The sequence below is a fragment of the Melozone crissalis genome, unplaced genomic scaffold (genome assembly GCF_028551555.1).
Source record: "Melozone crissalis strain CALT ecotype California unplaced genomic scaffold, PUWL_Pcris_2 ptg000042l_1, whole genome shotgun sequence".
In the NCBI taxonomy this organism is placed as follows: domain Eukaryota; kingdom Metazoa; phylum Chordata; class Aves; order Passeriformes; family Passerellidae; genus Melozone; species Melozone crissalis.
The window spans coordinates 64,370,829-64,492,724 of NW_026535820.1; the positions used below are offsets into that span (position 1 = coordinate 64,370,829).

The 121,896-nt window shown below is 39.0% G+C and overlaps 1 protein-coding gene across 1 annotated transcript; it reads left to right on the forward strand.

Moving 5' to 3' along the window:
• Positions 1-20,993: 20,993 nt before the first annotated feature.
• CTDP1 (CTD phosphatase subunit 1) lies at positions 20,994-117,349 on the forward strand. Its single transcript, XM_054284824.1, has 13 exons — positions 20,994-21,044; positions 34,752-34,835; positions 37,275-37,368; positions 39,238-39,366; positions 40,700-40,850; positions 45,995-46,085; positions 47,221-47,387; positions 48,929-50,014; positions 57,157-57,298; positions 59,559-59,789; positions 65,584-65,749; positions 87,827-88,005; positions 116,843-117,349. The coding sequence occupies exons 2-13, from the start codon at positions 34,795-34,797 to the stop codon at positions 116,982-116,984; spliced, it is 2,619 nt and encodes an 872-aa protein (XP_054140799.1). The 5' UTR covers positions 20,994-21,044; positions 34,752-34,794; the 3' UTR covers positions 116,985-117,349.
• Positions 117,350-121,896: the final 4,547 nt, after the last annotated feature.

Here is a 121,896-nt window from a genome sequence, read left to right on the forward strand (position 1 = left end):
AGCACAAGAGCCATGCTTAACTTGCACAACGAAGGAGGCCACTGAGAATGGACTGGGGAAACCTGGAAAAACCAAAACACTATGATTTTATTTCACAGCTTCATTGTAAAAGAAGCCAAAAAAGTCACTGCTGAAAGTCAACTTTGCCTGGTGATTTTTTCTCTTGTTGAACTGAGGGTGATGTAGCACAGAGCCTAAGTGAGAGGAAGAGGAAGGTTTGGAAGGTGACTCACTACCTTTTTCACAAGCAGAGGCGAACACTTGGTAATTATGGGGAATATTAAATTAATACCTAGACAGACTCATAGCTGCCTTTTAATAATAAGTAAGACTACTTCCTCTGGTGGCATAACATTGTACATTTGAAAGAGCTGTCCTATGAGGAGACTGCGTTTTCCCCAGCACTGGAAAGATGCTGAATAGTCATCACATAGCAATACATGTTCTGAGTTTCTGTTCTTCCTTCTCGTAACAGACATGAAAAGGAACAATCAAGGCTAATAACAAGTTAGTAAAGAAGAGATTCCTGTCTTTAAGCCTCTGAGTGCTTTGCTCAAATATAATTAAAAACAAGAGTTTAAAGGAAAAAAAATCCTTGTCCAGTAAGCAGAACAATCATAAATTTATCCTGTCTGGGAAGATAGAACCTTTCCAGAGTATCTGAATGTACTTAAAGTAAGCACCTAGCAACACCGCACACTCTTAAATATGCCTGGCCACTAGCTCCAAGCAGTTCATATATCAGGAGAAAGAAGTCTGGGCTGTTTGCACATGTATGTGGAAAATTTTTGCATGTATGTGGAAACAGTTAAAAATCACTGGAAGTTAACACACATCTTCTCAGGGTGATGCCATGCCAGTGTTGCCTCTTCTTTCAACTCATCTGATCTTAGTCACCACAGTAACTGGTAGGTCAACAGGCAACACCACAGATTTGCCAGATATTTTTCAGTTTTGCACGCTACAATGGTTTGCTGTCAGCCCTATCAGAGGCAAGTAGTGAGCCCAGCTTTCCCAGCTGTGTGGCACTGCTGATTGCCAGGCAGAGGGCTGCACGCTGTCCTCTTGCCATGCTAGGCACAGCCTGCACTCTGCATGGCAGCCCCACAGGCAGGGCACTACAGCAGTCTGCTGGCTGCCTGGAGAAGTTGTGGATGCCCCATCCTTGAAAGTGTTCAAGCAGGTTGGATGGAGCCCTGAGCAACCTGATCTAGTGGGTGGCACCCCTGATTATGGCCAGGGGTTGGAACTAAATGATGTTTAAGGACCCTTCCAACCCAAAGCATTCTATGATTCCATGATTCTATGATTTACATTAATGCAAGATGTGAAACCCTGAAATGAGATGTGAAGGCCATATCTTCCAACAATCTCAAGATGAAAGAAGTTGTTTCTGACCATACATTAAATTTGCTCCTATATTCAATTGATTGATAGAGGAAGGAAGACAAAGACAACTTTTTGAAACCCTGGAAACCCCCTTGCCTCAAACCAGTTGCAACAGGATGGATGCCATCATACAGGTGACAGCCTTTAGAAAAGTTTTAGCTGTTCCTCAGATTCTTCTGATTGACTTCAACTGTTTGATTCCCACTGCTGGGTGCCAAGCAAGTGGCAGAACACTATAGAGAGGAACTGATCCTGCACAGCCTGGCTAATTGATGCAGTCAGATCATCAGTATCTCATAGTCATCAAAAGCTATGTAACACATATTGGGTCTCAAAGTTATTCCAGTCATTAGTTTTTCTCCTCCAGACTCTGATCTGGTAACAAAGAAGCACATGCTCTCTTTTGTTCACACACCTATGGGATTCATTGAATCATGGGATGGTTTAGGCTTGAAAAGACCTTTAAGACCCCTGAGACCCCCCCCAAGTCAGCAACTCACCCCCCACTAAACCATGTCCCTGAGCATCACACCTGCACATTTCTTGAACAGTTCCAGGGACATTGATTCCACCACTTGCCTGGGAAGCTTGTTCCAATGCTTGAAAACATCTTCTGTGAAGAAATTTTTCCTCATATCCAGTGTAAACCTCTACTGGCACAATTTGAGGTTATTTCCTTTTGTCCTATTACTTGTTAACTGGAGAAGAGACCAATCCCCACCTGGATACAGCCTCCTTTCAGGTAATTGTAGAGAGCAATAAGGTCCCTCCTGAGCCTCCTTTTGTCCAGACTAAATAATCCCAGCTCTCTCCACCACTCCTTATCAGACTTGTGCTCCATGCCCTTCCCTATCTCCATTCTTCTTCCCTGGACTTGCTCCAACACCATATATGCCTTTTGCTTCCTGATTGAAAAACAATCCAGAGTTACCACCTGTGAACCTGGTCCTGATTTGTGCAGTAAAACGTGTAATAGTTTAGATAATCTGACCTCCGTCTTATCTGGAGGAAACATGGCTTGACGGAATTCATCCACCCACAGGAAGATGCATTTAAATTTACAAAATTAACACTAGAGATTTTGTAAAGATGGGTAAAGTGATCTTTGATGAGTGTGTCTGCTTTGTCAGAGCCTTTGTCTACTATCATCAACATCTCGAGGTCCTTCCCAATATTATGGAGAGTTTGGTACAGTACTGTGAATGCATTTGGTAGGAAAGAATAGTTTTTCTGGTTCTTCCAAAGTTCTTTTCAAGGGTCTGCCAAAAATTCTTGAGAATAATACATGGTGATATAGAAAAATCATCAAATATTTTCATCTATGTTGTACCTACCTATACTGGTCATGGACTAAATCTAAGTCTTCAGAGCTGTCAACTTTAATCATTAGAAGATTATTTATAGAAAACTGATGTAGAAGGAGAAAACATTTGGAAGAAAGGCCTATGTTTCTTGCAGCTAATCAATTAATTTGCTGGTGTTGTTGTATGTGTGTATCTTCATTTCCTGTGATAACAGTGCACATTAAACAATTCAAACACCTAAATGTTCATCTGCATGGCTGATCTCCTTGCTTAATCAATACACTTTCAGACCTAATTTTTCTGCACATAAAAATGTTTCCTTCAGAATATTCCTTCCCAAACCACTTTAGATATCTTCATAGACAACCCATGGCATAGATGTCATTTTTTACTCTTCATAAAACTTTAACAGTAGCCATGATGATAAGGGGTTTCTATGGCTGATATGCTTATTATATCTTCCCTTTTAATATTAAAAAAAACTTAATAAAAATGGTGTTGAAAAACCACCAGGGACTTTCCTTGTATGAGTATTGTAGCTTTTCTCACAAAGATGTTTCAGCAACCACATAAAAAACTATTTCTGGAAAAAAAGGAAACAGCATGTTTAAAGCAAGATTAAAATAAGAGTGTGATTGATCTGAACTTCTCTTTTTTTTTTTTTTTTTTTAATTCAAAGTTTGTTCTTCCCATATTGTTCAGGAAAATGTACCCATGTGCAAAAGTATATGATGCCTAATTGGTTCTGAAAGTAGAGTTCATATGTAAATATGTGGTGTGAGAAGACAATGACAAATCTCCCCCATTACTCATCAGGATAGAGCTCTTGCTGATTGTCAGGGCAGTTTCCTGAGCTATCACAATTATGTTGCTCGAAGCCATATTTCCAGAGTACCATGTATCTGTATCTGTACCATGTTTCTGTACTTAATTTAGTACAGAATATTTAGAGCTAGCAGCTGAGTTAAGTCTGAGAATGCATTTTCTCCTCCTGGCATTTAGGCTAGACCAGAAGAGGTGGGGGGAGGAAAGCATAAAAAAGAAATCTTAACCTTTTAATATTTAATTCTGTATTTTAAAAGCAAAACTAGGGAAACACAGCTAACAGAAATAACCAGGGCAATATAACATTTAAAACTAACTAAAGAAAGTGGATTTAGTAATATCTTTCAAAGACACTGTAAAGTCAATGGAGTTGCAGTATGTATCTCAGTATTGCATTTTTTAAAAATATTTTTAATAGGTTTTCTTATGGCTTGGTCTCTCTCATTTTCCCCCAAATTCAGCATATGGGGAAGAGTCAGGGCAGTATAAAGGTGCTGACAAATAAAGATTAAACCCAAAATGTATAAGTTCAACTCAATCAAAATATTGTTTTTGATCCAAACTCTTGTCTGTCTACAGATAGTTCTTGCATCCAAACACTTTCTCCCAAATCTCTCCGTAGTGGCATAACTTGGGAATGATATAGCTACCAAGGGGTTGGTTTCTTTCTATCTTTACTTTTGGAAATGTTCTGTTTCATATAAATTATTAGCTACCACCGTTCTAGAAATCAAAGTAGAGGGAAGATAGCAGGGAGAGAAAAGACACCTTGACTCTCTAGCCCACCAGTCAGGAGACACAGCAAAGTTCAGAGTCCAAAGACCCTCTCAAATAAGTATTTAATTACTAATATTAAGTGGAGCCCTCAGAAGAGAAGATGAGAGATTCTTCCCATATTCACCAGCAGACTGGTCACTCAGGCAGTCACCTAGAATACGAGAGACTAAGTGTAAGTCCTAAGTTAGGGCTAAATTAGAAAAACCGAGGTTAGAAGGTACCCTTAATAAGTTCATCTGTTGGCTTATATTATGATGGATCTTGGTGTTTTCCTAAACACTTGTTAACTAGGAAAATGTTACTTAGACAAATTGTGCAGTTCTAGAAATCCACTTTTTAAAACACATATTTCATTAAATACATGCAACATTAAAAATGTTTATATAAATAGAAATTCTCTACTCTGAAAAAAATAAAGATTCAATGGGTCAGACAATTTTCCTGCAACTGACACCTATTAATGCTGTTCTGGGTATTCCCCTGGCATGAGGAAGTAACTGTCATCTTGCCACTAAGGATGTACCCATCATATTCACTGACCACAAGGAATGCATGCAAGATACTGCTTGGGTACCCACATGAGGAATCTTTATCTGGAACTACAGCTCGAGATAGATATATGCATCTATATAGATATATATATCTATATAGATATATACATCCACTAAGAATTAGCAACTCACTGAAGTACTTCCATGACATTATACTTACCATATGCAGTAGGTGTAGATATTAATTCAGCCTACAACATGCAGATTTGAACCTGTGAATATTTATCAGGAAGGTCTGCTCACTGGTTAATTGTGTCCTGCCAAATGCTGTTAAAACATTTTCTATAATGTATGTAAAGCTCAAAAGTGGGTGATGTAATGAAGTTAAGTTTAGATCCCAATACCTAAACAAATGACAGGTACAGAAACCTCCTACCTTTCTCTTCAATGTGTTTGAAATTTAAGGTTAATGTAAAGAATCAAACTGCTATTGGAAGGAGACAAGAAATATACATGTTTCAGCTGATCTACACTTCCACATAAGAAGAAAGATGGGGCAATGATAGGGAAGGGAATGAAGCTGTTAGTGGATTGTCAAAGAAAAGGAAGTGCTGGAGAAGAGGTTTTGGAATTAGGAGACTGATAAACATAAGTTCTGGCCAGAAAATCTGGAGGATAGATTTCGTGCTGGAAAACTGACATCTTTCAACAGACGAGCAATAGCTTCAAAACTGTGATCTATAAACGTGACTGCAGCATCTCATTTTGGGCCAGAAGTCCCATCTGCCTGAGGAAGTCTCCCCATCAGTCCCCATCTCCTACGGCCCAGTACAGCTGTGCCCAGCATGAACACGGCTCCTCCAGCACTGTGGGAGCTGAAGCCAGGATGAGAAACTTGCTCATAGAACAGGACACCAAGTCACTGCATTACATTTTCTATGAGGTAACACTGTGCCACATTCAAATGATTTTATCTGGAATATACTGACTGAAATATTGCTTTCCTTTTGTTGTCAGGTATATTTCCTTATTTTTTCCTGCATTCATTACAATCAGCATTTTCCATAGTAATAAACAGATATTCTTCTCGGGTCTACACTGCACATGCACAAAGCAAAAAAAAAAAAAAAAAAAAACAAACAAACAAAAAAAAAAAAAACAAACCTCTGTCAACAAAAATCTGTCTGCAAACAGATTTTTTAAAAGAATCAAGCAACAACCATATTTTAAAACTGTACTCACTAGTAAATAATTAAGGGCATCAATTTTTGAAATAATTTCTAAAGTTTTGTTTAAGGAGGTAGTAGGCTTCCTGGGCAGTTCAATCAATAATATTTCTTGACTTTGTAAAAAGCTGCAATCTTCACAATGGATCCTTAAGGTTAATCAGTGAAACCAACTTGCTCCTTGATTATCTGTCTACCTGCCTGGCACTGACAGAGGGAAGACAAGCCAGAATGTGGCCTCTGAATGTCTTCAGTAAATCATGTGCTTAACCCTTAGGCATCACTCCAGCCACTTTGGAACTATCTTGAAAAAACAGTACGGAAAAGGCAAACCTACTTGTTCCATTGACTCAAGCATTTGCCACATATGCTTCCTCAGCACTGAATATTGTGAATTTGTCATTAGATCACTTCATCTGAAACTTGTTTTTCATTAGTTGGAGCCGAAAGTCTCAGTTAGAAAAAGCTTCCTCGCAGAAGTGAGCCTTGCCATTGGATCAGCACATGCTGCATGGTGTGTTTTGCAAACGTGTGGCTAATGTGCAGGCGACAGGAAGGGGAAGCAAAGCTGATATTTGTTTCTGTCATTTCTTACCCAGTTCCATCACAGCAGCCATCTTGCTCAAAGGTTTCCCCTGGTGTTAATCTCCTAATAGCTTGGTTTTCCTCCACCCCATTGATTCATTGGTCCAATCTTCTTCAAATTTCAACAAAGAGAAAAAAAGGGGAAAAAAGTGTTTTCCCATTTCCAATAGAAATCCCTGTGCTAATTCTCTGCCTTTTCCTGTCAGAGGCCTATGGGTTAATACTTGATAAAAGGAAAGAGGTAGGTATTTTTCTCCTGCCTGGAAAAAAATTCTTTGCCTCTTTGCCAGGGAAAACATCTGATCCTGTTGCAATGATTTTTCTTTTAATTGGAATGCAAAGATCTTATCTTTTTATTGCTCTTTTATTGTTGATAACCACTCCACTTGCTCACTCCCCACAAATGTCCAGCTTATATATACAACCAGGGAAGCAGTTCATTTTTCCTCCATTTTAGCTTTAATCATTTGCCTAACAACTGAATTGTGCCAGAGTGGTTCATACATCCCTTCCCACACCAGCATCTCTTTCTCAGATGCCTGGTCTGTGTCTCTCTAATTTTCAGGCACAGATTGGCCCAGTGACTGCCTCCTGCTCTATCAACTGCCTGAGGTGTGGGAGACCACTTTATGGGAATTCAGTCACACGGGCCGATGCAAAAATAACAGTAAACGAGAAATTTGCAGTGAAAGGGAAACATTGCATGCAAGTCATACGCCTACTGCTCTCCTAATTTAGTTTCTTTGTGGCTTTGCATCGCCATACGTTCTGTAATGTCAGATTAGTGCGTGGGGAAGCGGCGGCCGCATGGATGGAGCCGAGGCGCAGGAAATCTGGCGTTTATTCTCAGCTCTGCCCGGCTCCCTCAGAAGCACGGCTTGACCCGTCTGCTTGGCAGCACACAGGCAGGGCCCTGCTGCCGCTGCACGCCTGCCCTGCTGCTGGGCTGAAGGCTGCCCTCAGAGACACGTCCTGGGAGAGCAGCTGTGGGCACCTCCACAGCCTCAGGGCTTCCACAGCAGCTCCACTGCATGCAGAGCAGCAGGCGTTTGGGGACTTCTTGTAACCAGGACAGCCACAGATGTCTAAACTCTGCCTTTTTCTGTGTGAGGCAGTCCCCCTCCTCCTAACACCAATTTTCTGTCAATTCTGACATATGTGTGAGTGTGTGTTTGTGTACAAACAATACCACTTCGTCTGTTGCTCTCTTATTACTGTTGTTCTTAAGAACCTCTCGCACCATTGTAAGTTCTCAGCTGCTACCTTAAGTCCCTTAATGCCCTCTTAATGCCCTCCTCCCTTTTTCTTCCTCCTTCCCATATTCCTCTTCCCTTAGCACATTTTTAGCTCTGGTTTTGACTGTCTCTTTCCCTCCCCTCTCCAGCCCCAAAAATGCCCCTGCCACAGGAATTGTGTTCAGAGTGTGGCACCGTGAAGTGCCTAAAATGGATGAACACACCAGTACAGGATCTGTGCTCCTGATAACTGTGCTGCAGCTGTCAGACCTCATCATATTGCAAACCCTCTTAAAGAAAAAATGACTGCTCTTACATGGTCTTGTAGGACAACAAGCCTACTGGGACTCCATCCTAGCAGCAATTACAGGGATACTGTCCCTTTCCCCTTCTGCCCCTAATTCCCCTGCCACACAGCATGTCACACCAGCCCACAGCTCATACCAAGGCTGCAGGTGTGCCAACCACTGCCTGCCATGGAAACAGACATCATCACCATCTCTGTGCCACAGCGGTGTGGTAAAGTTTCAGTCCTTAACTAAGGAATGTGTGTGTATGACAGGCTCAGGGTCTGTGCAGTTGTGAACTTGTGGTATCTCTGGTTTGGGATACTACATCTGGAAACATATGAGAATATTAACTGAGTATTAGCTGCAAGGTTTGTTCTTGAAGGTGTTTGTTCTTGTTCTGCAGTTTGTTGCTGCAGTTGGCCAGACATACTTAATATGTATTTCTGCTTCTATCTGTGCAAGAAGAAAACCCAGATTATACGCCTGGAAAAGATGAAAGAACTTTTGTATAGTTCTGAGTGAAGAGGTAGATGTTTTTTCTCACTTCAATTTAGACAATGTAGCTACATCTCATACTAAATAGGTATTTCTGTCCACTTTTCAGTTATCATTATATCACTAGAACTGACAGAGAGATATGTTCTGTAAGAATTAAAAAAGAAAAATAATCTTCTCTTCAGATCAAATGGTATTTTTCTGAAGTTACACTGCAAAGAAAAACACAGGTTTTAGAAATGTTACAGATATAGGCTGAAGTCTAGCACTCAGTGTAAGAGTAGCACTTCTCTCAGATATGGTTAAGAGTGCTGGGTGCTAACTATAGAAAATGCATTTCTCCTCCATTAAGTCTTCTAGTGCAGGCTGGTTCTGTATCAGATCACAGTAGTCATCACAGAAACTTTCTGAAACATAAAACTGCCCTTTATTGGGAAGGGGACAAAACAGAACTGCAGCTCTGGAACCTTTATCACGCCTCCAGCAGCACTGCTGAACTCTACTTTTATTTATCTGTCAGTGGACTACTGGGACTACTAAAGACATGTACATAAGCTTTAAAAAAGTGGCATCACTGATAGATACTACTTGAAGAACCCTTTAGCTTTTGTTTATCAAACTGTCTCCAGCAAGAGCTACACTCTTTGTACAGATTTAGCCATGCAGCCAGTGCAATGCTCTAGCTTGGAAATTATAAGTATCAGTGAGATGTTGAGTGTGTGAGAGTGTGTGTATGTGTGCGTGTGTCAGCAGTTCAAAGCAGGATGTAATGTTGAAAACTTGAATTGCATGCAGCAATGATATAGACCTGATAAGACTTTACTGTATTGCATCCTGATAAATGTCACAGAGCAAGAAACACCATCAGCTTCTCACTGTGAAGACCAGACCAGAAAATAGCACCAGTGGTGGCAAGTCAGTTGAATCAACAACCAGCAGAGCCCAGGCCTGAGAGCTTTCTTCAACTCTGCCATCACCTAAAACATCTTGAGCATGAGGTCCAGGCAGAATGATGATCCCAGGCTCCCTGCTGCCTCCTCTTGCCCGTGCTGGCACCCAAAGCTGCAAGCCAGATAGGGGACCTAATCAACAACTCTTTGGTTTTGTCAGGTATATTTTCAGATTAAACTAATTTCCTGATTCGACATGCAAAAAGAAAATGGGAAGGTGAAACTGGAGAGAGAGAAGGAAGGCTGAGCTGACCTGAACATCATTTGCAGCTCTGTAGGCAGGACGTGCTCTGAGACCACACTGGCAGGGAGTATGCCTGCACACAGGCCAAAGATGCAATGTCAGGACTAAAGCTCTGTAAATTCAAAAGCCACTTAGAGTACATCATGTAAACAACCTTTACAATACAGGTTTTGCACTGTGGGAGGAGGTGTGAATTAATTAAATGCAGAGTCAGCATACAAAGAAAGCTGAAGTACATTCTGAAATATGGCAGCACCTCACGTGCAGCAGCAGCATTGTTTTCTTACTGGTTCTGTGTTTTCACAATCCACTCTATTTCAAAGGAAACCAGTATATCTTTGTTTTCAAAATGGAAAAAAACAGTACTGGTTTTAATTTTCTGTCTAACTATGCTGTCACACGCACAAGGCACATACGCAGACAATTGAAACAGACTGACAATTAAAATCTTGCACTGCCATCCTGTGGTGAATGCCAGTAAAACATGAGGTTGTTCTGCTCACAGACGCGCGGGTGATCCTCTCAGAAACGCGGAGGCTACATAGAGAGCCAGCAACAGCTCAAGCACCAAGAGCTAGATCCGTGTTATCCCGGAGAGCAGAGTAGAATCTCCAATGACATTATTTCTCATTATTCCTCCAGGTCTTCTAGAGACCTTTCAGAAGACACATGGCCCATCCCCAAGAATACAGATTCTTTTATAGGAAAGTATTCTGGATTAGCAGTGAATAGCACCTAGGACACAGCAGGCCAGGTAAGCACAGATGGACTGGAGGGGAAACATCAGAAGTCACTGAGAACTTGACAGGGCTTTAACTGGCAGTCTGGGGAGTACTTTGGGCTTGACTTTGACCTATGAAAAGTATAGCGAAGTTCACTTGTAAATAGGTCAGAAATTCCTGCTCACTGGCTAAATGAATTTTTTTCCAGTGAATCACTACTAGGCTTAAGAAGAAAAAAAAAGGGGGGGGACCAGCCAAAAGGGCACAAAGTCAGCCAACAAGGGAAAGAGAGAAAAGGAGATGTCATACAAATAGCGTGCAAAGTATGCAGTTGAAAAGTAAAATGTTTACCAGATCTTGACCACAATTGAATTCTATGTGAGGATAGTTCTGACTTGTGCTATCACATCTGATGCTAGCTTTTCTACTATGATTTTGCTCCTACAGAAATGTGCATTTAGTATACTGAATGTTGCCTCAGATGCATACACTGTTCACTTACTTTTCTAAGACGGCAGCATTTTTGTCAAACCAAGAAGAATAGAATAGATAAATTTCTCCAAGAACCAGTGGTGGAGTGGTTCATCAGTACAGTGTGGCTTCATAGCTTAGTATATCTCCATCAGGGGACTAACCTCATAACCATTGCCATAGTCTAGGACTGCACAACAAGAGCTGGCCTCTCCACCTGTGCGATCCATCAAAAGCTATAAAAAGCTGGCACCTGGAGCAGAGAAGATCCTGACTGAGGATCATTTCTCCCCTCTGTTTTAAAAGTGCCCATCAGAAAGATCAGGGGGAGTCCAAACTTTGCCATCCTGAGAACAGATTATAAAAATGTCTCCTGCAAAATATCCCTAAAGAAAAAAAACCCTCAGAACCATCCATACAGCAAGTTTTCAGATGAAGGGAGAAGAAGATTTACCTCTCAGCTTGTGCAGACACCCACATGGCTTCTACATGTTTCAATATATGATTATGGGTTTATTAGTAATGTGTATGGAACCCCACTTTCCCCAGTTCAGAGGCTCGCAACTAGCGCTACTGCCATAACTTATGGTTTTTTAAGATCAGCTTATGAAGCTTCCATGCTTGTCTTTTACATAGTATATGCTATGTCTTCTTTGATCATTTATTGTCCTGTATTCTCCCTTCTTCTTCAGATGTTCTTCTTTTCATCCCTGCTTTGAATAAAATAAAATTATGCTTACCTCACTCTCCTCATCTGGTAATGACTTCTGTCTTCAGCATGTCCTTCCTCAGCAAGACATCAGACCAAATAACTTTTTTGTTGTCCCTTCAATCAGCAGCTCCCTGATTGATCTGATTTTTGATTCTGTTTCTTTTGATTCTTTGCAGTGCTATGACTTTTCTTTCCTTAAAAATCACAATTGACAGCTTCTTTCTTCCCCCTCTACATAACTGCTTGGTTTTCTGAACTTTTCCTGATACACAATAAGTGGGGAAATACTACCTGCAATCCTGTTCTGAACTTTGAATTTATCTGTCCCATTTTACCTATACAGAAGAAACAGTATGATTTTTTTTCCCCAGTTTAGTAGATCTTTTTTCTCCATCGCTCTAAATAAACATTTTTTTCTTGTTTAAGTAAGAGTTATCCTACTCAGTATTTCCAATATTTGTTTTTTCTTAAGAACCACCCTATGGCACTCTGCTAGAAAAAGACAGTGGAGAAAGGCAAGCCCTTCAACGTGGGGGGAGCACTTCAGCCCCGCCACCTGCCAGGGACAGTGCAAAAATTAAGATCTGATAAAAACTTAACTCCTTTTTTTTCCCCTCTTTTTTCTTTTTCTTTTTCTTTTTCTTTTTTTTTTTTTTTTTCTTTTTCTTTTTCTTTTTCTTTTTTTTTTTTCCTTCTCTTTTTTCTTCCCCATTCTCTTCCCCTTTACCTTCCCCCCCACTTTTCTTTCTCTTTTTCTTTCCCTTTTTTTTCTTTCTCTTTTTTTTTTTTTTTTGCCTACCATAAAGGGAGGGTCAGGGTGAAAGTTGAAAAATTTGGACTCAATAAACCTTTCACATAAGTCTGATAAGAAGAGCAGATGTTTCATTATGGCAGGGGTTTTTGGCTGGTTTTCATCTCTATACATTTTCCAGTGGACGTGAGAGGAAAAGAAATTTTCCCAGCTGTAGACTACTAGACAGCAAAGTGTCTTTCTTAATCACCATCCATGGACTCAGCAGTCCCAAAAGCCTGCACAGGACAGGCTGAAAATCACTGCTCTAACATTTTGCAGTCACAAACAGCCTAGGTTATAAAAATTCCCCATCCTGGCTGATCGATGGCCCAGTCTAGCGCTTGAATGAACTTCTGCTGTGATGGCACAGGAAACTGTCATCAGCTTCTCTTCTGAAATGAAAATGTTTAGACATGTCTCACTTCTGCAGAGGAGGAAGGGATTTAAGTTGTATGCATCCCTGCTAAGGAAAGGGAGAAGTGTTCATTCACGCTTCCAAGTCATGCACTTCAAAATTACGTGGGCTTCAAGATGTGAAGCATGACTGTGAAGGCATCGTGGGAGTAGCCCTAACCTAAGTAAATAATGGTTTACTTTATGACTAAAGACAGCAACCTGTAGGGTTTTCAAGGGCAGGACCAAAAGGATGTGTCTGTGCTGGTGTGTGTATGGGTAGACAGCCACATACCTGACGATGTGCATGCAGTGATCTCCTGTGCAGCTGATCTGGCATGAGCCTGTCTTGATGCTGCTATACAGAAAAAACTTCCATGTACAGGTATTTGCACTGCTGAACATACACCTGTGCAATACTAACCCCACTCACAGAAAAGGAACTGTGGGGAAAATGTAACACTAACATTCACAAACTGTTCATTTTTTATATCTTTTACTTTCAGGTTGCCCAAGAAAACCAAAAATTGAAAAGCTAAATTAGTCTCTGCTATATTTCCACTGAGGAGCACAGAGCTTTCCCAAAGATATTTTCTGGGGAAAAAAAAAAAAGATCCTCAGTTAACACAGTATGAAGATCACATTTTCAGACACTAAGAGACAGCTGATGGAAAAGCTGCTGACAGTGCAATTTAAACTGCCTGCTAATTGACTGTTGCAATGCTAAGAATTTGCATTATCTCCTTTTGAAGGCAATTGACAACATTTCTGATAGTTCAGTGGGAGTGGGATCAAGCTGCAGATATGCATTTTATTGTATTCTGTGTGTTAAAGTAATTCCCTGGGTTGCTTCTGTAAAAGCCAGGGGAAACATTGGCAGAAGGTCCTTGGCTAAGAATTCAAGAATCTAGAGTCAGGAAAGGATTGCCACAATGGAAACTACCCAAACCTCTTTCACACAGGGTGCTCAAATCCAGCACAAGCTGCCTTAGTGTCTGATAGTAAGCTCTGCCAGCTTTTGAGGAGGGTAAAGCTTCCCTTCCCATTGGAATTGCTCAAAACACAGGATGAGGTTATTTAGCTTCCCCAGCTGGAATCTGTCACTGGTTATCACAGTGGATACAATAAGGTGTCAGGGCACAGAAGAGCTGTGAGACCTTTTAAATGCCTCCATATTTTTTCATACTATTTAAAAGTCATACCACCCTGCAGACTTCTTATACTGAGGAATTATATATAAACAGCTACAAACTCCCTGCCATAGGGAATGGCCTATCTGTGGCTCCTGAACAACTTCTACATCACTTCTGAGTAGTTCAGCAACAGCTCCCATAATAACATTACATCATGTAATTGGCAAAGGGGCTGTCTAGCACCAGGGCAGCTGGTCCATTCAAATCCCCAGCCACAGGGGAAGCTGAGAGTGACTTTGCCCAGACACCCTGAGCCCCAGCTGCATGCCTGGGCTCCAGGCTGGAGCAGGGTCCCTGGGCTGCTGGTGAGCTGCTGTCACAGCCTGTCTGCAAACCATCCCACAGCTCTCCTGAGAGCACTGAGAGATGGAGCGACAGCCTCGTGGCTCTCCCCCACTTGCAGATCTCTCTAAACCACTTGGAGATTTTGGGAGGTTGATCACCTTGTACTCTACACACTCCCAAGAATTACTATGGAACAGGTATTATTGAGGATTAAGTATGCTGTGACAGGCTTACAGCATCAGTCATCAGTCTGAATAGGAAAACACTCAGCCAAGTCATCTTTAAGAAGCATTATATAATACATTTTGAATTTGCACTAAAGCTAAAACACATAAAGCAGGGTAACGTGTCTTTTATTTTAAATGAAGTCTTAGCTAAGCATGTTTCAACTTAAGTAACTACACTGCAGATTATCTTGTTTATCCTCTTAGAAGTTGTCGCAGTCGAGGCGATCACGACATTAAAGCAGAGACCACAAGCACACTCAGTCTCAGTCTCAGTTGTCAACCGTTAGCACCGTTTGCAACCGTTAGCAACCGTTGGCAACAGTTGGCAACACTTTATTAATGAAAAGGGCTGATACACTTTCCAGTTGTTTCCCCTCCAGTCGCAGAAGGCTCCCATCTTTCCTCTCTCGATCTCCTTGGTTCAGCTTCTTCTTCTTACTTCTCGCTCCTTTAGCCAACAGGCCCGCTGCTAGCCCCTTCCACAAGAAGTCAGCTGTATTTTTACAATGTATGTATTTTTAAAAGTCAATCGTTTTCAAGGAGTGCTTTGCCACAGGGCTGTATCTACCACTGCACTGCTTCCACCCAACAGTTCTGTGAAACTGATGTCTACACCATGTGCTTTTGTTCATGGTAGGTATTCAAATACAAAGGCGTGGTTAAATTCTGATGTCCTTTTTGAGGGGAAGAGTGGGAAAAACATCTGCCTCTTGATGAAAGCCATCTGGTATAACCAGACATGAAGTCAAGCATCCTAACATGGTGTGCTCCTTAGGATTCTACTAGCTTCATAGAATTACAGATTCTTCCCCTAATGCTCTCATCACACACCATCTCAGGGATTTTCCCTTGCACCTACCTAGGATTGATTGGTGCAAATATTTTGTAAACTTTTGTCTCAGGGCAATCAATATAACAAAAAACAATAATAATTATTAAGTAGATTTCTGTTGTTATTCTCTCATGTGAGCTGTTCATCTGCACAACTACAGGTGCAGAGAAAATCCCAAAATAGTTACTGTGGAAGGAGGGGCTGCAGAGGCTTCCTGAGGTCAGCAGTACTGCAGAAGCTGCAGCACACCTTTAGTTTGTTCCAGAGATAAGAGTTAATGTATCAGAATTGCTAGGGGGAAGTGAGCTCTTCTCACTTCATCTCTGACTGGAAGTGTCAGAATTCAGTCACTCCATCAAACCCACCAGTGAGGGATCAAATATTGTGTACCCTTACCCCTCCAAGGAGGCCTGGTAAGATAGATATGACATTGGAACATATAAAAGCTGTGTGGTAGGCCAGCTTTCAAGAAAACGACAGGTGTTAAAGCTGCATGACCTTAAATGTGTGTCTTTGAGTAAGGGGGATTAGCAGGCAAAAGGAAAACAGAGCAACCATCAGTTTGAGATACCTGCAGGGCAAACAAAGCCAGACCATTTTTGTGCCATGGTTCTGCTCTGCTGCCAAGACTATCTTCTCCACATACAATAATGGAAGTAATAATTCAGTACCAACAAAGTTTGTTTACCTGACCTAACCTTCAAATACCAGACAAGATTACACTTAGGGAATCTGGACAAAATTGATAGTCTTTCCTGGTTTTCTTTAAGAGGTTATTCTCTAGGGCAGAAATGAAAAAAAAAAAAAAAAAAAACCAAACAAAAAAACAAAGATGCCTATGAATATGAATATGAATCTTGTCCCTGGTGCTTCATGCTGTGCTAGGAGTGTCCTGTCACTAGTTTCCCACTCACAGATGCTTTGCCCAGGGGACAATACCAGGAACAATACTGTTTAACATCATCATTAATGACCTTGACCATGGTGCAGAGTGCACATTCAGCAAGTCTGCAGGTCATAGCAAGCTGGGAGGAGTGGGTGACAGGCCAAATGGCTCTGCTGCCATCCAGAGGGACTTTGACACCCTGGAGAAATGGGCAGAGAGGAACCTCATGAAATTCAAGAAAAGGAAATCCCATGTCCTGCCTGTGGGGAAGAACAACTCCAGGCACCTGGACAGGCTGGAGGCCAAGTGTCTGGGAAGCAGCTCTGCAGTGAAGGCCCTGAGGACCCTGATGGGCACCGAGCTCCCCATGAACAAGCAAAGGTAAACTTTGCAGCAAAGAAGACAACAGCATTCCACGCTGCACTAGGAAGAGCACTACCAATTGGTTTAAGGGAGGTGATCCTTCCCCTACATCAGCACTGGTGACCCCACATTGGGTGTGCTGGGCCCAGTGCAAGAGACTGGAATAACAGGAGCAAAAGGGCACAAGGCTATTAAAATGCTTGCAGCATCTGTCATGTGAGAAGAGGCTGAGAGAGCTGGGATGGTTCAGCCTGGAGAACAGAAGGCTCCAGAGGGATCTTACCAATGTGTATAAACATTTGATAGAGATGGGGGAGGGTTGATAAAGAAGACAGACTTTTGTCAGTGGTGCCCCTGTAAAAGGACAAGAGGCAATTGGCATGAACTGAAGCATACAAAATTCCACTTAAACACAAGAAAATGCTTTTTTCACTGTAAGGTTGGTCGTACACTGGCACAGGTTGCTCAGAGAAGCTCTAGAGTCTCCATCTTTGGAGACAGTCAAAACCGAATTGGACGTGACCCAGAGAAACCTGCTAGTTGCCTCTGCTTTGGGATGGGGAGCTAGGACTAGATGATTGCCAAAGGTCCCTTCCCACCTCAGCTATTATTTCATCCTTTCCTTGACTATTATGACAACCAGTCTTGATGGAACCAGATTTTGCTAGATTTGGAAGTCTAAAAAGTTTTAATAGTGGAATTCCTGATGAATTCTCCTGATCCTTGAAGCTATCTTTTTTTCTTCTGCACTCTCGAGGCAGTCATCAGCCTGCTGTCCCTGAGCAAAACAGTATCAATCCACTCTACATAAGAAAGAAGGCTGGGTGTGAGATAAAAACACTGAGGTGAGAGTTGAGGAGAAATCCTGCAAGTCCACACTTCCTGGTAGAGTTTGAAGGTGGCCTCATCAGAGCTCACTGGGGGTTCAAAGTTCAGTTTTCATGTGCAAGAGGACAAGGGCATATTGCTTCAGTGCTGATTATTTTCATTTCAGATTTTCAGATTTTATTTATTTCAGATTATGAAAGAGCAAATAAAGCAACACAAGTAGTAGAGAGATGGAATACTATGCAAAAAGTACTCACCTTTTATAAAGTAGCTTTACCACATGTGCAGGACAGCATGAAAAGAACATTAAGAATAATACACAATACAATATGCCATTGTATCTGTGTACAAGGAGCTGACAATAGAGGCACAGCAACTTTCACTCCAAAATTTCCCAGTTTCTGGTTGTTGGTGATGGTGGCTGTCTCACAACCGAAGCTCATAATGATGTTCATAGCAATGTCTTGCAGGTCTAGTTCCCAACTAGTCCACACTGGTTTTAAGGTCTCTCTTAACTAATGTTAAAAGGGAAAAACTCAGGAGTACCTACTGTTTGGAGACTGCCTGTAGACTGTATGCTGACAGTCTTCTCCCAGGTAAGGAAACTTCCCTGTCTGACCATCCAGGAGCCACTCTAACATCACCTAATCTGGGACCAAGGCCCCTTTGGCAGCTGCATCCTCCATACTCCCAGTCAGACCAGGCTTCCTCATGTGCTCAACCCCAGGTTTCCTTTAGCAGAATCTCAGACATCCCGATCCTTAAAATAATTTAATCATGGTGCAATATCAAAAATAACAGCTTGAGATGGGCGCCTCTAAGGAGTGACAAAGGAAACCCTGGGGTTTTATACCCTCTAAGTTAAAGTATGGGAAAGTCTGGAGTCACCAGCTCCTCCTGTGTCTCTGGGTTGCCCAGGTCCCCTGGGTGCACCACAGGTCCCCAGGCCCTTTGTTATGCAAAGGGTTGGCAGGTCATGGCCTCTCACCTGGGGCTCAGGTTCAGGTTCCTCCCCCTCCGGTTCTCCACCTGCAGCTCACACTGCACCTGCATACTGAGCTATGGGCACTACATATATTCCTCAACATCCCTACCAAAATCCTGTACACTAGCAAGCCAGTCACTCTCTGGAAAAGACTCCTTGTGGAAGACCCTGGCATCTGCTGCTCTGAGCTCTTAGGTCAAGACGTTAATTCAGGAAACACTAATGAGGTAAAAAGATTTGGTGCACTTGCTACATAAGCACTAGAGATGTTGAGGTAGTTGAGCATTCCCATGGAATTCCCATGGAATGCTCAACTGGAGCATGGAGCTATGGAGTATCTCATTGCTCCATAGCAGGCTGCACTAGATTTGGCACATGGCACAAGGCCTCCATCCTTGGCATGTGGCTGAAGAGATAAAAGTACCCTGCCATGGGTGGGAAGCATGTCCATGGCACCTTTTGGTGGAGAACACATGCCCTTAGGGATGTCAGCTCCAGTCAGCCCTGCTGGCCTTGTTTGGCTGTGCCTCTGCTGGGCCATGTCCACATCCAAGATCCTCCGTGGATACACCCGCATCCAAGCTCCTCTCTACCAGACATCCCTATTCCTCCTCCCTGCCCTGCCAGTGTACTGCAGTGTGGGGCCAGTACCACGGGGAGCTGGCTGCTCTGCCAGGCAAGGGCGCCCTCCTCTTCCACCTGCCCTTCCACCCAGGGGAGAGCTGGAGAGTGCTGCAGAGCTTGCAGAGGCTCCTCAGGGTCCAGGCATCGGGCAGCAGCAGCACAGAGTGGTATGACTGTCCAAATGTGTTCTGCAAAGGTGCAGCCTCACCTCGGGTGCTGTGTGCAGTTTTGGGCACCACAATATAAAAAATATATAAACCTCTTATAGAGTGTCCAAAGGAGGTCCACAAGGATAGTGAAGGGTCTTGAAGGGAAGCTGTATGAGGAGCAGCTGAGGTCACTTGGTCTGTTCAGCCTAGAGGAGATTGAGGGGGGACTCAGTCCATAGCTTCCTCACAACACAAAAAGGAGGGGCAGGCATTGATCTCCTCTCTGTGGTGACCAGTGACACGACCCAAGGGAATGGCCTGAAGCTGTGTCAGGGGAGGTTTAGATTGGTGCTCTGGATTTTGCTAGGGTAGAGTTAACTTCATTCACAGTGGCTGGAATGCAACTGTGTTTTAGATTTGTGCTGAGCACAGGGTTGATAATTTAGAAATGTTTTTGTTATTGCTGAGCAGGACTTGCACAGAGCCAAGGCCTTTTCTGCTTTCCATACTGCCATGCTGGCAATGAATGTGGGGGTGCTTGGGAGGAGACACAGCCAGGAAAGGTGAAGCGACCCCAGCTGACCAGAGGGATATTCCAGACCACAGGACATCATGGTCAGTAAACATACTGGAGGGAGTAATGAGGAAGGGGGCACATTTGGAGTGATGGTGTTTGCATTCCCAATTTGTGACATGTGATGGGGTCCTGGTCTCCTGGGGATGGCTGAACACCTGCCTGCCCATGGGAAGCACTGAATCAATTCCTTGTTTTGCTTTTAGCACATGGCTTTTGGTTTTCCTATTAAACTGTGATCCTTTCAACCACGAGTTTTCCAGCTTTTACCCTTCCAGGTCTCTCCCCAGTTCTGCTGGTAGGGCAGTGAGAAAGTTGTTGCGTAGGGCGTGGCTGCTGGCTGGGGCCAAACCAAAACAGTCGGATAATAGGAAAATAAAAGGCTCTTCGCCCAAAGGATGGCTGAGCACTGGAACAGGCTCCCCAGGAAAGTGGTCACAGCACCAAGCCCCACAGAATTCAAGAAGGGCTCGGACAACGCTCTCAGGCACATGATGTGATTCTGGGGGTGTTCCGTGCGCGGCCATGAGTCGGACCCCAAGACGCCCGCGGATCCGAACTCGGGATATTCCCAATTCCGGTTCTGTGACGCCGCTCGGGGCCGGTGGGCGGGGCGCGGGGGCTGCCGGGAGCCGTAGTTCCTCCCCGCGCCGCCCCGCGGGCCGGGCCGCCTGTGCCTGTGCCTTTAAGCGCGGCCGGACGCACGGCGCGGCGCCTGCGCGGAGCCGCCGTGACCCCGCCGCCGTCGGCGCCACCGGTGGCTGTCGGGGCGTCCCGACCCCCACCCGGTGGCGGTAGCGCCAGGTCCAGCTCCACTGCCGGGCACCCCCGACTCACCCTCCGCCGCCGGCCGGGGCGATGGAGGAGCGGCCGGAACGGGGCGGCGGGCCCGGCGCGGACGGCCCGGCGTCGGTGGCGGAGATCCGCGCTCCCGGCCCCCGGCCGCTGCGTCTGCTGGAGTGGAAGGTGTCGGTGGGGGCGGCGGTGCAGATCGGGTCGGTGCTGGCGCTCTGCGCCCCGCTGCCGCCGCCGCCCGCCCCGCGCCCCGCCGGCCCCGCCGCCGCCCCGCTGCCGCCCGCCGCCAGCGGCGCCTCCGCCCGCCCGCAGCGCGGCGGCCCCGAGCGCAGGCTGCGCGCGGAGCGGCCCGGCGTGGTGCGCGAGCTGTGCGCGCGGCCCGGCCAGGTGATCGCGCCCGGGTGAGTGCGGGCCGGGGGGGGCGGCCTTGGCGGGACGCGGCGTTCGCGCTCGTTGCGAGGGGCCGGGCCGGGCCCCGCTCACAAAGGCCCTTCCTCCGGCGCTGTGCGCAGGGAAGCTGCCGTGCGAGGAGGACGAGGAAGCGGCCGGGGAGGTGCTGAGGGATCGTGCTCCACTCCCGTGTTTCAGAGCTGAGCCCTTTGCCGTGAGCTCTGTCTCAGAGAGCGGTGCGTCCCTCCTGCTGTGTTGGGGCTCTCTAGACGCTGCGTTTATTGGAAGCGCTACTTGGAAATCACAAAATCGCAGAATGAGTTAGGTTGAAAGGGACCATAGTGCGTCATCTGATCCAGCCTCGCTGCTCATGCAGGGTCGGCCTACGGCATGTTGAACGGGATTGCCTCCAGATGGTTCTGGGGTATCTGCGGTGAGGGAGGCTCCGCAGTCTGGGGCGCCTCTTCTAGTGTACAGCCACTAGCACAATAAAGAAGTTGTTCCCCGTGTTCAGGCGGAACTGCCTGAGCATCAGTTTCTGCCTACTGCCTCTTCTCCTAATAGACTCTTTGTTGTTTGGCTGTTAGGTTGGTGCAAAACTTGGGGAGCAGACAGATCATTATGTGCTCCATAGAAGGAGTATTAATGGGAAACAACAGTGCGGCAAAGCATTTTAAAATTAAGTACCTTACACGTAACATTGGCCGTCTAAATGTTTTTAATGCTGTGAATGTTTTAATGTACGAGACTTCACAAATACAACCAAAATTTTATCTTTCATGAGAGCGAGGGACTAAAAAATACTTTTTTTTCCTATAGTTTAGCAATGGGTCTGTCTAATAAGGCTGAATGTTCGTTGACTTTTAAATTCTTAAATGCCTGATAGTGGGGTGCCCAGATTTCTACATTGAATTGGACAAATAGCCTGCCACCCTGTACTTTAAGCAGATTTATTCTTTTTCAGCAGGAAACTAGTTAAACAATCTACTTCTTCTGGTTTATTACAGCAAGCTATTTACTTTGATTGCAGTTCTCTTGATTTTTAGGTGGGAGCAGCCAGGCCTAAACTTTCTTGATTGAAGTTCACTAGTATATGCAAAACGTCTGTGTATGGGAGTGCTCTGGAAGGTTCAAGAAAAACTAGTCTGATGCATTTTTATATCAGTCATATAATGTGCTACTGAGGAGGTGCAAGCTATGTGTTTCTTGCTATAGAGATATCTCTTTCTGAGATAAGACAGTGGCTTTCCTTTTGTGCTGTATCAGCATTCTGCTTTTGCATCTGGTGCAGTATGGGCAATCTTTAATACCTGATGTAGAACAAAGGTACTGTAAATGCTAGGTCGGACTAAAAAATATCTTAAAAGTACAGACTGAGATTTTAAAATGCCATATGCAAGATGAAATTCATGTTGTTAGCACTGAATAAAAGGGGAGATAACTTTATCAGTTTTTTCGATTAGCTAAGCACTTGGAAGGAAAACCAAACTAAAGATATTGTAAATGAAAAGTATAATCGATTTAAAGTAGTCTGGGTCTGCTGCTGATTTAGCAGCATTTTAGTTTTAGCTTTGCTCAATGTTAACTTCATGGACTGGAATGCACCAATTTTTATATATTGTGCTTACTGGATTTGTCCAGTCAAATGTCACTTGATTATAATTAGCAATTCCTTGCTTTGAGACAATTAGAAAATAAACGGTGTTCTTTATTACCATTGTTCTTGGCTTCTGGAATATTTGTATCTTAAACAACTAAAAGATTGTGGTTGATATTGATCATTGCTTGGTGTTATGCTTCTGGAATTCTGACTTTTCAGTCAGGTTTCTCTGTTGCTTGTTGCTGTGGTATGTACTGGGTGAGTGCAAGGGAAAAGTTCAAGTGAAGAGGTAGAATAAGCATGACCTAAGGGTAATAGAACTGTTCAGCTATTGAAGACATAAATGCATTTTTTTTGGTCACTTAAAAGTTTTTTTAGCAAACATTCAATCTCTTGCCTGTGGCTTCTCATTTTGTGGCATTGAAATAATATTTCACTAACAATATTTCAATATGTGTTAAGATGTTGCATTATTAAAACACAGGTGTCATTAAAGTAAATAGCAGCTGAAATTTATTCATCATCTGATGAAGATGCCCTTTTGGTAATCCAAACTGTCCAGAATGGTAGGTGCCATGCTGCCTTTAGAAAAATGAACTTGGCTGATTTAGCACTGAATTCTCTTTGAACCAAAGATACTTGCAAGTATTTGTCAGACTCTAAAACACTGTAGAAGTACTGTTTCTATTCAAAATATTTTTCCTTTTCATTAGAAGATGAGAACATAAGTTGATCAAATCTTTTTATTGGAGGACAAGCAATGAGTGGCTGAATTTTCTTCTTTGTCAGATCATATTTCTGGAAATAAAGACATCATTTAGCAGAAGTCTCTCCCAATTAAGAAGACACACTTCTAACTTTTGATTATTTTTCTTTCATATCAAGCATGAGATGGAATCTTTTGCTGCATTAAAGTAATTTTGCACATTTACAGCACTTAATTTTTTATAGGGTTATTACCCACTTTTTAGCATTGACAGGGTTGCAAACTTTTCCCAGAGAAGAGCCCAAGGCTTGCAGGCAGTAGGTAACTTCTGCTTGTTCTTGCAGAGGTAGGCTTGCAGCACAAGTCAGACTGGAACTTGAGAGAGAAAGGTGTCTAACCTTTTAGGACTGTAAATAACAGGGAGTGCAGGAAGCAGTTAATGAAAGGCCTTTGGTGTTTAAGAAGCATAATTTTGATGGGTAGCAGGAGCAGCAAATAAAGTGCCAAAAATCCTGCATTGCTCTGTGTGTTATTAGTGCCAGTTAGCCATCTGGGTTAATCATTCTGAAGGTGCTACAGGTATGGCAGGATTCTGGGTTGGGTCAGTATTAATGCTTTATGCAAATATTTACATAAGTGTTTCTAATATAAAATGATTGCCCTGCTGATGGGACAGAGTATTACAAGTGTCTTGTTTGGTTCACATTAGAAGAGTCTCCTGAAATATGTATTACCTGTATATTTAATCTGGGTATCTTTGTGTCTTCCCACATACCTTTAATAGCAAAAATTCACATTCTTCTACTGAGTATATTTGTGTTGTAATAAACATTATGTTTAAACTATCTGAATCCTAGTGAAGCAAAGCTTGTTTTGGTTTTGGAGAAGATAGCAGTAAAGAGGTGGGGATTTGTTCTCTAAAATTCTAGATTTTTGTGTCATTGCTTGTTTTGGTTTGTATTTTGGGGTTTTTTTGTGCCAGAAACTTGATTATATTTTTTTAAAATAATATATTTTGGTTATCTAATGTCACATAGGCTCAGGGCCTGGTTTACTGTCCACTTAAGGCCAGACCCCAGTACCATGTATCTGACAGTCTTCTAAGGGGGAAAAAATGCTAATGAATTGCAGCTTATTTTAAAGTGGTGACACTTTTAACAAACTACAGGAAAAAGTACCTTGCGGTTTGTTAGACACAAATGTTTTCATAATATCCTGGCAAATATTTAATGAAGGTATGAGTCTAAAAAACCCCTCAGTGCCAAACACTGAGGATTATTGAATAATACTTAACAATCCTAACTTAGTGTATCTCTTGTCTAATTCCTTTTTATGCCTGAATTCATCCCATTATTTTTATAGTAAGTTTCAGTATGCATCTTTCTGACTTCTGTCTCTGTCTCTTTTTTTTTCATTTTCCCCTTCTCCTTTCTGCTGTGTACTGTGATACCAAGAAACATTAAAAGAAGGGTATCTCTCTGGTATTTGGTTGAACTGGATAGTGAAAAAGATGCAAGTTCTAAATGAGGGCTTTTGTCTTTCATTGCCTTCTCTTTTGCCTGTTCCTAGACACCTAACAAGTTGGAACCTCACAGGATTGTTCATTGGACTGAATGGTAGAGGACAAAGTTCCTTTTCTTTACATGGCCTTGTTTCACAAAACTTGTAGGAGCTTCTTTATCTAAGAGGATCAAGCTGTTCATTCAGGTTTGGTTGGAAACAGGCATCAGGCTTGGAATTTACCAGTAGTGTGGTTGTAGCAGCCTTATGTATGCAGTTTTTCTCATGTGGCTTTCTTAGACCTTGATTTCCTGCTTGCTTCATGCTAATATGAGAGTTGGCTGGAAGGGATACTCAGACTTGAGTGCCTTCAGCTTGCATTGAGTAGGGTGTTGGAAAACATGTAAAGATGGCTTGGATTCTCATCCCTCCCACCCAATCTCCTGTAAAATGGTCCATAGTAATCAATTCACTTGTTTTATTGACAGGAGTGTGGTACAGGGAAAGGGGGAGTAATTTATCCTTTCAGCAGTAGCCCATAGATGGGTCAGATCAAAGTGATTGTGTAAATGCCAGAAGAGTCATCAAGGGAATAAATGGCACGTCAACACTGGGGAATAACATTTTTAAAGTTGTGTATGTTCCATTCAGCATTTTGTATGATAGTCTTTAGTAACGTTCTTATCTTTAAAAGGTTTCTCCCAAATGAGGGAATTTTCTGCTGTCTTAGTTTGTACTGTGAGTTGCACATCTTACTTGAGCTCAAGGACTTTTTGCTGTGTGTGAGTCTATGGGCCAGCAGACAGAATGAGATAGCTCATGGTAGTATTTTATGCATCCGATTGGAGCACTGCAAGCACGTTGTAGCAGTTTTTCAAAAATGTTGGTTTGCAAATGTCTGTGCTGGAAATAGATTGTATTTTTACCCAAATGGTCATGGATTTTCTTTCTTAGTTATTGCTGTCTAGTTTCTTTAGGGTACTTTTGAGCTTTAATACTAGAGTTGTTTAGAAAACCAGTCTTTTTCAAAGGCAAGTGCACGTGTTGTTTCTTGTCTGCAACTGCGACCTGGTTTTCTCTAGTTTTTCTCTTCTGAAGAGAAAATGTATGGATAAAAATTCTCACAGGGGGACTGCAATGAGACTTTTAATTTTTATGTTGCACAATACATAGATGTTTTTCCTGGGAAGGACTGGAAAAGTTTGAGGGGAGGGAGTGATAAGACTTTAGCTTTGAATTGTTCTGAAAGTTTGTCTTGACGTACTAGCCTCAAGGTTCAGTAAAGAGCTGCCAGCCTTTAATTTTTGGGACCTCTTTTGGAAAATTATAATAGACAATTCATTGTAAGTTGTCACTTATAAAGTATTCTTGTGGTTATCTATTTTGTGTAGCTTAAAAATCAAAGGTTAACTTAAGGTCTTCTGCTATATATGGATAGCTGAATCGGCAGTAGTTGTCTTTTAAAGCAAATAGGGGAGCATGAAATGACTTTCTGGAGAGCAGGTAATGCGTTACAGGTTGCATTTTAAGGATCTTGATTGTGCATTTTGTCAAAGTTTGGTTATGTTGAAGTTAGACCTATGGAATTGGAAGTGTGGGAAGGATAGAACTGTCACCAGCAGGAGAGACTGCTGGTCTTAAAAAGGCTTTGGAAGATGGAAAGGCTCCCCTCGTTTTCTTTAACACAGTGTTGCTGTGTTAAAGGAAATGCTTTCTTTTTTAAGATAACAGTTGGGATATTGCCAGGTCACTATTGCACTAATATCTTAAAAAAAAAAAACCAAAAAAAAACCAAATTACTTTTCTACAACTGTTCTAAGAAACAGTGTAGCATAAGGCAGAGATATTGATGCAGTAGAATTTAATAATGTCTGTTTGTTTGCTTTCTAGTGTTTTCTAGTTTGAAGATGGCATCTAAGACTTTGCAGCATTTGAAAAGGTGTGAAAGGCAAATGGTCTTGGTCCAAGCTTAGTGGAGTGAATGCTGTGGATTCCCATTCACAGAAAGGCCGAGCGGAGGCAAGTGGCCCTCACCAAAGAAAGCATTGCTCAAGAAGAGAACTTGATCAACTTTACAGCTGTTTATCACACTTACCTTTTATAAGCTGAGCAACTTTCTAAGCTGTTGTCCTCTGCTTTTAGAGTGTGTTGGGTTTCTGGGCGCACACGATGCTGTTGTCATATGGTTGTTGTCAAATGTGGAGCTGCTGCTCCTCGTTTGAACACTGTGGTGTAACTTAGGACAGTTTGGTTCATAATTGCTCTTCAGGGTGTTAAAAGTTGTTAATTTTTCCTATGTAACTGTGTTCATCTGGTTTAACAGCAAGTCCCAGAGGAGAGTATGCAGGATGTAGCATCCAACTCAGTTTGCCACAGTATCTCTTAAAGGAAAGAATGGGAGGAAGCTGTTAGACTGGAGGATTGTACATCCTGCAGTAAGCCTCTTCCCATTTTATTTGCTGTTTGGAAGTAACAGGCAAAAGGACTGTGATTGCCTAAGTGTGTGGTTTTAGTGGGAAAAGTGATAAAATGTTTGAAGAAGATGTAATATTCTGTTAATAGATGCAGCTTTCCAAGGCAGAGAGGGAGAGATCACAGGATCCTCACAGAGTTCTTTGCACAGGAAGAGGTAAAGCCCATGTTTATAGCTTTGATGTCAGCTGCTCTCTGTGTGTTTGTATTTGAAACTCTCTTTCTCTGCTTTGATGTCCAGGCTGTGTTGGTGTTCATCTGTTGCTGTTTGTCTAGATGTGAACCTACAGGTGCAGGAGGCAAACCAGATTTGTTCTGGTAATTACAGGTGATCTTGACTGGGTGTAGGAGGAATGCAGTGGTAAGTTGTTCTGAGATAAGGGGAAATTGTGCCTTTATCTGAGGGAGAGTTGTATGCCTGAAAAAAACCCCAAAAAATAGCCAGCAGTGGAATTAGTCTGAGACTGTTGTCTGGATTTGCAGCAGTTCATCTGCAAGTACCATTCTTTAGTAACTGATGTGAAAGTTCAAGTGTGGTTTGAGAAAACTGCAGGTTTAGGTTAATTGTTGTTCTGCTGATTAGAAGGCTATACGGTCACTACTCAGTCAGTTCACATTTTTGAGTAAGTGCCACTTAGATTGCCAGGGTTCATCGCATAGATTTGGATTGATCCTGCTGTCAGATGGATGTTCCTCAACTCCCAGGTGGAGTTTTGCAGCAGGTATTTGAGAACTGCTGCGTGACTAATACTGCAGTCAGAAAGAAGTAGCAATAGAAAAGCAAATTCATAAAGGTAATGTCAGCCTTTGACAACAGTAACGGGGGGAGTGGGCTGCAGAACTGTTTATTGCTTAAATGAATTACTGAGATATGACAGCCTGTTTTCTTCTGTGATTATTCAAAGTACTTATTGCTAGAGATACAAGTTACAGAGTTACAGGCTTGCATCTTTCTACTTCTGAATTAATTCTGTGTGACCTTCCTTATTTTGAAGGGGTTCTATGTAAAAGCATTGAGAACTGTATTTTTACCTTCTCCCTTTAAAAAAAATAGTCTTGAATTCTCATAAGTAATAATACTTCTGGTTTAAAATGTTTTAAATAAAAACACATCATAAATAATATTTGAAAGATTTACTGGATCTTATATAATGATTATACATTGTTAACTCTTAGAAGTGGCTTTTAGAAACATGCAAGAAGCTGTTCACAGATGTCTGCATAGAAGGTGGAAGAGGGTTACCTCCTTGCTTGTAATGCAAACTCTTCTCCAGAAGTAAATAGAAGTACTTAAAGCCTTGCAAATGATAGAAGTAGATTTACTTCAAGCTTAAGATATTTTTTGGATTATAAATAAAACCCAGAAACTCCAGGCCCATGTTTCTCTTGGCATTTATGACCTTAGTCTCAACCTGTATAGGTATTTTGCCTGAAAAGTAGAAGAAAAAATTCACCAACATGTTAACTCCTAGTTGTGAATAGACTGTATTTAACAGAGGAAAAATCATCTCAAGACCATTAATTTCCCTACTAGCTTTGAAAAACTGAGATGATACCTTGAAGTGTGAACTGTGCTTTCTGTGAGCTACTGCTCACAGCAGTTCTTACCAAGTAATCTAGGCTAGGGTACAGAGGTTTTGTTTAGGTTTTGGGGGATTTAATCAAAAGGCCTGACTTGCGTGGGTGAGGCATTTGGGGTTCATGCATATTTGAAAAGCTGCTCTGTGTGTTTGCTATCCTTGAGTGTAAGTCAAGTGGCTGCTGTAGGGGACATTTCCTCCAATGTCTTGAAGAGGCTGTCGGCCATGTGTTGCCTGGAACAACAAGGGCCATGTGTTTTGTGAGTCCTTGGTATTTTTAATCAATTATTCAAGGACCCTCTCTGCTTCCTCACAGCTGTTAATGAGAGTTAAATATATAAATCCAGTTGTTAAATACTCTTATGTGGTGAGACTAAGGTGACTCAGGCTTTGGAAATACCCTTGCTACAAAACTGGAGTCCTATGTAACAAAGGCTGTAGTTTGATGAAAATTGGTTGTAAGGGCCCTTAGTAAGGATTCTAAATGCTGCAGACGCACATACTTGCTTATACCTGAACAAAATATTGTTCCGATATAAGCAAACAAAAATGTCAGTGTTTCAGAAATCTGATGAATGAAACTGTAGAAGCAGGCTTTAGGTTGATGCTAACTTCATCTGACAACTAAAGGATTTTATGCTCATATTTGTTGTAGATCAGTTGGTTGATTCAGTAATGGTTGGTATTAATAATCATTGATCTGGAGATGTGTTCATTTGGTATTTTTACCCCTTGACAGTTTGCCAGTAAAATCCCCTTGGGCATTCTGCCAAACCAAGGCAGTGATTATTCTGTTTGCTTGCACACCAGCATCTCCTTTTGCTGCACTTCTACTCTTGGACATCTTCTAATGCAAATTGGAAGGGCATATGGCATCAGATTGAAGGCAGCAGCTTTATGGGATCACAGTCACAACTTGGTCTGTGTGTTTCTTGTGGTATTTGAGGTCTCTCTTTATACCAAACAGAGCTGAGGAAACCCAGCAATTACTTGGCTGCCATATCTTGCATGAGATATGAATCAGTGCAGGGCAGTACCTTAATCTTGGAAATTTGCACTGTATTTTCAATGTCAGTGCATGATACCTTGAAGCAGACTTTAAGATAATAAATAAAACTTATGTTTCCATGACTTGGAGTTGTCCAAGCTAGTCTTTACAGATAGGCAAGATAAATGCTAACAAAGTGGCCTGTTTACTGTGGAGAGAAAATGTGAGTTGTTCAAACTGTGTCTTGTCTTTCCCCAGTCTTAGCCTTGTTTGTGGAACATTTGCAGCTTAGATCGGTCACCGTTGCTGGACTGGTTTTACCAGCTGCTTGACTCTAAAACCAGCAGAAAACTTGGTTAGGGCTAGGGAGTTCTACCTTGCAGGGCACTGAAATCGTCTTTTCTGGTAGTGCCAGAGGAAGGGGTGGGCTTTCAGGGGAAACACGAGGGTGGAGAGTAAGGAAAGTAGGCCATTGCCTTTCTCAGGCAGCGTGACATTGGAGCTGTTGCCTCTGGAAATGAAGCCAAGCTGTAATAGAAAGCCATGGTTAATGTACAGTCAAGTTTGACTTGTTCTGAGTAACAGAGGAAACCTCTCTATTCCTGTGTTATGCTGAGTATCCTTATGATACAGGGCTTTACTGAAGACAGCTGTGAAGATATCTTGTGGCCATTGTACTCATGTGCTGCAGCTGGCCAGCCCCTCCTGATGTAAATAGTAAACTTATTATGAAAAAAAAAATCTCAGGGAGTTCTTGTTTTTGTTGTTCTCTAACTCTTGTACTTGCTGTTGGAAGTGTTAGACATGCTGAAAAAAAAATGACCAACCACAAAAGAAAATTTAAGCAATAATAAAACGTTTTGGGGAATGCTTTTTGTTTGCAGTGGGTTCCCTTGATCCAGTAAACTGGTTGCTACAACTGAGGTGTAGCACAAATAGAGGAACTCTATTTTGGCTTTCTAATGTAAATCAGTTACCAGGAACCAGGTTATGCTTGATACAAAGTTCTTCCATTTGGAGTCAACAGTAATGACCAGGCCTTAGAATTAGCACAAGCATTAACTTCCATTGTTAATAAAAGCAAAACTTCATGTTGGATTTCATAAAAACTTTCCCCCTTGAGTTTTTTCTTTACCATGCTGCTTCCTTAAAGCAGATATATTATTAAAAGACTTGGTTTAAAAATAGAGTGTGTGTAGGTACTGGAAGAACAGTGATGAGCTTATGATCAGTTGCATCCTGAGGCTTTTGGTAAATATCTGTTCCTATTCATGTTTGTGGCCACAAAAAGTAAAATTTTACCTTAACGGCTTGCCTAATTTCTGTGTTGTTTACATGTTCATCTGGAAAAAATGTGATTAAGGGCCCAGAGTAGGTTTCCTTATTTACTAGTTCGAGTTTCATTGTACTAAAGACACCACGTGGGTGGTTCGTGGTTCTGTTGCAGTCATTCAGCTATCAGACTGGGTATTGGAATGATCTACCACCTCCATGGTTGCTCAGAAAAAAGAGTTTGCTTGTCACGGTGCAGTGATTCTTACCCAGTTGCTTTACCCAGCTCATCAACACAGTTGGGACAGTTTGTAAAACTAGAAAAAGATTTTGCATCTTTTGTGGTGGTTTGCTTGGAATGCTGTTGTTGAAGTAGCCAGTTAGCTCTGCTTATCACCGTTTGGATCCTGAAGAAGATAAGGATGCTGTTAATGTTGCCAGCAGTAAAGTGTGCCCTAGTTCCTCTTATTTGGAGAGGGTGGAAGGAGAAATCTGTTTTATCTTTGCAGAAATGGAATAGGGAAAGGCTCTGTTCTTCTAAGTGGGTTTCACTTACAACCCGGAGAAGAGAACAGGAAGAAACCTGAACCTTTGTTTGGTGTATGCAGCCATTTAAAACCAGTCATGCACACTTTGATTCAGCTCACTTTTGTCCGATAATTGGCTTTGATCTTGGCCATTACATTTTGAAAATCCCTCACTTCGACAGTAAAGGAGAGCTTCCAGGCATGAAATTTAAAAAAGTCATTCTACTCAAGGTCTGTGTGTGTTCCTCTTTAATAATTAAAACATGTGTGCTAAAATTTAGGTATGCCTAGCCCTAGTAGAGTTCAGGCTTTCCTTCTTCAGCACTAAGTAGTGTTGGACTTTTTCCCTCAGAGAGGTCTGCCTAAGATCCTGACAGTTGTAATTGAAACTTGACCCTTTGGTTGTATGTTGCTCAGAGCTTTATCACAGCTCTGGAGTTCTTCCTGTGTCCTTTGGTTTAAGCATCACAGAGAACAATTTGACAGAGGACTTTGTATCATGTGCTTTTTGTTTTATCTCCAGTACATGTAAGTGTGGCCAGGAGTTCTGGTTGTGTTTAGATTTTGCAGGAGAGGAAAATGCTATTTAGTGGTCATGCTTGGTACGAGATAAGGTACAGAGGTGCTGTTTAGGAACAGTATCAACGAGTAACTTAAAACTCTAATTTTCTTAAAAGACTCATTGCTCTTGCATGTCCAGTTTTCAATCACATCTTGACCCAAGTGTATGCCAGCTTCTCCTGTTGCATACCTGGAGTGTGAGGTTACCTTCACTGAGAAGTACAGAATGTCTAGAGATATTGTGACTTCCAAGCTGGTGTTAAAAGGCTTTTTTCTTCTGAGCTATTGAATACCAATTCATTTGGGGTATAAACTCAGGCACTGTAATCTCTTAAGCATGTTTCTGTACCCTGTACTGTAGGGCATGTTTTTTGGCCTTTTAGGTGTGTCTGTAATTTCTGATTCGTACACTGAGCACAGGGTGAGAATGAAAATGGCGTGGTCATTAGTATGCATTGGTAGCCTTAAAAGGAGCTTTGCAGTGAATCAAGGTGAAAGACAGAAAGATAGAGATATTGTCAAAGGGAGTGGGGAGAAGAGTCAGATGAAATAATGCAAACATAGGGGGATGAGAGGAGACCAAAATTCTGTGAAGTCTGTGAAATGATCACGCAGTGAAGGGCCACTAGTGAAGGGCCGCTTTATCTTGTGCAGCTCTTTTAAAGAGCCAAGAGTCTTGGCTTTGTTTTCTGTGAAATACATACCAGGTTTAAAAAAAAAAGGTGAGCTGAGATGCTTACACAGGAAGAGGAGATGTAATTTCCAAGCAGAAAATTCTTCTTCTGTTCATCATTCTCTACTGCAGTAGAGTCATCATTCTTCTGGTTGTTGAAGAACAAGGGACACATTGCAAGTAGGCAGCTGCAGGTATTATTTAGAAACTGAATTTCTGCTTAGAATTCCCAAATGCTTAGTAGTCAGATATATGAATGAGAGATTTGGGCATGCAAAACGGTTTTCTTCATGTTGCAGTCTGCTTATTGCATACAGGTTTGAAGCCATACTTCAGACACTACAGTCAGTATATGAAAGAGCTCAGATTTTGTTGGTTTTTTGTGCTTTTTGGTTGGTTTCTTTTTTTTAGCTGCTTGACCTTTAATTTTTTTTTTTTAGTATTAGAGAGATGCTATGGCTCATTATCATAGAGTTGGTGAAATTTTGTAGTAGCTGAAGTACTGATATCTACTACTTAAATTTTTTTAAAAATAGGAAGTCTGAAAGATCAGTTTTTCCATCTATAATGACAGAAACAAGTCTCTTACAATGACTGTTAAGTGTTTGAGAGAAAATAATGATATTTTCAAGACCAGGAATTTTGATAACTGGATCAGGAATACTTTAGTTGGACTATTCAACTGAAAAGTAGAGTTTGTCTTCTAAAGAGTTTGGAATAGTGAATGTCACACTTCTCTGTTTCCGGCTTCAATTTCTGGTTTGGTTTTAGACATTGTTTAAAAGAAAGAATAAAATACCAGTTCCTATGTCTTTATTTCAACATGTGGTGAGTCAAGGCTTATGGATCAGAAATTAAAATATTTTTATGAGAAGATTGAAGCAATATATGTCTGCCATGAAAATAATAAACTTAAGATTAAGTTGATATGGAATTTGTCTGCCCCTATGTTCGGTATTGGTGAGGCTGCACCTCAAATCCTGGGTTAAAGTTTGGACTTCTCAGTATAAAAAGGACATTGAAGTCCTGGAGCATATCCAGAGAAGGGCAGTGAAGCTGGTAAAGAATCTAGAGCACATGTCTGATGAGGAACAGCTGAGGGAGCTGGGAGTGTTTAGTCTGGAGCAAAGTAGGTTCAAGGGAGGACTTTATCACTGTCTGCAACTGCCTGAAAGGAGGCTGTAGCCAGATGGGAGTTGCTTCTTCCAAGTATCAGGCAGTAGGAGGAGAGGAAATTACCTCAGGTGGTGCTAGGGGTGGTTTATACTGGATATGAGGAGAAATTTCTTCACAGGAAGGGTAGTCAAGCATTGGAATGGGCTGTCCAGGGAAGGGGTCAAGACACCATCCCTGGATGAATTTAAGACATGCAGATGTGGTGCTTAGGGACATGGTTTAGTGGTGGGCTTGGCAGTGTTAGGTTAATGGCTAGACTCTGATTTTAAAAGAGAACCTGAGCTGTTCTCTGATATTAAGGTTTCTGCATTTGGTTTTCATTACTGTGTAGCTCAGTAGGGTATTAATGAGGAGTTGTATGTCAATAAATGTAAACTGTTTCTGGACAAACAATACTTGTTCTCATTGAACTTCCTTGCTAAACTGTGCTTTGAAACCAACCCTAGTATATGATTCAGTTGGCTTCTAAAGTTGTGAAAATTAATAATTTGAAAATATAGATGATTGTCTTTTTTGCCATGTTGTGGCAAAAGCATATATCTTAAGGTTATGACACTCAAGTCGTAACCAGAGTTTATTCCTTGAATTAATTCAGTCTATGGCTTACTTATCTACATGTTTGTAATCTGCGTTCTGTAAATGGAATGCCTATGTCTTTTTCAGGGCTGTCTTGGTGAGACTGGAAGGTTGCAGCCATCCCGTTGTTATGAAAGGCATGTGTGCAGAATGTGGCCAGGATTTAACTCAGTAAGTATTGTCAGCTTTTTTTTCCAACTTCTCCTTGCTTCTGATTAGGAATTCAAGCACTTCCTTCTCTCATCTAATACAATCATAAAATATTCTGGGCTGGAAGGGACTTGGAGGTAATCTAATTCCAGCCCCCTTGCTGTGAGGAGGGTTCCACTCAACAAAGTTGCTCAGGGTCCCCTCCAGTCTGGCCTTAAACAGGGATGAGACATCCACAGCTCCTCTGGACAAGCTGTTCCTGTGCCTTATCACCCTCACAGAGAACAATTTCATTCTTACAGCTAATGAAACGTACTCTTTTTTTGTTTAAAGCCATTCCCCCTTGTCCTGTCTCTACACATCCTTGTGAATAGTTCCTCTCCAGGAACCTTCAGGTTGCTAAAGGTTGTAAAGGGAAGGCTGCTCTGAGGTCTCCACTCATTTAGGATTTAAGAACTGTGCATGCTCTTTCTTCATTGAGGTAATGCAGGGTAACTTAGGTAGAAAATATAAGGAGCATGTGTAGAGAGGTAAATTCTCAGCACACTGATTTTCCATGTGCTCAGCGGAGACTGGGAGTTGTATGGTGTGTCAAGAGTGGCTTGCTTAATAAACTTGAGAGCTTTATCTGTGCAGGTGCAAATAGCTTAGAGGTAATAGCAGTCTCATTCATATGCCCTTGCTTCATTTGTACTGTGTCTGAATGGGAGCTAGCTTGTCTCCAGTGCGTTCAATTTAAGGCTTTTAACTGTTTTCAATTTTTTGTGAAATATTATGCCATGGAACTAAAAGAATTTAAGCCTTAGGCAAAAAAAAAGAAAGCAAATTCAAAAGATGATTGTATTTCTCCTTTGCTGTGTCTCATTGCTTGGTAAAGAGTATGTTTCTTATGCATAGCAAATTACTAATTCAGCAGCTGTTCCAAAACGAGCTGTATAGTTGCTTGGATTTTATAAATTAATGTTGCATACTCACTTCATTTGGCTGGAAATGCTTATGTTTCGTTTTAATTCATGCTCATTGTTAAGAATTATTTTGTGAACATTGTCCCACAAACCAGTGCAAGTGAACTGAATATTGAGAGTGGAAGAAGTGGCTTGGTTAATGTTTGGATATAACTTTTTATTTAGAGTTAAATATTAATATTTTGTAAACAAGTATTATTTGGCAAACCTAGCAAAGTCAGGATAATCATGAATAGGGCTTTGTCTGTCCTGAATGAACACTTGATTTGAGGTTTGAATACAGTCACATCTAAATATTGCTCTACTGTTATCGTTTCATATAATAAATCCAGACAAATTCAAGGTATCCAGCAAATTAAGTTTTATTCACTTAATACTTCTTACTGTGTCTTATGTCTAATTTTTAAAGGCTCATTTAAAATGCCATTTAGGGTTAAAGATTAATTTTTCTGAAATCTGAAGCAAAGGATGTAAGATACTAAAATGTATAGACTTCAGACCAAATAAATACTTTTGTATTTTTTTGTACTGGACATCAGTGCTGCCATACACTATGGTACAGGGAAAGATGCCTCTCTGTGGTTGTGTCTGCCTCAACTCAGTTCAGTACAGTTGATCCTGAGCAGTTTGCTTATCACAAAGTGAAATCTGGTTCAACTCTTGTTGTAGATCTGATACCAAATCTTGTCCTTGATGGGACTGGTACATGGGAGAATTAAAAGATGTGCGTGTGTCACCTAGGTCAAAATTTGTATGGCAGGTTTTTTGAATATTGTTGAGCAATTAGATGTCAGAATTCACAATAAGTTGGTTGATGTAAGCTAGTGAAAGTGATCCTATAGAGGGTTATTTTCTGAGTTTTCAAGCAATTTTGTACTTGTGTGTGCAGTCACACACCCGGTCTCACTTATATGTATATGCACACAAGGGTGACACCTATTCTGTGTTGATATCTGTATATGCACACATCATTTTTTTCCAATGGTATTTTTAAAGCAGCAGTCACCCATAAGTCACTCTGTGTGCAGAGAGTAACTTTGTGTCTATCCTTTGCTCATATTTCTCATATTCTGGCTTGGAAAACAAGTAGATAATTGCATGCTGAGTGATTGCAAAAAAAAAAAAAGAAACTGAGTAGTTTCAAATTTGAGTGGTTTGGTAGTTTTCACTAGTTTATAGCTTGTTTTTTGATGCAAATCAATCCATAAATGTGTTTCATCTTAGTGAAAGCATGTGTTACAAAACAATTGTATGGAAGTATAACTTAGTACGGTGACTTTTTGCACAGTTTTTTTTCTGGTGAGCTTGTTTGATCTCAATCCATTTTGTCTAGTAACTTGCATTAGCAAGAATTTGAAAAAGTGTGTTAGTTAAAATAGCTCTTCTTAATAATTTTTTTGTTGGTGAATAGTTTGGGGCTACAGATTTTAGTCTGTTTAACATTTTGCTAAACTATTATTCTCTCATGTGATGTTTCTTTTCCCTATGTGATTAGGATACGAAGCAAGAATGGAAAGCAGAGCGTACCGTTATCCACAGCAACTGTATCAATGGTTCACAGTGTCCCAGAACTGAAGGTTAGCTCTGAGGTAGGTACCATCATGCTTTCTTTGTTCATACCTTTCACAGTAGCTCCACAGTTGAGAAACTTAATTGCAGGAGGTGTGTACTTGATACAGGAAATTTGGTGTCCCTTTGAAGAAGAATTTGGGGTTGAACATTAGTGGCCCCAGGGTTTTGTGAGTTTATCTTATTGTAGATTGATTTTTCTCATGGTTCATACTGGTGTTTCTTGGAGCTATATACTGCAAAGATGTCAGTTTGACAGCAGCCTGTAAACTTAGCCTGTAAACTTAGCAGACAAACATTTTTGTCACCAAGAGTGAACAGTTAGTGAGAAGTTCCATTAGCTGACATCTGTTCAAAGCTTGCAATGTCTCTGAAACCTAGCTTTAACCTTCACCTTGAAATTGACCCACTAGATATAGTGAAGCTAGTTCTCTGCAACTTACCTGGATGGTAAAATTATTTCATTAGTTTTCAAATACTATAAGCATTCTGAATCCGTTAATAGTTAAAACATTCATCTGAGTTATCAAAATATGCTTGTTTATTCCTCAGTTTGTGATGGGGGAAGGAGCATGTTTATTTTGAAGATGAACATTCTGTTTATCTTCTTTACTTTATCAACCTGGCCTCTTTTTTATGTTACTACTTGATTTTTTTTTTTCTGGTAATTCATCAAAGAACTCCAGTGAGGGAAACTGAAGATGTAAGCAGCTAGAGGTGTCCCCATGATAGAGGAGTGTTTCAAAGGGCAGTTTGCCCTTGATCCTTGCTGCTTTGTAGTGCTCTAACTTTACTTTTAAGTTCAGCTGTCTTGAGGGTAACACTGCAACTTGCTATCAGAAGTCTATCAGGTGAACACAGAGCTTCATGTGGTACTTGGAAAGTTTGTAAATATATGCAGGAGGAGTAAATATTGACTGGATTATGAGTTGTATGAGGACTATGGATCATATGGATTATGAGGTCTTAATGCTAGTGCCTGTGTGACACTGCATAACCTTAGCTTTTTATGTCTGAAGGCATACATTCTGTAATTTGAAGTTCACAGGTATCATTTTGGTTACCAGGAATGTCAGCTTTATACTTAGTGTGGGGTTTTCAGACATATTGTACTTAATTGTGCAAAATTGCTGGACATAGCAGTGAAAAGTTCTCACACCTACTGATGAGTTTTGTTTTGTGTTCAAAGTGACTGCTATTTCATATCAGGACTGTGGGCCTTAAATCAATGGTTACTTATTTATTGTCGCAGACATCTTTTTGTGAAAATCTTTTCTTAGGGTTTTTTCCCTTCTGAGGAGCTGAGGCCTCAGAAACAAGATGTAAACAATGGTTATCTGCTGCTGTAGAATGCATCAGGTGTGTCTGTGATTGGGCCATCTTGAATGTTTGCAATTAATGGCCAACCACAGACCAGATAACTTAGACTCTCTGTCCAAGCCACAAACCTTTGTTATTCATTCCATTCTATTCTTAGCTAGCCTTCTGAGGAAACCTTTCCTTCTGTTCTTTTTAGTTAGTTATAATCTAATATATATATATATCTCATAAAATAATAAATCAAGCCTTCTGAATATGGAGTCAACATTCTCATCTCTCCCCTCATCCAAGAACCTCTGTGAACGCTGTCACAATTTGTTACATTTGAATGTTTTGAGTTTTTGAATTTTAGGAGGTAATAGTGTCACAAAGATCTGAGAGTAGACTTTGAGAGCATTTTTTTTCTATTAAAAAAATTGTTCCCCAGCTGCCATTCCTACAGTTATGTTGAGGCATCATTTCTTGTGCAGTTAGTTTGTAGCAGAAGGGCTTTTCAGGTGTGCACAAAAGGTGATAAACCCAATGTATTTCTATGAACCTAAGCTTAGCAGTAAATATTTCTGTTACAGCAAGCTGAGCAGCTGGGAAGAGAAGATCAACAGCGACTACATCGAAATAGAAAACTGGTGCTCATGGTAGATTTGGACCAGACATTGATCCACACTACAGAACAGCACTGCCAGCAAATGTCCAATAAGGTAGCTGGGGTTACCTTTCAATCCAATATGACAACAGAAGTGTTTCTAACAATGTTTAAATGATGGTTCTTTAACAGAACATTCTGTGGTTAGGTAAAATTGTAGTTGAAGAATAAAAGAAAATGAGAAGCAAGTCTTCTGTAATATGTTCCTTTTTCTCTACATTTAAATGGACATTTTTCTTTCTTCCATTCATGCTTTCCTGCACTTTTCCTTTATAATAATTTTGAGAGATGTTTCAGGTAGCTAATTTTAATCTCTGCTTTCCTTCCTCTGCAATTCACAAGCTGAGTACTCAGTAATGTGGCTACCAAGTCTGAGGCAGATACAGTGAATTACTGTTCAAAGTCCCTTTTTGAGCAATCCTGTGTGTTCCTTTGTCTGTCATTCCATGCGTATGTGTGGGGATTTTTTTTAAATCTTTTTTGGGGGAGTAAGGAGGAGGGGAGAGGTTGTGTTTAATTTCTTCACGAAACACTTGTTATTGAACTGACAAGGGATATTGGCTTGTAACATTTCTAATTTGGAAGCTCTAAAACAAGAAACACGTTGAAATGTGTACAGTGTCTGGAAAAAGAGGATACAAATTCAAATATCAATAGCATAAAGAACTGTGATTGCTTAGTTCTTTTCTTTCCTCTTGCCATTCTTGCATGTAGCCATTCTGTCCAGTAGGCTAAGCATATGTTCACAATTGCTAGGAAAAAGCAAGCTAGAAATGTGCATTGCAATTAAGAGGAAAGGAAACCATGAGTATTCAACTTAAGGATTAAAAAATCTTGTGTGTCTGAAAGGCTACGCCTCTATCAGTATAAATTCATGGTTTGGAGAAAAATTTTTTTTTAATATTGTGAGGTTTTTAACTGGCATCAATCTGTAAACTTCCTTCCTGGTTTGCTCTCTGTTGCTATGTTTCCATAGGCAGACTTTGCTGGATGAAGAAAATACTTTCTCTGAGCTCAATGCAGATTGAAATGAGTCTGTCAGAAGTTCACTGTGAGGTATTGATTGTAGTGAGATCCTGAACTTCTGTGAAATGAGCACATTGAGAAGTTTCTCAGATTGGTTTGCCATAAGTGAAGATTTGAATGAAAGACCTGCATCATAAATTTTTCAACAATACAGTTTCTTGCATTTGAAAGCATTATTGTTGGACTGCCTTGCACAGAGCAAAAACATGCTTTGGGTTTTATTTATCTACATAATCTTCTGACCAAAACCCCCTTTGATCTAGTAAGACCAAATAAAGTTGAAGTGAGGGAAGAGGGTAGCTCTGGAATGCTGACATTTTTGTTTGCTATTTTGATAATATTCAACATGGTTTTTCTTCTAGGGAATATTTCATTTCCAGTTAGGGCGAGGTGAGCCTATGTTGCACACACGTTTGCGTCCTCATTGTAAGGAATTCCTGGAAAAAATTGCCAAGCTCTATGAATTACATGTTTTTACTTTTGGCAGCAGACTGTATGCACATACAATTGCTGGTGAGTAGTATATTTCATTTCATAATATTTACCTACCCTGACTTCATACTCATATAACTACTTTTCTTTATGCAGTTGTTTTCAAGTATTTGTTCTTCGTTTTGTGCAAAGCCACCTCCTAAATAGTCCTGTGGCTAGAATTCTTAGCTACTTTGCAAGGCAGTGCCTGTATGGCCTGTAATTTTAGAAAGAATCCTTTTTTTTCCCCCATCAGATCTGCTTTGTTTCACTGATGGTTAGAGAATCAGATTGTTAACTAGTGCCTTCTTATTAAGTAAGAAATTATGTTGATGGACCCTAACAATGATCTGCAACTTCACTTGTCTTACAAATCTAATATAACTGTTCTGTAAAAATCAGCATTGTGACATCATCTCATCCTGTGAGGAATGCCACCCCTGTATGGTTTCCTTTCACCAAAGGAAGTTCTGCTGCTATAAATCTGTTTACAGCAGTTCTCTTTATGTCCTGGAGCTGAGATACACTTAATGAAAAACAGAAATCTAGCAATATTTTCGCATCTTTTTCTCAAGAACTTAAAATCTCCAAGTGAAAACTTATATTTGAAGTATAACAGTGGTACTCTATTGTGTGGGTCACTGGTTCTGGCTGAAATTTTTTCTTGTTTCTGAGAAGCATAAAAGAAACTTGCCCTAGTTATGCAAGTGTGTGGGTCTCAATCATGTTTAGAGGGACACCATGAGTTTAAACTATCAAGATGGGGTAAAAGCCACTTTTAGTCTTCTCTGTCAGCATTTTCTCCTCAAACTTCCCTTTATCAAGTCTGCTGGTCTAAGATAATATAATTAACAATATTTTAGGTTATAACTGTGTCAAACTATCCATACTGCTGTTCCATGTCTCCTAGCTTTTTTTTAAGTTGTCTTTCACATTTGCTTTTTTTTTGTGTCATATTGCCAGGAGTGTTTTGAGCAACAATGTCTCAGTAATCTCACTTCTTGGCAAGAAAGGATGATTCCAAAATAGAGAGCTAGTTAGCTCTAAAACACTTCAGAAAAAAAATACATAATCAGACAATTCTTTATGCATGTTAAATGCCATAGAAGAGGCTTTTAATGACAATTATAAGAGACTTCTGAATGGCAACATACAATATTTCTGTGGTCAAAATGTGTTCTTTATTTGTGGTCACCAGCTAATACTCATTGAAAGGTTTGAGGTATGTCCTGTCTTGCCAATACAAGTGAATGTTTCTATGTTGCTCAGTCTTTGACCATAGTTTGAAAAATCTTCCTAAAGCTTTGTCAGTCTTGCTGTTGGATTAAGTGTTGATGCATGAACAATTCTGTGCCTTTCTGTCCTTAGAATGCATTTTTATTTTCTGTGGCAAAAGAGAATAGTTTTCTTCTCACTAAGTTTAAATACAAGTGAAGGGACAGTCTTCCTCACTTGGATCTGTGTGCCACGATCTAGCCTAAGGTCAGAAGCTGTATAGCAAGTGGCCTGCAGAGTCAGGGAGGAGTTGCAGAGGTAGTTAAATCAGGATGTCTGAGCGCTTTCCCTGTCTTTCTCTCAATGTGTGATTTGGTCCACTGCCCGTTTTAGTCTCTGAGCCCCAGTGTGGATTGCCTGTGCTGCCATAGGCTGACACTTACTGCTGTCATCATGCTCAGGCTACCCCGTTTATTCCATAGAGGGAGTAGCCACCAAAGTAGGGTACTGCTGCCTCCTGTCACCGACAGACTTGTGGGTTTCTGCCTGAAGCTGTTGAACCTCATCAGAAGCATTCAAACTGCAAGTGGGTTGTTTGTGCAGTGGTGGTGATCATTTCAGCTGAAGTCTGTGGACAAGCACTGGGTACAGGCCTTGGTCCCCCGTGCAGCCAAGATGCAGTTCTGGAGGAATACATGGCTGATACATATAGAGAACACTTGATGGCAGTATTGGTAAAATGGTTTCTCACAGAGCTGTCATTTTGATACTTTGTTATCCCTGTGTTACATAAAGAAAGTACTTGTAATAAAATCCTGGGGATCTTTTTCATAAGAAAAAGGTGGTTTGCTTAAGTCCTCTGTAGACATCTTATATATCTTTGTGAATCCTGAACTCTGAGCTGCTCCTTTCATGTCCTAGAAGGCTTTTGAAAAGAGATGACATCTTGTCAGTCCTTTTCTCTCATCTCAGCTGATTCATGCTAGCTGTTAAGTGGGATTAGCTGATATTTGTAAACACCATTTATATCTCCTGAAATAATTTATATTAAACCCTTTTTTAGTTTGACATGTTTACAAAGTGATATCTGGTAGTATGTTTATGAAGATGAGCTTTGGATTTTATTATCTAGAGCTCCCTAGAGTATTTCTCTACTAAATAATTATTTTGAGTAATTGTTACTTAATTTCTTCTCTCTATAAGAGAAGTTTGGTATATTTAAAACAGATGTCAGCTTAAAAGCTAGTTATAAAATGTCACAGAGTTTTAAGTTCAGAAGCCATTAAGTAACAATAAAGCAATGTGAAATCACTCCAGATTTACAAGGAAATTTAGGAAGTAGGACCAAGTTGAGGGCATTCATATGTATGGTTTGTTACAGCAAGTATATTACAGGATGTATACAGTGTGTATGTATAACCACCAGTGTCTGAAATTGTCCCAGCTTTTGAAAGATTGGGTCAACAGTTCTTTCCAGGTTGTAAAGTAGAATCTCAGCTTGAACTAAAGGTAACCTAATTCTTCAGAAATTCACTTTTAGTTTTATAAATAAAAGGACTTATTCAAATTCATGTTGGTACCAACTGTTACATAACTTCTCCTGGGAACTGCTATTTAACTCAGTCTAAGATTTGAGACATCCCCAATATGAGTTAGTTTTCAACATTGTATCTTCTGATGGTTTTAACTTAGTTTTACTTATTTACGAATTTTATTTTTTAAGAGAGTCTGTATAAGAGCAGGCAATACGATTTGGTAAGTCTGTGTGCAAAGAGCCAGTCTGAGATGGGAAACAAACAGCTGGGGCAATAGTCTCTGCTAGGTGAGTCTACTGGATAGTCCTTCCTAATGTGGTGAAGGGTAATTATAGTGTCTTCAGTTTGTTCAAGAAACTTGGGGGCATACCTAGCACTGTGTCTAATTTATGAGACTAAATGGAAGCTCAGTTTGTCCCAGTCTCTCTTGGTCCCTGTCTCAACCCATGAACCCTTCATTATATTTTCTCTCCCCTGTCCAGCTGCAGAGGAGAGTGAGAGAGTGGCTTTGGTGGGTGCAGGTGTGTTGAAGAAAACAAATGATGAAATTAGTGAAAAGTTACCTGCCCTTTCTCTGAGATGTGAAAACATCAAATTGTTTATGTTGATGTATTTGACTAGGTAACATCTAAAAGAAACCAGTTTGGCCTGGAAAGAACTTTTTAGAAAGAGACCAGTGCTGTTTTCTGTGTTGTTACTCAGGTAGCTTAATCTTGGACTCTCCTAAGGTGGGCTTGTATCTTTGCAGATGGATCTTTGATGAGCTCTATCCTCAGTGTATTTTTAGTTTAGTGGTAAAGTATCACTGTGAAGCTTAAGGAATGCTACCTTATCTCTAATCTCTGGCAGCCAGGCTTTCTGCATTTGGATTTTTTTAGTTCAACTTCATTTTTCTTACAGTTTTAACTCGGCAGCATTGCGGCTGAGGGCCTCACTGAAGTCTTGCCATGTAATCAGTGCACTTCTGTCTAATTCAGTGTAGAAAGTTCCTGTGTATTCAGACAATTAGAAGAGAGTTTTGTTGGGGAGAACAGCAACTTGTGTGACAGCTTTTGTAGTTTGTGAAAGTATATGTGTGTACAGCAATAAATCTTTGTAGCTAATTCTCTCAATTCATTATGCCTAGGTACTGCAAGGGTCTCACTACAGGGGATGATTCTACGAGTTTGCAGCAATTCTTAAGCATAGTCGGGTGAGTTAAGGTTGAACCTCTGTCCTTAACTCAGAATTTTCTTGCTTTTATGGGTTTTAAGTTATTCCAATTACACATCAATATTAATTACATGCAGGATCAACTTTTAGAAGTGATGACTGATTTTTAGGGGTTTTTTAGACTTTGTTTTTGAAGTCCCAACTTAAGGTACTCTTGGGAGCTAGACTGTCAAAAGGAGTTGAAGATGTGTTCTGTGCAAATCTGAGCTCCTTGAAAGAAAATTAAAGTTGGTCCATAGAGCAACTATGTAGTCATTTTGAATTCTGTTTCTGGTTATACTATGGCCATCATTTAAAGTAAAAGACAGTAAAACTTGAAAAGATGGTTCCCAAGTAAGTATTGACTGCTTTGTATTATTCATAAAAATGAGAAGTTGGTACTAGTTTCAGTACGAATTCAGTAAAACAAAAAATACAGGTTAGCATGTAATATGCCAGTTTCTTTCTAAGCAATTATGTGGCTGTGATCTGCTCATGAAGGTGAACTTCATTACTGCAGACTAGATTCAGAAGCATGTGCATGTGTGTTTGTACACCCAAGTCATCATTTTCCTAAATAATAGCACTTTATCTTGCTTGAAGATCAGTTAGCACAGCTTCTGTTTTGGTTTTGGGTTTTTTTTTAATTTGTTCATTTGTTTGTTTTAAAGAGTGCAGTCAGAAAAGTTACTAAAACTGGGCCTAAATATTTCTAGAAATTCCAGGATATACTAATTATGTGAAAATGTATTGAAGTAGTTGTTAGAGGTACAACTTAAAACCTACAAATGCAAGAGCTCTGGCTGGAACTGTCTCTTAACTTCCTACTGTGCTTAAATATTGCCGCACATTGCCGACTCTTGTGAGACTTGTCTGCAGTCCCTAGGCATAATGAGCTAAGGAAAGCATTTAGCTTTAAAGAACCAGCTATAGAGAGATAAATGTAAGTTGCAAAAATTGTGTGTCTATCACCTGCTCTATCTCTTTCAGCCATATTTATTTGGCTGTCACAAATTCAGTAATTCAGTTTTGTTGCCATGTTGAAAGAAAATTAGGTGGAATTTTTAAAATTCTCACTGAATTAGCTACAAATACTTGATCCACTGTACTTTCTCCCATCTGATCTCATGTCTCAAAATTGTCTGTTAAACTGTTGTTGCTTAAATTAAAATAGCAGAAGTATATAAAATATAAGCAAGGAACAAACATCTTGAACATTAACTTTTTAATTTCTTTTTCCAAAAGGATTTTTGGACCCTGAAAAGAAGCTTTTTTCCCATCGGATATTGTCAAGGGATGAATGTATTGATCCGTTTTCTAAAACTGGGAACCTTAGGTATGTATGTGGATCTTAGGCGTTATACAAAACTTTGCAATGAACAGAGAAGGTATGCTAAATAAAATAAAATAAAAATTACTCCCTCTGCATTTAATATGTTCATATCCTTCTTTGTCTGCCTCTTAAATATCAACACCATCTCAGTAAAACTGAGGTGTTGGGCATTGCAGCATTTCCTCTAATTAATGGGTTCTGTGGTAGCAGAACAGTAATTGTGATGCCATGGCATCATGTTTTCACTTACACTTCTTATTCTTGCAATAACAACCATATTTCCACTTTGTCTTGTGATCTTATTATAATGACTTATGTTGTGGGTTTTTTAATTAAACCAAAATTCTCAGTTGGAGTTTAATTCATAATTCAGTATCTAGTATTCTGGTTTTCAAATGTGCTAAAAGCACCTTCTGTTCCTAGTGTTTCTTGAAATTAGGTCATCTAGAGCCTTGAATTCATATTCTAGTCTAAATTCACATTCTGATCTTTTTCAGTGTGTTCTTTCTTTTTTCAGAGTATAAAGCCAAGATTTTTTTCTAAGACAGATTTGTTTAATGCAATTTTATGAAATACTAAAAGTTATTGCCTCTCCACACCTGACTGTAGCAAATGAGAAGCTTTTTTTCTTTTCTTGATGCTTTTTGTATGCATCTTAAGTACTCTACCTTTTCTTCCTCCTAGGTGATGGGTGATATTAGTAATTCTGTTTCCTTTATCTTGGCTTGAATGAATCTAGTCTTTGAAAACTCTTCTTGTGTCTTTTTACCTATCTGTATAGGTAGTGTATTGACCTTGTGAAAGTTGACTTTGGGCTATTGGTTGACAAAAACCAAAGAAATCCAGACTGAAATGTTGCGATGGTTTGTTCTTACAGATGTTTCTTGTTTTCTGCTTTTAGCCTTTGGAGCACAGATTTTAAAAGAGCTGTTTCCCTTTTATCCACTAACTTTAATTTGTTCAAAGCTTGTGTTTTGAATTCCATAATTTTAATATTGCTGGCTTTTTGTAAGTTTCTTTTGTAAGTTCCATGTTCTGCAGACATGCTCATAATAAACCAGGACATCCATAGAAATTTATTTCGTTGCTATGTAAATTTCTAAAACTGGCATAATTTATCAATTATTTTGTCTCTTAGAGATCTCTTTCCTTGTGGAGATTCCATGGTTTGCATCATTGATGATAGAGAGGATGTTTGGAAGTTTGCACCCAATTTGATAACTGTGAAGAAATATGTATACTTTCAGGGGATAGGAGATATTAATGCACCTCCTGGATCAAGAGAAATGCAAATGAAGAAGAAAGGTAATTAGGTTGTTTTTAAACTATGTCCACATTTCAAGCATGATAGATGTAAGTCACTGAGATGGTCTTAGTAATACTGCAGTTGTGCTCAGATGGGCAATCCCAGACTGCTGAAGTTGACAGTACAGATGTGAGTAGCTTGGTAAAACTGGACTATTCTTACTGAGAGCATTTCTTCTGGCGTCCACCAGAGCAGAAGTGAAGCAGAAGTGTTGTGGCTGAGAGCTGATTTGTCAATACACCAAACTCTTCAAGAATGTGTAGGGGGACACGCTTTCTCCCTCGCACCCCCATGTAAAACGTGCTGACTTTTTCTTCTCTATAGGTTTCACCTCTTCAGTCCCCTTCCTTGCCCTTGGGACTTGGAGGAATAGGCAATAAACTCTGGCCTCAACACACTGCTGAAAATGAATGTTGAAATCTGCTTGCCTCCCAATCTAAATCGTGCTAATAAAATTAGTGTGAATTTTTAGCACCTAGTGAACATAGTGTTCTGGCATTTGACACAAGAATCCTGTGTTCAACAGGCTCAGCAGTGTAATACACATAATGGATTTAGAAAGTACACATTACACATTAATTGGTCATTATTTAAGGGCAAAATGTATTTGAAACAAAATGTCATAAGAAAGAATTGTCAGACTTTTTCCAGTTTAGCCAAGGGTTTGGTTTTTTTTAATTTAATACTTGGGACATTGCTCTCTTTCCCTTGTTGATAGAGTGTCCAAGACAACAGTAGAAATAGTATGATCAACCTGAACCGGGTTGCTGTGATGTGAGTCCTCTACACTTGACTCCTGTCCTTACTTGCAGGGCAGGAACATGCACACAAAAGGGAGACAAAATCGCCTGATTTCACACAGTGTTCCCAGTGAACATTTGTGTGCAACAATTTGGAAGTCTGCAGTTTCTTTAATTCTTTCTCTGCTTCTGCAGACATCTGTGGACACATCCTAAAAATATTCTTCTGCTTTTGACTCTATTACCCTTTTACTTGCATTCCATCAGTCTTACATTAAGCTTGAATGGCATCTTTGTGTTGCTAAAATACATATGTCTTTTCAAGGGCTAAAGTTCAGTTATTTTGTTATGAAAATTAGGTAATATGAAACACATGGCTGTTTATTTATAAAGTTCTTATAATGTAGTACTGGATTAGGACTTTGAAATAAATTCTGCCCATCTGCCCCCAATCTGGTTATTTTCATTGCTCAAAGTTGTTATTGTAGAATTTACAAGATAAATCCTTTAATGCTTGCAGAGTTAACAAATAATTACTTATGACCTGTGATTTAAAGGAAAAAATCTGCTTATCTAACTTCTTTACAAAGGTAATGTTTATGTTTGAGAGTCCTCTCTAGTAGTCATTAACACCTAGAGAATTTTAACAACTTAGAAAAGTCTAGTGATCACTTCCAAGCATAATTAAATCTAAGTCCATATGTAAACTCTGTGTTTAAGGTCAATGAAACTTAAATTTTCTTTAATCTGAAAATAAGAAAAAAAGGGAAAATATGTTTTCTTTCTTGCCTATGTCTTAGCAAACCACTCTGCAAAACCTGAGGCATTGGATTCTGCAGCAATTTCAGCAAAAGATGTTGAAGAAATAAAGAATGTTATATGTGTAGAAGAGCACAGTAATGGTCTCAAGAAAACTGCAAAGGACACTTGCGCTGCAAATGGGAGTACTTCTGTAAGCAGTGAAACACCTGATGGGGATGTGAACTCTCATAATAAAGTTAATGCCCAGGACTCCTTAAATTATAGCACTGGTCACAAAATGGACAGTGAGGTCACTGATGATTTGGCAAATACAAAAGAATCTCAGATTTTTTCAGAACAAGTTGATACAACACTTATAGAGAAGCAGCAAACCCAAGAGAAGATAACAAATGACTTGGACTTTGAACTCTCTAGTGACAGTGAAAGTGACGACGGATTGGATACCAAAAAGTCATCCACTTCTGTATCAGATAGTGAGAATGAGGAAAAGAGAAGTTGGAAGAAGTCCAAACAACCTCTGCAGGATGAAAATTTGCGGCAAGAGGGTTGCACTGATGTGAATGAGAAAAAGGATGGTCTGGTGAACCATTCTGGGGAAACACAGTCTTTACCTAGTGAAATTATCCAGGACAAAATTGATCATGAAACGCAAGAGGAGAGTGAACAGGAAAGCCTTTGTGATTTAGGAAATGGGTCTGGAGACAAGAAAGAAGCTGAAACAGAATCTCAGATTAGTGAACAGTCTGGAATTACAATGGGTGAGTCCTTAGACCAGAGCATGGAGGAAGAAGAGGAGGAAGATGATACAGATGATGATGACCATTTGATATACCTTGAGGAGATCCTTGTGCGAGTTCACACTGATTATTACACAAAGTATGATAAATATCTGAAAAAAGAGATTGAGGAAATTCCAGACATCAGAAAAATAGTACCAGAACTGAAAAGTAAAGTCTTGGCAGACGTAACCATCATATTTAGTGGACTTTACCCGACAAACTTCCCTATTGAAAAGACACGGGAACACTATCATGCCACAGCACTTGGAGCTAAAATTGTGAAGAATCTCGTACTTAGTGCTGATGATCCTGATAAAGCAACACATCTCATTGCAGCAAGGACAGGTAGGTTATTGAGCAGCTTTTAGTCTGTTAGAGTTCATGTCTTGAGCTCTTTTGAATAATCTACAGACTTTATTGTAACTGAGATTAGAATCAAAATGAAAGATTCTTCCTAAAACAATTTAGCAGCCTTTTTAAAAGGCTCTTTCTCTTTTTTTTTTGCTCAAATGTGACTTAATTGTTACAAGTATGAGCCACTAAATACCCTCTGATGCAATGTGTCATGTCTCAGTTTTTTGTTAAGAATTGGTGATACTAATAGTCCAAGACTCAGAGTTGTTGACTGGAAACCCTTAATATTTGTGTCAAAGAAATGTTTATGATCATCTTGCTACAAAGGTGCTCTCTTTCTCAGTTTCTCAAATTCACCTCTCATGGTTCAATTTCACTTGGTATGGAATTCAAATAAATTATTTTAAGAGACTGCTAATACCCTGTCACTGCACTGTGCTTATTATTTTGTCAAAGGAAATGTAAGAGTTTAGCATAGCTTTTAGGTCGTCTTTGACAAAGCTGCCTGGTTTTTTATAGCTGTAATGGATAGCAATGTACCGTTGGTAGCTGCCATAGAGGAGCTACCAGTCAGCAGCTCTAGCTGCTGGTTTGTTTTTTGGGGTTTTTTTTGTGCTCTAGCAGACTGAGGGTGCAGCCTGAGCAGGGTGCAGCCTGAGTCTTGGTTCCCTCATTGCTGGCCTTTTGAAATTACATGGAATCTAAATATCTGATAGTCAAATTCATAAAATCCAAAAGTAAAACTGCATGTTTTAAATCATCTAAAATTTACAGGTACTTTTGGACACATCTAGACATCATAAGCAAAGAAATACATTATCTGCCACCTATTGGATTTTTTTTTTACTGCTATTCATGTGGGGTTTTAGTACACTAGAAGCAGCTTGGTTTCATTGGCTTGTATTTTCAAAATCTGTATGTCAAGAGGCATTTAAGTAGTAAACACATATGGTAGATGGAGATAGAGGCTTTAGTAGTAAAAACAACCTAAAACTCAGGAGATGGAATTAGATGCATTGAGATTAGCTGGGATTCTTTCTGGGTTGTGAAGATGTGATAGTTGCAACACTGAATGTGAAGGTTTGAAATCAATGGATGCATCAGTTTGGGACTCCATTGTTTTGCTACTGTTGCTGAACAGCTGTTTTAAAACTTCATAAATAGGAGCAATTATTTCAGCAAGGAATTATGCAAGTTGGTCATACTTAATTGAAGACATAATAGCCATCAGTATAAGAGATGATTTTCGAATTTCAAATCTTAAAATGTTTCATTTCAAAAATCGCTTTGTTTATCTTAAACTAGATGACTTCTAATGTAGTTGTACATCAGATGCATCTGTTGTGTGATGGGGTAAAATTGATAGGATAAATGTAAATGAGTCTCTCCCAAACATACACATTTCTCTAGACTGAAAAGTGTTGAAAAATCCATTAAGGTACACATCATGTGATAATGAGAAGCAGTTGACTTCTTTTTTTTTTATGTACCGTTTGAAGGTTGTGTATTTATGTAGATGAATCTATGCATCCTTGTGTTCTATTTTTATAAATAAATTATTTGCCACCTGCACATTCTTAGTGAATCATACTAAAGTACATTTGAATATGAAAAGCTACTTTAACTTTGTTTTTGATTAAATTGCATATTGCACTAATTGTAGTTGAGGTAAATTGGCAGCCATTATTTCTGCCTAGTGGGCAATACTGTTGTCATCTTTCATCATCACTTAATTATTTCTGTAACAATGGCCATGAAGTAGAGGTATTTATAGTAAATAAAACAGTATGATCCAATAACCCTTTTTAAGGTCCTTGTGGATTAAGTGGTTCTGGTTTTATGATGGAGTTTTGGTTTTTTTTAACTGGAGACTATTATTCTCTCCTCTGGAAGGTGGGAGTAGTTAGGCTGCATCATTCTAATTTCATGAAGGGAGCTCCTTAATCAGAGATTTTAAGGGTATAAATTTTGTCCTGTCACAGCTGGATTTGTGATAATACATCTGTTCAGGTGATTTTCATAGCGGTTCTTTTATGGTTAGAGAGCAAATTATTACAAGCCTTTTGCTGACAGTAAGCCATACAAATATTGCATCTTTGTGTCCTGTAGCAAACATCTGAAGCACTGCTTGATGTCTAATTGCTGGTGAAAAGAGGAAACAAAAGCATGTCCCTTCTTGAGTTTTTTTTGGAAGTCAGTGATGTGAGACCAGGCAATGTTGTTATCTATACTTTTATCTTGTTTTTTTTTTTTTTTTTCTTTTGACATGTTTGTGGAAAGTGATTTTAAAATACCTTTTACTTCAGTCTTCTGGGTGACACCATTAACAGTGGCAGACCTGGGACTCTGACAAGCAGCTGAATGTGTATGTTTACTTTTTACTAGCTGAGATGTAAAGAAGGCACATACTTAATCTGCAGTAGTGTTTGGGAATAAATACTATTAGCTTTCTCATTTTAAAGGCAAAGGAAGAATTTGGCAGAGGACGTAAAAGGGAAGAAGTCAGTGTGAAACAGTTGCCCCTAAGGTCTTGAAGTGATGGGGGTTCCCCTGCACCAGAGCTTGGTGCACTGAAATGAACAACTACTGAAAAACATTTTAGGATGTTTTCACAGCAGTCTTCCCAGCCTATTAGGGTAAATAACCTAAATTTTTTATTCTTTATGTATACTTGTCTCTTTCTCTGCAGATAGGCCTGTTGTTTCCCTGTAGACCTAGGTACTCTGAATTCTGAAATTAAATAAATCCTTGTTCCTGAATAAAACTAGGTCTTCTTTCATCACATAGGCAAAAATTACTGCCTGAATTTCTGTAAAATACAGGATCTTTGCATCACCTAATGAGCTTTCATAAATCTGAGTGACTGACAAAAGGCCATCCTATAGTCCTTTCCACTTATCTATGGGCTGCATAGATCTTGCTTCAGTTTTTGAAACATCTGCTATTTGCTTGAAGTATCAGTAAACTGCACTGTAGGATGAGTTTCTTATAGCTGTGTACACACTTGGCTAAGCAGTTATCACACTATTTCATAAACCTTGTTATGTTCCTTCCTGAACAGGTGAAAGACACTGTAGTTGATTCTCGTATTGAGTTTTTGCTGGTGGAGCAGATAGAGCTGTTCAGCTCTCTCAAGAATTATTGTAGTGTGGTAGGAATGGAAATACATCAGTTTAGGCACCGAATTTTTCTTTTCTTTTTCAAAATATATTTGAGCCCTTCCATTTCCTACTCCTGTGATGTGTCAACAGCAACTTTTCCTGAGAAATATGTTCGGGGCCATGTCTTTTTAAAAAAATCGGGTTAAGCACTGCTCTAAATTTGGCCACTGACCAGGTAAGCCTGTTGGTTTTACAGTGCGGAGTTAAACCTGAACTTTAGGCATTGCTTCGGAACAGCACATCTGTCACTTGTTTTAGGTCAGTGTCCTTGCAGAAGAGGATTTGATTATAAATCAAGATCTATATATAAAAATTATCTGAAGAGAAATAAACATTTAGCGATCTAGATTTTCCAAGCAGTGTCTGGCAGTCTGGTTGCAAACTGCCATAAGGACATGTTCATTTTGGTGTGTTGGAATCAGGAGAAAGTTCTGCAAGTGCTGCTGGTGATCTCTCCCCATTGTGTGCTTTGGTTAGTCCCAATACAACCTTGAGCACTCACACTGAGTTCTGCGTGAGACTGAATCAGAGGCCACAATTGCTCAGAGGCTGAGCAATGTTTTCAACAAGTTCAGAAGTAGAATTGATGAGCGCCTTCCCCAGCTTTGAAAATCACATTTTCCAATACTAATTTGGCCCCCAGCTGCTTCATGTGGAAAACCTTCTGTGCCTTTTTAACTTTTTGAAACAGTTTTAGATTTTGAAGTAGGGGAAGGTAATTAGATGACAATAATTCAAAAAAGTAGTTTGGAAGATCAGTTTTTCTCTACGTGATTTTCAGCTCAGAGGGGCAATTCAGATGTTTTTAGCTGCATCAGAAGTACTGTTGCTTGGATGGATTAAATCTTTTTGCTGTTTTGTCATAATAAGTGTAGTTCAAAAATGAGAAGTTACACTGGGGAAAGGGAGAGGAGACAGCAAACATATTATCACAGTGCTGTTTCTCCTCCTAGTTAAATTTGATGTTTCACTAAATGTTGTTTAAAGCTAGAAATAGGAAGCCCTCCCCAGGAGGACACATTTGCATTCCCTCATGCAGTTTTCAGTATGCTGGGGTGTGCCATAGGCCACTGCACTTTAGAAATGGGGAGGAGGCAGAAAGCCTTGTTGTTGTGGAGGTGAGAAAGGTAAGACTTTTGACTCTTAGGAGGTGGGTTGGGTTACACACAAGTCTGTGTCACCAGCTTTCACAGAATCCTAGAACATTTAGGTTGTTAGGGACCTTAAAAACCATCTAGTTCCAGTAGCAACTTCATACAAAATTGTGCTATTTTGGGTTTCATGTTTAAGTTTTCTGTCACAATCCTGTTGACTAGAAGAATTTGCATGGCTCCTCAGCATACATCCAGTATGAAACAATCAGATGTGTGTGAGTGCAGAATGTGGGGGTGGGGAGGAAGTAGCAGCAAGATTAAACACCTGACATCAGTGCAGAAACACGAGTTTGAAAAACAGTTGGAGAAAGCCATCTCCTCGTGTAACTTCACAGATTTAATATGAGGTGAAGGTGCAATTTTACAGTTTTGTCCATGTTTCCCCCAGTCAAGTGCAGAAGGAGCAGCATGGTCCCATTATCCAACAGCATCACCAGCTCTGGTTAGCTGTTATGGTCTTACTAGTGAAACCACTGCTACTGCATGTGGTATTCAGTCAGCTCCAGAGCTGTTACGTGCAGGGCAGTATTGCCAGCTGTGTCTGATATCTGATTCAGTATTTAATAACAGGCACAGATAGCTAAAATTCTACCAGACTTCTTGCTCTTGTTGCTTTTTGTTGCTCCGAAACTTATGCTTATGAACCTGATTTTAGCATCCTGTTTATAACAGCTGTCTTCTTGCTGATTTATTTTTCTCATGTTTTCATTCCTTTTCTCCTTTATTCTCAAAAAAAAAAGCAATGTCCAGGCTAAGCCTTAAACTTCTTCAATCCTTTTTCTCCCAGCTCTCCTAAACTGATTCTCTCTCAGAACCTTTGCTTTATTTCTTCTGAAATATACCCTGTGTATAAATTAAACACAGACTTATACATAACTATTTCTAACTGCAGGTTATTCTACAATTCCTATTGAGGTTAATTAAATATTAATATCTCCAGTCAAAGCTACTTCTGGCACTGTAAACTGGCTCATTTCCAGCAACTGTTGCATGAAATTCCTCCTCAGCTGCTTTTGTAACTCATAATTAATTGAAAAACAGATTTCTTAAATCAGGGCATGTTTTCAGGGAGTACATAGACCTCCTTTATTAGGGTTTTATGTTTTAGCCAGATAGAACCTCTTGAACTGCAGAAGTGTGCTGGATTTAACACAGTTGCAGTTCTAAAATTGTTTTCACTGAATCTTTGTTGGACAGTGGTTTTATTTTTGTTATGTGGCAAAAATTAAAATATGATGTCCAAATCATTAGAGGTTTGGACAGGACTGTGTCTTGAAGTACTTTTTGTGTGTTTGTGTTCATCTTGGGTTCTTAAGTTAACTTTTTTTTTTCATGTACACTGTATAGTGGTGTGGCGTAAAGCTTTGTATGTACAGCTCTTACATCCTGAACTGTGCAAGTGGTTGCATTTACACCTGAAAAAAAAAGAAATATATTTGTGCACACAACATTGTTTTCTGCTAGTCTAAATCCAAGAAAAAAAAGTATGTGTATCTAGAGAAAAACGTAGCCCTACTCCTGTATTCCATTGGGTTTGGGGTACAAAAGTTAGGGAAACAGAGGCCTTCAGGAGTTTCATAAAGGACAATTATCTCCTGCCCTTTCTCCTATCTCCTCCTCCTTTCTGGAGGTCTTAAACTGAGCTGTCTAACCAACTAGTTAGGTCAATCCTCAAGTGCATTTCAGTTCATCTGTCTATCCCAGTGGATTGTAGTTCAACTTGTACAATGGGTATGAAATATTTGAGATTAGCTGCTTTGTCTCATCTTCAAATTATGTGAAGAAGCATGGATACTTCAAGATTTTAATCTAAATTGAAACAAGTAAAATCGTATTGTTAAATGACAGTCATGAAGATGAAACTCCAGGGAACTGTGATGAAAACATCAGATTGATTTACTGTTCTTGCTTGCTTGTCAGAATTGTTCTGAAGCCTGATTTTTATTTTTTTTTCTAGAGGCTTCATTGTTCTTGTGTGTGTGAAAACAGACACGGGCTCGTATTATTAGTATTATTATATTTTACCTTGTTTCATTAGCTGTTGTTAGCTCACTAGTGTTGGTTTTTCCCTGATTCTCCTCCCCATCCCACTGACATGGTTGGAGGAGTCAGCAAGTGGCTGGCATTAAACCACAGCGCTGATTTTGCTGCTTTTTGGCAGATTTATAGCAACTTGACTTAGTTTCTCTCTGGTTGTGGCATTCCCAGAGAGTAGAATTTGAGATCACCTCTTACTTGCAAGCTGCACTGTTGATGGTCTCACCTGGACTGCATGCTAGCCTGCCGTGTTTAGCTTCACATTCTTTGCTCCTGTTTCAGCACAAAGGAATTCTATCTGCTTTGCCTCCATCTCTGGTAGATGGAGGTTGGGTGGGTGACAGCCAAAAGGTAGTGTGCTGTATGAACAGAGGGCCATGTGTAAAAAAGTTAGTATGATAAGTTAGTCAGGATTCAACAGCATTGAAAAGCTGCTTCTTCTTGGACTGTGAACAAATATAAGTGAAGGAGATGTTATACAAAAGTGCACTTGTGTTGTTTGTTGGACTAACATGCAGAGATTTTCTGTATAAATCTTAGTGGGCTACTTCCATGGTGCCAGTTCTTCAGAAAGTTACCTTCATCCAGCTTGAGTCTGAGATACTGCATCTTACTCTGATTCTCACTTTTATTAGCTGTGATTGTTTTGTTGGACTGGGGAGGAGTGGTGCTTTTTCTTTTCTGTACAATTGATGACAAAATGTTCTTAGTTTTAACTCTACACTGGTTTATCTTCTGTGTTTCTGGGAACACTGTTATGTTGTGTTTGACTCTGTAATAGGCACACAGAAAGTACGGCAAGCTCAGGACTGCAAGGATCTCCATGTTGTAAACCCTGATTGGCTGTGGAGCTGCCTGGAGCGCTGGGACAAAGTTGAGGAACAGCTCTTTCCCTTAAAGGATGACTACATCAAAACACACAGGTAAGTGCTGTTCCTTCAGGGAATAGGGGCCATGAAAACGGGTTTTTCTAATTTGTTAATAAATTGGTTTCTGACAAGTTCAGATGCTTATGGATTTTATGAAAGAGCTCCCTGTTTTTCTCCATTTCTCTTTTGTTTAAACTGAAGACTGAGGGATCAGGAGGCAGTTCAGTAACTAGCACAGTCAGGAGGGAACTTGTGGTAACATTACTTTCTTTAACAGTTATTGTTGTTAGCTATTTTAATTTGGAGAAGTTGCCCTTTTCAGTTCATCCATAAGCCCATGGAGGCTTATGGAGGGAGTGCCACCAAAGCACGGGATCATTTATGCTGCCAAAAAATGTACGTACTTTGATGACATGAGAAACTAGTAAAGTATTTTTGGTGAAATTTGGTAGTGGTGGGAAAGAGAGAAACAGGAAAATACTATAGAAAATTCTAAGAAAAATTAGAAGGTGTGAAGACAGGAGCAAAAACTGGAAGAAAGGAACTAGTGAGAGGCGATTTTGGGATTATAAGAAAGTGCTGAAAAAGAAAAGGTAAAAAATAATTAGTGCACTATAGGGTGACAATAAATAGAAGAGGTAGCCAAAAACATTATTAATAAAGAGGAACTTGGACAATAACAGTCCCCTGCATGAAAGTAGCATGGCTAAAGTAACTCATGACAAGGTACTGTCAAGCCAGCTTCTGCTTCTTGACTTTTCTGTTTGGATAAACCCACATCCTGCAAGCATATCAGAGGATCTTCCCTTCCATGTTTAGACTGGAAGGAGCACAGCATAATGGGATTTCTGTATTAAACTGATAGTGGTGTGATAGACTATGCTAGGGATTTACTTTCTCCTTACAAGATGCCCTGATGAGGGCAGAACATGGGTGTGTCAGGCTTTGAAGACACCAAAAGAAGAAACGTGTGAAAGTTAGGGCATTTTATCAAATGCAGCACTAGGTTGAGATGCAGGATCCCTATAAGTTGGGGGAAAAAACATTTAGCCTGCTTATGGCTTGACTAGGATACTTAGTATTTTAAAAGTACTATCTGATGGTTTTAAATCAAACTTTGGAATATTTGCAAGAGATGCTTAATTTGACACTGCTAAGTTTACAGTAGAAACCTGGACAGTAGCTTGTGAAAATTTTTTTTTTTGATGTCTAGATGAATGTTAGTCTTTTTCCCTCTGTTAAATTACTCTTCCTCTTTACTGAGACATGATAAATTTTCCTACTTCTGTGTTTTCAAATACAATACCTTTTAAATTCATACTTCCCCGCTTCAGTCAGTAAAATATCTATCTTAATGCAAATACCTTTACTTTAACCCAATATGTGCAACTGCTTTGGAAAAGATTTTCTCTTTAATGAAGCTGCTTGAAATAGTGATTACAGGTCCAAAGCACATACAAACTCTAGGGGAGAAGCCTGAGAAAACATTTGCATGTAAAATGAACTTGAGATAGCAAGAAAAGAATAGGTTAACTTGGAATTGGTTTACTGTGTTATTGCTACAAGACTACTTCAGAAACATCCATAAAAGCATCTGGTAAAAATTCAAGTTTTGTGTCACTTCTAGTATTTGTTACAAATTAATTGAATCTTTTTTTAACATAGCATTGCTTTCATGGAGCATAACATGCTGTTTTAGTTGATTTTTTTTTTTTAATTATTCAATTTGCTTGCTTTTTTTTTTTGGTGGTACTTCATCACAATTGGATAGTATGGTGATTCCTGCAGACTGGTCTCTGAATGTTTCTGCTGACACTTCTGAAGTTATGTTTTTAAAATGCAGCAGGGTGATCATAGGCAGTTTAGTATTTTAAAAAGTTAGTTAGGATGACTTGTAAGTTAATACTACATGTTTATTGTCTCTCAGAGCAAATTTGGAGACCAAATAGAAAGATTGATACGATTGCCTGCTGTTCTCTTTGTTGCATATATGCTGATTATCATGCTTTGCTAATTGTGCTGTTGTTACTATCTGGAAATAATTTTAGTAACTTTATGTGTTTAGACAATTTCTAAGGCATACTTATTAATATTTTAGTAATTTAAACATGACATTATCTTGTATTTGCAGTTTTCTGTTTTAAATTCAGTGGGACTTTAATGAGGTGGAGGAGAAGAAATGTTTCTTTAGAGATTTTCCAAACCATTTCCCTCTTCTGCTTTAGAAGAAAAGGGAATCCTTGTTTTTTATGTTCCGGTTAGATAGCTCGTTTAAATTTCTAATGCAATTTTTTTTCTGAACTCCATCTAACAGAGAAAACAGCCCTGCCACGTTTCCTGATACACCCAGCACATTTCAGACTGCTCTGTTTCACCCAACACCCATCCATCCAAAGTCTCAATCTGGTCCTGAAGTTCGAATTTATGATCCTAACACTGGAAAGCTGATCAGGAAAGGCACACAGACATCTGGGCAGTCAATGTACATCCAATCTCCAGCTCCTCCCATCACTTTGCCAGTCCACGGTGAACACTCATCCTTCAGGTACCTAAAGCATAGCTAAGAGTCACATTGTCTACATTTTTAGATTCTGTAGTAAATCTTACTCTCATTATCCCTTCATTTGATTAAATTGATATTTTTGCTTTACTTTGTTTGCTTTCTAAAAAGGCAAGAAAATAAGCAAAAGGAAATAATCAGCTGAAGTGAAGTCAGAATGCTACAATTCCAGATGCTTTCTGTGCCTGACTGAAGTGGAACTGGAAACCTCAAACCAAATAAATTCAGTGTGTAGTTTGTGTAGTCTAAAGAATGTTACAGTAACTGATTGCTGAAGTGAGGCAGCTTGATGTTTCTTAAAGGGTCTCGGAATACTGAATTGTTTTTTGTTAATAAAATATTCCTGATAGCATTTCATTCTTGTTTATAAAATTTTTCTTTTCACCTAATTCCTTCAAATGGATCATTAACTTTTGTTTTTGAGGAGTATCAGAAGCAATGGAAGAGGTGTGTAGCTGACTGAGCATTGTGAAATAAGGCCATATGGCTGAGTGCTCGTTACGAATCCTTAGATCACTAAGTGAAGACACTAATTGTGGAGGAGGAAGAGGCAGTCTGCTTTTTGGAGTACAGAGGCTAGTATCTATCTGAATTTTGTCAAAATTTGTGTTAAGATGCAAAACCACCCCTTGTCTCTTAAGATGTGTGAAATATCTAGAATTCATCCCCAATTATCTAAATGAAAGATCTGACTTTCTGGAATTCTAACAAGCTCAGCAAGGCTTGTTCATTCCACTGGTAAAAACATATCCAATTAAAGGCAAAGCTTTTCTTTGTAAAGTGTTATCTTTTTGTAGTCTTTTTCTGTTAGCTGTTTGTAGCCTTTTTCTTAATTCAGCTTTCCTCTTGTTTTCAGCACAGGTTTTTTGAGTCTCTTTTGTTTGTGAAGATGTCCTGTTTTCAGTTCCTTTTTAACTGTGTCTTTCAAAGTCTATTTTCATTTACTGTGACATGGTAAATGAGCATTAGAATCTTTAAATAATTGACACAGTGTGTATCCAGAGAGGAGCTAAAAAACGTTTTTGGTCAGTTATTGTTGAAAGGAATTCTTCTAGAAATAGAGCTGGGAAGGTTTTACCTGTATGTAATTGTCATGACACTTGTAAGGTGCTTCACTACGATGGGTTATGTTGATATTAATACATCATTGAATGCTTTCAAAAGAATAGGCTTTAATGGTTTCCCTACCTTTGTCAACAACTTGATGAAGAGTTTGTCCACACCTAAGCCTATTTTTCCATAATGCTGATGTGCTTCTTCACTTGTGTATCATACTGAAAAGAAAGAAATATATTTTAGGTGTCCTCTTAGTTGAGTTTCATACAGCTTCTGACAGGTTTTGTGGGCAGAGCGTGTCCTTTCTACTCCCGTCTTCTATTTCAGTTCAGTGGGGGGTTTTTGTGACTGTCAGTGCTCAGAATTGAGATGTTTTAATCTGACTGTGAATCCAATTACTCCGTGCTGCAGCTTTATCCCACAACTAAGCAGCTGTAAGAAAAGAGATAAGCATAAAGTCTATGCTAAGAAAAATTATTTTCATTCACATTTCCTGTTGATTTTGTTCTAGTGGTGAAGTTGGTGACCTGTAAACCCTAATCTCTTAATTGGGACACATCTCTATTCCTCAGGACAGTTCTATCTTCTTCAGATCCTGAGGAGAATTTTGGCAAAGTGTAGGAGAAAAGAAAGGCTGTGTAAATACCACAGTGCAGACAGAGCAGAAAGGCTGTGAAGAAGTAACAAAAAGCTGAATAGAAGCAGCTCTGCTGTGTCTGACTGAGGAAGAGCCAAGGCAGTACTGTGAGCTTTATCGTAGTGCATACGTCAGTGATAGCTTTTTTTTTTCAGAAAAGCTTCACATCTGCTTTAAAATTGGTTATAATACTTGTCTTAAGAAAAAACTACACTAGTGCAGCAATTTATTGGTAGAGGATGATATTTTTTTTGTCCCGACAGACTTAATGTGCTCCCTCGTTCACATTCTACAGAAAGAGGGGAATATTTGTAACTAAACTATTGATTTTTAAAAAGAGTTAAAGTTGTTGGCACTCCCAACTGCTCCTGTTGTGGGTGGGTAGTCAAAGCTTCCAATAATTTTCTTTGATAGTTTCTCAAATCTTCATCTGATTCTGAATTTCAGATAGTCGGAAACAGAATTGCGCTGCTGTGAGTGGAAGCCCTTGGGGACATGGTAGCTGCACATGGCATAGCAATGGTTCTTGGTGTCTTAGACTAAGAATAGACCTCCTTGTGCTTAGGAGAGAGCCTCTTCCTTACAGGGCAGATTATTGCAAAGGGTTTCAAGTTATCTGAATACCATTTCATAAGAGCAGTTTCAATTCTCGCTGACTTGGGTTTCAACATTTTTAGTTTCTTTCTGGGATTCAACCTGAAACATAATATAAAATTGGATACAATTAGTTGAAATTTATACATGCAATTTGCAGTGAAACTGTCACCAGTGAGCTGCAGATGGTTCAGTTAAGGTAGTTTAACATTTCAAAGCAACAGGTCTTGCCATTCTGCTCAGCTCTGAGGCTTGAGCACCTGCTTTTTTGTCATGGCTGTTGCAGCGGGTGCGGAAGAGTGAAAAAAGTTCACGGTTGTAGTAGAAGGAAAGGGAATGCAATGCTGCTCAGGGGCTGCTAGTAGCCACTAGCTCTTCTTTGTCTGAGAAAAGGAAGGATTCCTCTCTAAAAATAACCTACATGTCAGAACTTTGACATGCCTTATGTATCTCAACAATTTACATTTTCATACAAAAACTGTGTTCTGCAAACTGCAGTAAACACTAAAGTTGTAATGGATCATGAGATATGTAATGTAGTGTTGTTCAAAGTAATGTAAAAGCTAATGGCAGCTTGGACAAGAATAAAGAAAAAGTTATACTGCAAGTTACATTTTAGTGAACACTAGTAATATGCTAACAGATGAGGCAAGGCTTAAAATATGGGTGTCATTTACATGTGAGAAGTTAAAAGTGGCACCCTGGTTTAAAATAATGCTAAGATGCACTGAATGCTTGGTTTGAAGAGGTGTGTCAAGCAGATGTTGGTGGCTTAAGCCATAGTTGAAGATTTGTATAAATTACTCTCACAACATTTTTGTCTGAATTTATATGTTTATAATTACTATTTTTCCTACTTAATGTTATCAATGTTATTATGACAGCAAAAATATGAAGTGTCAAATTGAACATGTGACTGGAATTTAAATATTTTTAACACTTCTGTGATGATAATGTTATTTTAGCTTTTACCCTGGTGTGTCACAGAAGGTGCTTGTTGCTTCCAGAAATGTTGGCCCCACCCTGCATATATGTCCTTGTGCATGTAAGACTATCAAGCACCAATGAACCTCTGCAGAGTTGAAGATGGTGTTATTTTAAAAAAGGATTTATGAGTTACATTTAATTAGAAATAAATGTAAATTCCTGCATTTTCATGTCATTAGTTCTTATTCAACTTAAAGGCAGCTGAAAATGTAAAAGCCTAGAAAAATGGTTTTGACAAAATAAAAATGTCTTTAAAACCTTTAAAAAGAGTTTATTTCACATTGCTTTTGGAATGCTTTCATGAGAAGGCCCAGTGTTTCTTGTCTAGTAGCAGTGGGAAAATACTGGAAAAAGCATATGACAGAAGCCTTTAGAAGCTATTAATACAATTATTTTACAGCTAATATTTGTGTGTAATGTAAAAGGAGAAGTTCTCATCAACCATATGACAATGTGCTCTTAAAAATATGCCAGATTTATTTTGATTTATTCCTAGTCTAAGAGAATCTGCTTGGCTGTCATGCTACATATAACTTCTCTGCAATTCTTGGAATGGTCAAGCTTGTCATATTTTTGTTAGAGTTGTGTAAGATGCCTGTAGCTTTTGTTTTCCCATTCTCTGATTTTCTAATAATGTGAATGGCATCACCACCTTTTCTGCCTAGGTTATATAATAAAAAGGCAAGGAGAAATCATACTTTAAAAGAACCATTTGGAAAATATAGTAGAATGATAGATTATCTTAGTCATCTACCTATGAAAATTGCCATCTAAAAGCAATTTAATAGCAAAAGAAAACAGTGATCTTTAAAATAGAAAGCATAGTAGAGGGGAGAAAAAACCACACAACCCAAAAACTGGCAGCAGTAGTGAGAAACTCTAGCAAAAAAACAGTTTGCTTAGTTCATTTTTGCAGCATCCAAATTGTTTAAGCTTCACAAGAAATTCCGCTGTACAGGAGTAGGAGACTACAAAGGGGCACATGTCTGCTGTGCTGCTGAGTTGTGTGTGCTGCTGGGGGTCTTCTGCAGCAGGTAGTGCAGGTCTGGGTAGCATGGCAGTGGTTCACCTATTTTTCCCTCACAACCTCCCATTCGAAACAAGATTTCAAAATTTCCTGCACCTGTCCATGGGATCTGAGAAGAGAGATGTGTGTTTCCTAAATACGAGCTGTCAAAATGAGCAAAATTGACAGCTTTGCATGGCTTTCAGATTTCATACATTCTGGAATTTAAGTACTGAGGAAAAAAAAACCGTGACATTTAGATAACCTTCTTAAGAAGTTGTCAAGTTCACCAAAGGAGAAATAATTTTGTAGGCTTTTTTTATGGGGGACTGTTGATCTTAAGCTGATTCTTGTAAATCCTGGCTTGATGAGAATTAGCCATTCTGCATAAAAACTCTTGTCTGCAGAGACTACACTGTACCTTTTTTCAGTCACAGTCATTCTCAAAAACAGATTGATGGTCTCTCACCTGTTTCAAGTTGCATCTTGAAACTGTGATTTCAAATACAGTTGCTTTTTTACCTGCTTTTGGTAGTCATTCTCCAAATACACAGTCTTATGGCTAACAGAAATATTTTGTGACCTATGAGCTATATGACCTTTGAATTGGATTCTGGGTGGTGCTGAGCTGCTGTAATTTGTTCCAGGAGGCTAATATGTCAGACCAGTACTGGGAGTTAATCTGTATTGTATAATAATTTTAGCTTCCAGAAGTCTTTAGTATTTAAAGTAATAGTCACAGAAAAATTTACCCAAGGAAGGTAGAAGTCTCCTGCTGTTGTTGTACATGTAGTCTATCTTGTTATTACTATCATAAAGCAATTCCCATGAAGATATGGTTATTTTATTCATTTTAATGAAGATTTTGATATTCCTTTTTGTTTGAATTAAGTACAGTAATTAACAATGTAATAAAATACAGACTAAAAGAAAAAGCTACTATATTTCAATACACTAACCAAAAAGAAATATTAGCTGTTTTGCAGCTTATCCAGGCTTGGTATGTGGGAAATATCTGAAGACTGACACTGCAGAAGTGCTTTCTACATGCAGAACTCTTGTCTGTAAGGTTGAGAAATAGAAGGGTATACTTAGAGACTCAAAATTAAAAGCCTAGCATAGATCAGGGAAAATGCATTAGAATGTCAGCGTTGCTTTTGTAATAATAAATTTGTCAAGTGGTGGAGAAACTCCACTTGTGCAGAAATGTTCATGTATTTTAAGGCAACACATCTGCAACCCTTGGCAACAAGGAAGGTTTGGTGGTTATGTAAAGGGACAATGCAAAGGCAAGAGTGTGAATGCCTTGTCAAAGGTAAAATAAAAACTTTAGCTGTCAGACTGAAATTAATCAGGAGACTTGACTGACCTGTTGATGAATGCAGAGCTTTATTAAGTGAAATTGTAGATACATGGCAGTCATAAATTGTTTATAGGATTTTATTTGTAGCTCTGAACCAAGTAAATCTATCTTATGTGATACCCCTCAATTTTTTCAGAGTTGTTCAGCCGCATCAACAGCAGATGTTTGAAGAAGACGACCTTCCAGCAAGTGAAAATGAGGAGCAGCCTGGTCCATCTAAGAGGAAACGCCAGCCAAGTATGTCTGAAACAATGCCCCTGTACACACTGTGTAAAGAGGATTTAGAGAGTATGGATAAAGAGGTGAGCTTAACTAATTCTGACACATTTTTAACATGACGTAAGTTCTAACTTCCATTAAATAATGCATGTATGTGAACTGACCTTGCATGCCGCTACAGTAACTTCAAGTAAAAGCCACAGCAGATAAAAGTATGGCTCAGGCTAAAATGTAGTTACGTTCTGCAAAGCAGTACATAGTTCCACTTTAAAGGTCTACTAACACACCACAGTACTTTGGTGTGTTAGTAGACCTTTAAAGTAGAATTTCATTTAAGAATAGCTTCTTCACATTAAACATGTTATTAAATTTGCTCTGGATAGCTTTGCCATGTGTCACTTTAGAGTTGTTTTGCTTTACTTTTTTTTTACAGTAAATCTCAAATTAATGTGGACAAAAGTCAGTGGTGGGATGGGAGAAGAGGGGTCTGCAGATGTAAAATGCACTGACTATATGGAAGATTGGGGAGACAAATGAAAGCATGGGGCTTTGTTATCTACAGACATGCAATTGCGGTGTTGTTAAGTCATAGCTGTAATTGTTTTGCAGATGAAGGGAACTTTCTGTTGCAGAGTGAGCTGCATGTCTTTCATACTAAAGAATGTTACTTGAAATTCATTGTGAACCTCTAGCTGTTCACTTAACATTCTGTGCACTTTTTTCAAATGAGCCACCATCTTACATAAGATGAATCTATGTATCTGTTGATATGTAGAAGAAAAATTACAGCTCACTGTGCACCACGTTTTCATGAATTTATCCTCTGTGTGACTTTAGTATAAAATCTAGTGACCCTGGAGCTTGAATTCATCTTCAGGCTTGGATAGTTCATTGGGGTGGGGACAGGAGCATATAACTTGCCATGTTCTCAGCAGTAAATTCATTCCAAGGTTCTAGCTATAAAAGGCTTTGAGCTATCTTTTGAGCTAAAATTTAATAAAAGTTTGAGAAGGGAACTGCATATTTCACCAATAAAAGAGACTTTATGTATACAGTACAGGGTAAATTCAAGATGCACTTTCAGAAGAATTTTAAGCTGGTATTCTGGGAAAATGTCCCATAACTTTCAACTGCTGTGATGATCTCCTTTGAATTTCTGCTAACTTCAGGCTTCTAACTTTACCTGGTAAACTTTACTTTGGAATTGACAAGTTTTGATTTCTGTTGCTTTTTGTTCTGAAGTATTTTGCCCATTTTATCTCAGACTTTCCCAGAAACAGTATTTCTCCTTGTCATGATACCAGTCCCTGAATCCATCTGTGTCTTCCATCTGTATTGTCAGTAATACTTAAAGACAATTAATATTGTGGGTCACCTTTATGATTTTATGTACTAACATTTTTTTCTAATTATGTGGCTTTTGAAAAATATTAATGAATTACTGATGCAATGTGTGCACTGAGTCAAAGGGAAGTGTGCATGTTTTTCAGACTCACTGCATAAAGTATTTATTCTGTTTTTAAAGATACTATTTAGGAACCTTGTAAAAAGTCTGAATCTTTTGGCACCGTTGGTTTTGTGATTGATTGCTCTCTGCTGCTACATTTATGACTAAAGAAATTAAAGTTTTTCTACCTCTCCTACAACTATAAACATCTTAAATTACAATGATTTGTTCTGAATATGCTTCTGCTTAAGCAGCATATTGTGCTTGGAAACTAGACCACATGAACTTCAAAAAAAATGAAGCCCAAATTCCAGTGACTCTTTTTTTTTTCATAGTTGGATTAGCTTTGGTTCCAGGAGTATGATTTGAGGTAAAAGTTGCTGCCAGAAGTTTTTCCCTTGCACCAAGTCTCTGTTCCTTGGGCAGCTGAACCAGGGCGGGGGCGGGGGTATGTTTGGGGTTTGTTTGGTGCAGAAGCACGGTGGGATTTTTCTGGTATTTTAGCTTCCCAGTATGATTTTGTCAAGGATCAAATATTAGCACTGAGACATGGAGGAAGGGCGCATGCAGAACATTTATCAGGGAGGTTTAACTGTACATGGTAGTGCCAGCAGATCATTGTCTCCTGGAAGCTGACTATAAAAGGCAAGGAAAACTTGGGACTCCTAGCATCACCTTAGTAAAGGTGTTGTGTTCGCATAGAAGAAATGTAACACAAGTAATTAAGCAGGATTTTCTGGCATTGTGTAGGAGTACACTTAGGAAACAGGTGACGTGTGGTAACGAAGTCTATAAAATACAAAAGTTTAGTGGAGTGTACACAGTGGAGTTTGCTGTCAGGAGCATTATCAAATAAAGTGAAAATAAGCTCAATAAGCCTTGCTAGTGGGGACCTAGTTCACTTTGGTCACACTGTGACTTCTTTAACTTCCAGAGAAAGGTGTTTGCCCCACCTCATTCTTTATCAAAACGTTAAAAGGTAAGAACCTTTCTGGAATCAGATTGTCACTAAGAGATGTGAAATTTCTGCTTTTGCCACAGAAATGCTTTTGCTTCATTTGTATGCATTCAAGTGGCTATGGCAGCCACAAGAACTGCAGCTGACTGCAGACTACCTGGGCAGAGTGAGGGAGTCTGTTCCAGTCGCAGCAGTGATTTCTTGCTCCGCTTCTGGGGTGCTCATGCTGAGGCTGTTTGGGTTAGGAGTATGTGGTCCAAGGAGAGGGAAAGCAAGTTCCAGTGGGACTTTGCTGTAGTGGAAGCCACTCTAGGGTCAACTGCTGTGTCTATACCCTTAGCCACTGTTGGTAATCATGGGACCCTATGGCAAACCAGCTCAGGGAGCTGGTTGGGACAAAAAAGACCATTTCCAGATTAATCTTCATCATTTCCAGCTTCCAGAAATAACCCACTGTTGCTGCTGCATGAGTGCTAGTGCCAGGAGCAGGCAGAGGATGGGAAGAGCTGGGAATAAGAGTGAAGGCAGAGCTGCATTTAAAGCTTTAAAACTGCATCCTCAGTATTTTTACTGAATTCCCTCATAAATTCAGATAAGATCAAAAGGAGTCTTTTAGCTTTAGGGACTGGGATTTTTTTAAAATTAAATCGGAAATGCAGGCATTCATATATACTGTTTCTATGGGTATAACTAGCAATAAATAATTCCTTTGCAGTTAACATGTAAAGAAAATATTGCTTTTTCTTTGCAAAAATCTGTGAAAGACCACACAGCCCCAGGTAGTTTATATGTGGGAGAGTTGTGTTGGAAATATCAAAATGGAAGCTGATACAGAGAATTAAATTATGATATATTCCCAAATTAAATCCCTTTCCTTCCTTAACCTATTTGAAGGTGTGTTTGTCGCTTTTCCTAGTAAAAAAGCTTCTGCTGTTCAATTGGGAAGAACTACTGTGCATAAGCATCTCTTAACATTTGATCTTATGTAGATTTTTTTTATCTTCTCTTATTTTTTCAGTTGTAATTATGCTATGCATACCAAGTAAATCAAAGGAGATTAATAGCATTTCAGCTATTGGGTTGCAGTTTAAGGTCACTTAGCCTTTTGTATCTCTTTCAGTGCCAGAGATCTGGGAGATTGGCTCCAATGGTAGCTTCCTTTCCCTCTGACATGAAGGACTGTTAGAATTTTAGAAAAATGGAAGTACGTGAGTGTTCAGTGTAATAGAATTGCCATTGAAAGGGCAATTGCCAAATCAGAGTAAGTGCATAAGGAATGTACCCCTACTTGGGAAATGTGCAGTGTCCTGGTGCTGCTGCCTGACAGTCGAGAGAATGTTTTCCCTTTTTTCTGTACTAGCCTGACAGAGTTGCTTGCCAACAGATTGCTGCTGTTTGTCTCCGTTATGGGACGGTAAAGGCAGCAGAATTAAATGCTGCCAGTCAAATTAGCTTGTTTATAGTCACTTTTACAAGATTGGATAATTTTTTACTTCTAAATAACTGGCTACCTCCTACATAACCTGCAACAGGTCATTCCATAAAAATGCTATTTATATAGAATTGCATCTAGTATGCTGTAATCTTCACCAAAGAAAAATCTTTAAAGAAATGGTTTCCTGTTGGGAAGGGTGCAAGTTTGACAAGAAAGTCTCACAGATATATATGCTTGGCAGAAAGATTTTTGAATGTAGAGTCTGATGAAGGAATAGAGATGGAAGCAAGTTTTGATATAGAAGGTTGCTGAGCCAGTTTTACTGGATAACCAAGGAAGCAAAGGGTGTGTTAGTTAGAAGGGGTTTTTATGACTTAGAGCAAAGGATAAACCCACCTCAAACAAGAAGATGTTTTTACCAAGCAGAAAGATAGTACAGGCAAACAAGTCAGCAAATGTTACAAGTAGAAAAAAGGTCTCAGAATTTTCCACTGCAAGAAAACTGCATAACAACTTTTAGCTTAAACTGTAATGTACTGACTTTTAGTAATTGGAGAATAGTAACATGAATATGGTAATTATAGTAGTTATGATAGGCTGTAGATAAAAGTTAAGGTATAGGTTGGTTCTACTCTGGTATTAAGGTGCTCAGCAAAGTATATAATGCATTGTAACCAAAAGGTTACAAAACCAAAGGGTCTCCAGGCCTGCCTTAGCTGGAGCTGACAGCTGTAGGCACAGGCTCTGTCGCCCACGACCCTGGACTGCTGTAACGTCTTGGATGGAATAAACTACATTTTGAAGAGCACCTGGAGTCCTGCATCTCCCCTTTAGGCTCTTACAATTTCCAATCAATTAAATGCAGTCAATAATTAACTAGAAGCCTCTTGTTCCTAATAGCTGTTCCAGGATGACTTTTGTTTTGTCAGGATCAATTCTGTCACTTGACAGGGAAGTTATCTACCTTTGCTTTCAGTGTTCTGTAGCAGAAGCCTGTTCTGCAGGGAGAAGAAACTAGGCTGTCTTCAGCTCTTCTTTTTCCCCGTTTCAGCAGGAATGGACTCACTCACCTGCAGGAGCCTTTGTTACTTGCTTGGGGTAGGACTGTGTGGCATTATCATCTTTTGCCAGTGATAGGTGGAAGCTCCTGACCTCCCAGTCACTACAACATTGTGTGGATCTGCTGTAGTTTACTGAGAAAAAAAACTGAAAGTGGAATCTAGGCTTCAAGTGACTCTTTATTTGTTTCCAGAGATAAGATCTTTTAGCTAAAGCAAGAAGGGAATGGCGTACAAACCACATGAAGACGTACACGTCTTTCCTTTCATAACTGATTGTCTCTGTACAGGATGCCATGTAGCCTTCCTTCCCAGAGGTTACTCATGGATCGCCTTGTGAGCCTGTTTCTTCAGAACTGATTGCTAGTTCCTTTTTATTAGGGATCATTTTCTTCTAAATTTGTATTCCTAAATTATGTTTGGAGAGAACCTTAACAACTGGAATGGCATCATGTAGTTACTTTGTGAAGTTGATCTAATCCTAACAGTGTTGTGTCCTATGTGTTATAAATAAGCTGTTTGTTTTTACATACTGTTGCTTCCTGATGGGCGTTAACTCTGCTTTTCTGTAAAATGTGTTCGTTCTTCATGAGTATTTGTTGCAGACACAAAAGGTGATTTTTAGCCTCGTGCATCATGCTAGCTTCTTTTAAAAATTGAGTCAGCTTTATATAGTCTTAAAGATTTTCCCTTTTTTAATAAATGTCCTTTTCATAATTATGTTGACGTTCTTGTCTGTGATAAATGACTTGACCCTGAAATAAGTAAACAAGGTCAAGAGTTTTCATTCCTCTCTTCCTTTTGGCTACAAATTATTCTCATCTGTTCCTTCTAGAGCAATGGCTGTCAGTTCCCTTATGTTATTTTTCAGGTTCTTTCTAATTCACTAGTCCATGTAAATAGTACAAATGCATAGCAAGAATCTTAAGATGCTTCATTTGTAAAATGTCAGTGATAACAAAAAAAGAAATTACCCTGAGCTGAAGATCCTGCCCTCAGTTGCTCATATCTCAGCTGCTGCTACAACCATGGTAAGAGTAGAAGGCAGACAGCCACAGGTCTTCATATGTGTCAGTACTTCCAGGACCAGTCCTCAACAGATGCCAGTAGGGGTTTCACCAGTGGGAAGGAAGTTGAAAAGGGATTTCCAGTAGGGCAGTAAGATTGAACAAGTTCAGTAAGGCAGAAAGATTTCTGTTTGTTTTGCAGTACCTTCCCATCCAGGATGGCCCAGGATTACTAAGGTCCTGGAACAGCTGTGCACACATTATTTACTAGCTGTACAGTGCTTCGGCTTTTGTGTTTGTTGCTGTGGTTTGGTCATGGTGTTTGAGAGTAGCATCTGTGTCTTGTCAAGTGTCATCACCTCTGCCATCTAAGGTTAAATATTTTCCTGGTTTAAATTCCTCTTAATTTGGGACTTGGGACAGGGGAAGAGAGGGAGTGAATCTGATACCAGTCCGACCTCCAGCTTTCCCATCTCTCACTTCAGTTAGTGAAGCTGCAGAGATTCCTCCCATCTGGTTGGGACATGTGGTCAGCAGCTGCAAAGTGACCACATTGCAAAGGTATGTTCTGTGTACGAGTGCATTTAAGTGTAAAGATTTTTCTTGAGTGGGAATTGCCTAATGAACTACTTTTGCATTAACATGGTTCTGTTGATTTGGGACATATTCTGCACATTCTTTTCCTTTAACTGAGCTGTAATTTATAGGCTGTATACAAAGACTGAAATTGCACAATTCTGCTCTTACATAAGGCCACTTATGCTCTTATATTTTGTCACTCTGCATTCTGCTTTTATCTAAGCAAGCTTTATCCCTTAATTTCTGTTTTTTATTTCACGTTAGTGACTGTACCATGCAGTGAATTAGGAGGGAGTGTTTTTCTCCTTCAAAGTGTTGAAAACTGTTATCTCAGTAAGTGGTTAGCCTCTTGGTTAGTTAAAAAGTACTAATTTGATGTGGAGGATGTGGTCTCTAGAGCAAATAATAGCTGCCTAGGCTCCCTTGGACAATTACCTTCCACATTAATGGTTCTTTGAATTTCCACAACTACGTTTCTCATACAGATTTTCTTGTTTGACACCTTAGCATGTACTATGTCATAAATTGTACAGATGCTAAATTTGGTTAGCTTCTTGTAAATTGTACCTTTTTTTGAAGGCAAAAGAATAAGTCTGTGTGTACTCTTGATGTTGTTAGTGATTGTCATCCAAGTCCCTTGGCCCTTGGTAGTGATGAGGTCTTGCTTTGCAGTTGTCAGACAGCTTTCACTCTAACTGGACTTGTAAAAACAATTAAAAACTATTAGTGAAAGTAAATGTCCTGCTCTTCATCAAGAGGCTAAGAGACTGTTGTGAAAAGGATTTGCTAACTTCTGATTTAAGCAGACCTGAGGAGACTCAGATTGACTGGTCTCAGTCCATTGGTGCGTCCTTGTGTCGTTTCTTTTTGTCACCTTCCTTCACATGCTGACTCTCACTTCCCCACTGGCCACCATGCTCTCAACAGATTTTTTGTTTTCTGTGTGGAGTGCTTATTACCGAATGGCTTAACCCAGCAAGATTACATGTGCTGCTTGCTTTCTTTTACTGGGAGATGAATTTTCTGGAGGGAAATGGTGAGGGTACAATGCTAGGAATCAGGTTGCTGGTTTGTCTTCATGAACAAGTAATGGCTGGCTGATGCACCAAGAAATATGATGTGTTTTTTTAAACAACATAGCTTAAAGCAGGTGTATAAGAAGGAAAGTATATTTACTGCTACTCCCCCTTTTTACAATTTTGACATTCACCATTTTCTAATATAGTTAAATAATGCAGAAGTAATTGAGCATTAATGTTAAAGCAATTATTTCACCCATATCTCATCTGATTAGTAGAGAAAACTGAGTAAAGTTTTCCAATACTATTTTTAATAGTTTGACAGTGAGAATCGGCAGGACAGAACTAAGATACCGGTACAGTGCATTGGAGAGAAAGATGGTGAGCACTTAAAAGAAGCTGGCCATCAGTAGTTTGTTTCTGCCTTTTTTTTTACTTTGAAGAATTAATTTTCTACCAGAAAATGGAAACTGCTCTGAAAAGCAGCTATGCTTTCTTCTTTTGTTTTCAGAAGATTAGTTTCAGAAGATATAAATTTGTTTTTAGAAAATTGGTATTGGTCATGCTTAAATTGTAAATCATCCTGACCAGAAACATTGACACTCTTATTGTTATTCACCTAACAGAAAGAGCACTAAAATATATGTAGTGTAGATAAAGCTAGTGAGATTCAAATGGATTATCAAAGTGTGAAACATATGTTTGGCTATTTTTTTGGTCTGATACTTCTCTACAGACCATTAGTTTATGCATTAATTGCATAGAGCTGATTGGCTGCTAGTTTTAAGAGGGCATCATGGTTCAAGCTTGCTTAGCACTTTTTAGAAGTGTTTGGAAAGAGGCTTTTTTATTTAATACCATGTTTTACAAGGAGACGACTCATTACCAAAATAGGAAAAGGATTTTTATCAAAGTTGATATTATCTCAAGTAGGCAATCAATTGTGGATCACATCTGTTTTTCTGCACAGGTTGCTTAGAAAATACTATTTAAACACGGGTTTTTTAATGTACTTGGATGTCTTATTTTCATTTCATAGATTTTTTTTTTATTTTGTGTGTCATGACACACAAAATGTAACCTTTTGGCATTCAGATGACACATGGTATAAATATCTGCATTTTGTAGATAAAAATGGAGACTACCTATATATGTAAGAATTAGTTTAATGGCAGTCATGACAAGTTGTTAATTAAAATATGATGTAAGACTTTTGAGCGAAGTGAACATGATCAATCAAGTTCTTGGCTGGTCAGGCTGTTATGGGGAAAATAAAAGAAAACTTAGCACAGAATAAGCTGAGTGGGAAAGGACGCACAAGGATCATCAAGCCCAGCTCCTGGCCCTGCACAACACCATCCCCAAGTGTCACACCATGTACTCAAGAGTGTTGTCCAAACACTCCTTGAACTCTATCAAGCTTGGTGCTGTGACCACTTCCCTGGAGAGACTGTTCCAGTGCCCAACTTCCCTTTGGTGTGAAGAACCCTTTTCTGATATCCAACCCAAACCTCCCCTAACATGACTTCAGGCCATTCCTTCTTTTTTATTGAGACTTCACTTTTATTATGCCTACTTTATTCATAAGCTAAGTACAAATATTTGTGCTACAATAGATATTAGTAATGGGCTGCACTAAGTGGACATCAACTAAAGAAGTAGCTATGCTTGCTTCAGCACTAGCTTCTTCTTGAGGAATCTGATAAAACTCAAAGTAATCAGATTGATGGATTGTCAATAGAAAAACAGGGAAATCCAGGCAAAACTTAGCCCAAGATTGGTCTGATTTACCTGCCAGCAAAGGTGCTTCTGCCATCTTACATAGTCTTCATACTTTCCTGATTCAATCAACAGTTGATTCAGATCCTCTGCCATTCTCCCAAAGGTGTTCACAACATTGTTTCATTGTAAGCTTGGGGTTTTAGGAGAGATGCTTCTTTTTCCATGTTGCTATCATTCTGTTAAGCATAAAGTAAAAATTATTAGGCAAATAAGGATAAATCCTGAGCTCTGTGATACTGCAGATATTAATGACTTCTGGCTTTTAAACTATGCCTGATTTTATAGCAGATGTGTTATTCTTATGTTACTCCATATGAAATGGAAAGTAGTTCTATAAAGCTTCCACCTCTAGAATGTATATACAAGGTGTTGCTTTATTCTATGGGGAAGAAGGCTTTTCCATACATTCTGTGAAGGTTTTTCAGCCGACTCTGGTAGTACTACCTGTAGCCTGGCCTTAGTAAGGAGAAGCTGAAAGCCTTTTTCAGCTGTTTGTTTACGCAACAAAATGGGGAAAAGCCTCTTTAAATAGAGTTCAATAACCTTATTTTGACATCTACATCTACCTCCGTATGCTAAATGAAATGCAGCTAGGTTTTCAACACTAATTGGCCACAGTTAAAAATGAGATGCGTGAGCCATGTTAAGCAGTTTGCAAGCTGATCCCTCACATAATTCTGAGCAGCTGCATAGAGGGCCCGATTGAGCTTCATCACGAGTCTAACATGTTTTTACATTTAAATTTGAGCTGTTACTCTCCATGAGAGATATTTAAAGGTGTCTGCTCAAGTCCCAGTCTAAGTCTGAACTGTTTTTGTCATAGCTATTTTTTTTGTTTTATCAAGAACTTCTGATACTTGTATTTCAACACAGAAAGAAATATAGATATGCAGTATGGCATAATGTATGTTAAATGCTGTGAAGAATCTTTGCAAACATTTGCGTAATGCTAGTCTGCTAGCAAACTTAATTTGTGGTTGAAATTCTGGGGTGATAGAAATGCAAGTCCATTTTGGTAGCAAAAAGGCAGGGTTATTTCTACCTACAGCATTGAAGGACAATTCAGTTTGTACCATTACTTTTTGATCAGCTGATCTTGATCAGTTATCATAAGGCGACTTACTGTTAAATTTAATTTATGCATAATTGCATTTGCTTCTTCAGAGACATTTTCAAGGGAAAACATCTCTGCTTTGGTAGTTTTTTTTTTCTTTTAGGTGCCAGCTTCAGGCACACTGAATACAGCTACTCTGCATGATAGTCTCTTCAGCTGCTGGCCTTATCTTTCACTGTATTATGGATTGCTTCTTTTCTTTTTCCTTAACTTACTCCATGCCTTATTCTTGCTATTGAGTAGGCTTGCAATGCAGGATGCTTCCACATATACAATGCTCATATTTCAGCACTTCACTTAAAAGCTGCATGCTTGTCGGTACAGAGTCAAGCAGTCTAATTGCCCAGTTCAGTAGAAACTGGTTCAAAACTGCTGTCTTCACTATCATCCTTAAATTTCTCATAAAACCATGGTTTTCCCCAGTGCTTATTATTTGAGGTAGTTTTGTTAGCTTGAGCACATTGATAACTATCTCTTGGTTCTTGTAATAATAAAAGCAAGCTAATCAGGCTTATTGAAGAGGGAAGTTCACTGACAAATAATGCTTCATGAAGCCAGCTGCCAATGCTAAGTTAAAATTAGCAAGTCAAGGCAGATCCAGGCTGGCTTACCCATCTTAGGGGTGGGTTTGTTCATAGTATGTGTGAATAAATCTATACTGAATACAGAATATCAATGTTTTTATAGCACTGATTTTGAGCTAGTAAGCCCTATTGTATCCCAATTGCTCTACAAATCAGTAGTTTGAGTTCCTTTGTAGCTGTGATAACTGCAGAAAGCTTCTGCATGCAGGTAAATGAAAGCAGTTTTTTGTCTGTCTTTTGTTCTCACCATAATGTTTTCAATTTCACTTAGACTGTGACTTCTGAACAGCTTTATATCCTGCTGAAAAAGAAGTAAAGGAGTTCAACCTCTGAAAACAAAAAAAAATTATTTTTCTCTGAAATATATATGTAGTGATGAATATTCAGTCTCTCTAAGGAAAAGGTATGCTTTGAGTTAATCTTGGGATGGTGAAACCCAGTACTGTGCTAAGAGAGAATATTGTTAAAATATGTGATAAGAAGGATTCATTGAGAGAAAGCTTTGAAAGTTGAGATGCAAAAAATGGGAGGGTGGTGTGCACATTTTATCAGCAATTCTTTTTATGCTTTTATGTATCTTCTTTTTAGGGTGAGGATTGCTTGAGTTCTTATATCTTCTGAAGTAAAGTCCATATTTATGGCTGGTGTTCTTCAACATTTTCTGATCATGACTGTGCAGAAAGAGTGCATTTCTGGTTGCAGCATTTCAGAAGTTTAGCATCTGCCTCTGAGCCAGAGCACATTATCGTCCCTAAGGTAGTTTAAATAATCTGTAATTCAGGTTGAAGTGTTTGGAAATGAGTTCAAGTCAAGTTTCCTCCCACTCTGTTTTCTCAATGTAATGGGTTAACCAAATGGGTTAAGCCCTAAATGCTTCTCAGCAGTTTTCAAGGACAATGTGCTGAGTGTATTTGCAGGTCGGCTGTGCTATTAACTAATGCCTTTGAGGATGACTTGAAAGAGAATATGTAGATTAGTGTCCTAGTACTTCTGTCATAAAAGCTGAGATTTTCTGTTTAGAAATTCAGGCTGCAGAAACCTGGATCACATCTCATATTAGGAAAAAAAATACCAACTTAAATTCCATCCACCAGTTCAGCAGGTATTTCCAGATAAAATAGTGAGTATATGTTGAGATCTGTCCCATTTTATTTCTAAAACCATTTGTGCAGTCATCAAGTTGCATTAATGGAGGAAGCCTGTCCATACCTGTTCAGAGCTGCCTCTGTGTATCAGAACGAAACTTATCATCTGAGCCAGAGTGCAAGTGAGTTTTAGCAGTAGATGATACTTCATCCTGGCTATGTGCCCAGGAAATCCATTGCTTACTAGGTATGGGCCATCAGTATGCTGTCCTCTACAAAATGCTCATGGAGGGGATCACTGCAGTAGATGTGTTTAGCATCCATAGGTTCTTTTGTGTTTTTAAGTGAAACTACATGAGAGCAGATACTGTCAAGAGGTCAAGGGATGGTATTTTGGTGTTCAAAAAATAGTTGTAAAATGAAGTTTATATACAAAAAAGGCTTGCTCTGAGGGACTGATTAGAAGCAGTACAAGCGGACTAAGTATTTTTGTGCTAAATAATTTTTACTCAAATTTCTATGTGTTTATATAACGTAAATAATATAAAACCAGGTTAGGAGCTCAGAAATTGTGTAATTCCTTGATAGTAACATACTGCTATCATGTTGCCCTCAGCATTTCATTAGCAGCTTCCTACTGATGTTTCCCCTTGGCAGTGAAGTGTCAGAAAAGATCACTCAGATTCTAGGCTCTGTGCCCTCTTAAATTGCCATGTGTCATTTTTAATAGAATGTTAGGATTTCTAACCTAATATGTCAGTGGTATTTTGTGACTGTATTTAAACAACCTGTGCAAGTGTTCTTTCATTGGCAAATTAGATTAATTTATTTTTAAAGAAATCTAGATTGTGCATGTCTCTTGCTAAATCTCTAGGAGTAAGAAGAAAGTTATGATAACTTCTGGCAAAACTGTGCTTCGGTTAATAGCCAGACTGACAGTTGTTAGAGTCTTGCAAAATTATAAGACAAAGCTGTTCTTTGCTGTGTGTCAGCAAAGCATGCTTTCTACTTTAAAGAAAGGGTAGCTTTGAGAACAAAGCGTGCTGCTGTCTTGTTTTAAAACAGGGTACAGCCATAGGCTGCTACAGCTTTTTAACCTGTTGCTATAAAGTTTTGCAAGATAAGAGCTGTAGGGACACATGCATGCAGCGAGCTGAAATCCCTGAAATGTCCACCTGTGTTCAACAAAAAGGGAAGAGGTATGGATACTTCTAGTCTTTATCTGACCTTTTTTGTTGGTTGGAAAAATACTACAGTGATCTTAGTCTTCGTTCATATTGCAGACTTGATAGTTTCTGTGAATTAAAGTATACCAAAGATGCATTTTTATAAGAGTTTTCTCCTTGTTCCTTTCTCTTCCCTCCAGGAGTTTCTGTACATTAGTATTCTGTTTGTATAGTATCAACAGAATCTCTAGGTATTCTAGTCTCTAGATATTTAGATAGTGCTTATTTCTACAAAAAGACTCAAACAGAATTTGAGTGCAACAGGTTATCACCTGGGGACTCACTCACTGCCTCATTTCTTTAAGGTGAAGGTTTGCCTAAAGTGAAATCAGGATACTTAGTAATATGTGACCCTTGAACTTTAGCATGCAGCTTGAGTTTCTGTTCTGTTGCAGGAATTTTTGTTTTGTTTTTTAAGACTTTAAGGTAGAGGTAAACTTGAAAGATGGCCCAGTGACACATTTTACCGTTCTGGAGACAATTTGCTAATAGTACCAATAGACTGTAGCAGTAGTGCATGGTTCAGTTCATGAGATTATGAAATTCTGTATTGGTCACTAAAAAGCATATGGTAATACTTTACCATAACTTCTCCAGGCCTTTGGTCTGTTGCAGTCTTCTGCTGTTCAGGTTGTGGCTACACACAATTAAAGAGATCTGTCTCCAAAGTCTCTTTGTAGCTGCTTTTTCCACCTGTGATGTACTGTTACTGCTGGTGTGTTAGTGTAGACATGAAATGAAGTGGGACAGGGAAGTGATGTAGCTAAGCAGTAACCCAGCTTTAAAAGGCAGTTGTAGGTCACTAAGCTGCTGCTGTCTGAGATGTCACACAACAAGCAAGGAGATAAATGTATAGCTTTTTCTGACCAGCTTTGGTTTCAGCAAGATGCATTTTCATTTACATGTAGTCATCCAGGACATAAAAGTCAACCTCTAAATGAGTTGTATGGGAAAGAAATCTTATAGAAGCTTTTTTCTAAGGTTTGGTAATATTCCTTAAACTGATTAGAGCAATTGTTTCTCAATCTACCCAAGTTGATATAACAACACTTCAAGGTTTGATATTCTGACCTGAAGTATGCCTTTATCAAAATTAAGATAGGACAAAGGTGGTTCTCAGTGTATGGAGATTTAAATAGAGGAAGTGTGCTTCTTCTGTTAAATCATGAACAAGACTAGGCAATTCTGATATTTCTGATTCATCACCTGCTCCAATGAGCCGGTGGTAATTGTGGTAGAGAGCAGTGAAATCTGCCTTGGGAAGTGTTTGAGACAAAGGGGTATTGGACACTTGCATAAATGCATTGTGTTACTCTAAAAATTGAGTCAGAAATTTGAAAGGAGAAAAAAGTGCTCTAATGCTAAAGAAAAAAAAAAACAGATAAGACAGAATGTGAAAGACAAGTTCTTCTGAGGTTACTCAGAAGAAATGGGACTGAGTTACATCACACATTCTCCCTTAAATTTTATGTACTGAGGGACAACTTAACCTGATTCCGACAGCTTGTCCTTCCAGTGACATCTTTGTAATTTTTTTGTTTCAAAGCAACTTAAATTCAGCCCAAATCTCTTAATACGGACTGTGTCTATTGTAGGAAAGTTTAGTTGTTTACAGGTATTATGCCCTCTCAAAAGCATGCTGAAATACTTGGTGGCTTCTTTGAAGACATGAGTGGCAATATCTTGCTCCTCTGTTAACTGTACCTAAACATTTGGCTGGTAGGAATAAACATTAAAAAAGCTTTTCAGTTCACTGAGGAAAAAAGTGAAATGAAAAGTCTTCATATACAAAAGAAAAAATTAAGATCAAAACTAAGTTTAAAATTATTAGACTTTTCCAGATTAGGAAAAATATTTGTGATTTCAAACTAAGTGGATTCTTTTATGTGCAGTAAAGTCATGGTGCAAGCCACAGTTGCTTATAGCTATGAGAGTGACCTGAAAAGTCATTTGCTGCTGGGGAGGCAGTGTTCTGTTCCCCATGTCAGCAGAGGATTGCTTCCCTGCAAAGAACCCCAGGACAAACCTCTTCCAACTGCTTGCTTTTTTGCCTTACCTAAGGCCAGAACTTTTCATAAATAATGGTCAGTAACAGACTAAAAACACATTCTTTCTCTGAAGGGTAGCTGTAGATCATGCTCTTACTCACTGGCCCTTAACTTACATTGTTGGAGCCTTTTCTGGAATTTTGACATGGATATTTTCAGCAGTCTAAATTGAAGAATCATTGCATTTAGCAGCCACAGAGCTCCTATGTATGCTGGAGTGTCGTTGTTTTAGAAATGCTGCAACCGAAGGAACAGAGGGCTCCACACTTGCTGCCTCCAGTGGGCTCAGGCTGTCTCCTCTCCATCCCAGCCATGAGCTGATGGACAGGAAAGTTGGAGTTTAAATGCTGTTCTTGTTTTTAAGTGGTTCTCATTGAGTCTGTCCTCCTGGATAGGTGAATAACTGTATTCTGGTCACACAGGTATTATTCATTTTTTTTTATCTTAGACTTCACCCTTTGAAAAAAATTACAATGAAGATTTACAGGCCTATTGCTATTTAACAATCTTTTGGCAAAGGATTTCTTTTGAAAACAGAATAAAGGAAAGGAAGATTAGAATTATGGATGCCTTTATATAATTGGAAAAAGCCATAGCTTCCAGGCTCCAGTGATGTCCCTGACTCAGAAAGGGTTTGGATAAATGATTGTATTATCTCCCTTGAGACATTTTCTCTTTAGAGTCTTTGAATTAAAAAATTGTTAATATTAAAATCAGTAACTTCTAGTCCATGTGAATTTAATTTAAATTTCACAAATTAGTGGTTAGGAATGGGCTTTTTCCTCTTTCCAGCACCAGTGAAGTGTTACCAATTTAATGAAAGAAAGCAATTTTCATTATACTAATAATCAGAGAATCATATAATGGTTTGAATTGGAAGGGACTTAGATCATCTTGTTCCAATTTCCCTGCTATGGCCAGGAGCACCTTCCACTAGATCAGGTTGTGCTGAGCCCCATCCAACCTGGCCCTGAACACTTCCAGGGGTATGGCATCCACAGCTTATCTGGGCTGTTCCAGTGATTCACTATCCTCACAGGGAAGAATTCCTCCTGATATGTAATCTAAATCTCTCCTCTTTCAGCTGAAAGCCATTCCCCTTGTTCCATAACTAAATTTATGTTTTAGAAAGACTTTGGAATCCTTAAGTCAGCACTCGAGGCACCCTAATTATCAAGGAAGGATTGCACCTTGTGTTTCTTTTAGCAGTTTCACGTATTTATTCTAGGCATCTTAAGAATGTTTACAAGGTTTCTACTCAAATCTAGACATTGCTCTCCAGGTGGGAAATTCAAAATTTTAAATGGCATTATTTGAAGAATTAATCCCATTCAATCATAAGCAAGGATACTTGATTGTTATTAGTGCTTTTTAATAACAATATTGGTATGTAATCTCTAAGTAATATTTTATTTTATTCCGAAGTATTAATTGCAGTAGTAAAGCCCAAATACAGTGAATTGTGCAGCTGTAGTTGCAGTTACCTTGCCTTTTCATTTGCAGAGGTTAAGTGGTCACATTATCAGAGGCAGTGGGTTGTGGTTTTTTCCCTTCAGATCTGCCTTTTAGGAGCACGGTCTATTGCCCAGGGCTGCAATTAAAACTTGTGATGGCATTGTAGCCAGTGCTGTCAGCAGCGTTGGGAACTGCAGCTATCCGGGCTGCACTGCCATCCATTTCCCATCAGGGTTCCTGTGCAGCCTCCAGGGGTTGTGGTGGAGCTCCTTGTAAGTAAGTTCCACATGGTGTTTTTAAATTGCTGGTTTTCAAGTTTGAGCATAGCAGCTATGCTCAGCATCGAGCCAAGGCTTTTTCTTCTCACATAATTGCTTTTCATCCTGAAACTGGAAGGTTATTACCAGGAGCTGCTAATATTTCTATGTGCAGTTTGATAACAGTAGGTGAAAATAATTCCAGACCACAAGTGCCAGGAAGCACAAGTTACAGGTTTGGTTTTGCTCTCATTCTAAAGGCCTGACTTGGAATATAAGTGAAAAATCTGTTTACTGCCTAAACTAAAAAAAGCTACCCGTGGTTAGTGCCCCTTCATAGAGGAAAAAGGCAATCACCTCCCACTCAAAAATATACCATAAAGTATTTAGAAAAGCAAAATGTATTTTAAATTATACTTTTTGAGTATGAAGCTTTCTTATTCTGGAACTCCAGCTGCTGAGGAACAAAGCGGTAATGTCTTTTAATTAATACTTTTCTATTACAAAAAGACAGTAAAATGTTGTAGTGTTTCCTTAATTGCAAATGAAGAAGCTACTGGTAAATATCACTGGGGGTGTCTTTTTGTTGAAAGGTAGCTACAAAAATGATTATGAATACAAATATAGTAAGTGATAAAAATTGCAAAGAAAAACACATTCCCTTATTTTGAAACTATTTGGATATTCTGAAAGCTTGTCATAAAGCCATTTTACACCATTAAAACCAGATTCTTTGGTAAATTTATTCACAGAGTAAATAACTGCTGATATATGATCATTAATACAAATTCACTTGACTTCAAGTATTTTTTCTTATTCTAGGAAAGGTTTGTTCTGTTTTGAAATTTCAATTAACTCTGTCTTTATGTACTACTATATTTCTTAACACTTTGATTTTGCTTTTTTGCTGTTTGGCTTCACTAGAAATTAAGACTATTTTATAGATACATTGTTGAACTCAGCTGTTTTTATCAAGGGTACAACGGAACACATACATAAAAACTAGATTAATGCTGTGTTCAGTAGAAGATAGCATTCAAATAGGCAGCTATCACAGAAACTTCACTCTGACATATAAAGTTGCGTAATTAGACCTGATCTTGCTTAAGTTTGTCATGTTGGTAACGTGTATTATGCTGTTTAGCACAGAACCCAGTGGGATTTGAAATTAAGGGACTGCCTGTGAAAGTTAAGTGAACGAGCACTTCACTTTCTGCCTCCTGCTCGTGCAGGGACTCTGCCAGTCCTGTCGTGGCATTTCGCTCTTCCTTGCCGTGTTGTGCTGCTTTTGTGTCCAGCAGTTGAACTTTGCAGGTCAATTGCACAACTGTCCCTCTCCTGATAAACCTTTCCTTGCTTTACCAAATGCCTGGTGTGCACTTAGAGGAGCTTGAGGAAAGAGAGGGCAAGCATTTGTGACTGTGCCACAATAATGATTTGTCAAGTGATTGTGTGTGCTGTCTAGAGAGCACTGTTGGGTGACCTCTTGCAAGCTGGGTTATGGGAATGTAACTGCACCTGCTTTAGAGTTATCAGTGCTGTATTCATTCCTGCAAATTACTTTATAGTGTGGAGTTAATAAACTTCTGCAGTATTATTTACATTTCTTTTGCTGCAGACAGAGCAGTTTTGTTTTCACCCCTCAGCACTGGAAGGTTTGCAAGTTCAGTGCACAGCTCCAGAAAGATGGAGCCACCACTCTCTCTAGTTTGATTTACAATCTAATACCGCCATTCACTGTTAATTTCACATGCTCAGAAGTGCTGCTTGGTTTGTAATTTTCACTGTCCTTTTTTCTACCTCTGTCTTCTCATTTTGCTGCTCTTTTAAAGTTTCTAAAGTCAGTCAACTGATTTCTGTACCAAAAAGCAATAGTTAGGGCCAAAGCAGAGGGGAATGTTGGAAGGGAGCCAGGGGTAAAGATTACAGGATCATTTTAGAGTTATTTTTTGACTTTATATACCACGGGGGGAATATAAGGTACATATTGAAACCTTTTGACACATTCAAATGGCAGACTATATTATTTTTTGCCAGTTCTTCCTAAAATAAAATACATTCAACACAATCTCAAATACACGCTCAGGATGCGCAGGTTTTATGCTGAAATGGAGTTGAGTTTTAGCTGTACTTACTGTCAATACTGATTGCTTGCATTGCTTACAATGAACAGATGTTTTTGTGGCAGTGGAAATAGACCTAAAGAACTCCTTGTAAATACTTGGTAGGTTTTTTTTTCTATTTCTCCCTTAACTTACACAATCAGTTGGAGCAAAAGTCTTTCTGGAAAGACTGGTGGGGAGGGGCAGAAATGTGTACTGGAGCACAAAATTTACTGCTGTTTATCAAGCCTATTCTTCTTGTAGATTTTTTTCCATACCAGTAAAGAGGTGTTTCAGACAATTGTACCACTTTTGAGATCTTTTAAGCAGTTCCAAGTGTTATCCTGTTGGCTGTCTAAGGTAGCTTCTCAGTTCTATTAGAACTTAAATGCCAAAGCACTTGCTAGTTTAAGCACAAGAATTAAAGGTTATTCACAGCTCCTTTTTGTTTTTGAATATGTAGTTTGCATTACTGTGTATGTAGTTGTTACTTCCAAAAAATGTATAGTACTCTGTCATATTCATAAAGCTGTATCAAAACATTGCTTGTAACTTAATTTAAGGAAAAATTGAAGTTGCTCATTGCAGTTTATTTTTTTGGTGTTTTTCTTGGAGTCTTAATTTTAAATGTATAAACTCAGCTTCTGGAATAAAAACATTTTTGGCTGATCTGGCTGGTTAGTGCTATGGAAGGCTTTGACTTCCCTTTTAGCAAAGCTTAATGTACTTTTCAGCTCTTAACTGGAGAATGAGACTAAAAATCTCATTGCTTTTTGGTCTTTATACTTTGCATGAGTGCATGCTCTGCTCCTCCTAAATGAGAAATAAAATGGCTTTGTCACATGAGGACTTTTACTGGCTTTTATAATTGAATGTTTAAGAGTTGCCAGGCTTTTGATTCTCTTGCTGAATTAAACAACTTCATCTTCAAGGGATGAATCATTTTTCTTTTTCAATGTTAATTATTGTTGCTGGGTTATAAAAGCCTATTTCAAAGGTAGCTGCTATGGGCACTAAAGCAGTAAACATCTCTTCACTGTATCTTACCAGTAAGATTTGGAATTAACTGGCATTTTCTTCTGAAGTGTTATATGTTGCATTTATATTAATCATAAAATCCAATCACATAAGCTGAAGCTATAGTTGGTTCTTGGTACATCTGTATCTGTCATGTTCTGAATCAGATTAAAAATTTCCTGTGTTCTTTGAACTTGCTTATTTATTCAAAATTCAGGTGTGTGTGTATATATATACATATATATATTCAGGTATAGATATAGTTGATGTTTAGATACTAATGAAGTTTTTTTGCCTGTTAACTTGTTCAAGTGTCATGGGCTGAAATCTCAATGAAAATACTGCTGTTTGTTTTCCATTTCTTTTGAGAATTGTAGAAGATGATGATGTAACATTTTTCAGCACATTTGCAATTTAGCCAATAATTAAGCAGGAATTCATGTTTAGGTGCCTTTCTAGTTAGATATTTGTAGGGACTATCCCACATCTTTTTCATGTGCAATGATTTTTTTTTTAATTCAATGTATTTCTGTGAAATGGCATATATTTGTGTACAACTAATTCTAGTAATTCAAATACTAAATGACATTTCAGATTTCAAACAAATAATGTTATCATTGTACAGGATTAAAGAAAAACAGACATGGCAATAACTAGACTGGCTAGTCTGTCAAAACTGTTCACACAAAGTATATTTTAAAATACTATCAAACTTCAGTTTGAGAGAGGCATCTGTAATACTGAATGTCTATCAGCCTAACTTTATCCTTTGAAAACCTTAACATATTTTGTAGTGAGAACATAGTTTTAAACATAAGACTTTCTGGAAAAGTATTGCTTTTGGAATGAAGGACTGTAATTTTTAATGTTAAAGACTTGCAGGAAAGGAGCTGTTAGAGCTGTACATCTGTGCTGTCGATTACTGGCCATGTCAGCTACCTGGAGAGTCTTCTACCAAAATAAACAGCATAAAAATTTTTAGTCCATTTTCATATGCAGATATTTTTCTCCTTGATAAAGTTGATGTGGATTAGTGAGAACAAAGAGTAGTAGTGAAGCATATTTTAATTTATGTTGAGATAAGCTGCTTCTAGGAAAAATTCTTTAGCATCAGTAGAAAAATGCTCACACATGGCTTACTTCCATGTCTCCTGCCAGTCACACAAATTGAGAGACTGGGAGGATCTTCACCTATATTTTATTATGTTTTTATCTCTTTCTGAAGGTTGAATGCTAACTCAAAGAGATTATAACCTTTTGAAGCTCATTAGGGTGTCTCATGAGTATGATTTGCTTTTAGTGATGGTTTCAGCAAAGCCAGACCTGTCACAGCAAGTTCATAGGTTTTTAGAGGATTATCAGATCCTATGGTAACTTTTCAAAAGTAAAAGACAAACAATTATTTAACAAAATATGTAAACCTTTTGATAGATTTGTCCTTATTAATTAGCACAATCAGGCAGTCGGGTTAAAATGGGGTTTGTACTTTCTGTTTCATTCATGCTGTATTATATAGAAATTGACTTCTTTGCCATTATATATGTATCAAGGAATACCTGTAAATGTAAGAGTTCTTACTGGAGATTTTAATATGCCTTGCCCAAGTGATTCTATATGTTATAATAATACAAAATGTATCTAGTAGAAAGTATGCATCAGTATGTTACAATAGTATAAATCATCCATCTCTTTAATTTCAGAAGACAGCACTCTTTTTTTAATAGTTTCTTGTGTGACTATCATGTGTGTGAGAATATCTGCCTTAAGATAAGCATAGAATAAATGTAGTTCATTGGAATAAAATGTTGCTAGAGTTGTTACAGAAGCTGTGTTGAAGACCTTGGGGTTTAATTTAAATTTTGACAGAGAAGGCCAAGGAAACTTGAAGCATATTCTTAATGATGATTTAAGAGTGATCCAATGATTATGAAAGATTAATACAGAGTTGTCTCCTGGAAGATAAACTGACTCCTCCACTCTTTGGCAGGTGGATGACATCTTAGGAGAAGGCAGTGACGAAAGTGACACTGAAAAAAAAAAGCCAGAAGAGGAAGGTGAAAAACCTCAGACTAGTGCAACAGAGACTCTAGGAAGGAAGGCAGACCAGAGACCTGGATCATCATCATCGTCATCAAGTGAAAGAAGTTTAACAGGCAGTGTACCCAGGTATGAATTTTTCAAATGCAAGAAGTGTTCATGATGTTTCATTGTGGTTTTGCTATTCAGCATGCTTTCTTACAATCTGGTATTTGCCATCTGATGTGAAATTATATGTAGGTAACTTTTTCTTTTAAGTGTCTGAAGCTGTCATGCTTACCTCTGCAATGTTTTGGGATTTATTTTAGGAACTGGTCCTAGTAAATGTCTTATTGAGAACCAGTGTATCACCTGTTCAGAAAGAACTGAAGGCAACTGAACTGCACTCCTTTTAAAGTTGTCTCAATGCTGTGTAAGATACAGACCCATGTCCTCTGCAATGTTACTTTAAGTAAAATAAAGCATGGTGTGTAAAGCTATGCTTTTTTTTTGTCCTGAATTTTGAGACAGTTTTATGTTGTTCAGTGAGGTTGTTAGGATGCTTTTCTACTTAGAAATTTAAACTTGCTAGTCTCTTCTTCAAAATTGATTTTAATGTCCCAGCATTGACTGTTGGATAATGACTGTCAAGCAAGTTGCTAGTATACTAGAACTCAATAGGCTAAGTGCTTATGTTAAATATGTTAATGAATGGTTCTCAATTTGCAGCCTGTTAATACTTTTTAAGCTTAACAATTTAGACTAAGCAATATAAGATTTTAATTTAGAATTGCAAGGGTCATCATCTTGTACTATAGGGTGCTGAAAGTGAAAACATGACTCAGATGTGTGTTGTGGTTCCTTTCTGCTCTCTAACCAAACTCAATTCCCAGCCATAAGACTTTATTTTTCCATAATAAGGATAAGTAGTAGGTTGTAAGCAACTCACATTATTTTAACTTTTCTGAGCTTTGTTCTAGCACACAAAGAAGGTATGAGAGAAATTACAAAAACTGCCACAGAGTGTGATATATAAATGTTTATGGAGATATTTTGAGTGAGGTAGTAATGTTGCTGTGTGGTGGCCTTATTGTAGAAAGAGCTACAGGAGAAACTTGCATGGCCTTTTAGTTTATCATGGGTATTTCTAATCATTGAACTTCTTTAGAAAAAGTCTGCAGGTTTAGAGAATGTGATTTGCTTCAAATGGATAGAAGAAAAATTTTCTCCCAAGTGAAGTTTGAAAGAGCAAAGACCAGCAAATGATGAATGTTTTAGAACACAGTTTGAAGCAGCAAGGCATGTCACTGTTAAGTCATCCTAATATTGTGATGTTTCATTGTGTGAAAGACATACCAGTTTTTGGAAACCAAAAGGAAGAAAGAGTCACATTAAGGAATATTGCTAAATAACTGTTGCCCAAGTATGGTGTAAAAAGATAGAGCAAGTGCATTTGTAATTATGTTTTATTCCATATACAGAAAGGTTTTAAAATAACCTTGGCAATACTTCTTCACTCAGAAATTATATAGACATAGTAATGTTCTTGATGGGATAAAGTCTTTGAGCAGCTTCTTAAGTAACTTTTCTATTCTTTCCACCTCTTAAGAGTTTTCTTGTCAGTTTACTATATTGTGTTCAGTATTGAGCTTGATAGGCATGCTGGAAAACATACAAAGTGCTGGTTCAGATGCTGACCCAGTGTCTACTAGGCAGGAAATTCTGCTTGATAAGAAGGGAGCCCGTCATTCCAATTACATTTTAAGTTTGAAGCTTTAAACTGATGTTTTCATGTTCAGTAAGTTTTTTATGTGCTAAAAAGGTACTGTATAAGAGGGGAAACTCAAGAACAGTCTCTGAAAAACAGAAGATGAACAAGAAACAGTCCACATATGATCCAGTACTCCTATGATCTGGCTCAGCTCATTCCTATTAGAGATGAGGCCTACAGAGACTGTAGGTTTCTGCTGCTCCTCTACACTTTTCCAGTAGTTGCTGACACTGGAGCCATAACACTTAAAAAAAACTAGTGCTTACATTTATTGTTAGTCTTCAGTCTTGAAACTTACAGAGTACCATGATCATTTCTCTGATTTGTGCCACTTCTGAAATTCTCAAGCATGGAGGAAAAAAATAATCTTTGAGAAAGCTGATAGCTCCTACTGGAAGGGAAATGAAGCCTTTCTCCTGAATCCATTGCTGATTCATAATCAAGGAAAATTGAGCTCAGAGGCTCAGAAATCCCACAACTATCTTTTCTGTGCCCATTTACTAGAATTTTAAGGGGAACAGTGATATTTTGAATCCTAAGTGTTTTCTTTCAAATATAATAGTACTTCCTTAGAACAGCCACTCTTCTAGAAGACAGAAATTATAGTTTTCCTTTCTTTCTTACTGATAGACTGCTGCAAACTCTGGTGCAAAATTTTGTTGGTGACATCTTTTAGCCCAGTTAAATCAATATATTCATTGTCACTGTAACTTTATTCCAGTTTTTAAATAGATTTAATTTAAGGGGACACGCAGTGTTGTCTAACTGGAAAAGGAAAGGGAATCAAAATTTCTATATGTAGTCAATGCTTGGATGTTCAAGAAAACATTTAACCTTAACCCTAAGTGAGCAAATCATAAAGTAAACAATTGCTTGTGTTTGCAGGTAATTGAAAGTGTTGTTTGTCTGAAGAAAATTCAAATTCATTTTGCTCTTATTGGTACAACTTCTCCTACATAATCGTTTCAAACTTGTCATCTGAATTCTGTGGTGTGTCATTATTCTAAACTACTTACTTACATTTCTGGAGCCATGCATAATAGTGAGGTCCTTTTGAAAATCTCTTGTTCAGACTCCCCCAGTAAGAGGCAGAGTTCATTATTGGAATTGGCCAGAACTAGAGGATCTGTTCATTTCTAGAACTGCACTGTGGTTTTGGCTGTGGGCCTGCCATGTCAGTGGCCATGGGATTAAAAGAGGAACATGTCTCATTTTAAAGACTGTTCCCTCAAAGCTTATTCCATATAGATTCTTGTTGCAGAGGCAGCACTTCAGTTAAGCATTGGTGAGTGAGGTTGAATCTTGCAACTTGTTCGGGGGGATAAGATCTCTGCATAGAATTGCAATTGCTGGAAAACTACAGAAGGCAAATATGGCCCGTTTATTGATTTTAGCAATGAGATAATGAATCCCAAATCAATCAAAGTATGTTTGATAGGAAGAGCAGCTCATTGTTGTTCCTTGATGTAATTTAGTAAATAAATGCAGTTTTCCTACTTGAGTGTATTCACTGCACTTTAATGAGCATCTCACTCTGTTTCAGAGAGATCCAATATATCTCCTTAACAAAGCAGGAAACCCATCAGCCTTTAAAGAGAATGTATAATCATTGAGTAGGGAAAAAAAATAGCCCTAAACTCTGCAAAGAGATCCTTGACAGGCAACCACCTCCTCTCCCAGTTGTGGGAAAGACTGATTTGCTGTAAGAATTTGCAGTAATAGGAGGCTTTTGTCAGCTGGAAGGTGCTTCCCTGGAAAAGCTTCTCTTAAGGTGAAGCAAATTAAGGAAGTTCAACACAGATGATGTGATGGCTCCAATTTTATAGATTATTACACTTGCAAAGTTTCAAATTTTGTTTGAGTCTGTTTCACAGAAAACAGCTAGAATTTGGCTCCCATTATTAATTTCCTGTAAGTTCAGCATTCTAAATTAAATGTCTGAGAAAAGAAAGCATCCTTCAGGTAATAAGACAATGTGATGAATATTTTTATACATAACCAAATTCTGACTGATTTTTGCAAGGTTGTTGCAGGTACTTTTTTCTTGGGTTTAAAACTTAATTTATGTGGGTAATACAACACCTGGATTGGCCAGCATGTTCCAAGACTGTACAGTACTCTTGTGATTCAGTGGCTATTCAGAGGGATGTTTTGAGATGTTAGGAGCTGAAACTTTCACCAACTTTATTTTTCCCAAAACTATTGATTGCATTCAAACTCCAAAGTAGAATTTTTTTTTTATTCCTTTTGGTATATTTTTTTCCTTGGCATAACAATTGTTCTCATTGTTACTGCAAGCTGAGAGTATGTTTAAACGACTGAATTCCCTTATATTTGTAACAGTTTGGAAGTAAACAGACTCTTTGATGTAGTCCACATAAGCAATTAAAAAATTACTGCAGTTTCAGTGAGGTTTGCTTTCCCAGAAGCAATGGTGAAACACTCCAGACTGAAATCCAGGATCAGCTTCTAAAGAAAAGTGCTTCTGTTGGCAGCACATCTTGCTGTTTTCACATGAGCCAGCTGTTCTACAAAATTTTAATGTCATTCCTGTTTGGAAGTGATTTTGATGAAGACTCTAAAATAGAAGAGGAATCTGAGCATGCTAGGCATAATTTGCTTCTGTACTTATATATTAAAAATAAGTTTTCATATAGGAATGTTTTTATTTGAAAGAGCTCTTGTTACACAAAATTTCCATATGAGAATATCACTACTGAGGTAATAACAGTTTTTTGAAGCTATTTGAATTAACTTTTTTTTTTTCCAACAAAGGTAGGGTTGTTTTTTTTCAAGTGTGCATAGTCCCAAGTGCTCTACTCTCTGCTACATTGAATCAAGTTGCTTTCAGTTTGCCAGCTAGAAAATTGTAGGTCCAGGTTCTAGAGGATTTGAATAAATGGAAACAAGTGCTGAATCTCAGTTGATAGTTTCTGTATCAAGGGTGTGCCTTTTTCAGGCCCTCTTGAAAATTGTCCAAATGTCCTGAAAACCAGGAGTCCTTCAGCTGTAATCTTTATCTGATAGGCTTAAGATCTGATTAGTGACCACCTCCAAAGCTTCATTAGGGTAGCTTTAGACAACTGAGGTGCTTCCCATCCCCTTTTAACTGCATTCTTTGGGTTATTAAGACATTGTTTTTTTGACAGTGGTGCTTTTGTTTTCTGTGTTCTGTTTAGGTTGATTATCTGCTTTTTTTCATCTTTGTCTCACATATGTGTGGTAAAATTGACCTTTCCTAATTTGTCTTTCTGAACCTGTCCTTCTATCCCTTCCTCTCCTCAGAGAAAAAGTAGTTGGAGATAGGTTGTTTTGCTGACTTGAACTTTCTGCATCTGTTAAATCCCACCCTTTGGATCTTATCTTTCTATCTTATCTATCTGTTACAAAGCACAGAAGATGGTTTTATGTGCCAAGGATGTTTGTGCTTGGAAAGTGTAGTTACAGACCATGCTTTGTTTCATTTGAGTAGCTTTTCTTCATGAAAAGTAGATTTGATTGAAGTGAAATATTGTCCAAGCTCTTAAGTAATTCCTTCCCTATAGCAATCTTTCATAAACCTTCGGTAAATACTGGGGAGTTATTCTGAGTGTGTCTTTACTCATTAATCTGTGGACCTTTAGCTGAAACCTGAAAATTAAGAGGTTTTTAAATCAGAAAAGTTTAACAGTATTAGAATGTAATTGCAGATATCTAGAGAAGTCACTGAAAACTCAACTGTTCCAATATCATATTGGATGCATCTTATAATTACCAGTGGAAAATTTAAAAATGCACTAGAAGGAATTGGAAACTGGAAATGTTACTATTCAAACTGTGTTCCAACATGTTTTTGTTTGTCACCCCAGTTATTATCTTTAGATCCCTTTTTTTTAAAGATGCCAGTCATATCACTTGGCTATAAACACACTTGTAAAAATCGTCATTCTTATACTATGGCCTCACAAATGTTATATATAATGAGTAGTGCTTCATTTGCAAGTGAAGTAACAGAGATTGCTGGGACAGTCTTTCTTTTGAAGGAGTATTTGAAAGCTTTTACAATAGAGAACACAAGCATTCAGATGGCTGTGATAGAGCAAGTCCTGTAACAGTGCCACTAGAAGACAGAGATTTTTCCTCTCACTAATGAGGTTAAGCATCATTGGAATTTCTTATAAAATGCTGAGTTACTCTGTAATTAATTTAAAGCTATTACACAATATAGTTTTCAAGCTCTCTGATAAGAGAAACTGCTTGCTTTTTTTTTTTTCTTCTTATTAGAGCAGATGGGGGATCCAGCATGACTTCTGCCCTGAGGAGGCTGTCAGCTGCAGGCAGTGCTTGTCTGTGTGTTTTCTCAGACCAAAGGGTAGGTCAAAGAGTCAGGCTTTTTCTGCCATGTGAAATAATTTAAGTGGGAAACTACTTTTTATGTCTGTAGCCACCAGAAGAACTGTGAGGCCTGTTTGTTACTCGTGGCTCAAAAAGCAAGTTACTGTGCTGGCCACTTGCTGGTCTTTGGTGTCTCCTCATATAAGAAGTTACCAGCCATCTTCTATTCAAGAGTAGAATTGAATAGAAGTGGGCAAGTCAGTTTGTCAAGTGAGGGGAAAAGAGTGCATCCTGTGGAGAGGGAGTCCGGAATTCTTCTTATGCTGGTGTTTCTCCACTGGGGAGATACTACCTTCTAAAACAGCTGTGAAACAGTTTATCTGCATCTTAACATTTGCTCTCCAGTGAGGCTTGCCATGCTCTCTGAAGAGAGTTAACAGTATGAAGGATCTCTAACTCCTTAGGTGCCTTCCAGCTGGTCAGACAGTATTCAGCCTTCAGCTATTTATAGAGTATTGTTCACTTCTGTTTAAAGTCTGCTTTTATTCTGGAGATTTTTTCTTCTGTGAGCAGAAAGGAGTACAAGGAACACACAGATTTGGTCAAAGTCACAAGGGATTCTCTCTTTAGGTCTACATTTCAGGTCATTTAAGGCTTTAAATATGTTCCATTCTGTTTCAAAGCTACAGCACCAATTGTCTTTCCTTAACATTTCAAGGAATCTTTTTGAATTTAAGATTGACTCATCCAACTCTTTTATACACAATATTTGAAATAATGGCATTTGCAAAATGGCAGTAATATTCTGCTTGTTTACTGTGTCTGAACTGGATAATATGTCTTTGTTGGATGCATTGCAGGAGTTTGCTCAGATGCAAGTTGTTGGATGCTTCTTAAATAGCTTTTCACAAAGGATTCAAAATTCCATTGCCATGAAAGGATCATACAAAATTTGCTCTGCTTCCTAGGAAGTCTTTACTAATGGAAAGGTCTCTGTAGATTTTTTTATGCTAAAAATGTGATTTTCAAGTTTTTTTCTCAATATTCAATTTAATTCAATCTGCATTCTGCTATAATGAATGCACTGTAAAATTAGGGCTTGTGTTTTTTCCTCCTTCTCCAAAAGTATGAGGTGTATCTAAGGCATGTTAAGCCTGGAAGCCTAACTTTAAATCATATGGGAATAATTGGGTTGGAAAATGCATGTATGAGAGTTATTTCATGGTTTTGTGGCATTGGTGTCAGGAGAAGGTGAAGATGTAAAGGGATGTTCTACACCCTTGTAAATGCACAGTAGGGTAGAAAGATGCTGGAAGTTACTGGCAGGTAGGTGTGCTCTAAGGAAAATAAATGTGTGGTGCTATTTTCAATACACTTTTATTTGATAGCAGAGAGGACAAAAATGTCTGACATGCTCAACTGTAAAAACTATAATTGATAGTTTAAACTATTCCCCTAAAACTAAATTGATAGTTTAGGGGAATATTACATTTCTGTTTTAAAACAAAAAATAATTTATTTCTACAAATAAAAGGGTATCTGGGAGATCCCTCACAAGAGGCAACGCTGTTAGACAGGGAGGTTGCCACTGCTTTTTTGGAAAATGGAATGGAATTCTCAAATACAATTAAAAAATCCCTCTAAGTTGATGAAAAATGTTTTTCTTCTTCTTTCAATATTCTGTGCTATCTGATAGAGTGGACTGTTCCCATGGGGGGGGTTGAGATAAAATCTGTACAAATTTGTTAGGTTTTTGATGAGAAATTATCATTCCATTTATATCTTAAACTTCCACATCTGGTCTGTGTGTCCTTTACTTTTAGATTTTGTGTTTAATTTTCTTCTGTTGGTGTGGTAGAGGAGCTTTTTATTTTATTCTTAATTTAAATGAATTAGGCTTTATTATCTCATATAGAAAAATTCATGTCGACAAGTCTAAAAGCTTCAACATCATCAAGCATAGTTAGAACTACTCTAGCTGTTCAGAAAACAATTAGCAAAAGCATAAAATAAATGGATATATTGTTTATTTCAGATTTCATCAGAGGTTAATCAGAGAGGATATTTAGTGGCAAATGTTTGAAAGCAGAAATGTGAGAAATAAAGGAGTTTCTGTGTACAAAGTAAGTCATACTCGGCCGAGAAGCCAGTGGTAGCAGTGAGGGTTCCTGTGGTACTTGGAGGTTGTATCTCCTGCAGTGTTTTAGCCCAGGTGAGGAGTGTGCCTTAGAAGCAGTGCTTTGGTGTGGCTCCCAAAGGGATCTCAGGGTTCACCATTTCCTTCAGGTCAGTGTAATCTGGGGTTTCACTCCAAGAGCTTGCTGTGAACCAGCCACTAATGTACCTTCCATCCAGAGAATGAGCTGAGAGGTTGTCTAGAGTAAATCCTTATTTGTGCCTTAATCAGCTGTAAGGCCCATGTGCATGGATGCCAAATGTATTGTCTCAGTGTATACAGTGTCATCAGGACAAAAGTTAAAAAGTCACTGGAATTACTCTGTTTAAACTTTTATGTGCTTACAGAGTTGGATTCCTTTTTTTATCTCTTTTGATATTCATACATCTAGACAGTGAACACAATTTTGCAGTTATTTCTTGAGCATTTAAATGCTGGGACATTGCAATACGCTATTTTAAAATTTCAAGTGGTTAAATTACTTAAATTATAAGCACAACACTGATAAATGGTAAAAACAGCTGTATAAGCAATGAATGCATGGCTCAGTTTCTTTATGAAAGCGCTTAAGTAGATGAGTCATTCGTATTGTCAAGCTTGTTAATGATTTTAATGGCCTAAAGTTTCAAACTATTACTGAAAATATACCTACTACAGCTTCAGTTAAGTTGCAGACTAAATTACAGTTGTGTTTCCAGCTGCTGATTAGTCTTGTTGGTAAACAGAGTGCATCCAGTTGTCAAGAAGACTAAGAAAAATACTTGAGAAAAGGAATCTGAATATTCAGTATGTAAGGGAAAGTTTGCCTCCTGTTTTTTTCAGAGAAGTCTTCTCTGCAATTTTGCAGTTAGCTTTACTCATCTAATGTTGTCTGTAACACTCTAATGTCATCCAGTTACACTGAAAAATTACAATTTATATTAGAAAGTCTATTCTTGGCTACATATATAAATTGCATTTGCAGCCTGCAAGACTTGGAAGTGACAAGTCCATTCTTCTGATTAGGAAGACTTACCTAGGAAAGTAAGCAGTCCAACAGCTTAATTATCTGTAATGTGTGCAAACAATTTCTTACACACTCAGGGAAGAACCTAATAGGCACTTGTACCATCTTCAGCTTTAGATACATGAGCTGCTGCTGCATTGAGAAAATCAGAAATTGTATGTGATTCATGTATTCACTCTGTTTTTAGTAGAGTCTTAGTCATGAATTACCATAATCTCTGTTTTCAATGGTCATGTGGTGTGTTCTTGCTTGAAATTGTGTTTTATCCACATACAGAAAGGTAGGCACAAAACCAGATACATTCAGATGAACTGAAGGAAGTTGTAGAAAGCAAGCCTCTGGGACTCTATAGAGTTTTTTTCCAGAGTAGCCCCTGAGAAGTTATTCCTTTTGCAGAATTTTGCAAGGAACCCTCTTCCCAAATTCATAATGAGACAGATGACACTCTGAAAATTCTTCCAGCCACAGGAATCTGATCCTATTTTCTGGTTTTTCCACTGTTTTCTAGTATCATGAGTTGTCCAGGGAGAAGGAATTCAAATTTTGAGCAGATTTGCAGAGATAGATCACTTAATGTCTTGTCTTTATAACGTATAGCCTGGGTTTGTTCAGCTATGGCCCTTTTTTCCCTGAGAGCTCATGTGTCAGTATGTAAAACACCTGGGAAGCCAATGGATTGGGTTTTGAGGCAGTGGAGAATGAAAATGGTGGGAAAGTAGATCTCATTATAGCAGGTCTGCCCATCTCTGTGTTCTAGTGCTGTGGCAGTGGAGGCAGGACCAGCATGCTGCTGGGGTTTTTTTTGAAAGTTTTGGTATGTATTTGGGTGAAAGATGAGGAGAACAGCCAAGAGTAATGGTGTACCAGATGTGTCTCCTCAAGTTCTTCTTGCCCTCAGATGGATGCTCAGGAGTTTAGCGCTGGGAGCAATTGCCATAACAGAGAAAAAGAATAATTTCATATTGCTGCAGGCCTAATCTAGCATTTGTTCTGCATCAGGTTCTTCACATGCAAGGTTTCTAGTGTTTGATGGCTTCTCTGGTCTTGGAGCAGCATGTGCTACTTGTGTAAGACAGGAGTTCCCAAAAGAGCTAGAGAGGCAGGGCAGTAGTGCTGCAGATTTTAGTATCTCTAAGGATGAAGCCTCAACAGCCTCTCTGGATAAGTTGTGCCAGTGCTTAATCACTATCACAGTGAGAAACTATTCCCTGATGTTTAGAGGGAACTTAGGTATTTCAGTTTGTGCCTGTTGCCTCTTGTCCTGTCACTGGACACCACTGAGAAGACACTGGCTCCATTTTCTTTACATTATCCAGTCAGGATTTTGTACATGTTCATTAGATCCACACTCCACTCCATCAGGAGCCTCTGAGGATCCTGAGACACATAACCGAAGGCCTTAGTGAAGTACCCTCTGCTTTTCCCTCATTACCAAGCCAGTGATTTCATTGTAGAAGTGTATCAGGGTTGGTCAATCAGTTTCCCCTTGATGAACCCAGTTCAGCACTACTGATCACTTTGTCCTTCATGTGCCTAGAAATGTTTTCTTGGGTCTGTTGCTCTTTCACCTTCCCAGGGACTGAGGTGAGGCTGACCTTCCCTCAGTCCAGCTCCTGTTCAATGTAGGAGTGATATTTGCATTCCTCCAGTCATCAGGCACATTTCTCAACCACCCTAATCTCTTATAGACTGAGAGTGGCCTCCCAATAACAATAACTCGCCTTCCTTGGCACTTGTGGGTGCATCCCACCAGGGGCTATGGAGTCAGGTATGCCCCATTTGCTTGAGTCCTTCCCTGTGCTGTTCCTCTTCCTTGCTGGAGTCTTTTACCATCTTCTCTGGCCCCTGAAGGTTTATCTTGCTAGTAAAGAAAGACTGAGGCAAAAGAGACACTGTTACCTCAGCCTTTTCTGTGTCTGTGTCACTGGCTCTCCTGCCCCATTCAGCAGCAGGCTCATATTTTCCAATTTCCACATTTTTCCATTTCCTACTTGTGGTACAAGACCTTCCTGTTGTCTTGGACTGCATCAGCATCTCAGGGTCATTGCAGCTAAGGCTGCCTTCAGCCTTCCCACCTCCATGCCTCTGCCTCATTCATGCCTGAGGTCCAGCAGAGCAGCTGTCCTCCCTGGCTTCTCTGTTGCTTGGGATCAGCACTGTGCAGGGCTGTGGCAGAAAGGCTGAGCCATACTGTGCCCTGAGGGAGTGGAAATACCTGAGCAATGTAAGAGCTGGATACATACTAATGGACGCTGAAATGCTGGAGGTGAGTGAGCTTGGATAAACTCAGGTCCAGCACCTCCAAGTAGCACAGCTTCCCCACCAGCAGCTTCTTTTGAATAGCTTGTACACCCTCCAGAACTAAGGATGGGATGCTTCCAGTGTGCTATCTCTGAAGGGCTTGTTTTGAGTGTATTTTCCATTATTCCACTGCTTTTGCACCCATCTGGGAACGTTATGTGGAGTTGCAGTACATAAAGGTGGGTCTTGCAGTGCCCTAGCTTCTATCAGTGGGTCTAAATTTTGCTTGCAGTCTCCTGCAATGTGCTCATGTTGCTACTGATAATACTCAAATAACATGAGTTTTCTGTTGGCAAGAATAACCCAGCTTATCCTGTGAGACTGACCTGATCTTTGTACATCTTGCTGGGAAGAAAGGAAGAGAAATAATCCTCCTCACAAAGTCTTGTTGCCCCTGTTTTGTACAGGTGTGAAAACTCAGGAGCATTTTTTGTAAGAATAGTTTTCTGTAAAAATATTTGATACAAAGCTGGCTATTAAAAGCTGTTCTCACTAAAAATAACTTTCTATAGATACTATTGACACATTGCATCAAAGTATGGAAGAAAGAAGGAGAAATACCATGTTCTCCGTGGAAAGGCTCATCTTCCAAAAGAGTTCACCAACAGTGACATAAACTGTAACAAGTCTTGAAAGTTTTCCTTCACTGTACCAATTAAAACAACTTTGATAATTGGTGTCATCTCCTGCAGAGTTTTAGCATTGCTAAATCTTTTTGCATTAAAAAATAACCCCTCAAACTGTTCCTATTGCCTGTGTTTGTGAAGTTCTCCTTTCAGCGTTTAATGGATTTAACCTCTTTCACTGTTCATAAAGGAAAATATATGAACTTTTAGGTGATGCTTTATAGCAGGAGCTTAGAGCACGAGTATAAAATTGGTATTAAAGTGTAATAGCTATGACATCTATATTGCTTATCCAGGGAATGTCTTTTTTTCCAGCAAAACACTTTGCAATTCTTTTGAGTTGAGGAACCCTTCTCCATTTCATCACTTTTCCATTTCTACATGGCTGGATGTCTTAGGAAAAAGGCATGTTTTTCTTGTGGGGATGAGGGAGAATTTGAATTAACGAAGGTAGAAATTTTAGGGAAACTAATAGAAAAGATGTTAAATGTCAGGGATGATACCTTGATGTAAGGAACTGGATATTTCTCGGGGGTCAGAGCAAAGACAACCCAGCTAAATCAAATCCTAAAGACAGTAGAGAAGAAAATATGCTCTTGTAAATCAAAATGAGGTGCTTTGGGTGTCAAGCACCACATACCTTGCATGGCAAAGTCATCACTGGATTTTCTTGCTGCTGTGGTGCACTGTGAACAGTACAACCTTTCCAGGGATAATGGAATGATTCCATTTATTTCAGGTGTGTCTTTCAGTCACTCCCAGTCTGGAGGAAGAGAATTTTCCAAATCACAGTTTGAATGTCTTAAGAGTTTAGGTACAGGAATGCCTTTTGTAGATATTCTGTCAGTTACTTCTGCTGGTAGTGTTTTATAACTCTGTAATTGGTTAGACTTCCCATTATCTGAAGCCACTCTTCTAAATGAATATGCCATAGTATCTTTCTATAAATAAAAATGTGAATGAATAATTCCCATGGGCTGGCTGAGGCTTTTATAGTCTCTTGAATGCTTATTCAACATCATCTCTCTTCTCTCATCACCTGCTTCAACATCATCTGTCTTCTTTTTTTCCTTAGGCTTCAGAAAGTTGTTGTCGGTTTCCATTATATAAGAGCTTTTAAATAATCTTAAGATTTCTGACAGGACAATTGATAAAACCCTATCTTGATTTTAAAAGGAAACTGTCAAGTCTATTACATCCTTCAGATGGCTTCCTTTTAAAAATCAAAATACAGCACATGTGTATGTTTATGTATATATCAACTGTCCTTCCTGTCTGGAGATTATAAAATACCATAAGGCTGAAACTCTTCATTTCTTCGGCAGCAGGGACAAAAAGCTGTGTTCCACAAGCAAAACAAATGCAAATTACAATCTCTATAAGAAGAAATTTTAAGTGACTGCTGTCTTATATATGTTTTGAAGATAAAGCATTTTTAAAGCAATAATTTTCATACTGGAAGTTACATATATTGATCTAAAGAGATCAGCTTTTAATGATACAAATATTTATAGCTTCCTTTTGTCTTACACAGTTACTTATAAAAATTTAAAAGGGGATGGAAATGGGCAACTCTCCCCAAAACGTAGACATCAGTTCTGAGGGCTAAGCCTGGGTGCAATGGAAAGATCTCTGCAGTTCAACCTGGGCAGTTTTGCCCTGAAGATTCATCAATGAATCGTGTAGGAAAATGACTGTGTAGTCTTATTAAAACATATTTTATTTGCTTCTCTGGAACATAGTGTTGTATATTTTTGTGCACCTATCTAATGTTTTAGAAAAGTATTAGGAATATTATTAAAATCAGGAGATGTGAGAAAGGTATGCTGTGTCATTAGGCAGCTTCATGCTTGCAGCTCCATTTGGGAAGCTTGCACTATTTTAATTTTCTTTATTCTCATTCTTCATGGTGACATTTATGAGATTAAACAACAATGTTGACAGCCTGTAGCCTTAGGTTTCTTTAGAAATTGTATGATTCTGTGAGGGAAATTAAAGCTGTAAGGAATTGCATTAGGAAAAATCACAGAAGGACATTGTTCACTTCATTGCAGCTTCTGACAAGTTCAGAAATACTTGGAGTTACTGCAAAGGTCTCATATAATATCTGTTAAAGAGGAACAGGCATTTTGGAAAGCCTCAGATCATTAACTGGGTAAGAAAAAAAATCACAGGAGAGAACTGAGAGTGTGAACTTTCACACATCTAGACTATTAACTGCAGCTAAAATTAACCAAAGTGCTGGTTCACATTTCAATCATGAGACTTCAGTCTTGGTCTTGTATTTCTCTGTATTTCCTACAAGGAGCAAATGCACAGCTTGTGCATGTTTGCTCAAAGTGTCAAGCTGCTAAATTTCCATTGCAGGGGGTTTTTTTCCTTTTTTTAAAATGGAGATTTTTATTCTCCTAAAGGCTTTTAGAAAGTGAACTGCACAGTCTAAAAGTTCTCGGGTCCAACCAAGCAAATCTTGGCACAGAATCAATGTGCACTGTGAGAGCCTGGGTTGATCCCAAGGTGTCCCTTTAAGGTATAGCTGGGCCTTTCCCACAGTCCTGAAATGACCAGAGTTGTGGTTATGCCTATTATCTCTATGTCAGCTGTCCTAAGAGAGCTGGCTCTGCTCACAGCTGCAGCAGCAGAATGGAACACATCCAGAGTGCTGCTGACTTGTGCCTGGTCAGTGGTGCTGATCTTGTCCTTGATAATTATCACAATATTATCACAAATACCTGGGGTTTTTTCATAAGTCTTACAAAGCAGGTGTCATAGCTGAAGTTCAGTAGGACTGAATGACTTTTGCTGATTTCTCCTAGGATGAGTCTTTCTGGAAAAAATATCTGAGCTATTTTTCTTGTACAGTGTTCCTAAAAAGCTTGAATAAATTGTTTTCAGTAACATTTATATCCACAAAACATAAGATTTTTTTCACATCAAGTCTATCAAATATAAACAGCAGTTGAATTTTTTAACCTTCTTTCCTTTTTGTAAGAGATTTTTTCCAAAGCATTTCTCTATGGTTATATGTTCCTTTTTTTGGCAAATTCCTTTAGCATTTCATGGTATGAGTGAGGTGTTCACCACTTAATCTGTCACCTAAATCTATTAAGCTTTGTGTTAAGAATAATGTAAGTTTTTACAATAGTTCTAAGAAGATTTTTTAAATTGTTCACCAAAAAGCTGAACAGTGGTGCTTTGAACTTGTGCAAGATACTTTAACATAATTCTCTGGTATCTTTGTTTCCCTCCACAATATGTAAATTGCCAAAAGACATACAAACTGCAGAAGACTACTTTTCTCACAAAGTGATGGGTTATAATACTTGTGCTTGTGTTAGACTACGTGAGATGGGAAGCTTGAAAATGCTTTGAAATACAGCGTGGTTAGAGTGAGCATCTGCCTTTAGCCTCTTTTACTGTGTAACTGTGAAAATACCTACAAGTTGTTCAGGTGCAATAATACAATATCATTCAGTCCATCTGTGTCTGTGTGTGCAGTTATTGCTTGGCTTACACTGATACTATGGTTATACCTGTTAGTTAATATAGCAACTATGCAATTGAGATCAGGAAAAGAAGTGTCTTTGGAAAAGTGAAAAATAGCATAAAGCTGTCTTATACTGCTTTCAGTATTGGATTTGAAAGCTGGTTTGTATTAGTATTTTTTATCAAATTCTCTATATCAATACAATTTTTTGGTCATGGGTTTTCATATTTCAATACTATGTAGATTAACTGTGCAAGTTTACATGATGCTAAGTTCTAACAGTTCTGGTACTTCAGGGGAAGGATACACAAGCAATTAAAAATCTCTGTGTTAGTAGTATGTTACAAGACTTAGAAAAGTGCTGTTAAAATATATCCTTATTTTTCTCAATTCACTTAAGGTCTAAATAGATTTTACTTGTGCTTTTCAATAGACATGTGCTGGTATCTGTAAAATGAATTGGGGAATCTAAGTTGCCATTTTTTCTAGGGGCAAAAATTTGGAATCATAATATAGGTGATCAAGCAGGAGAGTTCCTTGTTCCCCTTGTCTCCTTAAATGTGTTAATAAATGCTAAAGTATGTGCAGGAATTGCTGTTATTATTACATTTCTCTGTTCTAACTTTTGCTGTCTATAATGATTTAGTGACTCTGTCTATAACTAAAGAGTTCTGAGTGAATAATGAGATTGATTTCTCAGTAATGCCTCAATGTATTTGAAGTAGAAGTCTTTCTGCAGTCATTGCCTTTTATCACTGCAGAGCCATTAACTAATAGCTTCCATCCTGGGACAATGGAGTGACTAGAGCCTGAGGGAAAATAATTTTCTATAATATATCTGCAAGAAGTACCAATCTACAAGAGCTAGATTTTTGTAGAAGCAGACTTCAGAAATCATTTGTTACAATCATTTTGGGAAGAGTGAGGGCTGAAAAATGATGAGAGGCATTCACATAATCAGAGAGAAAGAACAGAAAGAAGAGACGTGCTTTCTAGCAGAGAATTCTTGTTTAACTGTGAGGTTACCTGAAGAAAAAAGTACAAAGCAATGAAAAACAATACTTCAGCTTGGAGAAGAGGCCATATGTGGTAGGGACAACCGTGGCACCCTTCCAGGACCCCAAACTTAGGTTTAAGCAGTGATCAAGACTAGTGAAAAGAAAACAGGTCAGCATGTTTGTCTTTTCATCTAGCTCTGTTTTTCTTGTGCTTGTGCAGTAGCGATGAGTTTGTCTCAGGATCAAGAATGAGTGTTGAAATAATCAGTATATCACAGTTAAGAGATCTGTAAAATCCACATTGCTGAGATCAAAGTTGAAAGAAAGTGTGTGGATTAACTACCTGGGAGTGAGAATAGTCCTGAGCAAGTGCTGGGAGCCTACAGCAGAGTTAGGTGCTTGTGGTGAAGAAGGAAGAGAGCTTGTGTTGATAAGATTCCAGTCTAACCCTAACCAGGGGTACTAGGAGCTGTCTGACCCTGTATGAGAAGCCTCCAGACAAGGAGAACTCTTGTTAATATAATGCTACCCCTTCTAAGTTGTGAGAGTGAAGTTTTCAGAACAATGCACAGATGTTCATCAACTGTCAGATAACCTGATGCTGGTTCCTCTAGCCCAGCTGGGAGAGATGCTATTGTGTGAAACATTTCATTTAGGTATTCCTAGATCCAAAAAATGTCAAAAGCACAATTTATGCTTGAATAAGTGAAGGCTGCAAGAAACCAGGATGATGGGGAAGGGATTTGGAAGTTGATCTGCTTAATGCCCTGCCACCTTGAAGAATGAGCAGTCCCAGTTTGGTTCATGTGATTGCTAGGGCAAGAGGGTGAGAACTAGAACCCTGAGTGAATTTAAATACCTGAGCTCCTAGTGTTCCCTCACAAAGGGAGGAGTAGGAAAACCATTTCATTCTCTCTTCAACTTCAGAGCACTTGTAACACACAGAGGGGACAGTTCCTTTCTCTTATGAAATCTGAGTTCCAGTAAGAAACTGGAGCATCAGATTGTCGGATGTATTTCTGTTCCTGCACAGGCGTAATTAACTACACCAGGTTCCAGTATCCTGCTTCCACTCACATAACCCCAGCACCACTAGCCTATTCCAGCAGTCTGTAGATATTAATGTTGTTCTGCATCTGTGGCTAATGGTGTGGGAAAAGAAAGATGTAAAGCAGAAGTTCAGGGCAAGGCAAGCCCATAATGTACTGCTTTGGTTTGTCTGTTGGTGAAAGAGCTGCACTGGGAACAGAAGAATAGCAGGGGGTTGCCCCTCAGGTAATTTAGGCAGCATTTTTTCCTTTAGTCAGGCCAAGTTCTTCACTGCAATTTATGAGCTGTTAAACAATTTATGTTTTTCCTTAGTAAGATATGTGGATATCTAAATATCTCTTGAGAATAAGGAAACTAAGAAGTACATTAAGATGTGTCAGTGAAGGTTTTTAATCCTTCATTATATTGAGACCTAGGACATTAGCGGGAAACTGTAAGGCAACATTGTTCCAATCAAGAAAAATAGCTCTAGTTTCCCTAATGAATTCTAAAAGTACTTTAAATTCCACATAATAACTAATGTGCGTTAATCTTGATCCCTGCAAGTCTTTAATGGCTGCTAAAGAGCAGTGTGTTTCTTCAATTAAAATGCCAGCTTGAAGCATGTGCTAAAAATGTTGTTAGAAGAGAAGCAGTACTGCTTCTTAATGGAAGGGGAGGAAATCTAGGAATCAAAATGGGTAGATATTCCCATTTCCAAGTAGTTTATTAATCACTTCTAATAGGTACTTACATTGGGAAGAACCAAGTCATATATTTTAGAAACCTTGGATTTGCTTCAGAAGACTCTTGTATCTGTATCAAACCAGTTGTGGAGATCTGTCCCTGTGTTGTTTTCAGCCATGCATGTGAAAAGCAGAATAAGGATGTTTTGATTCCCCACACCACTGTAGATGGCAAAGCAGGAAACATGTCCTTTACTGTGTGACCCAAGCATATTGCCACTGCATTGCACAGAAGTGGTCCCCGTTTGCTGAGGGGAAAGTCTCCTGTTCAGAGCCTCCTTCTGCTGTTCTCAGATAACCACTGTGGCTTGAGTGTGCCTTTAGCTATCCCAGTGAATATTTACTGGAGAACACAATTGAATACATGACAGTATATGTTTTGCCAGTTGCAGTGAAATAACCCATCAGACAAACCACATCACGTTAAGTATTCTTGCAAATTATGTTCCTGCTAGGTAGAGAACCTGTAAAGCTTGCAGATTAACACAAAAAATGGTGAAATGATATGTCTCAGCTGATGTTGCTGTTTGCTTCAGACCACTGAATGGTAATACCAGAAAGTTTTTAGTGTCCCGGGTGTTAGAAAGGGTGGATAAACAGCATCTGAGCAGTGGGGCCAGAACTGCCTGCAAGATCCTGGTGTGTGGCCGGGCTTCTCCTCTCTGCCAGGGCTGTGCACAGGCCCTGCCCCTCACCCCTGAGGGTCACCTGTGCAGGCTGAGGAGGACAAAGGGATATCTGAGTAAGGTCAGCTGTGAAATGTGTTCCAGCAGTCTGGGAAAGGGCCTGTCGAGTGCTTTTATTCCTAAAGTCAAACAGAGAATTGTCTCATCCTCTGCCTGGCATTTCAGACCTTGCTCCTGCCCCTGCATCCATGTGGCTCTCTCATTCTCAAGCATTAGAAGAACAACTTGTTGCAGTCTCAGTTTTTGTTACATGTTTGAAGTGCTGTGTCTGTCTAGTCATTTGGCACCTGGAGAAACAGCTTTTCACATTTCCCTCTTGTGCACATCCATATATCCAGGTAAATTGATAATTGCACTTTATCAGAGCCTGTGGCTAGTACCATTACATGGATAAGACCAGGCTGTCCTGGTTTAACTCCAGATATTAAGAACCACACAGCCACTTCCCCCTGCCCTGTGTGGCAGAGAACCAGGAAAAAGTAAACCTATGGCTTGAAATAAGAACAGTTTAATAATATTTGAAACAAAATAAAATATGTAATAGCTTCATAATAATTGTAATGAGGAGGTAGGTTTAATTTCCCTAAGGGAAGCAAGTGATGTGTGATACAAATGCTCACCACCTTGCTGCTACTCCCTCAGCAGCAATCAGGCCCTCCTGTCCAATGACTCCCAGTTTATGTGCTGGGCATGGCATTGTATGGTCTGGAATACCCTTTGCCCATTTTGGGTCAGCTGTCCTGGCCATGCTCCCTCCCAGGTCCTTGTGCAGCTCCTCACTGACAGAGCACAGGAACCTGAAAAGTCCCTGGTTCAGGGTAAGCACTGCTGAGCAATGACTGAGCCATCAGTGTGTTATCAACATTGGTCTCACACTGAACTCAAAACATCACACTGTCCTGGCTAGTGGAGAGAAAATTAACTCTCCATGACACAGGCTCAGCAGCTGCCTTTTACTCTGGACTGATTAAAGATAATGAGTTGCTTCTCTTTCAGATGCCTTCTTCATTAGTGGTATGGGAGAGACTGCAACTGAATAATACCTTGAATCTAGGTTTTGGACAGCACCATCATAAAAAATTGCAACTTTGCACCAGAAAGAACAGATCAAGTATAAACTGCCTTTGCTAGTTCAAATTTATTCCAGAAATATCAACAGAAAAAACTGTAGAGCAGACTGTAGAGAGGCCCAAGACTGTGAGCCAGGAGCGCTGCGATCTGCTGCACTGGGTCGTTTGTCACATCGTAGCTGGTGTGAAAACAACAGGTACGGGGAATTCTCAGCCGTGTGACTCCGTTTGGCACATAGGCTGGGGGCTGGCAATGCCTTTTGATCCATATTGAATTGGTGATGCTCACTGACCCAGTATTATAGAGATCCAAATTTAATGAATGCAGACCCACTTTTTTAGGGAGTTTGTTGGAATTACACAATAAAAAAAGATGGCTGGCATTTTGTTTCAAATGTATTGCATGTATTTTTATGCTGTATATATCATTTATGCTAACCTTATAAAACTCATGTAAAAGTCACATGGTTCTGGCAGATACTTTCACAACCTCAATTCAGATTTTTCTTATTTGTAAACCAAGCCTTGACACTACTTTGCCCTGTTTCTAGTGGAAGCCTAGCAAATGTCCAACAAATTTCTGAAAATTTTTTTTTACTGAGAAGTGACTTCGTGCCTTGATGTCATTTCATTTTCTAACTTACTAGCTTTTCTAAAACATCCTGTAGCAAAAGGGACTGTCTGAAGTCAAGTGGTGACCTTTCAATGCTGATAAATTATTTTCTAGGTTCTCTGTAGCTTTGTGTTATAATGCAGTCTTCTTAAAACAGTCTTCCAAAACCTGTTTTAATGCATGAAACAATATTTATTGTGTACAGTTTCAACAAATAAATAATGAAAAATATAAGTTGTCAGGGCTAGGAATTTAGGGAAGGAAGAAGTGAGGATTGCCAAGATAACATGTCTTGCCATTGGGATAAAGAAATAAGTAGTAGAGAAATGCAGTATTGCAGGAAGATGCTGTATGATACAGAGAAAACAATCGTGCAGCCCGTTGCTAGATGGAGCAATCTCAGTGCCAGGTACTATGGTGTAAGCCACAGCCTCACAGCAGCTTCAATGCCCCAAGTGTTGTGCAGTAAATACTCCGTGGAAGCTGACTACAGGAGGTGGTGCACTACTGGCTTACCAGACTGTGAGGCAGGCAGCAGAGTCAATCAACTGGGGATTATCCAGTTAAATCACATGGCAGCGTGAGGAGGATGAAGGGCTGACCGGTTTTGGCAGGAGTGACCTAGTGAATTTCATGAAAGAATATACCTGCGTGAAAAGGGGAGTGTGTATTTTAGCCCGTAGAACACAACATTTTAAAGGAATTTGAAGTCTCTTTTTCATGCCTCAGTGGCAATGACAGTACTACCAGTATCCATATAGAGTCAGTGATGTGTTTTGTCTTATTTTCAATATTTTATGATGAAGCAGAGATGTTGTTAGTTAATATTCTTGTGTGCAAAGCAGAGAATGAACATCCTAGAAGGATGTTTGGTTTAATTATTTGCAATTTAATCTCCATTATTTATTGAAAACAAGGGCAAAGTAAGAGACGAGTTAGTAAAAATCAGAGTTGAAGGCTTTGACTGAAGATGAAAAATCATCTTTCTTTATAACTTGGTGTAGTTCATAACCTATAGATTAATATAATCTATGGATATCTTTTTTTAAAAGCCACCATATACCAAATCCTACTACCAACCTCCTTGATTAGCACAGTCAGTGTGTTGTCAACTAAATTCCACCTTAACAATTTAAGAAGCCAAATAATGCATTTTGAAGAGTATTCGCAGTGTTTGTAAGTGATGCTGGCAAATCCAATCAGGATTTCAAGTGTTATTTTGCGGTGTTGGGGGTCTTCAAACTGGAGTTGGTTCTCCCTTATATTGGCACAGGGGTACCTCTACATACACATTGTGCTTCTGTGAGAAAAATGAAGGCAGTCTTACTTTTCTCAGATAAATCAGATGATGTTTCTTTTCCAACTTCTTGTTTTGATGTATGGTTTTGAGATTTCTAAATTGCCTATGCATCCTAGTTTGGTTTTTTTGCCCACTTTTCATCTTAATTTTTTATTGCAAACAACCATTCTTTAAAACAATGACCCATTTCAATCTCTAAGGAGGATCACTATCTGAGATTATTGCCATCCTATACAGAAATTAGTTTGAGGAATTAGTCCATTTTCAAAAGACGCTTTTCAAACCAAATCCCAGTAGAGTTGGTATACAATGCCCACCCAGGTGCTGGGAAGAAAGGCTTGAAACTATTTTTGCTCACTTCTGAGCCTTGGTATTACAGCCTCCCAGAGTTACCCAGAATCTCTACAGAGCTACACAACTGCTGTCTAACTTTTATTGTCAGAATAGGTAATATATGTAAACTAGAAGAAGCTGGAAAGAGAAGTGATGCAAACAACAAAGGCCTGGTTTAGCTTTCAAATAGGATTAAGAAGTCATATGCTAGAGTGCATCTGTGCATTTTCCATTATGAAAGTGTCAGGTAAGAGTCTGGCATTCCACATAGTGACAAGTATATTTCATTTTCTGCTGTCTTCTATATGTCAATGACAAAATTATTTGTTGTCTGATATAAAACAACCGCTGTCACCTTTGCCTTTTGAAGAAATAATTATATTGCATGTTATATATCTTATAAGTACATGGATTATTTTTAAACAACTTGAAGCTAATAACAAGTAATATTTTAGGGACGGTTTCTATTTCTGTGACTTAATTACAGAAGCGAAATTGTAGGTTCAACTTTGCAGTTTTCCATTATCCAATTTAATTGTTATCTGTATCTAAATTAGTACAGTGCAGAGAAAATCACACGGCATTTAATTTTAAAGTTTTATTGCTACACTGTTTGGTTTTGGAATATCCCAAAGTTTAACTATTAAGAAATCACCATTTTCTTCAAGAAAACATTAATATTGTTAAGAAACCACCGTTGAACTGATTCTCTTGTTATTAAACTTTCCCCTTGATCTGAACATTAAGAAGACACAAGCTCATCAATGGGGCAATTTTAGCAAAATTTATCAACTATCCTTGTTAAATCCAGAAATTATTACTATATTGTGCTATATTAAATTTTCAGTGACTTCCTGACTTAAAATACTCTAAATTTAGTGTTTAGTTCAGAGAACTACCTATAAAGCTGTTGTGGGATGTTTTCAGCTTCCAGAATAGTTTCTCACCATTGGATTTGTGCACAGATGCGCTAAATTTTAAGGCAGAAAGGCACTGAGGCTGTACAGAATTTAATTAGCTCTCACTTTACTGTTGTGTTAGTTAAAATGCTCTTCAGAGATGTCAGTTGGAATTGCTGGGTGCCTGCAAGAGGTTTTTGTGAACAGCGTTGAAAGCACACTGTTCCTCCAACTGCAGGGGCTCTCTCTGCACCCCGAGGCTGTGCAAGGAACATTCTCAGTGCATAATTTTTCTGCATATTAGATTTCTGGATCACCCTGTAATCCTGCAGACAGCATTGGATGAGTTCTTGAGGAAATATATGTTGTCTGGCATTTGTTCCTGCGGTGCTAAATAGTATCCTGTTTGTCCCAGCAGGAGCAGAAAGTGAAAACACACACTGCAGCTTGCCAGCAGTGCTGGGGTGGTGCTGTTTGTGCTCTCACGGCTGTGTGTGTGCCTGGCACTGTGCTCTGCCAGTGCCAGGGAGGAGCACCGGGACAGAAAATCCAGTGTCCCTGCACAGATGTTCCAGGGAAATTGCCAGAGGGGAAACACCTGAGTTACAGGCAGGCTGTGGACAATTGCTCACTCTGAATGGGCATAGAATCAGCGTGGTTTGGCTTGGAAGGGACCTTAAAGATGTTGCCATGTATTCCATGTTAAAAAAAACATAACCGCAGACTTGGAACATCTCTCTGAAAATTTAACCATCTTGTCTGTCTGTCCCATGTAACATATTAATGCTCACAACATTGATTTTCAGTTTGTGTGTTCTCAGAGCTCAAGGCATTGAAGCTTGTTAGCCAGGTACTGGGCTGGCAACTTCAGAATGGGTTGAAGAAGAGTTTTACTGGATAACCAGCCCTACTTCTTCATAACTGAAGAATATTGCCAGAGAACTAGTTTGTCTGAATACAGTGTTCCCACAGTCGAATTCCTGTAAAAGGAAGTCAAATTCTAGTTGCATTACCAAATGCCACATCGCCTTCTTTCCATTGTGGAAGGAGTTTACAGGAAGCTGTGGTCTAGGTGTGTATGGAATGCAGGACAAACCTTCCACACGGAGCTTTGGAGGCATGCTGGGGCGGTGTAGGTTGTGGTGCAAGGCTGTGATGATGTTAGAAGGCAGCACACAGTTCCAAAATGCCCTTTCCAAACTACTTATGGCTGCTGTGTGAGTGTTCTCATTAGAGAGAAACTTGGCTGTATTTGGTAGCAAATTGAAGTCCTCATTTATAACGTCAATGCTGTAAGCTGATTGCTTGTAAAAGACTAAACACATTTAGTCTGCAGACTCTGCTTTGTTATTGTAGTGATTTTAGGAGATACTGAAAAAAAGTCAAGTCAACTTGCAAAAAATAAAGGGTTTGCTCATTATCAGAATAGTGATGGGGATTTGTCGGTATTTGGAGTTTAAAGGATATGTGAACATGTATTTAAGTATTTTCTGTAGTTTTCATTTACAAGTCTAAAATAAGGTTTGGAATTTAAGATTTAAGTGTGCTTTGTTTAAAGCAAGGGTTACGTTGCCCTTTGACTTCCTTTGCTAATTAGATGTTTCTATTTTAACGTAGCACTGTATTTCTTAAAGGGATGCAAAAAAAACAGAGACAATCTGCTTTTCATGTAAGAAAAGAAGAATGTTTTTCAACATTATTTTCAGCCAATTATAAATTAAGACCTTAAGATAATAGAAGCAAGAAATACTGGGCTTCTTTCACTTTGTTTCCTATGGCTCTCTTAGTGAACTAAATTTAAAGTGAATTCATGAGAATGGAGTTTTCGTTCGACTAGGACATGGTAATCAGATTTTAGTGCTCATTTTAATGGGTCAAGAGCTAAATAAATTTTCATTTTCAGTAAATTTTTCTGTGATTTTTTTATAGGTATATACTTTGTGCTATTGCAACTCTGTAAACCTGTCTCTTCATTTGGAAAATCACTATTTCTTATTAACATTCTTTGGATGAAATTTTCCTAAAAACTACTTTTAATTGTATGTAATTACAAATAGTTTTTTCTTTTTATTTTTAATGTCATTGTGAATTACACTTAGTTTATTTAAATCTCTTGACAATTCATATAAATACATGAGATTTTATGAAATGTAGTTCTCTTTTGAAAGGATTTTTCCAGCACGTGAACTGGTGGGCCTCCTTGTACTGGATATTACAAAAGAAAAATACTTAAAGCAAAGGAAAAGGTAATCTGGATTGTAGAGGTTTTTTCACAGAGTTGTAAGATATTTAAAGTTCTGCATTCATTGTTTTGGCAGTTGTTCATATGTGAGGTTAAAGATACTCAGTTGTGATAAACATGTTTGGCTTTTAAAAACAGTCAAGCAAAATTCGTTATAAAAATGCAAATCAGGCTAATGGAAGCCTGCAACACTGCTGAATCATTTTCTCTAAATAGTAAGAAGGAATTCTGTATGAGCTTAACTTTTCCACTCAAAAGTGCTACATACTATGGCTCTGAAACGGGAAATGACAAAGAATAGGCATAAAACAGTGAGGAAAATATACATTTTAAATTGTTTGTTATGTTAATAGGTAGACCACCACGGGGATATACTGCTTTTTCTCTGATGATAGAAATTATGAACAGAGTGTTATCTCTCTTTTCTGAATTTGCAAAGAAGAAGAGCAGCTCTGTCTTCCTGACGTCCTTTCTCTATACTTCTCTGAGGGTTACCTTTTTATTTCATATCATAATACTCATTTAAATGTTTTTTTGACTACCTGTGAAGCTGCAGTTTACAGTACACAAATACTGAAAGATTTTTATAATAAAAAAATGCTAACATTCAGAAGATTTTTTTTCTATAGAAAACTAATACTTAGCTATGTTTTCTTTTTGTGGTTTTCTTTTATGTTTTTTTCCTCCCCGTAAATGACTAATGTTTCATATTGAGATTGAACAGAGCTGTCATTCTAGCCTTCCTGAAATAACAAGAACTGACAAAACAGATAATGGTCAGGCTTTTGGATTTCCAAAGATATTGTTTAATACAACTGAGTGAGGGATGAAATATGGGAGAGGCATCCATTGAGGTTTCTGAAAAGTCTTTTTATGGGCTGGAGCTCCATTCTTTAATTAATTAGTCACACTGAGTATTTCAGATCTCTGTATTTAGTTGGTTGTCCTCACCAAAATCTAGTTGCTGTGAAGTACATTGAAATTTTAAAAGTTATTTTCTTGCATAAAGTAATAATTTTGCTAGTCTTTGCTGTTATTATTTAGAAAATTAACTGTTCTGCACTTTCAAGAAATAATGAACTGGCAGTGAGGTATTATTTCAATGAGCTGTTATTTTTTGTATTTCTTCACAGACCCTTTTGTTTCTTTTCTGTGAGATCTGTGCTATTGATTTATGTCCCAGTAAATTACAGTATTTAGACTCTAAAAGCCTGCTTGTCCTGACACATCCTTCAATACAGTATCTGCAGTTGTGTGTACGTTTCAGATGTGTAAATGACAGCTGTCAGATTGCTAAGTTCATTTTTTCAGTGGGCAAATACTATCAGATTCCATAGATCGTCTTACAAACAGATGAATGCAAATGTTTTCAGCTGTGAGCGTTGTGGTAGAGATTCCCTTCATGACTTTATTTCTCAGTTAGCACTGCTTGTGTACTTCTTATCCTCTGCTTGTTAAAGGTGCTCGACTCATTTCTTCTTTTGCTGAGTAAGACTCTTTCAGGTTTCTTTAATTCCCAATTAGCTTTTCTTTGCTAATAGTATCATTAATGCCTGAAATAGCACTGTAGTTCTGAAGGCTGAAATCATCACTAAGCAAGTGTTGCTATGGCTCCACATATTTGTATAGCTTTTAATGAAAGTGTGCTGAGATTTCTTCCAATTGGGCATTTTAAGCATGGGAGCTTCCTTGTCCAAACTGCATGCTAATAGAGGCTGTGTGGAAATGATCACTGTTATGCCTGAGAAACTGCTTTTTATTATTAATTAGGCTACATTTAGTACCCTGAAACTGCTTCAGCACACCACATTTGAGTTTCAGTAGCAAAGTATTCAGGTAGCACTTTTACTTCATCCCATTTTTCCTTGTTAGGGATTTAGAGCCCAGAGTGTATCCAAGGGTTTCAGCCTTGCCTCCCAGGAATATTAATTCTACCACCCTATGCTCAACAGCAAAACCCACCTGACATCAGTGGGAGGAGGTGCTCTGTAAAGCAGCCAGCAGTATCTCTTTGTCCACAGCTGCAGCAGAAAGAGAAGGTAGAACATAGTACTGCTCACTTCCCATTTTGATTTGGACTTCCCTTTTGGCTTCCCACCACACCTTGTCCATCTATCTCCCTGAAAAGTGAAAGAGCGAGTCAGGTGTCAGTCAACCAGCTCACACACCAAGCAGTTTGGGCTAATGAGCTTTCCTCTTTCTTGGAAAACAGCAATCCACGTGTCTGTGTAAATAAAAATTGCTTTGTATTTCAGCATTGCTTACAAGCTCACAAGTTTGACTCTTAATCTTTGCCTTCATTTCTTCTGGATATGTATCATTCATGTCAGTATTTATCAAATGTCTTTCTTTCTTGCTATATGCTATTTCTCTGTGCTCTCAGAACTAACAGGATTATTATTAAATTACTGTTTTAGCTAAAATAGATCATTTTATGAGTTTTTCATGACTGCAAGTGAGTGCATTCTCTTCTTAATGAAGCCCTACCAAGCAAAGAAAGTTTTTTGAGAGATGCCTGCCCCTCTGCATGTATTTTTCTGCTTGAAATTTGAACAAATTATCCTGAAGGATTTTGAAGGTGCTTCTGCATCTCATTGTGAATTCTGTGCAACGCAAAAATCTCAACTTTATTTTTGTCTTAGAAGTACACGTCTAATATATAATTCCCTTTGGCAAGGAAAAGAGATTTTATGTTTCCACAAATCCGAATTCTTTTGCTTATGGCTATGTCTCAGTTGAAGCATTAGATTTTCCTTGGAGATCTTTCAGAACCAGGAACATGATTCTTTCAGCAGGGTATGGTGCACATCAGTTTCCTGTTTAAACTGGTTCATTCTCCAGAGATGCAAAGAAATGTGTTGTTCAGCCTGGCAGGACTAATCCAAAGAGACACAAAAGGGAAGGATGGGACCCCAAAGTTTGGAAGCATGAAAGTGTACATGCTGGTGCAGTGAGATGCGGTTCATCAGTTGTGGTTTTATTTTTGTAAGAAAAGAAGAAACTTGAATATTTCAAAATCATAGAACAACATTTGTATTTTGGTAATATCTCTTTCACACAATGGCTTTATTCTTTCTTTTGGGATGCAAGAGGAATGTAAATCTACTCATTATTTTCAAACAGTCTCATACTTTCTTCAGAAGAATGGAAGAAACAAATTAACACTACTTTGTTCTTTGCACCTACTGCTGACAGCACATAACAGCAATTAAAAAACAAATTGTGTGAACTGGCTACTGTTAGTTCATGAAAAAGCAAGGGCCATACTTTTTGTGTAGGCTGAAAAAAGATGAGTCCTTTAGCCTCACTTTTTCTCATGTTGAATATGAGTCTCTCAGTAAGCACTGAGACACCTCCATTCATGGGTCTTGTCTCTGTCTGTCCTTCCAGGGGGCACAAGCGCAAACTGGATGAAGATGATGCTGCCAGTGAATCCAGTAAAGAATCCAGCAATGAAGATGAGGAAGGAAGCAACTCTGAAGCAGATGAAATGGCAGCAGCACTTGAAGCTGAACTGAACGACTTCATGTAGAAGACTTCATGCAGAAGACAGAATTTGTAATTATATTTACTTCTCATAAACAGATCGGACTTCAGATGAGTCCCTCACGTCAGTACTCAATGTTTTTCCAAAATGTGTGTGTATATTTTGCAAAGCATCTCAAGAGGTGATACGTTATTTTACAAAATCAGAAATAGATGTTTTTAAGTTGTTTTACTAAATGAAATATACTTTTTTAAGCAAAAAAAAAAAAAGTATTAAATGGGACATGGTGTGCTATGCCAAAGACATGTTAGGAGCTCTGCAGAACCTTCATGTATAGGACAGTGGTACAAAGACTTGTGATTAAACATACATCAAGTTTCTAAAAATATTGCAGGCTATGGTTTATGGGTTACAATCTTCAAGAAAAGGAGGAGATAAAGGAGATGGAATTGTCCGGGTAGTATAGCAGGAACCTGACGAACTGGTCATCCTTTTCCACAAATAAAGCTATCAAATATAAAAGGATTTTTGAAATAAAAAAGAACTATTTATATTTGTATAGAAACAGACAACGTGATATGCAAGCTTTGTGAACTCTGCGCTTGACCTACCTGTCGTTTGCTTGTAAGAGAATACATAGTGGTCAACATTCAACATTTTGAGGTTACTTTGTTGAATAGTTGAGTTCTTTAGAGACATCATTTAGATTTTTAACTTTTCTTCTTTGTAACCAGAAATTTAGCACAGCAGTCTGTGTGGTCCTGTACTGCCACAAGATGCATATTCACCCATTCATGTTGTCTTGGAAAGAACAAGTGCTACTTCAGTCTAGATAGAATTTAATTTCTTTGACAAGAGATCTGATGTAAAGTTTTTGTATATTCTATTTCATATTTGACCCACAAAACAGATTTGCTTTCATTTAATAAAGGTTCATTTTGTATGCTTTGTTTCTCTTTCCTGTTAATTTCCTTCCATCAAACATAAGGCCCTTTTCTGTATTATCTTTTCCTTTATTCTGCATGAAAATAATGAAAAATGTTGAAAGCGGGAGCAAATTTGTAGATTCAAGCAGGTAGCTGAAGGACAGAAGAGAAACAGTGGCTCAGAAGATTCATGGGCTCTAACATCTGACTTTTCTCAGGTGTCTTTGACTGGCCTATGAAATTACCATAAGAGTTGTCTCTCTGGTATTGAATTTCTGTGGCTAGGACCATGGTTTATTCTCAATTGTTAGCAACTGGAGATTGAGTCCTTTTAACAATATGTTTGCAAAAGAAGACTTGGTAGTTTGTATGTCATGGTTAAAAGGAGTACTGGTGCAGGAATACTTCATTTTTCCACTTAGCAATAAAACAGAACATTTCAGTAGAATCTCAGGTGCTTTACATATAGCACTCTAATTTTAAAGCTTCATAATGACCATAAAAGGAGGACTGAGAAAATACAAGAGCCTTTTCAGATTCATACTGGTTTTCCACTTAAAAATGCAAAGTCAGCATCCACAAAATAGTGGGTTTTGTGGGAAACTGCTCAGTTTCCTGGACATGTACACAGGTACCACACAGCTGAATGCTACAGTGCCCTGCTTGCATGAAAACAAGCAGGATGTCTCCAAGTGACTTTTGATCACATAACAGAAGAAAAAGACTAGTGCTTATAAAATGGGACATCAGAATATTTTCTTTTTTTTCAGCAACCTGAATACAGCATCCCCAGCTACCAGAGGATGACTCCTTAATTAAATACTAAAATGCCAGGGGTTGTGGGGCGTGTTTTGTGTTTTCTTAAAACCCCACTTGAAATAATGTGAAATAACATCAGCTTTCTGGGTCACTGTGATGCTGCAAATGACTTGACAGCACAAATTTCAGCAGAGACTTGTTCTGGCTGATGGTGTTTGCCAGTCACGCAACTCTGGGGCAGCATTTACGCTCTGAATGTAAACACAGGCAGTGAGCAAAGCCAGGCTTTGCTGGGTGCTGCATCCCAGGCACCGCAGCAGCCTCACAGTATTCCTGGGGGGATTCCCTACGGACAGGCTGTCTGGTGAGGAAGGCTGTATCTGTCTCCCAGTGTTACTTTATGGATGATGGTTTAACTGGTGAGAGGGGGTGGTCTTGGTAGGAGTCCTAAAAACAGCACTCCAGTATCTCTTTAACAATCCCTGCCCTCCAGTCCTTGTAGTAGGGGGACCTAGCACAGGGAGGGTTCAGCAATTCCTTGCTCACTGCCAGAGCAGGGCAGAGGGCACCAAGCCTGCTTTCTGCTGAAAAGTAGCCTCTGCTCAGCCTCAGTGGCTGTGCTGAGGGCACTGGTCACCAGTCTCTGCACAGGTGGGAGAGACAAGTGGAAACTGAAGATTTAAATGATGGTAAGTTAAATGCCCATTCTAACCTGGCAGCGAGAAGTCTGGATGTATGAAGCTGTCACTCACTCCCACTAGCTTACACTTTTTTGAAGGTGCAGGAGCATCCTAGGAAAAGCAACAAATGTGCTTTGTGAAAGGAGTTTAACTCTTCATTAAGTGACCTAGATATTTTGACTGGGTGTTTTATCCTGCCTTTTTGCCCTACTTCTGTACATTTGGTAGTCAGCAAGGACACTCTGACAGCTGAAGAGGAGGCCGGATTTCCGGTGAGGTTGTTGAACTCACTGGGCAGAACTGGTTTCTGAAAGGGTACTAGGTGTGGAAATGAGCACAGAATGGGCACCTTGCTTCGTCAAGCTTTCTAAGCATGTACTATCACTGCTGGCTAGGAAAGATGGCTCCTAAGGGTTCCTGGTTATTTAAGAACTGGGAAGAACCATCATTTTGATTTAAAGACCAATAGTTTTACTTTCTCCTTGACTTGCCCTCACCAGTTCTTAAGAGAATGAGAAGACATCACAGCTCTGATGAGGATCATACAGTAGTTTGGTTTGGAAGGGACCTTTAAAGGTCATGTACTCTATTCTCCCTACAATAAGCAGGGACATCTTTAACTAGACCAGGTTGCTCAGACCTTGGTCCAACCTGGCCTCAAATGTTTCCAGGGATGGAGATGTAGTGGGACCTGTGGTCAAGGCAAAAAGCATCACATAGTGGCCAAGCTTTTCTTGTGCCTGTGCTGGGGACCGGGGAAGAAGAGGGAGCCATTGCTTAGCACTGAGATGTGGAAAGCTCCAAGTGAGCAGATACTTTCCCTGTTGGGTTTTGTGCATGTGTGAAGTAGGCCTTGAGTTTTCTCAGAGTTGGATAGTAACATCCTCTGTGAGGGGTGGGAAGTTTCAATTTTCTTTCTTGGCACTACTACTTGTGGAATAGGTGACTGTCTTACAAGTGTGAAAATACACATACACAAACCCGGAGCTGTACCTAAAGGTTTCTCAGCTCTGCCTAATTTTACTACAGTGAACATTGCAGTAGGTGACAAGTTGAAGAATAAATACATAGTGGTCTTGTTAAGGAGGAGGATCTCATCATGTAGCTGAAAATTCAGCATGAGAAGACTCCCAATTCTCACTCTCTGCAGGCAAGCTTTTATACATTTGTTTTTCTTATCCAATCCCACCTTCTGTTGTCATTTCAGAAGTGTTTACAGCCCAGCACCTGGCCCAGCCCCCTCCACCTTCCCTCTCCCAGGAACAGGAGGCAGCAGCACCCAATCCCCCAGGCAGCATCACCTACAGCAGGCATGCATACCTGTACTGAGAGGCTGCAGCTGCATATCCTGTGCTCCTGCTGACCTGGCTTTGAGAGAGAGACAGGGAGATGGCCTGTAGTAACAGCAGTAACAAATAGTACAGAGAAGTGAAAATACTGCCTTTTTGTAGGCTGGGTGTGAGTGCTTCTGTGTGGGAAAAGGAACATCTTTCTTCTAGCAATTTATTCCTCGGTGTCATACAGTTCATAACCATAAATGAAAAAACCTTTGCTTCTGGTCTGGCCTCCCATGAAGATCAACTCAACCATTCCCAGCAGCTGTTAAGTCATTGTCCCCAAGAATCAGGCCAGCTGCTTTCCTGGATCTCCTCAGGGCCCACATGAATCCTGTTATCTTTCTTCTCCAAGGAAAGAGTAAGTCTATTGTCACCAATGTATGCATGACAGAATGGCTGAGGTGGGAGTGGACCTGGAGGTCATCTGGTCTGATCTCCCCTGCTCAAGCAGAGAGGGGTTATCTGTTCATGTCCATGTCCATGTCAGTGTCTGGATGTCTATAAGGATGGAAAGTCTACAGCCTTTGTTCAGTCACCTCACAGTAAAAAGATTACTTTTTGCGGGGGGTGTGGGAAGTGGAAAGGAAAAAAGTAGGCGCAAGGAGCATGATTGCTGGCTAAAACAGAGGAGGCATAGAACTCACCCCTGAGTTTCTCAAGGAGCTGAAACTTTGGGATGCATGATTGTCAGAAGCTTGTTTTCTTCCAAGCCCAGAGCCAGACACTATACTGGAGGATCCCCTACCACGTGTTAATGAGAGTGTGACTTCTAATAAATATGTGATGGGTTTTTGAGCCACTTGAGAGTTTATTTGGGAGCAGGATTTGAGAAGGATGTCAGTCACCTGGAATGCAGGATTGCTAGAACTGTGGAGAAGCAGACATGAACTATAAGCCAAGCCCTCTTTTGCACAAATGTCAAGTACTTCAAACGTTTCTATTCTGGTACAGTAATTTATCCCTTTCACTCCTCTCATTCTTTGTGACTTTCTCTTTTTGCTGGAGAGCAGCAGAAATGCCCCGTGACCTGATCCCAGGGAAGGGGGGGGTTGGCATAGACCCCAACCCCAGAGCACTCAGATCATTTACTTGGTGAGATGGGGGCTGATTTTGACTCAGCTCCTGTTGTGTGCACTGAGCAGAGGGCAGGTTTGATGTATTTGAAGTACTTGGCATTGCTGACTTCCAGGGGCCCTTTTAAACCTCCTGGAGTTCTCATGCCCACAGAGCCTGTGCTGCCACCCCATGAGTCAGA

Coding starts and splice junctions, on each gene's coding strand:
- CTDP1 (XM_054284824.1), top strand. CDS start 34,795: ATGAAAGGCATGTGTGCAGAATGTGGCCAGGATTTAACTCA. Junction 40,851..45,994: donor GTATGCACATACAATTGCTG/GTGAGTAGTATA, acceptor TTTTTCCAAAAG/GATTTTTGGACCCTGAAAAG. Junction 46,086..47,220: donor TCTAAAACTGGGAACCTTAG/GTATGTATGTGG, acceptor TTTGTCTCTTAG/AGATCTCTTTCCTTGTGGAG.